The 134,087-nt window shown below is 45.7% G+C and overlaps 1 protein-coding gene and 1 long non-coding RNA gene across 7 annotated transcripts; one reads left to right on the forward strand and one right to left on the reverse strand.

The window, feature by feature from the left end:
• Positions 1-6,186: 6,186 nt before the first annotated feature.
• Positions 6,187-119,707, reverse strand: PSD3 (pleckstrin and Sec7 domain containing 3). Of its 5 annotated transcripts, XM_064642316.1 has the most exons (16): positions 119,509-119,707; positions 106,965-107,073; positions 93,035-94,103; positions 91,226-91,606; positions 78,341-78,547; positions 78,155-78,235; positions 71,823-71,935; positions 69,568-69,626; positions 65,777-65,866; positions 44,239-44,282; positions 35,995-36,188; positions 33,592-33,662; positions 27,388-27,545; positions 26,401-26,545; positions 23,123-23,266; positions 6,187-16,722 (listed from the first exon to the last, which is right to left on the reverse strand). In XM_064642316.1, exons 1-16 carry the CDS (start codon positions 119,527-119,529, stop codon positions 16,510-16,512), a joined length of 3,099 nt encoding a protein of 1,032 aa, XP_064498386.1. In that variant the 5' UTR covers positions 119,530-119,707; the 3' UTR covers positions 6,187-16,509. The 5 variants fall into 5 exon arrangements, with proteins under 5 accessions (XP_064498386.1, XP_064498387.1, XP_064498389.1 ...); XM_064642317.1 differs by lacking the exons at positions 106,965-107,073; positions 119,509-119,707 and adding an exon at positions 97,844-98,130; XM_064642319.1 differs by lacking the exons at positions 91,226-91,606; positions 93,035-94,103; positions 106,965-107,073; positions 119,509-119,707 and adding an exon at positions 87,946-87,965.
• Positions 97,154-118,735, forward strand: LOC135407353 (uncharacterized). Of its 2 annotated transcripts, XR_010426834.1 has the most exons (3): positions 97,211-97,398; positions 106,538-106,746; positions 114,865-118,735. It is a non-coding gene; the product is annotated as an uncharacterized LOC135407353 (long non-coding RNA). The 2 variants fall into 2 exon arrangements; XR_010426833.1 differs by lacking the exon at positions 114,865-118,735 and having other exon boundaries at positions 97,154-97,398; positions 106,538-113,744.
• Positions 119,708-134,087: the final 14,380 nt, after the last annotated feature.

Below are 134,087 nucleotides of genomic sequence, written 5' to 3' on the forward strand. Positions count from 1 at the left end.
TCAGCCTCCAGGTAGATCCTGCCAGGAGAACCAGACCCTTGCCTGTAATCCTGAGAAACTGAGCCCCAGACTGCATGGTCAGCACACGTGAGCCCCCACAGGACTTGTGCAGCTCCCAATGCTTGGCAAGGAGGCCCTGTCAGTCAGGCTGCACACTGAAGTAAACATCAAGACACATCTGATGAGTCACAAGTGCAGCAAGAGCCCAGAGGGCTGCAAAGTACCTCTAGAGACTTGTTTGTGCCAGATCTCTTAGAAAGTTCAAGAGGAATCAGCTAACGATGTGAATCAAATTGCTGTGGGATTGAAAAAGGAGATTGAGCTTGTATGTCCACATTTTAAAATGGGAATCATCTTGCCTTGATCTGGAAGCTAGACTGCATGGAGACCACCCTGCCTCTGAATTGGGATGTCCACACCACTGTTCAGTGCAGTGCAGCTCACCCATTTTAAAAGCAGGGCTACATCACTTCAGGTGTAGCTACCCAGTCAAACCCCTTGAGGTGGCATCAGCTCCCATGTGGGAGTGGGGTGACCTTGAGTCACATTGGAGCTCAGCCACTATGTTCATGAAAATAGTCTCCAATCAATGCCTGCTGTGGCTCCGAGGGTTGGTCAACTCACTTTCCTGACTGTGTGTTGCCAAGCCCTAAGAGAAACATAAGTGAACAAGCAAGTCAATGTAAATCAAGGGTGCCCTCCATGACAGGCAGACACATATCCTGGGAATGATGGTCTCCAGTCTCCACACACAAGGCAGTGGAAATGCTACAGCTGCAAGATCAAAGCAGCAGATTGACTAGAAAGCTGATGTCTCCAACTCCCCAACCCCAGTGCTTGTCAGCTGGAGGGAGCCCAGTGCCCCAGGCTGGAAAAAGGCAGCACAGCTCACTGAGGTAAGGCCATACCCCTCAGAGCAGCTGTCACAGATGGAGATCCCAGGAGGGCTGAAGCTGGACCAGAATAATGTGTTTTGCTCTCTGACTGGGTCCTTCGCAGAAGAGGTTTCCCATCCACCTGCAAAAATTCCCTGTATTTTGCTGTAGCCCAACATTTTGGTGTCTCGACTACCTTCGCTGCACTCAAGAGGGTTATGTGCTCACCTGCAGGGGAACAAGCAGCTAATGGTTATGTACCATGAGCAGCTGCCTCTGTGGCTTCACACTTTTTCTCAGTTCTCAAAGTTGGATGTTCAGACCCCAAAACAGATCCAGTGAGGGATGGCCAGAAAACCAGCCCGCAAGGAGTTTGGAGAGAAAAAGAAAGCAGCAGCAAAGGAAAACGCAGCTCTCTGAGGTTTCAATGTACCAGGTCCCCATCATCTGCCTACATTTTTACCCACACACCATTTAATCAGCGTGCCAGGGAACCTGGCTCCCTGCCAGTGGGAATGCGGATTCCGACAATTTGTCTAAAGTGCAGTCAGAAATTGCAGCTGAAGAGAAAGAGCACTTCATTTTTTATTTTTTTTTTGTGTGTGTGTGTGTGTGTGTGTGTATGTGTGTGTGTGTATGGGCTTTTTTTACCCCCACGAAACAATTACAACTTCTAACTGCCGCCTACACCTCAGTTGCCTAAGAAACGCAGCGTGGGTATGGCTGTGGTAACAGGACTTGGGTTTTACACCATGCTTGCTATCATTGCCTGGCTGCAAGGCCCCCACAGAACTGTCCCAGCAGCCAGACACAGAAATTATTCCTGCCCCAGGCACAGACCACTGCAAATTCCTTCCACAGGTGAGCATCTCTTTGGGAGAAGCCAAGGGATGTGGTAGTTGGTGTCTTTACTACTCAGGTAAGTGTGCTGCTAATGGCATTGGCTCCATCCATCCCAGTCTCAGTACTTGTGCTCATGGGGTGCCCATCACAGTTCAGGCCGGGATGGGACGGGATGGGAGGAAATGAGGCAAGAAGCAGTGTGCACCATGAGCTGGTGCACATATGCACTCCTGACTGGGCAGGAGCATTTTCCACACCCACCCTCACAGCAGCATCCCCATCATCACCTTGATCAAAACCATTTTTCCTCAAAGGACAGGGCATATGTCCATCCTGAAGACTGCACCCCCAACAAGTGTTCGGCGACACACATCTTGGTTAACAAGTCCCTGTTGTAACTGCCTTGAAAAGAGAATATCTGCTCTTTTCACACTGGACATTTAGGCAGAGAGGAGAAGGTCACTCAAGCTGACTAAAAATAGCCACCTTCCAAAATGCTGACAGTGCATATCTACACTGCACTTCCGAGTGAGGCAGATTAGAAAGAGGATTTCTGGCTGAAAAAAAGCACATTTTCTCAGGGGAGAAGAAAACAAAAAATACCCACTCACCCAAATCACATATTTTGAACAATCTCAGTATAGTGGTGATGGAAAATGGGATTCAGCTTGGTTTTGGGTTTTCTTACTGTCCTTTCTTCAAAGACACTCCCCATCCTGCAGACAGTGCACAGATCTATGGATGCTGCCAGTTTCTAAGCTACAAAGCCCAGGAAGGAATATTTACCTTGGCCAGCTCTGAGCAGTTCTCCCTGAAGGCCAGCACACAGCATGCTGTCCTGACCTCATGGCAGCCCCAAGTGTTCAAAACGCCTCTGCAAACAGTGGGGGTATGAGAACTTTTCACCAAAAGAGCACTCTGATAAAGGAGGGGCTAGGCAACCCTCACAAGAGGCTGCTCCTTTCCCATTAATGGATTGCCATTTCCAATGATAACTGAATCTGTGTACTGTTCGGTTGCCTCCCATGCTTTTTATTTACAGTCTTGTTCAGTTTTTGTCTTGTCTCTGGCTTTCAAACATTTCCTGGTCGCTCTCCCCTTGGGCAAATCATCCTTGCAATCATCTTTTCCACAGGGTTTTCAGTCTTTGATGCTATATTCTGCTTTATTTTCTGCAGAATTCTAGCCATCTGTACAGTACATTTCACCTGCATTTCAAGACTGTCAGTAAAGGCCCTTCAGTACCTTCACACATGCAGACAAGTAGTGTTGTTAATTGAGAAAACACAATGCTTGTGCACTATAAAAGTCTGTCCCTGAGATTTTAATTCATAGACCTTGCTTTCCCAACATGTCTTCTTTACTGTGTTTGTATTCTCAAGACTCATCCTATTTAGCTTGTGGTTTGTGGTCCCTGGCATAATTCAAATATTTACAAATATTCCTACAAACATCCTTGCAGTGCTCTTAAGTCATTCAGTGTGTTGTGGCTGAAGCAAGTAAAGACTAACTAGGAACCACTCCCTCCCCCAGTGTAACTGCTATTTCAGGAAGCAACTCCCTCCATTTAGACTGCAAGACCAAGATGTAACTGATAGAAGGAAATTACAGACTTTAGTAATTAAGCAACACGTTATTAAGGAAATGGTCAATCTATTAAGTAATCAATATACTAATTATTAAATAAACACACCACTATTGCTAATCTGCAATTATACTGTTTTCCACCCTATTACACACAATTATAAAGCTGTTAATTTCACACTCCTAAATCTTATGAATCACATACATCAACTACTCACTCACAAATTCATCACCTTCCCTGCTCTACATGACCTATCACCGTGGTGGAAATCTATTCCTTTGCAGCCCATCCTCCCACAGCAAGTTTTTTAGACACAGTACTGATGGAAAGCCAGATGGGGAGTCCTGACGGCTCAGGTTGCAAATCAGTGATGCATCTGTAAGCACCTGCACTCCTCCTTTCAGAAGGTTCCCCTGTCCTTTGTTCTTTACCTGATTTTATGCCTTATTCATCACTGTTTCTATTTCCTGAAACAACCTTTTTGCCACTGTTGTGCCTCCCTTTCCCTGCCCAAGTTCCTCCCTAAGGCATGACACATCCATTGTTAGTTTATCTCACTGGCCAGATTCAGCAAAATCTGTACCAAAGTCTGGGGTTCCCAAAGTTGTTATCAGGGCAATCTCAGCTTTATAAAATATTACTGATACACCCTGCCTGGGTATAGGAGACCAAAACCTCCTAGATATCCAGTTCATAATAGCATTACCTTACCCTACACATTCTCCGAGGCAAATAAGTCTATTTAGCCTTGATTCTTCCACCTAGTTAAGCTCCTTCTCTTTGCATCTTATTGTGAAGAGAAGACCAGCAAAACAAAGACCCACATCATTTGTGTACTGATGCACCCAAAAACTAGCTGTGGAATGGGACTGGAAGAGATGCCCCAAAGTGAACATGACCATGACACAGCAAACCTGGCAAGCTGGCTAGATATTGTGTAGTAGTTCATATTTTCTAGGATGGTCCTTTTTCTGGGAGAAATAGTCAGCATAGTGGCTGACATAATTTCTTTTGGAAAACATCAGCTTAGCACCAAACATGAAACAGGTGTGTGATGACCTGAAAAACGAAAACATGGGTCATCATCATATGATACCCCAAAGCTACTGGGTATTTTTGCCCTTACCTTGCTGATTAGGAGGCCACTGCAGTACATCAGTGCTCTGATGGATAAGAACTTTCTTGTCATTTCTAATCTAGAGATAACCCATGACAATTTCAGACCAAGTTGAGTCTTAATTTTGGGCTAAGTCACTTTCTCGTGCTACATTATTTATAAATAGTCGAAAAAATTTTTGTAGCTGCTGTGGACCATGGAGGTTTCTCCTGCATATATAAGCTAGCTCTTTCAGACTTCCTTGATAATTACATTCTGTACTTGGAAACTTGAACTGAAAGTGGACAATGAAGAGAATACAAATACATCTGTCTTTCACTTTGCATCTGTTCTGTCATTTTGTTCTAGTTTAATGCATTGTGAGCAACGTGATGTGACTAATGATTCCAGGCAGAAAAATCACCAGAAGACGCTCAGTGTTGACTTTGTCAGCTAGGAAGACAAAACAAGAAAAGATGTGGTGAGCAGCACTGACATTAACATCAGACACAGTTCAAACATTCATTTGGGCTTAGAGGAGGCATTTAATACATCTTTGTAAAACACTCCCACCCATCCTTAATACCACTTTGTTTAGTCTTTTCGTAAAAGACATACTAATCCAGGAGCATCCATGGGAATAAAAAATCCCAAGTGCTTTGAGGTAACCAGGATGGAACAGCAACAAAAAAATCTGAAATCCCATGGCACAGTGTGAAAACAACCCCAAGCACGAAACTATCTTGAGTGCTGAAGGTCTTGCCATTCATCTGAAGGCAACACGCTGACACTCTAGGAGGAAAAATACAATGAAACAATCATCTCAGTACAGTCAAACATTCACCCAAATCTTGGTAAGAAACAACATGTCTTCCTTAATACTGTCTCCAAGTACAACCTCCTAGCCCTGTTGTAAAGCTTGGGCACGCCCCACCTGTGTTGGACACATCCTCTTCATTTGCCCTGTTATTCACCCTCCACAGAGTGTCTTATCTTCCCATGTTGAGCTGTGTCCAACCCAACTGCAAGCACAAGGCTATTTCCTCTCACTTTGCATAGCCCTAGTTCCTTAACCACTCCCATATCTGCCTTTTTGCACTCCACCTTTTTCTTTAGCGTCTGACTTTTCTGCCTTTCACGTGTCCTTGCTTCCCATCCACCAAGTCAACAGCAACTCCCAACCTCAACAGGGCCCTCAAACAAAGTACCTCATACAAATTTCAACTCCCAATCGTTTCTGAGCAGCTGTTTGCTGCAGCCTCCCTCTTTCAACCCATGTGTTGGGAAACCCAGTTACTTCTCTTCCTGCTGTCTCTTTACAGCAAGCAGCGGTAACTCTGCAGGCTACACAGCCGGAAGGGATGTTTGCTCTTGAGCATGAGCAAAAGGAGGAGAGGCATGCTCCAGCTGCCCTGGGCTCCGCTGGTTACCCCAACCACAGGCCTCTTTTCGTATTTCGTTTAGTAAGGACCATTTGCTGTATATTTCTGTGGGGATGCACTGGCCTCTGCCCTGCAGATCCAGATTGTGCTTCTGTAAGGCACACAGTATGCTCCAGCTCAGGAAACCTTGAAACTGACTGATGGAAGTCAGAAGGGTGCACTGGGAAAGGAAAGGGCTGAACCAGCTAATTGGTCTGTAACCTCCCTGAGCAGCACAGGCAGCTGCTGTAAAACCACCGTTTTGGTTGTTGGTTGTAGGAGGCAACTTGGTTGTAGGAAGCAACTGTCAGGGCTCAAACAAACAAACAAACAAACAAACAAAAACCCCCATTCAACTGCAGAACATGAAATACATTTGGTTTATTTCTTTCTAAAGTTTGTACATATACATATATCATTATACATATGTGAGATCCTTCAATAGGGTTGCTTGATTTCAATGACATAAAAATTATTGGGAAGCTTGCAGGCTCTTTGTTGCCCGTAAGCAACATTTATTCCAACTTATAAAAACACAGAGGAACAGTTATAGTCAGGAACATGGACACGAGAGAAGTCTACTTTATATCTCACAGTTTCAATACATCAAAGGCAAATTATTTGTTTGTATACTGTAGGCTTACTTTATCAGCAATGATAAAATAGAGGAAAATATTTATATACAGTCACCTCAAGTGAAAAATAAAGCAATGTAAACTTAAATTCCAAAATATTATTTTAAATGATATAACAATATCCCCAAAAGCCCTTCTTCCAAGGGGAAGAGGACTGATTAAGTGCCTTCATTTACCAGGAAATGATCATTCTAGTACCAGATATATGAAGCAGAATAAGGGAGGGCATCCTGTGATACCTGTAGAAAAGAGTGACAACTCTGCTTCAGGAAAACATCTCGGTGTAAGCAAGTATACGTTTGAGTCCTTACGGACATCAGCAGCACATGGAAACATCTCCCATGAACCAGGGCTTGACTTAAGTCTGCACAGCTCTGACTCTGACCTCCGAGTATACTTTTCTGGTCATGCATGTTCCCAGGGACAAAAGAGGGTGTCCTGGTGGTAGGACAACATCAAACCTGAGATGATGACCTCCCCAAGAGTCAGAGCAGCAAGTTCCAGGCTGCTGGAAAAGATTTAGTGGTTACCTCAGTTGCTGCTTCACAGCAGACCAACAGGTTACCATAAAGCAGTGAGACTGGGACTGCGTCTCTAGTGTGTTGAATGAAAAACACTCCAGCAAGTCAGTGACGAGAGTAAACTGAGTTCAAGGTTATCAGAAAGAAGGTTCCAACACTTTGGAAAAGGGATAGGAGCCCACCCAGAGAAAAGGTCTTGCAAGGACTGCTGGCAGGCTCTGTAAGTTTGGTTCTGCACACAAGAGATGTATAGGGTGTATGTACAGGCATGTGCAAAACCTTTTTCTGTACTACCACTGCCAAGAGTTATGCTTCCCATATGGATACCACGCAACACTGACTGAAAATTCAATCCTCTTTCTTAGCCTAAGAGAAAGCAACACTGCAACAGCTCAGGTGGAAGTAAATGATGCCTCTTAACTGCAATTCTGAGAGCAACGGTGCTCACTCACATCTTCCCACTACATCACCATGGGAGGCAGGAAACCCAAGGGAGAGGCTCATTGCCTGAAAAAGAATTACAGGACTACATCTTGCCCAAAGCAAGGTGATGGGGATGTCCCCCTTCATACCATTCTGAGCTGCAGTTCACTTGTGTCTCAGTTCTGCAAGACACAATTGCTCTGGCTGTGGTCCAGTGAACTGCAAAGGCATAGTTTCACTGAAGTTGCTCAAGTGCTTCAAACTAACTGCGTGTGAAAGAGTTTTATGACTCCAGGTAAGAATCACACCCTCAGGCTTTGCTCTATATTATGCAGATCATGCTAGTGTTGCCCTGACTAGAGCACAATAGGAAAACCCACTGGGTTTCCTCATGTCTTTTTACTCAGACCAGCAACTTGTTAAAAGGTTGTTCAAAGATCCCAAGGGAAACCTCTGGGAGGTATATGAGATGCCCAAGATATTTCAGCCCTGCTGCTCTTCTTTTCCCTGCTGATGACCACTCTTCTGGAAATCTGTACAGTTGCAGAAAAAAACCCCTCACTACTGCTGTACGGCTGTATCTGCAGGAGACATCACAGGCACCTGTCCTTCTTGGACAATTTTGGACATGATGTCCCCTTGCTGAATGTTCACAGAGCAAGGTCAACATTTTCAGAAGTAAAGCTGTGTATTAAATCCCCAGAGCATGATTTTCAGAAGTCAGCATGGATGCTCCCGGTGCAGGCATTGGCTGATACAAACAGTGAGAAAGTTAGCCTAGTATTAAGCTAGCAGAAAATCCCACCCACTAACCCATGCTTAAGACTCTGAAATATATGCCTTTGCTTTCAACATGCAGAACAACAGGCAGCCCCTGGTGGACAACACATGGAGATCAAGGCAGCTCAAGGGATACCCTAAATCTGCGAAAGCTCTGATGACTGCTTAACCTCATTTGTGAACAACTAGAACAACAAGCATCCTAATAATGTTTGCAGCTGCTGAAGTGCTTTGACCAAAATAAGCCTCGGAAAAGAAACAGCGGGCTTTGGAGTGCTGTGCCACAGAAGCCATACTATACCTATGAAATACATACACACATCTATAGGCATCACTTAAACATGTTCACCAAGGAATGTAAGCCTCAGGGTGTACCTCACGCAGAGACTAGCGATTTCAAAGTTTTCAAACTCCCAAAAAACTCTGTTCTTTCAGCCAAATTATAATCCTACCCTTGAGGAAGAGGACATAGTTGTCACGAATATGTACAGATTTTAAAAAAACCAACCACAACCCACCCCTGTTCTCATCCTACAGTCTTTCGGAATTTGATAGCACTGAGCATGAGGTTTTCAGAAGAGTGTGAGTTAAGACTTATGTTAGCAGTAGAGTTTGCCCTATGCGGTGACACAGACTCAACATCACTGATCTCCCTTCTCCCAGCAAGGAGGGAGTCAGAGGATTTCGTGTCAAACAATCCTCCATGGCAGCTTGGCTGGCTGCTCTGTGGTTACACCACGCTATCCACTAGGCAAGACCTGAAACCTTGCCTGCTTAAACAAAAAGTATCTTGCTGTGCTGTTCTCCTTTACGTGAGTTACAGACAGGACCACTGCTACAGAGTGGCTACTAATTACAATAGTTTAAGTCAGAAAAAAGTCCTTCCCTCATAGTTTGTAGCACTTTCAATCCTTGCATTGCAAAGTGATGTATGTTTATTGGTCCAAATAAACCTCTGGCCTGTACTGCAGCTTGTTCCTGGCCCAGACTTAATAGCAGATGCCATGGGAGGTCCCTCATTCTTTAAACATTTATAATTTTTATGGAAAAATTAAGTGTTCAAAATGGGGGGGAACAGAGAATGCTTTGGGCTGGCCCAAATTTGCTCCTTCTGATCACAGGAGCAAAGTCAGGTCAATGGTGTGGCCTCTGGGAAAGCTGTTGCTTGCATTTGGTAAGGGAAGGGCTCTAATAATTAACTAAAATATAACCTCAGTGCAGCTAACAAAAGGTATGAGCAAGGGACATTGTCTCAGGCAGGGCTGAGCCTACCTCCTTACACTGTTCAACTGGATGTTGCCATCAGCAGAGCAGACACTCTCAGATGGCATTGGGACACTTCTTCCAAGGACCTGTCCTTCTTGCTCTCATGTAAACCAGTCTCCTCACAAAGGGACTGTGGCACCCCTGGATAAGGGTGCTGCTGTCACAAGGGAGAAAAAAGCAGCAGGTGGTAGGGACAGTTCCTCAAGCAGCACAATCTAGAGGGAAAAGGGAGCCAGTGTTTCTCAGTGCCCCCAGCACTGAGGGCAATGCTCGAGCACACAGTCTCCAGCAGGTGACCAGCTGTGGAGGGTGGCACTGGCTCATTTCCCTCCTACAGAATCACTGTCCTGTGCACTGCTGCTCAGCTCAGGTGGTACCATTTCTCTGACGGCTTCCCGGAGCTCAGGTCCCCACCGTGAAGCTCCAGATGAAGCAGCTCCCTATACTACCCTGCTGGGAGAGAGGAGAGGCCAGGCATACTGATTCTATATGCGCTAAAAATATCCTCTAAAAAGCACAAGCTACTGACTAGCTCTTTTTGAAAAAGCTTCTGCAGTTCATCCCTCTAGGCAGCCTAGATATCAGATGCTGGGAACACATGCTGGGGAGCAATGGTTGTGCTCTTGTGAGAAATATGCACTTATTAACTGCCCTCTCAGTGCAGATGTGATGTCCCAGAGCCTGGGGAGAGCAATACTGGGGAAACTTTAAACAAGCATCAAGCCAAAAGACTACTTGACATAAGCTGTGTATACTGCCTTTGCCTCTGCAAAAGCAGACAGTGTTTCCAACAACCTGGATACTAGAAGGCTCGGAATGTTGCAAGTGTTTGGTCTGAGTGTGGGAGGGGGTACTTCACATCCCTGCAGCATAACACTAGAGGATCACAGCAGTCTAAAACTCGGTCTCACACCTCCCAGCTATAACTGTGGCTGGAAACCCAGGCTACCGACAAGCAGAGTGAAAAGCTGTTCACGGGGTTATCCACTCAACGCAGCACTGCTTCAGAGCAGGTTTTCTCAATGCAAGATGGGACAGCCAAATTTTCTGGATTTCTGCAAGCATGGAAGGAAACAGACCTGTTATACAGAAGCAGCTGAGGTGCTAAGATGACAGACAGGAGCAGCATGACAGAAAAGTAGGAGGAGCTGTCAGACTAACTGCAATAAGACCAAAATTCATTTAGGAATGGCGAATGCAGACACAGTAAGCAGTATGCCATCTGCAGAGAAAAGCCTTCACTGCTTTAGAGGAGAACGTGGCCACACAATGCCTTCAAGAAGCCTGGTGATAACTGTGTCACCTTTAGCCTTCTCCACTGCCACAACCACCTCCTCACTGAATGGCCTGCTCTAATCAACTTCATTTCCCCACTGGAGAAAGGCAAAAATTTTGGCTGTTTCAAGTCAGAAGAGCAACCAGCCTTGTTACTCCAACGCACTGGAGCTGTGCAAAGGCACTGCACAATTCCAGTCTCTGGAGGGCTGCTAGGCCAAACTCTGGCTCAAACCATGGTTGTGTCGAGCACTGCGCTCCAGGAGAGCCCCTTGACATGGACAGACTGGGAGCACGTGGGATCGGAGGGAAAGCATTAAAGCGACCAGCTGTTTACTAACCCTTAGAAAGCTTCTGGTAACCATTTACAAGTGACTGGTTACAGATGAAAAACTGCCTGAGCCAGCGTCGCAACAGAACAGCATTCCCCCATAGCTCCGCTGCATTAATCACTCTGCTGGCTGACTTATCTCTCTACATCAAATAAAGACACAACATAAATACTGGATTTAGAAGCTGTAGTCATGTTCAGTGGTCCATGCGTGATTTATCTGCAAGATGCACACAAACACACAGCCAGTCCAGAGAGCCTCTTTCGCAGCCACTGACGAATGAAAACCACCTCAACCAGACCCCTGCATCCTGATGACTCATGGAGGAGAGTGTGGTTTTGGCTTCAGGAGAGTACCTCACCTTCTTTGGTTGCTGAGTGGGGAGAGGGGAAGGCAATTTTCCGCTTCTCCCTCACCTCTCCTGCTGTTGGGTGCAGATCAGTGAGGCCCTCTCCTGTCTCTCCTTCCTTAGCTGGGGATATAAGTTGGTTCAGCCCCTCGAGGGTGAGCAACAGCAGTGCTTCAGAGTAGGGTGGGTCCCTCCACAACCACTGTCTGCACCGCAAGAGGGGGAAAGTGAGGAGCTGTTGGCCCCATCCTGCTCCCCTCTTTGCATCCCTCCTCTCAGCCTGCAGGCAGAGGCTTTGCCCGAGTGATGGCTGCACACTGCAGGAGGGAGGCTGACAAGGAAGGATGACGCCTCCCTGCATCACTGCAAAGGCTTGCTGGCATGCACACACGCTCGTGGTGGCTGCCAGTAACTCCTGCTTACACTGAGCACCCCCAGGAAGCTGCAGGGCTGCTCACTGAAACGCAGTTCTGGTGCATGCTGAGTCCCAGAGGAGGGCTGGAAACCAGCAGAGTATCCTTACCTACCGTAACCAAAGCTCCTGAGTTGCTGAGGTCAGGCACTGATTTCTCCTAAAGGCAAACACTTCAGCAAAGAAGGGCAGGGTGCAGGGTACCACTCTGCCAGACTCTCAATGCTGCCACCCAAGGAGATGCACTGCTGAAACCTCCTGAGAATCTCCACTTTATAATATCACCAGATATTACAGTACTGCTTGGTAGATGATCCTATTCCCAAGGGAGGACAGGAGCCTTTCACAACAGGATCGCATTTTTCGCTTGGCCTCCAAAATGCGCATTTTCACATGGGTGCCTGGGATGCTTAAAAAGTGTAAACTAACAGAGCAAAATGGCATTAATTAAAACTTGAGCAGAACCTAAAAATTCTGGGTAAACTAATGGGTATGCCTCAGCAGTCTCACCAAGAGTGCTCCAAGCTCAACAAAGGTTAAATGACTAAAAAATGCAGTGAAAAACTGCATTTGATAAGCCCAGATGAGACTTAAAAATATACCCTAATCCATTAACAAGTATACATGGAAATAGAGAATGAATAATAAAAAAAATTATCATTTTTGCAGTTCACTTTTTGATTTTTTCTATTGCTTCAAATCGTCTTCTCTGCAATGACTTTGAAGAGGAATTATCCAGTTTCCGTGTCAAAGCTGGAAAATGCATTAAACAGGAGTAATTTCTTTTTGAGCTCAGCAATTTAACTGGAGTCTACAGCAACCAGAACATGCTAAAAGCCAGAGGAAAAAGAAGTCAGAAGTCACTTCTTTGCCATTTAAACCACTGCACTCCATAATAACAAGAGCTCTGCTAAGCATGTTCTATAGCCTGCCTTCAAAAAGACCCTCTAGTGAACCTCACCCTCACAGCCTAGCAGGGCCCATTTACAAATCTGCACTTTTTTTGGTTTTGTTTCTCCTGCATGTGCCCTAATGTTGTTATGCAAGAGAGTGTCCTGGCTGTGGCCAGGACAGAGCTAATTGCTGCAGTAGCCAGGAGGGGGCATAGCTAGGACCAGGAGGTTATCCTATACCATCCACATCATTTTTCAGGGACGGGGGAAGGTCACGTAGTGGGAAGTGAGCAGTCAGGTATTGTCAGGCTCTGCTGGTGAAGATTCACATGTGAATTGCTTGCCTCTCTTGTCTACTTTGTTATTAATATTGTTGCCTTTACTGTTAATTTTCCCATCTCATTGCTGTTTCCAGTAAATTGGTCTTATATCAACCTGTGATCTTTACCTTTTTATGCCTCCAATTCTCCTCTCCAGCCTGCTGCAAGGGGAGGGGAAGAGGGAAGTGAGTGAGTGACGTGGTTTGGAGAGTCTCAGTGGAAACACTAAACTGGGGAATACCACCCCTAAACCACAATAGACGGGTCAAGTTTTCTTCTCCAATATGCATTCGGCATTCCCCAAATGAATTTCTTCTTCTGTCTGTTCCACTCATTTGTTTTAAACCTCCAGAGCATCATGAGCAGCTGCAGGCATCTAGCTTTTCTTTCCCTTCCATGAACTGCTGATCTACCACTCTTAATTAATGCAAACAATCCCTCCCGATAAGCCCTATCGTGTATCTGCCTACACTGAGTCTCCCTACCCAACAAGCTGCACCACATCACTTTGGCTCCAGCAACAGTAGGCCTCTCTCTTCCTCAGGAGGACTGAATGTTAACTCTACCTTAGTAAGAATGCATAACTTCTGCAGTTTTTAGCAACGCTGGTGAGGTTAGGGCCAACCTCACGACTTTCATCATGGAGTGGCTGCTCCCAATGGCAGATGCCAGATGCACGTGTATCCCAACATCACTTTTGAAAATGGTACCATCTGGTTTTGCTTCAAGGATCAAGTTGTTCCCAAACCTCCCAGTACCTGAAAGCGCAAAATCTTTGTTACAGTCAAGAGTCAGCACAACACTGGGAAAGCTGTTGCATGGTGGTACTCAGTGGGGAAGGCAAGTCATGCGGTGTTGTATCAGGGGCTAATTACGCTGATACTTTTGGTCTGTGTTTGGCCCAGCCACCTGTAAAAGTTTTGTTCTTTCTCTGCCAAGTTATGAGAAAAGAAGCACCAATAAAACGGGAACTCCGTCCTTGGAGAGAGTTCTTGTATAAACTATATTTAATTGCTGTTTTGTGATTGGCTGATCGTCCTCCAAGGTCACTTGAAGGAGAGACTGAAGACTACGGGTATGAAGTAAACCCCCAGACTCATTTGGAAAAGACCCCCCCGGGTGCAGTACGCAGGCACAGGGAGATATTACTTGCATAACGGAGGGTGGGACTGAGGACCTCTGGCTGGGCAGTGCTGGCCACACCTGCCTAGGTTGAGGTCACTCAGTTAATTGTATAAAAGCAGGTAGCTCTTTCTTGGAAGGCAGGAAGCTTCACATCAAGGACAACGTTGCCTTTTGGCAGGGATGCTTGCCAATTAGTGAACTTGCTGACTCTCCAGGGATGCAGCTTCTGCTATGGGTGATTGTGGGCACTCTAGCTCGGTAAGATAACTTTATGGGCAACAGCTAGGTGACTGGGGAAGTAGTACTGAGGGCTTGTTTCTCTCCCCCTTCCTCTCTTTTGGGTTTGTTCATTTTGTTGGCCACCTCTTGGTAAAAATACCAGTTTTGTTGAGCTTTCAATGGTGTCATGGTTTCGGATTTTAGTATGCTACGAACCCTCCCTAATACAGATGTCTGCTAAAGGCCTTTTCTCTTTGATCGCTCCCAGTTCTGCCCACTGAACTGGCAGTTCAATAAGCTAGATTAATTGACTTGGACCCTTGGGAAGTCTGGCAGAACACAAATGCGCACAGGTGGCAATTTTTTTTTGATGCGTGGCCCTTTGACTACTTGGGCTGGAAACACCAGCGCATTTCTAAACAGTCCTTGCATTGATCTTGACATTTCTGTATGCATTAAGAATTGCATCCATCAGGGAGGCTGTCCAGTGCCAGGCACAACAAAAAGAACAGCAAGAAACAATTTTCAAATGGTCCTCAACATTACGTACCAAGGTAGTCTGCAGGAAAGGCCAGTTTGGTTGTACTACTCCACGTAGGAAAAGGGTGACTCAAAATGGGAGAGACCTGTCCAAGCTCACCCTGTCAGCCAGTATCAAACCTGAGATTAAAACCCAGGATGTTAAGTAACAGTAGAGCCACTGCTCTCTGCAGAGCCATGATGCTGCCCAGGGAAGAGGGGCTGGGAAGCAGGAAAATAATTTCTACATCATCTTTCTACTCTCTATGCCTGAAAACTGCTGGCCACTCCAAGGGTCTGTGGGCTTTCAGGTATGGAAAGCTCTTACCCATGGTGGTGTCTCCCTGTCTTGTGCTCTCCTCTGAAAGCCTGGAGCAGGGTATGCAGGAGCTGTGAGCTGGGCTTGTTCTCTGTGGGTGGAGGGTACGATCTGACAAAGCTGAGACTGCCTTGTGCTGGCCTCTAGGCACAGAGTAGTCAGGACAGTATCAAACCCTAGTCTGCAGCAAGGACGTGTCTGCCCCCTCCTCTGGTCTGCACCAGCCTCTTCCACCTATATGTGAGCTAAAGCAGGAAAATGGAGAACTGAGGAGAATCCCTTCCTGAAGAAAAAAGACAAAGTGCTTTGTCACTATCAGAGGAACTAAAGAAGCTCTCTGTGCACACCAACAAGGAAACTCCTGGAAGGGGAAGCAACAGGACACAATATATCATAAGGCTCTATATAGCAGCTAAGTGAGAGCGTATAGTTAAAAACTACACAGAGGCCCTTTGTTTTTAATATATAATGCTAATGGCTGACATCTACAGCAGCCTCCTCTGCAAATAAATGTAAAACCCAGAGAGTCACTCCAGCTGGGTAAACCCTAATCTCCGTGACAGCAGAGACAGTACGGGTTTGGATACTTTCCAGACTTTCCAGCTTTCCAGCCTGCAAACTCAGGAGAAGACTTCGCTTGGAAGGAAGCAAACAAATTATTCCAATGCCATCATCCCAGCATTGCCAGAGGTTTCCAGGTTTCATTCCTTCACACTTGTGGGTCCACCGTCAATGCAGTAACAATAAGCAACAGTGACTATATACTGTAGCACCTGCTGCTAAGTACCAGTACCATGACCCACATTGACAGGAAACCAATGTTCCCAGCACCCCAGGCTCTAGCCAGGCTTCTGCAGCTGCACAGCTTCTCCCGCAGCTACAGCTTACATTCACAGCACTGCAGCACTTGTCCAGTTATTTTTCCCACCCACCACGTAAATAAAGTGACAAGTGACTTGAGAGATGAAAGCCACATGCCGATGGGAGGAGGTAAATGGGGAAGAGACAGAATATACGTCACAGCGCTCTACCCCTCCCCCAGCTCCTTTAGAAACAGAACAACATAAAAAAGTCCCGATGCTTCAATTGCTAAATGATAAATTAACAAAGCAAAGCAAAGCAGGAGCAAAGACATCTCCCACAATCTGCACAGAAACAGCAAAATATACAATAGAAAATGTCACTAACACCCCATTCAGGCAGATGCACTTATTTTTTGTGAAGGACAGGTTATTAAATGAAAAAAATTTTGACCACCGGTACTTTGCTGCATGGCTGTTCCCCTCGCTGTCATTTCCACCCTAAGTGACCTTCTGCTTAATGCTGGGTGTTTCTGGCCTGTAGTCCTTCCTCTCCGAGACGTTGCGTTTCACCTTGGCACTAACTGGAGACTCCTGGTTCAAAGAAGGACTTGAGTGGGATTTCTTCAGTCCTGGTGCATCGTTCTCTCCTCCACTCAGCAGCTCCTTCACTCCTTCTTTCAGGAGGCTGACATAAATCTCATAGCGATTTTTCTGGGAAATGAAAAGAAAGGCCCAAATCAGTCTGGGAGAAATTCTGCAAGAGCACTTGCGAGGCGGGCTGGGTAACTTAATGGTTTCTGCCGGCCTTGGAAGCCAGCAGCCTAATACGGACATGAACTGTGGTGCCTGATGTGGACATGAACGACAGTGGCTAATGTAAATTAAACTGTACAAAAAGGGTTTCGGGCAGACCGAGCCCCAGGGTGCCGTGCAATTAGAGGCACTCAGCTCTGCAGCACACGAATTCCATCACTCTGCTGAGCGGTGGCTCGCGGCTAGCTGGAGCACACGGTGATTTCCATGTAACACTACCAAGTGAAAGCTTGCTGACCTCAGTCACACGGAGGCATATCCTGTGCTCAGGCATACTGAGATGCCATGGGTCCCATCCAGGCATGGAAATAAAGTGCAGTGAACTAAGGGATAGCGGAAGTCCTGCTATGGTTGTCTACAGCTCTACCCTGCAACTCTTCACTCCCACCAGCAGGTCCCGCGTTTCCTGCTTTTTGTGTGACTGCTTTTCCTGCTTTTCTTACCCATGAGGGAGAAATCAAAGCAGGGTCCCACTAAGTTCAGACAGTACCAACTTGGCCACCACTAGTCCCTTGAGAGGATCTTCTGCAAGGCCAGATCTTGACAAAAAGGAGCAGATGAGAGGGCTATGACAGCAGCATGGCACATTCCCCTGCCAGGGTCACTCACAGGGAATGATGAAGGTTGCTCTCTGCCCAGACCCTTGTATTTTTCAAATGGAAAAAGTTCCCTTTACTGTGTGCCATCCCCACTTGTTCTGTTCCACATCTGGACCAGACCTTTCCCTCTCCAACAAAAGATTTTGCTCTGCTTGCCACGATTACATCTTTCTGCAAGAAACAACTCAGAAAGGAGCAAAATGAGGGTACTGTAATAGAAGATCCCTGCAGGGCCTCAAAAACAGGTGCTGGGGCAGGAGGTCCTGAGAACAGAGCAATCCACCTCACAGGATTTGTTTAATAACCTGCCCCTGACATATCCCCTGAAGACGTGGTGCAGGCATTGCAATTAAGGCAATCTCAGTGTGGTGGGGGTCAGGGAAGGAGGATGTAAACATCCCCCGTGATTGTTAATTTGTATTTTGAAGTGGCAAAACAGCGGCCAAACTATTATGCTCCCGGCAGAGGAAAAGGTATTTAAGAAAAAATTTTCCAATTTCTAGTAAAAAATAAAGTTCTGGTAAAAACACTTATTTGAGGGCAGGAAGTCAAAAAGCTCGGTAAACTGCTTTGAAGTGTGGAATATAAAGGGGGAGGGGGAGAAAGAAGAGAAGGTGACTGGGTTTTGAGAGTCCTTTGAATAAACAAATACTCACAGAGGAGGATCATAACAAAATCGACCTAAAAATTCAATAAAAAAGCATTCCTATCAATTCCATATCTGGAGCTCCAGCTCCATAATGTGAGAGACAAACACATGAAGCAGGTAAGATGTGTCATTTAATAAAAATGGAAATGGAGGAACAGCGAGCAGAACCCTGATGATGATGCACAGGGCTGATGGATGATTCATCACACAGCAAACCAGACACCTCTGCAAAAGGCAAACCGGTGCTCTGAGCTTGGAAATAGCGTAATAGTCATCAAATGAGAGAGGGACTTTACTGCCATATGGACATCTGCTTTTTATAAGTCCAGTAAACACTAGTAGGGTCACAAGACTCGCCAATCAGAACGGATATCCAGGATCTATATGTGTGCAAATGGCTATTTTTCCCTGGACTTTGTGGGCCCCTGATTTCTACTGCACTTAATCGATGCATTTCTATTTTTATTTCAACTGCAAAAAACTTGGTCTTTTAGTGACCTGACATTTGCAGTTAGGTAGAAGCTGGTGGGAATTTTGCCTTAAAAGAAATTAATCTGGAAAATTCTGTCAAGTAAATAAAACCACAGAAGTTGAAATAATTCAAAAGTTTCTGCAACATTATTTCTGAAGACTGAAAGAACATAATAAAGTGGAGACGAGGTAGCTACTCATCAGTATTCTGGCTTCACCTCTCTCCTGACAGCACTCAAAAGATCTTTCTCAAACTATAAATTTTTTGCAACAAGCAACAAGTTTTCTGCAATCTGGTGCAGTACTGCCTCAGAGAGAAGCAAAGAGAACTGTTCCTTCCTTGGTGTCTCTAAGCAAAGAGACCATCAAAAAGACATGCTACCTACTGCATCCCTGAGCAAGGACCAGTCACCTCTTGGTTCACCTCCCCTCAGAAGGAAACGTCATCTCACTTGTTTCTCACCAGGAACAAGAATGAAGGGATTGCTAGGGTGTGAACAAAAAGGAACTATAATGACCTACAGAAAAGGAAAATGGCTTCTTCCTCCCTAATGGGACTATGCTGCTTCCTTAGTGACTCACAGGCCATTTTGGGGTGCTTCTGGAGATGCATCAACATCTGTGTACATAGATACAAAGTCTGGCCTGCAATCTCAACCTGGAAGAGGCAGTTATAAAATAATGCCTCACCACCCTCTTTCCCTTTTGGTTTAACCATACAGCAAGCTCTGTCACCACCTCCTGCCTGACCCCAGCAGGACATTGTTCTAAAGGGAAGATCAGGAAACCCAAAAACCAGCAGAAGGTTTTCATTCATGGTTTTCATATGGCTCACCATTTCGTTTTAGTTTGGTTTGGTTTTTCACTCAAAAAAATCACAGAATATTCTGAGATGGAAAGGACCCACGAGGATCATCGAAGTCTAACTCCTGGCCCTGCACAGGACAGCCCTAAGAATCACACCATGCACTTGAGAGCACTGTCCAAACACTTGTTGAACTATGTCAGGCTTGGTGCTGCAACCACTTCAGGTCTGGGGAGCCTGTTCCAGTGCCCAACCACCCCCCGGGTGAAAAACCTTTCTCTAGAATCTAACCTAAACCTCCCCTGACACAGCTTCATGCCACTCCCTCAGGTCCTGTGACTGGTCACCAGACAGACTGTTGTCAGCCCCTCTGCTTCCTCTTGCAAGGAAGTTGTAACTGCAAAGAGGTCTTTCCTCAGTCTCCTCTTCTCCAGGCTGAACAGAACAAGTGACCTCAGTCAGTCCTCGTATGGCTTCCCCTTTAGATCCTTCACTATCTTCATAGCTCTCCTTTGGATGCTCTCTGTTATCTCTATATCTTTCTTACATTGCAGTGCCCCAAACTGCACACAATATTGGGGGTGAGGCTGCCCCAGGTCAGAGCAGAGTGGGACAATCCCCTCCCTGGACTGGCTGGTGATGCTTTGCCTGATGCCCCCAGGACAGGGTTGTCCCTCCTGGCTGCCAGGGCACTGCTGGCTCAGATTCAACTTGCCATCGACCAGGACCCCAGGGCCCTTTCCAGCATCTCATTCCCCAGTCTGTATGTACATCCAGGGTTGGGTTGCCCTCTCTCAGGTCCAAGATCCGGCACTTCCCTTGTTGAACTTCACATGGTTGGTGATTGCCCAGTCCTCTAATTTGCTGAAGTTTCCCTGCAGGGCATCTCTGTCTTCAAGGGAGTCAATGGCTCCTCCCAGTCTAGTATCATCAACAAACTTACTTAGTATTCCTTTGAGTTTTGCATCCAAGTGGTCTATTAAGATGTTGAAGAGCATCTAACCTGGAGCCTCGTGGAACCCCACAGGTCTCCAGTCTGATGTCACCCCATCCACTATTACCCTCTGTATCTGACCTGTGAGCCAATTGCTCACCCATCACATGGTGTGTTTATCCAGCTGTGTGCTGGACATTTGATCCAGAAGGGTCCTGTGAGAGACAGTACCAAAAGCTTTACTGGAACCCAAAAAGATGACATCAACTGGCTTCCCTTGATCAGCTAGGTGGGTTACCTTGTCATAAGAAGAAAACGGGTTTGATAAGCAGGACTTTCCTCTCACAAAGCTGTGCTGGCTGCAACTGATGACTGGATTGTCTTTCTGGTGTTTTTCAGTAATTCCCACAATAATCTTCTCCATAACTTTACCAGGCACTGAAGTGAGACTGTAGTTTCTAGGATCTTCCTTCTTGCCCTTCTTGAACACTGCGACAATGTTAGCCAGCTTCCAGTATATTGGGACCTCTCCATATTCCCAAGACTGCTCAAAAATTATTGAGAGAGGCCTCGTGATGACATCAGCCAGCTCTTTGAGGATTCTGGGATGAATACCATCAAGTCCCATAGATTTGTAGGGATCCAGGTGGAACAGCAGATCCCACACAACTTCAGGGTTGACTGGGAGTTGATCATTCTCACATTCGTGGTCCTTCAGCTCAGGGCACTGAGACCCCCTTGGTCCCTCATCCGTGTTAAAGACAGAGGCAAAGAATGTGTTAAACATCTCTGCCTTGTCTCTGTCCCTGCTTGTGAGGTGACCATCCTCATCCTGTAATGGTGTGATGCTATTTCAGCACTGCCCTTTGCCGTTTTTCTTGTCCCCCACATTTCTGGCCAGCTTCAACTCCGAGCTTTGGCCACAGGAATTTTCTCCTGCAGTGGTGAGCAGCATCTCTGTATTCCTCCCACGTCACCTGACTGTGCTTCCAATAGGCAAACACCTACTTTTTTTTGCCTTAGCTCTAAAAGTAGATCCCTGCTAAGCCAAGCTGGCCTTCTACCTTGTCTGCTTGACTTCTGACATTTTGGAATGGTCTCTCGGTAGTTCGACATGGCCTGTGAAATCTGTGCCAAGTGTGAAGATAAGAAAGCATTGCACAGAAGCACCCTGAATCACCATTTCTCACACATAACTGAAGTTGTTTCCACCGCTTTCTTGCTCACATGGGCACTCCTGCAGTGCTGATCATTTATGTGAACTGCACAGTTCAATTGCTGTTTGAGACTCCTAATAGAGAAGATAACATCTTTTGTTTCCTCTGCTGTACTGGTTCTGATTTGCACTGAGGTACCTGAGGAATATTTCTCTAAAGATCACCATGATGAAATTGACAGAAAACAGGAAAAAATCCACAACAATCTACTCCTCCATCAATCTTTCAGAAAACATCTAAAATTCCAGCCTACATTTCATGCTGGTTCTAGAAGGAATAGAAAATAAACTTTGTGTCAAGGACCCAAAGCCAAGAAGTTCCTTGCTCTTCCAAGTTGCACAAGACCCCTTCCAGAGACAAAGTATGTGGTTTGCTCTGAGTGCTGTGTTCAAAACCCACACTGTGCCACTGATCTCAAATGTTCTGCCAGACCACTTTACCGTCAATTTCCTAATCCACTTTATCAGCTTGTCTACAAGGATGTTAGTGGAGATGGTGTCAAAGTCCTTGTTAAAGTGAAGAACAAACAATATCCACTGCTGTCCCCTCATCCATCATACCAGACATCTCATTGCAAAAGGCCATCATGTTGGTCAGGTATGATTCCCCATTCATAAGGCCATGCTGACTATTTTGCTGTTGTGAAGTGAAACTCAACACAGAGATCACAACCTTCTGCAAAAGCAAAAGTACACAACCAGTCAAGTGCAGGAGTGAAAAGAGTTCCTCTAATACAAACTGGTAACACAGGGCAGGAGGCTTACTTCAGTTCTGGAGGTTTGTGTTGTGTGGCCTCCAGCATCAGCTCTGGTGGTCTCTCTGACTTTTATCTTATCTGCTCTTCCTCTTCTTCAGACTATGGATTTTCCTTGCTGGGCACTGCCTATTTAGAGTAGGATCCTTTCAGACCCAAGGCAACACTGACTCGCAGTTCTGGGGAAAAAAGCTCAAAGGTGTAGTCATAACAAATACCAGACACCTGGTGGGTTGCCAACTTGCTCCCACATAGCTCTACAATGTGGCAGACACCATGATGGATAAAAGCTGCTGCCAGATACTCAGAACAATCGCCTAATGCAGTTGCCTAAGTTGCATCACTCAGTCCCGTGATCTTTAATTCTACCCTTTTCCTTCTCATCCTGACATCCAGCTCACTGGTACGCAGTACAAATGGCTCTGATGAGGCACGCCTATGACAGTAATTTCAGAATGTCAGTTCCTTCAGAACATACCAATGGAAGACAATTATCCTAATCTGCATTACTGCACAATGCAGCCATTCTGTGAAGACTGAATGTCCAACACAGTAGGGAACACACAGCCTTACAACACAAGACATATCCTGCCTGAAGACTCTATCATCTCTTCAAACAGATACATGAGGAAAGGACAGAGAGGGTTTCACTTTTATCCTCCGTGTTACAGGTAAGGAGCTAAATTCATGGGTAAGGCCACAGGAAGTTCTTGTCAGAAAAAGACATCGCATTCCAGCTTCTGGGATTGCTGTGACTTTTCTGCCTACTCAAACATACTTCTTGGGGACGTAAAGTAGAAAAATGCAGAACTTTAGGACTCTCCCATCCACACCCAAAAAGTAAAAGTAATAATGTTTCCCATACATACCTCAAACTCCAGGTAGTGGTCCTTCAGTTTGTAATCATCTACTTCCTTGCCTTTGAGCTTCTTGTCAGGAGGATAGGAGCGATGTTCAGCAAGCTCAGTGGAGATCTGCTTCAGCTTAGCTTCATGGGACTTCAGCTGTTCATCCTTCAGAAACACATTAGGCATTTAAGTGACAGAATCTAAAATATCCAGTAAGCAAAGGAAAGTAAGAGAGATCCCAGTACAATAATACCAAGTAGTTTCTTTTTCTATAGATTTATAAGGTCTGTTATCCCAGAGCTCTACCCCCCAACAGCTGTCTCAAAGGCACCCGAGAAAAGTGGCCAAGTTTGCAGAAAAATTCAACAGCCAGAAGATGCCACTGGGAAGGAGAGCAAACCTGTCATCCCTCGCCTTGCTGTGAGCAACAAAAGCAGCTTGCTGCAGAGCATTACTGACAACATGACACTTCTGCTCTAATACATTCTTTTGTAAATTAATGAAGAGTGTTGTGTATGCAGTCAAACCAAGGGCAGAATGAGAGAGGTGAAGACCCTGCCTCAGGTCTTTGCAATGTAAATGGAGTTCCTTCCAGGATAGAAAAGACATAGAGTCAGTGCCCTTCCTTCTATTTCTGCTCTACTAAAAGCTCTCTGGTGTGTGCCTTCTATTTGTTTAGAACAATACAATGCACTCAGAAGAGGAAGGGCTGTCCAGTCCCCAAAAGGTATTTCATTCTGCTAAGCTGCTACCAGCTTTTATCCCATTGTGCCACTGGAGAAAGTGAGGAGTTGCTACTCCCACTTTCTAGGCAATTTCCTTTATCATAATCCTAGGCCCACTCACTTCCTCCAGTCCATCTGTCAGCTAACCTTCCCTCATCTCAGAGGGTTTCCAGCTCCTGCAGGATGGCCTTCTGTCCATTTCTAGGCTGGGATCTGAAATTACGTTTGAAGTAGGTAAGTCCAAAATATAGACAAGATCATGCAGATATTGGTGACTTAGCCAGCCATAACAAGTACCCAGCTCAGCTCCTGTTGTAGGCACCTAACCTCAGAGGAGGGGACAGCTGCCAGTGCTGTCCCTCAGTGGTGTGGCTGTGCAGCCACAGCTTCAAGCCTAGCTTGGACACGCCTGCACTGCACTGAGTCACACCAGGGACTGAGCCTCTCGGCTCACGGAGCTGGAGCTGCAGGAAAAGCAGAGAGGAGGAAAATTTCTACAGAAAATGATAGCTAAGCCCCAGCTAATCTTGCGTTTCGACTCTTCTGCAAGAGAACTGAAGAAAGAAACATGTGGGATAATTTGCCTCCGCCTAAACATGGTAGGGCTCAAACCACTCGCTATTGGCTGCCAAAAATTCTTGTTGCTGTTAGTAACTATCCTGGTTCTCCATACTCTCCCATTAGTGCCCAGCCACTCTTTACATTGAGCTGAATCCCTGGTCCCAGTGACATCCTGTGGCAGCAAGTTCTACAGCCTGATAACAGGAGGTCTTTGAGCAGCTATTAATACAGCACTTGTAATTTCCAGGGCACCAGCTTTGGAGCTTTTGTGTGTGCTGCACATTCTCAGGAAAAAAAAACAAAACCAACCTCCTAGTAGATCTTTTCTAGACTGGTTGTTCCTTTATATATAGATTTGTCACATCCCTCTTTGGTCGGACTAACCAAGATCCTCTGCTTTTAAAGGAAAACCTGGTACAATGATCTTGCCCAACCTGTCGTGTCCAAACTCTGTTGCTCATCCATGTCAGGTCCTCACTGCATTCCAACTTATGCCTGACCAGGAAGAGACCCTTTGAAGAAGTACTGTCCATCAGGATTCATCCCACAAAACCCTGAACAGCAACCACAGGGATTTGACAATTTGTATTTTTTTGTCTGCCAAATGAGAAACAGCCTGCTGGCAGCTTTTCCCCTCTGACAGATGAAAGCAGACATGTTTCTGCTTACCTTTGAATTTATCTACTTTTAACACTTAACATTCCACTGCCCTTAACTAAAACAGCTTATCTTACTCCACTTTTCAAGTCTCCCTTTCTTCGAGACAGAGACCACAGGGCTGTGACCTATTTTTTCCTTTCCAGATTAAATGGAAACAATCAGACTAGGAAACAATGTGCTAACTGGAACTGCCACACAGAACAACAATGAGTAAAAAAGCCTTCTCTGGTGACTGGGGGTAAATTATGGAAGCCTCATACAGTATTTTCAAAAGGGTATGCAAAAGGTAAAAGCACAAGTACGATCAGTTGGTATTATCCTTTACAAAACACGCTTTAAACTTCAACCCAGAACACAAGACAGTAAGTAGGCCACCACACTGTAAGAAGAAAGGCTACTGCAATGGAGAGAGAAAAAGCAGGGGTGACATTAAAAAAAAACACCCCGTTAGAGAAATGCAGATTTTGTGACAGTGGTTTCTAAGGAGAGTTGCTAAGCTATGAAGATGGTAAAAAAACCCAAACTCATTTAAGAAGCAATCCAGCATGGGCAGATCACTTTAAAAAGTACAGGAGAATACTCATGAAGTATAACCTCTGTCACTCTGTCAACCTGATGAACGCAAACGATGTCATGTTCCTGCCACAGCAGGAGGAATTGCAGGCATGTGTCACATCTCCCAAAGTACACAGAGCCATGGGTGCAAGCATCTGACACAGCCAGTGTGAAACAAGCTGAAATTTGTGGAGCTTTGTGCAAGAAGTAGAGCTGTGAAACTCTCTGACACAGGATGCTAAAAGCTTGTGTGATCACAAGGGGAGACCAAAAACATTCACGTAAGAAACAGTTACAAATACATATTATACAAGAAACCCCTAAGCTGATAAGGGTTGGAGTATGGAAAATGTTGTGGGAAAAATATAATTGATGCTTTTCTAATCCATTAGCTTTCATCTTTTATCATTCCAATAAGCCAAAGACCAGGAGTATGTCTACTTCTTCTGAAATGAGTGGCCTTAATACACACTCATATTTAAAAAAACCCACCAGTCACTATTTGAAATGTCTTCTACACAGCCATAAGCACAAGATGAAAATTCTCTGTCTGGTACTAGGAACACTGATGACTGCTTCTTTTCTTCAAAAATATAAACCAATTACATTCAAGCCTGTTCCTTCTCTCTCACCAATTCAAATCTTGCATCAGGAAATGAGCCGAGATCTACCACGTAAGCCTCCTTCTCCTAGGACTGCTAGGGGCAACAGACATAAAACAATGACAAGGACCACCATCCAGTCTCCAGCCAGCGAGAGAAATCGTCATCACCTGCCCTCTACATAAGAACATCTCACCTGAGATAGCTTTGTTGTGGTGGCTGGCAGGAGCGGGCGACTGAACTTCTTCTGGGAGCCAATTGCCGCTGGGAACGGCGGTGCAGAGAAGACAGCAGCCACACAGTTAATCTTGTTGATCCAGGTCTGCATTTCTTCTTGGCTCCTGGGGAAGAAACACATATTAAGCACCTGTTGACTCAGTCTCCTCTACCTCCTTCCACCCCTTCCGTGGCATTTTAAAAGCAAGAGTAACCAGAACTGGACAAATCTTAAGGGTCTGCTTAGTCTTCTGGTCTATGTTTGCAAGCAGTTTAGTGACAGGTAGCTCAGCCACGGGCTGGCTTGTTGTTAGGCCCATACCTCACCCTAGCACACATCTTTTCCTAATCCAATCCAAATGACACAGGTGACAGAGCCAAACAATGCTATAGGATATACTCAGACATACATCCTAAGGTCTCAGTTGTGCAGGACATCACAGAGCTCCAGGATCTCTACATGGTCTTGGCAGAAAGGGGCTCATGTCAGAAGCAAAAGGTAGGTCATCTGTCCTGTCTGGGTATCAAAGCATGAAGAACTTAATCAAATCATTCTTGTATTAACTTTGTTTCTGACCACAGCGTATCTTCTAGAAAGACATCCAGCTAGGACCTGACGACATCAGGAGACAGGCGATCCAAGACTGCCTTTGGTCATTTGCTTCAATGATTAATCACCCTGACTGTTATAAGTTTGTTTCCAAATTGAATTTCCTGCAGCTTCAGCTTTCTAGCTGCTGCATCTTGTTATGACTTTCTCAGCTGGATTAAAAAGCCTTTTAAAACCTGATGTTTCTTTCTCATGCACTACATGTGCACTCTAATCGTATCACTACTGAATCTTATTTCTGGTCAAATAAACAGATTGAACCTCTTAAGCCTCTGCTTTAACCTGTCCGGGCAGGAATTTACCCCTCCTTCAGCATTGCTTTCTCTCCTCAATGGCTGGCATGAAGAGAGCACTTACTGGGCTTGGAAAAGCAGGACCCTCCAATCTGCTGTTTTAAGCTTGAGGACATTGGGCTTCTTCTCATAGTCTGTTGCCTTGGATGCCAGCGCATGGTGCACACTAACCGCGTTCTTCAGATCCTCCTCCGACAAAGCCTTTTCTGGCTTATATTCATCCTGCAGGAGTTAACAGGGGGAAAATGGCATCTTATTTCTGCACGTGCTACTCCTTTTTCCTCAACCTAGGGAAAAACCCTGTTCCACAGTTCACAAACAGCAATAAGGTATATGAACCGAATGCAACCTGACTTGAGCACTTGTGGTTTCTACTACCTTTGACACGTTTTCCTTTTTCTGTTTTTTTTTTTTTTTTTTTTTTTTTTTTTTGTTGTGGTTTTTTTGGGTTTTTTTTTTGTTTGGTTTTTTTTTGTTTTTGTTTTTTTTTGTTTTTGTTTTTTTATCTCTTTCTGAGGAAGAGAAGTAGTTTTGCTACCTGCTTGAAAGAAAGGGAGGTAAACAGGAAGTATCTGACTATCATAACAGTTGTGGACTACCTGTCTTCATTTCAGGAATCCTTCATAACCAGCTCCCACCTCCACTGCTCAGCTACTTGGGTTCTCAGCCTCCACTGCTTGATTTTAATTGTTCTCAAACAATACTTTGTATATATACAACTTTGTATTTTCTCCTAGGCAGCCCTTACACACTGAAGAAGCCTCCTGATCAGTCTGCACAAAGCAAATATAGCAAACTCCCTTAAATCTCTCTACTCAGAGTCCACAAATGGCAAGCACAGCTCTGTCCAGGGTTTTTGACACAGTAACAGTACCACTCCTAGCACCAAAAGACAAAAACGGGACTCAAACTTCTCTTGTGTTGCAAGCATCAGCCTGGAAGCAGTCTTTGATCTCCTGAGTGACAGAAGCTATATAAAGGCACAACCTCGGTCTAACCACAAGTTCTGTGTGAAGCTCTCATGACTATAAATGGCTTGGGAAAGCCAGGAGCTTTTTCAAGGAAAAGTCATCCGCCAGCAGTGCTGCGTCACTTTGTTTCTGAAGGACAAGCCAAAGCAGTCTGTAATTGACTCCATTTCTCCCTCTTAGTACATCACAGATATCAGTCTCACCTGAAACACACACCGATGTGACAGCTGCAAAACAGAGGAATAACTCCCTGCAGGCATAATAACTATTGATCCTCCACTTGAACACAAGTTACAAGATGAGGTTTAGGAGGAAACAGAGTGCAGGACACAGGGCGTGTGTGAGGATAGCAGTAGCTTCAACAGCCAGGGAGGCACCTGTCCTGAAGAGGAGCTGGTTAAGGTGCATGAATTCGTTTACAGGGCTTCTCTGGCAGCACACAGAACAGGACTGCAGCCAGAGGTTTCCACACTGCTGCCCAAGGTATCTGTGCTTTTGGACAAGACGGACTGGGGCTCTCCAGGATGAGTTTCAGTGGATGGGGCATCACCAACTGTGGTGACCACCTCTCAGGAGGCAGGACAAAGCATCCTGCTCCTCTGCCATGTCTCATCCTTCCTGACAGAGCTCCAGCTAGTGCAGGCCCAGAACCTGCCACTGCTGCTCAGACATTTCACATGAGGAGATGCAGCTATCCAGCAGTCCTGTCCCAGCACCACCTCCACCCAGGGCCAGACAACGGCAAAACACAACACAGGTCTGGTAAGCCCAGCAGAAAGACAGAGCACTACTGCACAGGTGACCAAAGGGCAGCCTTCAACCTAAACATCTGCAACATGAGGGGTGTTCAAGGGCTGGCAGTGGGCAAAGCCAAGTGTCCTTCCTCTCCCATAGCTTGAGACTCTGCAAGATTTGGAGGAATGTCTCTATCATGACGGATTTCATCTATGCCCACTTAGGGCATTCCCTAAACCTTTTTCAAGGAAGATCTGAGAATCCAGACTCTAGCCAAAAGACAATCACTGGAGGAGATTGTCCAAAGTTGGGCATATCTCCATCCTGAACATGGAAGAGGCAAGGCCCCAGGTCAAGCCCCTTTCTTTATGGGTTCAAAAGCTAATCTATTTCGTGGTAGTTTTGGGGGAAATGAATGGCTCCACTGTCCAGGGAGACTGGGAAAACTTCAGAGTCAGGAAGTGAACTCAGACAGGCCTCAGGAACATGATATTCTGTCTTTCCTCAAGTTACTGCCTAGAGACAGTGTCAGCTATCACCTAGCCTGTTGCTGCCCTGCTTCCTCTGTGACTTGCATCCAGTGTCCACAACCTGCTCTGGTGTCTAAACTGTTCCAGAAAAACACCACATTTGGGCAGCCCCAGAAGCAATCCTGGCTGAGAACCCCTTCTTTCCGACAGACAGTGCTCCCGATAATCCTTCCTAATCCCACCAGATCAGTTAGCTGAAATCTACCTTGACAGCTGGGGCTCTGCCAGCTTCTCCAAGGGCGCTGATCAGCATACCAGAAATGTCTCCATGTCATTGGCCAGTCCCAGAGCAAGCTATTAAGAACATGAACGTGCTGTCAAAATTCCTTCTCTAAAGCCTTCAACTCTTTACGACTGGTGGGGAATGCTATGGCAGCAGGAACATCCGTTTTCTCCTGTGCCACCAAGCACGTGCTGGTGTCAGCATGGAGGCTGAGCTGAAATGGAAGGCAGCTCTCTAAAGTTAGACCAAGACAGTGGCAAGAAATATATACAGAGCCAGAAAGGAATTGTGGCCGCTCTGTCAACTGAAGGCTGATGTGAGTGCTGCACACAATGGAATGGCATGCTGAATTCATCTTTCTCGAACTCCTGGAGAATGACTTTCCCACATCCTGCTGACCCACAGTCAGCATGTTTCTAAATCCATTTTTGATAGACCAGAGAATGACATTTGTCTTTTTATCAGTCAGTGTACCGTGGGTGGATTTCTCCACTCAGCTGCATGTGACAGCTGCAAAATTCTCTTTCAGAAAGTCTCGTCACCGAACACGTTACATCATTCCGGCCTTTCTCTATTTTTTTTTTTTTTTTTAATTTTTAATAGAGGAAATTTGAGAAAAGCTATATAAAAATACCCAGAAGCCTGTAACATTATGAAGTCACACATCTAAGAGAAAAGATGTCGTGAATCTCACAGAAGAGCCCGAACAAAACACGAAGGTTCCTGTCCAGCACTTCTTGCCCAGAAGCAATTTCTAGCAAGGAAGCGAGGTCAGCCTTATGTCCTCTTCTTGTAAACCTCCCTTCTGTATGCACATCACATCCCGTGCCAGTCTAGAGAACAGACATTCTGTCAAGCTCCTACTTTGCAATTTCCTGTTGCTATGAACAGAGGGCAGGAAATTAACCTTGGCCTGAGGATTCCCAGAGACAGGGATAACATCCTAAACATGTCAGACTTTTCATTTTATGTAATACTGCACAGACATGTTTAGTTGGCTAATTGTGATTGCTTCCACTGAGCCCCTCCGGTGCCCTCTGGGCTCACTAATCCACAAACCATCTCTCTTAAAGCACTCATTTGAAAACAAAACAATATGCAGCACAGGAATTAGCAGTGGAATAATTCCAGTGGGAAAAATAAACAATAAAAAATGTGGGCATGGAGACAAGACTGCCCAGAAAAACTCCCCAGTGAATCTCCATCGACCACCATTTACAAAACACTCTCATACAGGGACTTTTGATGGCAAAACAAGGAGAACCGGAATGTAAACAGAATGACAGCAGAATTGGGATCACACTGCCCACTGGGGGAATCACAGCTGCTACAAACAATTAATATTTATATTACAGTAGTGTCTTGAGGGAACAGCTGAGTTACAGATAAACAGAGAAAGCAATACTGCATAGGTGTGTACATGTGTTTATGTGTAGAGAGCACCTGAACAATGAGATTTCTCTCTGTCTTGCTTGAATAGCACTCAGTGCAATGAAACCACCATCACAGACATTATCTCCACAAAAATACAGAGAACAAGAGAGAGGAAAAATGCGTGTGTGCATGTGAATGCACCCTAGCCTACAGCACTCTTTAATCAAGAGACAAGACTACTGCCAGAGCTATGCACTTCCACAAAGAAATCAAGCTGCTCTAAAATACTCCCGAACCTTCTAGAATTACTATAATTTATATTAAAAAATGTACATTACGAAAGGAAACAACAGATCAGAAACTTTTACTATAACCACTTGGCCTAGCTCTTATTTTAAAACCCTGGCACCCTCACCTCAGCTCCCTAACAGAGCAAAGTCTATTTAAGTGCTGAAGCAAAGCCCTGGTGGACCTTCTGGAGCTGAAGAGAAACCAGAGGCTTTTTCACAGCTGCAGCATGTGGCTGAGTAGGGTTCAGAGGCACCCTGGGGAGGCTCACACCTGACCACTCCTGGAATGAGTTACTTCCCATCACACCCTTCTGTCAACCTTTGACAGTACCTAAGTAAAATCCTTGCTTGTCAGCGTGCTACAGCAAGATGGTTTCAGCGCAAATGTCTTCCCAGATCAAGTGGGAGAACACGGCTTTGCAGAGTACTGCCCTGTAATCACAGAATTCAAGTGCTTCGACAAGTGCAAAACACACAAGTAACAAACAAATAAGAACAAGAACTCCAACAATGCATTTCATTCCACAAAGATGCAGTCATATGTGAAATTACTCTCTTGCTCTTCAAAGCATGGAGAGTGAGAGTGGGGAGGGCAGTATTCTGTGGAAAATTTGCATGCCACATCAGCATCTCAATATTTTGTTAAACAGAAAGCATTTTAAACTAATATGCCAGTGAGACTCATAATAATATCTAATTAAGACTCTAAAACAGACAGTATCCTCAGTTCTTACCCTTGAAAGCTTATTAATCCCTCCTTAAACATCAAATAAGAAATTAATTAATGTATTACAAACAAGGAGCCTTCTTACTGCTTAGGGAACCATGCAGTCTTTTCAGGTGAACACTAAAGGTGACTTATTTGAGAAACTGAAGCAGGGGACTTCATTTCACCCAGGAAATGGCAAGTACAAAGGTCACTTTAGTAAAACCTGAACCTGCTGCCAGTAAGAGGACTTGGAATTCAGCAGACTTGGTTCTAGTCTCCTGCACTGGCTTTGAGCATATCACATCCATCTTTCAGCCCAAATCTTCCATCCTGACTGCAGGCTGTTTTCTCTGTTCCAGGATTTCAGCCCTCTCAAAAAGGTACTGCACCCAGAGCGTCCACCTTGCAAACCTCATGCTGTAATAATTTGATCCAAACCACTCTCTTTCTTCTCAGAGAATAGCCAGGTTGGTTCCAATGAAACCAGCAACTTCAGAAAGCCACAGCAAGGGAGGAGGAAATGTACTTGCAGTATGCAGTTGCACTCCTGACAGCTGCAAAACGTGGTGGAAATGTAAAACAGCTTTCGAAGAAGCATGCTTCTGCAATACAGAGCAGTCTGGACAAGCAGCACCTATTTCATGAATATTTCATCTACACTGGGGGGCAAAAAGCCTTAGCAACCTACTTAGTCGCTACCATTTATTTGATTTTGACAGCTCTCAGTCATATTTTGCATTTTATGTTCCAACAGTATAGTTAAAAATGTACTGTAATAAATTTAAGCTTGTGACAAAAGGCTTGGAGGGTTTCATTTGACTTTTTTTTTTTTAGACTTCTTGCTGTCAGGAAGCACATTTTGTTAGAAACCAGTCTCTTCTTGCTTTGGCAAAAAAAAAAAAAAGTATCCTTTTATCCTTCAGTTTTGCAATGGAACAGAAGCTGCAGATTCCTACCAAGGCCAAGCTGTTGTTCAATTGCTTTGCAGCTGGTCTTGCAGGCACTGCAGTGAAGTATACTATGAAAAGGTGAGAAAGGAGGACAACCTTACAGAAGGGGAAGTCATACATATGAAATGCAAAGTTAAAAGCACCCTAGAGGAATCTGTGCAAGACACAGAGAGATGAGGCTGCCTTTCCTGGTGAAGCTGTCTATTTTTTTCAGCCGCAAGAGACAGCAACGGGACAGCAATGGAACAGATAGGGTGCACGTGTGGATGGGACAGTGGAACTGCACTTGAAATTGTGAAAAGGGAGAGGGGTGTCAACGAAAGGATTCATGCCTGAATGTGTGTGTAAACAGGGTGCAGGGTAGAGAGATCAGCTACGCTGTGAGTCGGAGGGAAAGGAGCCTGGAGGTGGGTTGAGAGAGTGGAGAGGATGCCTGCTGCTTTATCCCTCTTTAATTAGTTTTCAAAAGACAGTGATTTCCCCTACCTTCTGCAAGTACAGGACGGTTCCCTTCAACACAGCATAAAAGGTTTTCCAGCCTCGCTTTCCCCGGGGAGCTGCAAAGAAAACAAATGAAAACCCATTTAACTCAGATCCATTTTTACACTTTTTCTAGGCAACAGGAGAGCTACATTAGTCCTGTGTTAAACCTCCTTTGTACTATCCTTTTCAAAGGACAATGCAACTTAGCACAGTGCCTGCACATACCTGCTGTGAGGGAGAGTAATACAACAACCCTGACAACAGCCCTGGACTGGATCAGAAAGGGAACAACAGCACTGCAGAAAGAAGGCCACAGAGATCCAGTCTTTGTGTACTTGCAGGTAGGCAGACACTGCCCCTACACAGCTAGGTCTGAGTGCTGCACTGTGGTACTTTTCAGAAAGAAACACTCTTTCTCCACGTCACAGTAGGCTGGCTGGCACTGCTCAGGACCTACGGGACACTGCTCAGAAAGCAGTGTCTCTCAAGAGCATCCTTTGCCTTACTGGTGCTGCACACCCAAGTTGGCATTTAGAAAGGAGAAGGGTGCCAAACAGAATCCTAAGGGAAAACACCCCACCCCTCAAGAAACCTAAAGTCAGTTACAGGTTGAAGAACATAACAGAGACAACATATCCAGCCCATGATTTCCTAGAAAAAAACAGTAGGGGAAAAAAAATTTCAGCACGAAAGCTGAAGGATCCGGTTTGAAATTCAGCCACAACAGAGGGAGAGAAGAAGGCACAGTTGTATGGTCACAGTGCCAGAGACCAGAAGCCTGCAGCTAAGCTCTCTCTCCACCAAGCACACACCAGCATCCAGATATATACATACCACTGCCCTTACACTGAAACTAATAACCCGTGCACAACTAAAGTGTGATACTCAGAAAGGCATCCCACTCTGATCTGAAGAAAGCAAGTGATGATGAAGAGGTTACAGGTCCCTTGCTCCAGAGGTTAATAATTCTCATTTTGTATAACAGACCTTATTTCTAATTGCCATTTGCTCAGCTCAGCTTCCAGGCATAGGCCCCTCTTACATTCCTCTCCTCTAAGTGCCTAAGTGCTTTAGCCCTCCATACTCCTTTCCTGAGAAAAACATACAAGCATTCCAGTACATCACTTCCTTAAAAATCCTGCACAAGCTGATCTCTGCCCTCCAACAGCTCTATTAGGAAATGGAATATGAAAAGGTCTAACTAGCTTTAAAAAAAAATTTTTGTTTTGTTTTATTTGCCACTAGAAAGCCAGGATGCAACCTTTTTGAGAGCTTCACGACAATGAGACAGACCTCTGAGTTGTACAAGAGCTTCTGAAAACATGGCCTTAATTACATTACTCATAAAAGGGTTATGCCCAAAATGAGCAGTTCTGATACCTATAATTAAAGAAATCATTTAATAAAGGCAACTAGATACAATTACTTATTAAGGTTAAATAAACAGACGTTTAATAAAGAGGAATCTATTCAGAGCATCCAGTCATCACAAAGAATGAGGTCAGCTTGATTTTGACATGTCTGTCTGGATTTAGTTGTCCAGCTGTCAGCTTCCATCTTGAAAACGCCGACCTCCAACTGTACCCTCTAAAGTATACTAGCAAAACATGGGAACACCAAAGAGCCCAACAATGTGAACCATGAGCAGGCAATCATCAACCATTATCAGGGAAAATACAGATGCTCTGAGTAACCATGTTGTTTCCAATACCAACAGAAAACAAATGAAGACACTCAAGGAACAAAACACACACAGGTGAATCAGAGGCCCTCAGAAATTAGTGCACCACCAAACAGAAGTACTAAAAGAAGGAAAGAGGATAATTAAAGTAAGAGACGCAGCAGGATTATTACAAGAAAGGGGCAGAGAGGAACTGCATGGTAAAAAGCTGGCTGCTGCCAAAAGCTGCTGCACTTCATTGGGTGTCTGACTCAAGGCTGGGAAGGGAGTGGTTACAGCATCTTCCAAGTAGAGGTAAAGAACTGCCCTCCTTTAAAGACAGACCCAGAAGGGAGGGGAGATTTGGAACGAACTGGTGTCACGTAAGGAAACGGAGAATCACCAAATTACTGTGGAACAGCTACTGTAATTCACTTGAAATTGTTTTCCCTTCTGTAAACCACGATATTAATTTTCTTTTAGCGCAAAAAATTCACATTGCTTTGCTGTATCACATTACTTATTACGCTCATGCATTAGAGCTGCTGCAAATGGGACTAAGCATTGTAAATCCTGGTCTAACAGTGAGAGTGTGATAATCCAATTGCTGTGTTGTTTGTTATTGCTTCAATTTCCCCTAATGAAGCAGCAGCACTATTTGCCTTGAGAAGCACATGGGCTCATTGGTAAGCAGCACTGTGTAGACATAATAAGAAAATAACATGTTAAGAGTGAAAAATACTCACTTTTCTTTCCATCCATATCAGCATGGATTTTCCGAGCCAGAAATCCAGTTTTATACACAGCAGCATTGGGGTCATGAGGGATGTCCAGGAAAGGGTTATTTGAGTTGCCAATTCGACTGACAGCCTTTGTCTGGCTCCCATTATCCTTTTCATCTGTACCATCGGAGTGAGACTTTTTTTTCTCTTCTTCATCCCTTAAAAAGCAGTGAAAATTAAGCATAAACTATGGACTGACCAGCAAAGTTTCATTTCAGCAATTCTTGAATGCTCCTTGTCAAAACATACCTCCCTCTTTATAGGGGGCCTTTTTTATAGAAAAGCCTAAATACATGTTATATAAACGTGGTTGTATTATAGCAAAGCTTCAGGTCACCTTCTTCACCAGCACAGGACACAGAAGCCAGATTTTCAATAAAGCCCAAGTTTCCATAACAGTCTCAAAAGATAAGACTTCAAGAGTGTTCTGTGTCCTCCCACATCACCTATTTTTAATTCCACTTATCTGAGTGCTAAAATGGGAAATATTTGCCTGCTGGGCTCTCCTGAAAATTCTCCAATTTCTTCATGAGTTCATATGTAGATGAAAAGAATTAGATTACTGCAGATCACTGTGGCTTACCCATTAACTTAGTATATGAAATACAGACTCTACCTCCTTTTCTTTATTTTCCTCTACAGACTAGCATAAAAGTAGTAATTTAAAAATAACAACTACTCTAGGTGAACTACATTATCTGTATTTTGGAAACAAAATGCTGCTCAAAATGTTACTTATGAGGGCAATGTATTCAACATAGCTCTTGGGGACAATAATGCACCAAGTTACAGGCACCACCTGACTAATAAATGCCTTTTTGCTCGTCACAGGCAAAGGCTAAAAAGGACTCAACAACACAGAAAACAAAGGGTGTCAATCACAGGAGTAGGACAATGGTTTTCAGAGAACAGGCCACTGAACATAGGTGGATGGTGTATCTGGAGGAACCACAGCTAGTGTCAGATTACAGAGCAGCCCTTCTTCCTTCTGAGTCCTTTGAAGTCCACGTACCAATTTACTAGGAAATGTGTATCGTGGAGGATGAAGGCTGTAATTGGAAAGTCATGGCAGCAATGCTTCTCCTAAGACCAGTATCTGATTGAAAAAAAATATTATTATCATTTGAGCATAATGGTGGCTCATACTGACAACCTGCTGGGGGTGGGCTTCAGGCTGCTGTATATCTCACTGGACACGGAAAATTAGCAGAGAGAGCAAACTCGGGCAGACCTTCCAACCACATGTACGTGTTCAAAGGCACGTATTAAATGAGGATTAGCAAGGCATATGTTGATCCAGAAGCTCCTTTAGGAACACTCTGCTACCATGTCTACTTATGGGAAGGGCCATTCAAAGAAATGTCCTCCGAGAACTGCAGGCTAGAGGAACAATCTTTGTTATTCTGAACTCTGCTGAAATGGAGGCTCAGGGGAGACCCCATTACTCTCTACAACTTCCTGAAGGCAGGCTGTAGCAAGGTGGGGCTCAGTCTCTTCTCCCAGGCAACTAGCAACAGGACAGCAGGACATTGCCTCAAGCTGCCCCAGGGGAGGTTGAGGTTGGACATCAGGAGGAATTTTTTCATTGAAAGGGTGGTTAAGCACTGGAATGGACTGCCCAGGAAACTGGAGGTGTTCAAGAAATGACTGGACATGGCACCTACTGCTATGGTCTAGCTGACAAGGTGGTGTTCGGTCAAAAGTTTGACTTGATCTTAGAGGTCTTTTCTGAACTAGATGATTCCAAATGAAATGATTCTATGATTCTATGAAATGGTCTTCTGGGGAATAATTTAGTCTAAGGGGATAAAAGTACATTAGACCGGACAATAAGAAAACCAAATCCAGAAACACAGAGGCTGCATCAGTGAACTCCGCAGTACCAGGGTATGTTCCCAAGCATTTGACTTTGATCACCTCATATTAATTTATGCTTGGCATAGTCTCAGCCCAGCGTACTCCCAGACACCATTCAGGAATCAGAACGATCAAGGACCACCCTAAGAAGGACCATCCTAACAGGCAGGGAGGAAACAAGTATCTCCTTTCAGAGAATACAACTTTTCAACAGTGTGGATACAGATGCTACACATTGACATTTGTCCCCAGAGTCACACAAAGGTGCTAGACACTTGATTTAATTGTAGAGATATAGTCAAGGAGGTGCACCATAACTTCATGGTGTTGTCTTGCAAGGTCTCCTGATTAAGGGGAGCAAAACTTTCACTGCAAGACCTGATTCCTGCAAGGGAGAGTAGTCCTTGCATCTTTTAGCCTATTGATGTGTGCTCGCCCACTCCAGAACAGAAAGTTCTGCAAAACTTTTCACTGGTCAAAGCAGTAAAGGACTTCTTCATGCATGCTTTGGTTGAAGCCCTCTCCCAATTAAGAAAGTGTAGGCATTTCTGACAATTTTGTTTGCCCCCACCCTTCCTGTGTCTACTACACTCACAAGCTGCTGGCAAACCTGAATCATCATGTGACATGTGTTTCTTAGATATATGTCCATTTCAGGAGCAAATTCTCTCAACACAAGTCTGTGGCACTTAATCCAGACTAAAATCTCTCAAAGGGCATAAGTACTCAGGCTGATTTGTCACACAGAAGTGCCTTGTGAATTCTGGGATCTCAGCCAAGGACACAGTGGATTTCTCCTTGTCAGCAGAGACCTACTGCAGTAAAAGGCTTAACATTTTTTTTGGAATAAGCTCTCTCCTTTGAGCTATGGGAGAGAATTATTGTATACTGATCAACTGTCCTGTTGGAATACACCAATGCCCTTAATCAAGCAGCCCCAGGTGGTGTGATGAGCAACCCTGGACAATCTTGGACACCACTAAGTGCTGGGAGCAGCGCTCTTAAACTCAGCACCTCTGGGACAGCTAATAAAACATGAATTCTTCAAAAGACAAGGTGGACAAAGACAAAGTAGCATCTGTTGTCAAGACTGCTGGTAGCATTGAACAAACCTTTAATTGGTCCTTTGATCTACCATGAAAATGGGACATCCTTGAGACTCAGAAGATTCAGGCATTTCTGAGAGCTGCGTGCTCTGACAACACGCACGAGGTCAAGATGCGCAAGTCAGTCTGCAGTGACCAGAGGAGCTAGAGAGGCAGGAAGGACTCATTACAAACAAGAAATGTATGAAACCCAGAGGATCTGGGATTCATTTTTTCAAATACTCCATGTTGGTTCAGTGGTCAGGCATAAGAAGAATGCAGGACGATTGGGAGGACTGTCAAAATAGCAAAAAAGTTCAGCTATTAGCCTATGCTCAGGTGTCCTCCAAAGTTAGCTGAGTAGATAAATCCTGGATACTCTTTACCAAGGATGTAACAATTCGAGCTTACTGCTCACAAGCCTTTAGGGTACACTTGCAAGGAAGAACTAACAAAATTCAGCAGGCCTCTGGGTACATGAACCTGAAAACTGATCTTTGTTTGAAACCCTGGCCTGTGGGGGATCTGCCTACCTCCCCACCCTCAGATGCCTCTCACCAACCATTCAAGCCCCGTAACATCCCCAGCGTGAGGGCAAGAGTCAGTGGGTGGGGTCTCTGTGCAGGCATGTTCAGACTCATGGGTGGGATGTAGTGTCACACAGGCATAGCTCAGGTCCTTTTTAAGGGCAGGACTGGTGCCTCTCCTTTCTATTTCATATAGAAACTAGCATAATCCTGCTGCCTTTGGCAAAAAAAACCCCACGATGGGTCCAACACACCTTTCAGTAGCCAAACATCATCATGAAGGTCCACTTAGGTTTGCAGAAGTCTTAAGAGATTTTCTGCCTTTGATCAGCAGAGGAAGATCATTCCCGGCTCTGGGTCTGGAATCAATTCCTCTGGTGACCCCTTTGTGATGACTGGAAGGGGTTGGGGTTGATAGCTGTGAAACCTCTTGCAGGTCCCACTTTCTATCCACAGGAAATGGGACCTACAGTGTCTCTGTTCTGCAGGGTACCGGGGACAAGAAAAGACCTCAATACTCTGCTTATGGCACATGTTATTTGCAATTTGCTCCCAAAACAAGGAGCTTGAGTTCCACCTCCCTAAGCCTGTCTCTTTGGAAAAGGACCTGCAGGCAGAGCAGCAACCAGCACTCTGGCTGCCCATGAGAACCAGCAGACCAAAGCCAGGATCTGCTTGCTCTATCACTCCAAGTCAGAGCATTGAAACAGCAATGTTTTCCTTTCCAAACACATGATTGCTGACAAGTAGAAAGAGTTTGCCTCTTATTCTTAAACACACAGATTTTAAAAACTTAAAAATCCAGACATTGCCATTCCAGTGAAAAAATATATTTTTTGCCTCTCCCCAGAAAGACCCTATGCAAGGAAGTCCCATTTTTGTATTCTGGGAGAAAAGCACCATCCAGTTCTCTCAGTAAGAAAAATATTACTGTATTCTCTGTGGTCTGATTTGAGGGTCTGCCTTGGAAAACCTTGGAGTCACTATGCCAGAAAGATGGAGTCAAGCCCTTAATTTTTAAAAAGCTGCTTTGTCTCTGCATTTGTTCAAATAGCCAACTGACATGGTGTGGCAAAAGGTTGGGTTCATTAACTTAAAAATTTTAATTGAAAAGCAATTCAGATTTGTAACATATGCATCTGTGGAATTGATAGCATCTGTATCAGGAAAGTGACTTGAAAGAAGTTTTGGCAATTTGGAGGGAAGAAAGGAGACCCGAGTGATTACCACCTGCCCCCCCACTAAAGCAAAAAAAGAAGCTGCAAACAGGAAACATCCTCGAACTTGGGAGACAAAGAGTTAATTACAATGGGGAGAAGTTTCTCAGTTTGACCTAGAAAAAGGTGAGCTTCAGCACAGATGTCTTTATAACCACCTTGATCTCAGCATCACAGTTTGATTTGGCAGTGTCCCTTTTCCACTATCACTATCTCAATGACCTGTTTTGTTTTGGCTGAAAGGAGATAATTTTTCACTGCAGTCCAGAAAAACAAAAAAGAATACACCATGTCCATGTCTAAACTTCTCTGGAAAAAAAACTTTACCATCAACTAGCTAAAAATCAAGTAATTCTCCTGAAAACTATACTGTTCTGCTGTGAGAAATCTTTTGGGATACAGCTGGCTCAAATGCAGCCATTTGGCTTTAGCAATTTTGTAAGCAGTGCTTTGGGATTTTCTATGTTAATTCTAGATCACCTATTTTAGGATGATGATTTTATTATTCCTATCACCTTCAACAGGAAACAGACATAGTATTACAAACAATGGAGAACAGTAGTGTTCACCACCACATTTCCATGTAAACATCATGCAGACAGAACATATTTAGCTCTGGCATCTTTATAATCAAATTGATTTTTCTCTTCCAGTTTAAAGATGATAATGCTCAGTGTGAAAACAAAAGGATGAGAAACATCTACAAAACTTGGGATACAGTATTATGGACAATGAGACTGAAGGGATGTTAGGAGGCTGGCCAATCCATCTCTAAGGCTGGATCCACTCTTCCTAACCCATTCCAGACAGAATAACCAGTTCACAAAAACCTCCGATGAAGGCTCTTCTGTAGCTCATCCAGGCAAACCTGTGCCCTGGTTTAAAAGGCTTATTGCTAGCAAGCTTCTCTAAAGGTCGATCCCAAACTTCCCTTGCTTCAAATTTAAGCCCATCCACAATGGATGTGAAGAATAATTCGCACCTTTGGGACGTGCAGTGCGGAGTAGAAGTGTGCTTTCACCAGTTCAGGGTAAATTCCAGGTCAGATCTCTTTATTTTACAGATCATGGTATGTGATTCACTTTTAACTTTGTGGAGAACTTGAGCCTGGCACTACTGCAGAAAAAGAACAGTAATACAGTTCTCTCTTCAGAGCTGTACTTGTGCTTTCCTGTTCATAAAGGGTAAATGAATACTCCTATTGAAAGTCTCTGAAGCACATCTGCTAAGGTGCCACTTTTCTTGACTACAAAATTGGAGTCAATGGTAGCCTTTTCTTTGCATGGGCTTTGGATCAGACTATAATTCTACTGGAAATGCAGAGCAAAGCATTTAGGATGATGATACGCCTAGCTCACAACTAGTAAGATAAGAACCAAGGTAGCAATCTTTCCCCCTCTTCTGTATCACCATTACCCTCCCCTGCCTATGGACTTATTGATAGCCACTAATCCACCAAATAATATATTTCCAGAGCAGCTCTTAAACCTGTGTTTAGCTTGTAAGAGTCTTAGATCCTCAAAGGGATTCTGGCTGGAGGAAAGGCATTCCTTCAAAATGCCAGCACTGCAAGGGAGTTTATACTGGGTTTTGCAGACTTATCTTTACCTCTGACTTACCTCTCACTTCTTCCCCTGCCAAGTGCATCAGGGAAGCAAAAGAATAATCTTTGGAAGGGAGAGTGGACCTTCCTCAATCCCATCACAGCAAAACTGACCATGTTTCCTTCCTATTCAGGTCACAACAGCAGAGCAAGAGAGTTATGTGCCTCCTCCCTCTAGCTCAGGCAGCCACAGGGCTCCTTGGGGTTATTACTTTACACCAATTACATCCCTCTGTAAAAGTGAGGAGAAACATCTTCACACTCCCTCTTTCAGCTAGTACTCTCAGCTCTAGAGGTAAAGGCACAGTCTCTTTGACCATGCCCAGAATGAGTTTTGTTTCTCATCATGGAAAGTAATTGTCACATTAGTCCCAGCCATCTGTCAGTCTCAGACAGGAACAGACAACTGGCCTCTTTGAGCATTCCACTGCGAGAAGGTGACTTTATACCTACCCAAAGTCTTATTTAAGGAAGAGTCTGAATTCTTCCTCTTCCAGCCTGCTTGCAATTTTCCCCCAAATAAGGGACATGGACTAGACTACGTAAATGCCAAAGCAGTTACCACCTGTACAAGAGAAAGCGATCTCATAAATCACCTTGACTGAAGTTCATGGGACCAGAGCCAGTCATGAGCCAGTTCCCACCTGGAGGCTGCCCAAGCGTATTAGACACGGTATGGTTTCCTGGCAAGAACTGGAGGAAAATTCTGACATCAAGAAAGTCACACAATGGATTCTGTTGGGTCTAAAGTACCTGTGACAGGGTCTGGCAAACAGCTCTGATGTGACGTGGATGATTCACACGGCGTGTTCCAGGTCCAAGACACAGCCTGGGAAAATGTCTCCCACCATGATTTTTATGATGCTCATCAGAGATGGCACTTTTTGCTGATCCCCTTAGCAGCACACCTTCTTTACTATTCTGACATTGCCTAACAAACATCTGAACTGGGACTGCAATCCCGGTTGGAACCAGCAGCCCTTTTTAAGCGAGGCTGCACACCTTGACAAGAAACTCATTTGCAGATCATGAACTTAAAACAAGGAAGAGTGGAAGCCAATTGGCCTGCAAGACCTATGGCTGCTGCTACGACTTCTAGCACAAAAGGTGCAGCAGCATGCACTCTAAACATATATTATTCCCAAGAAGGTGAGGTTTCAGATATGTAAATATGTGCAGGGAAATATTTTGTACAGGCAAAATAGATAGAAAACAGCATTCTTCTATTTTACACCAAAATCCATTGTTCTGCAAGTGGCAAGATCCAAAGGAGACCCTTCTACTCTTTGCTGGCATAACTAGACCACATGAAACCTGAGCACAGGGAAATGTCAATTTAACACAATCTGAAATGGAAGCTTTTGCTTGTCTGCAGTATTTCCACAGTTAACAAGTGTTTGCCCGTCAAAAGCAGGTAAGGATTGGGGGTGATATCAGACTTTGTCCAATTTATCATCTTTCATATTAGGCTGTTGTCAAGTTATCCATAGTTAATCAGGAGACAAACGAAGACAATAAACCAACAGCAGGAAACTCAATCCAAGACGTGTGTTTCTATTCAGCGGTTCTGACACAATGTACAGAAAGATAAAGGGAGAAGTCAACTTCTGTTTTATTTATGCAGTCATAGAACAACAGAGGATTTAATTTCTCTCTTTTCAGGCTGAAGTTTCCTACTAAATGAAATGCCCTCTTTCCTTACAAATGTAGTTGGCTCCTATCATTAACTACTCCCCTTGCTGGAGAAACAGATGAGGCTGAATTGCCAGGTCATTCATTAACAGAAAATCAAACTCATTATGTACACTGGCTATCTTCTACAGGCTTTGGAGCCCACACAGATGGTGTCATAGGAGGTATAAACAGATTACTATACAGGTACTATTTTTAAACTCCTAATTTCTACACAGTATACTTACACTGCCCATTCCAGCTTCTCATTCTTGATTGAATTGTAGAGGGCCTGTAAAGGGAGAGAAATGAGATGGAATTATTGCTTGACCCTTATCACACATGAATGCATTGAGGAAATATACACATATGTTGAGGAAAGGTACCCAACTAATATCAGCAAGCAAGCTGCCTCTGGACCAAGAAAGTACCATATCTGCTCACAGGAATGCAAAAATGTGGAGCAGAAATCTCACCTGTGGAAAATATCCTAAATGCAGGTTTTGAGACTACAGTCATTTCCTCAAGCAGGTTTTTGGGGTTCGTGGTCTGTGCCTTCTTAAAATAGGAGAATCACAGAATGGCCTGGGTTGGAAGGGACCTTAAAGATCATCTACTTCCAACACCCCTCCCATGGACAGAGACACCTTTCACCAGACCAAGTTGCTCAGAGCTCCATCCAACCTGGCCTTGAACACTTCCAGGGATGGGGTATCCACAATTTCTTTGGGCAATCTGTTCCAGTGCCTCACTAACCTCACAGTAACGAATTTTTTCCTAATATCTAATCTAAACATGCTCTCAGTTTGAAGCCATTCCCCCTTGTCCTGTCACTACATGCTCCTGTAAAAAGTACTTGTAAGCTCCCTTCAGGTACTGGAAGGCTGCAATTAGGTCACCCCAAAGCCTCTTCTTTTCCAGGCTGAACAATCCCAGTTCTCTCAGCCTTTCCTCATAGGAGAGGTGATCCATCCCTCTCCTCATCTTGCTGGCCCTCCTCTGGATTTGCTCCAACAGGACCACGTCCTTCCTGTGCTGAGGGCCCCAGAGTTGGATGCAGTGCTCCAGATGGGGACTCAGCAAAGCAGAGGGGCAGAATTCCCTTCTTTGCCCTGCTGGCCACGCTGCTTTTGATGCAGCCCAGGACACAATTGGCTTTCTGAGCTGTGAGTGCCCATTGCTGGGTCATGTCCAGCCTCTCACCCACCAGCACCCCTGGGTCCTTCTCAGCAGGGCTGCTCTCAATCTGTTCATCCCCAGCCTGTGCTGATACTGGGGGTTGCCCTGACTCAAGTGCAGCACTGTGAACTTGGTCTTTTTAAACCTCATGAAATTCCTATGGGCCCACTTCTTGAACTTGTTCAGGTCCCTCTGGATGGCATCCTGTGCTTCTGATGTGTCAACTGCATCAGTCAGCTTGGTGTCATCTGCAAATCTGCTGAGGCTCCACTCAGTCCCTTTGTCTATGTCATTAATGAAGACATTATAACACTGGTGCCAATACGGACCCCTGAGGGAAACCACTTGTCACTGATGTCCATTGGGACTCAAGAAACATTGACCACCACACTCCAGATATGATCGTCCAATCACTTTCATATCCAACAGTCCTTGAAATTCAAGGTTCAACTTAATTTCTGACACTCAGTGAGACCTTTTTGTCATTTACTGTAATGGGGGCCAAGATTTCACCCTATCGACTTGCCTGTGAAAACCTGCTAAGGAGCTCTGTACCAAATGCAAACAGCCAAAGGGCATTTCTGCCAGTTTGCAGGCATTTTGCTTAATTTTCAGATGAGGCCTATCAAGAGATTTTAAGACCACTGTGCAGGAAGAAAGCAAAAGAAAAAGCTAGTATTTCTCCTACCATGTTGCCAGCAGTCCAGCAGAATTAGACACACCTCCATTTTTCTACACAAGCTGATGCTGATGCTGGTTGCCTGGGGTCACTCAGTTTTTTTTATTAGATGCCACTATGTTTCTTAACTATTTGGCCAAAGCCCCCCTCTTATTCTTTGACTCATTCTTATCTTCCTACTGTGATCAAAATATCTCTTACATTTTGAGCCAGAAAACTACTTCAAATAAAAGGGGTAGTGGCTGCATACTTTCCCCAGTTGCTGCCCCATTTTTTCAGAAGTAGCATTTTTTTCCCCCAGCTGGCTGAATGAATTTTTGAAACAGCAAAAACCTGGCTCGAGGAAATACAGTTGTTGCTCTATGGCCCAAATGCCTACAATATTGGGTCACAACCTCTGAAAATGAACACCTGCTCTGTGCAGTACTGCATTTTATGAGATTTCACCACTAGGAGACTCTCCAGGGATCACTGCAGCCAAAGAGCAGGACACACGAAAGCAGAAGTCCAGATTGATACAGGAACAACAAATGCCCCAGGCTTCTGCCTCGTGAAATGTGACATGTGTTTGTCCCAATCTCTACTAATAAGTCAGATTCCCTCTTCCTTCTTTAGGGAGTAACAGACACTAACCCAGTCATATGGCACACGTTTGACAAAGGACACCGTCTCCATCAAACATAGCCTGTCAGAAAGTCTCTGCTATTTACAAAACAGAAAAAAAATCCTAGGGAGTATCCACAGCCTGGGCAGCTGTGTACAGGGCATATTTGGTGTGTCTACCGAGCATGTTCACGGAGACCTCAGCAAGGAGACCTCTCAAGGAATGCAGACACATGAGTTCTCATGCCTGTCCTCCAACCTACATCTCTGGCAGAGACTGCTACCAGGCTGCACACCTGATTCTGGACTCACCAGCCTTTTAGAGCTGTTTTATGTCCCTTCTCCAAAACAGTTTATGCTTTAACACTTTCCTGCTGTCTACTGGGCACTCACATGTTCCAGAGAAGTGAAATTTCCCCCTGCCATGTTTTGCAGCCAGCAGCGGACGTGTACAGCACAGCACCTGCTCTACCATTTATTTGATGGCTGTTCCCCAAGGCCCTGATTCAGACAGCAGCTCTTTTCAGCAGACATTTCTCCAGGGTATGACTAAATCAAACAAACTCTGAGACAAGCACCTAAATGCTTCACAAGCTGATCAGAGATTATGGCGTGGTCATGACTTTCACTGTACTTAACTGGTTGCAAGAACAGCTTTTATTAACTCATGTTTTCTCTCTGGGAGATGAAAAAAAAGGAAAAAACACTCTTACAGTTCTACAACAATCACCATGTCTTACCTGCTAGCCTGGGAAGTGCTTGGAAAATTAACTGTGCAAGCCAGAAAATGGGAGGCTCAACCACAGCAGGGAATGCTAGAATCAATACTGTGTGGGTCTCATCTTCCAAGCTGGACTGATACCACTTGGAAAGGGGAAAGATTTTCTATATCTTTTGGCACCCAAGGCTACTATAGCCAGGATCCAAATCCCAACATATCAGCCACTCAGCAGTGTCTGACTTCAACTCTTTGACTTTTTAGTTCTATTACCCAGAATGCAAAGACATACTCCTTAACAGCTTACATCTTTCCTCTTTCTCATAATTGCTGATCTCTTGGTCCACCACACCTGAGGCCCAGTATTGCTGTTAGCTTCTTGGAGAAACAAATGCAGTTTTGAAGGCAGAATAAAAGAAATTGCTGCATAAAACAGAACAGCAGGCAAAACCATAGACATCTTCCTTATTTTAACTCCAGTGCTCTTTCTTACAGCTTCAATTTGAACCTTAGAAGATTGCAGTGTAAAAAAAGATGAGATTTTTCATGTGTTTGTGGGATTTGTTTGTATTTCTTCATAAACTAGGCACGAACCACTTTCCTTTTTAAGTGGAAGGCTGTAACTCTTTAAGAAACTGCTGAATCCCATCCCCATTTTCCCTTTGGTAAGCAGGTAGGACAACTAAAAACCCAGATTTTCACAAGGCTCTCACCAGTTGGTACTTTTATTCCAACGGGAAGGAGAAGCAAAACTATGCAGAGAACGCTTTTGAAAACTCCTGTTTATTTTATAGAGCTGCCAAGAAAAAAAAAAAGGTCACTCGCCATCCTCACCTTCCTCAAAACCTCGTCACATGCACAAACCACTGGACCCATTTAAACAGGCTGCTCTTGTCACCTGCCGGCTTCCAGCTATGCTGTGAGTCACCCTCTGCATGCAGAAGCAGAGCACAAAAGAAAGGCACAAGCAGGTGAGCACAAAGGCACAAAGAGGTAGCAAATTACCCGGATACCCATCTTGGTAAATCGTCTAGGAAACAGCCAGCACAGGGTCCGCAAAGCCTGGCCAGCAGGGTCCAAGATGATGAAGAGGTCCCAGAGCACTGTACAAGCCCTCCCCTCAAAAGGCAACACAGGGCTACCTCATGAAGCAAACTACTGACTCTCTGTATGCACCAGCCCATGCAGAAAAGCCTGCCAAGAGGGAAAGGAATGCACCCACAGGTGTTTTTTATACTTGCTCCACACACAAAGGCGGAGCCAGAAACACCTGCCATGAGCAGGAGAATAGGCAAAACCAAATCCAAGTTCAGAGAGACGGCAGGGATGACCCAGACTGTCTTCTCTAGTTCTTGTCTCCCGCGCTCTTTGCTCGCAACCAATTCCCCTCTGATTTCTGGAGTTATTGTCAGGGAAAGGATCATCTGATTATTACAGGATATAGCCTAGGTGGGTCTTAATGCCCCAAGGACAGGGATGCACTCGTGCTCTCTGAGCCAGGTCCCTGCCACTCTTCCCTGCTACCAGTGGCAGAAGTCCTGTCTGAGTGAATTTCTTCACCTTCAGCTGATAATGGCATGTTTGATCCCAGGCAGCCAAGGAAGCCCTGGACGCACCTCTGGGCAAAGACATGCTCAGTCTTTGCAGTTAGAAGTTCAGCAGCTCCCCCAGTCACTCAACACCCATCCACTGGCTCTGCCCTTCGGACCAGAGCAGTCAGCCAGGCACCAGCCCCAGCTCCTGCCATATGTGCTCCACTGGAGGGAGGAAAAACAACTAAAGTAGTAGAACCCTACAAAAATAAAACAGGTTACAGAGGCAAGAGATACCACACATGTTAGGTGTCTGAATCGAGTCCAAGAGGTGTTAATGTGTTCATCCTTTGGACCAGGGCATAGCTCTGTGTCATTGCCTTCTGCTAGGTTTGGAAGGGGTGTAACACACTGCTACATACCACTCCTGGTTTGCTGTATAGGTGACTGCGTGAAGGTGGCCCTCCCTCAGAACTGTTGCTTGCATACAGATCTATACTACTTCACCACCTGCTGTTTGACACCCTCCCCCAAAATCCAGATCTTGACATTTTCTCCTGTCCTCGTGCACAGATCTGTAACACTTGGCAAGGCGAGGATAAGGGCTCTGATCACGGAGTGCCTGTAGCTCCTCGCCAGACTCAAAGCCCACATGCCCCCGATTTCTCACGCGTTTCCCCCTTCTGATGAGGATGCAGCAAAGGTGCCAGAATAGTACCCCCAAAAAGCCTGTGCATTAGTGCACAGCATGGCGTGTCTGCTGATATTGTTCTCAATTCCAAATTCCACTGGTTTGTACAACAAACGTTCTTCTAACAAGCCAGCATACATTATTCATAAAACAGCACAGAGCTGTTCAGCAGCATATGGAACCGATGAATGTTGTTTTGGTGTGGGTGGAGATAGGGTTGATAGGAATGTTTTAGGGGGAAGGAAAGGAGATCATTTCACCCAGGGAATTTCAAGTGCGTCACCAACTGGAGGAGAACATTTCTAAGAGAAACTCCTCTGTTAAAAATCTGGTTTAGATTTTTAGAGGAGAAGGAGGGGGAGGGGGGAAAGAAAAAAAGAAAGGAAAGATTGTGCCAGATATATCATCATAAAACAGAAAAGGATGGTTAGCTGGGGCTCCTGAGAGCCAAGAAATTAAAACCACACAAGAAATGCGTCCTCTGCAAAATTGATACACAGGGGTTGCTTGAAAAGATTTGTTCTGTACTTACTGGAGTGTTTCATCAATGTTAATGTAAAGGCAGCATATGCATTACTGTGGATGAACAGAGAAAAGGCTAGAGAAGTGTGGAGCACCTACACAGCCGATTTCAAATTATTTTATTGGCCCTGTGCATTTGCAGGCAGGACAGGCACAGGCACTCTTCAATTCAGTCCACGGCTGTGGGAAAAGAGTGTGCCAGGAGAAGAGACTGCTGAGCACACTGGGTCTAAGAGACGATCCTAAGGTCTCACCTTGCATGCAGTCTAGATTTGAGCCTACTCTCCAGAGAACAAAGGTACATCAATTCACAGTATCCTTTTCACGAGTTCTCCTGCTGGCCTGAGGCTGTGATACTTGCCTGTAATACACACCCAGGATGCATCACTTAGTGGACCTGCACACATACAGATGCATGTGGATATACATATGTGCACAGAAGCACTACCTGATGTGTTTCAAGGAAATGATAGGTACTTGGGCTACCCAGCTTCTCTGACACTGGCAGCAAGCAGACCTCATATGCAGGCACCATGTTGGTGCTTTGTTCATACTAGTTAAAGCATGAGGATACATAATAGAGGCTAGCTAAGCAAAATAGGCTGAGTCACATAAGAGAAAAGTAACAGAGGAGTATGTTTCTGAGGCACAAATGGTTTAAATCTGTCTCCTGTTCAAAGCCAGCTGACACAGTCACAGAAACAGGTCTTGAGCATTGTAATCACTTTCAATGGGGAGCAAATAAAATACAAGGCAGTCCAGATACAAAGAGGGAAACACACCCATATAAATAATAAGAAGACAAGTCTACAAACCAAATCCTGCTTGAGACTAAGGGCAACTACATGGAATCAGTGCCCAGAAAAGCCCAGCTTTGAACTGAAAACAGTTCCTGAGAAGTGATGCACAAGCACACACACACACAGAGTTACACTGATAAAAAAACCTCCTTTGCCATACTACACATTAACAACTTCCAGCTCTCCTCCACCAACACGACAGTACCAAAGAGGCAAAACTCAATTATAAATCAGTTCTCTCAGTCAGGGACATCTTAGCAAAATAGATGGGCAGACAAAGATCAGAGGGGGGAACAGACAGATGAAAAGAACGGGGCTGTCCAAAATCACAAGATGAATCACTGGCACAGCCGCTTGTCATCTTATCAACCAGGCGAGCACCACTGACGGGAACGCAGGGATCTTCTCAGCCCTCCATAACACAGCTTTTAGAGGTCTTAGATGCTCCACAGACACAAAATCCTTTGTATGAAATAAGAAAACAGCACAACAAACTAAAACAAAGCTGCAGTGTGCTTCGCAGCTTACTGAGATAGGGAGGAGAAGAAGTGAGTATCTCTCACAGAACAAGCTACAGCACTCAAGAGGCAGAAATGTGAATCCCACAGAGGAATGAACAGAGAGCTTTCATTACTGCAGTAGTTAACTAACTGTGTCAGACACCATCCCTGGGAGATAGTCTCTGCCCTGAGGACATTACACCATGCATGCACAAAGCCTGGGAGAGGGAACAGAAGTACAGAGATTAAGTCATTCACCCAATGTCAAAAGACTCGGGTTTTCACCACATACAGGAGACTGCTCATGCATAAATCCTCCCACCGAATACCAAATACTCAAGCAATTATTCCCATGCTTAGGGTGAAAGTGATCACAGGAGCAGGGTGCCAGAGCACCTGCAAGATGCAGCCTTTACTTTGATATTTGTTGGACAAGCACGTACTGCATCAGCAACAGCCCGAGAATGATGGCCAAGATACTTCTCTGCCACAACTCAGCAGCACACTATTTCTTAGATATGACTAATAAGGTCCTTAAAACAGAGGTTCATTAAACTGAACTGTATAAAATGCTTCATTTATTTGTTTGCAGTACTCTGTCACTGAAGTTATGCAGGTGAGGCTCTGAAATGCCATACAACCTGTAAGCTGGCAGTGAGTGATCTGCTAGGAACTACTGTGCAGCGCTGGGGTCTTTTCACCATAGCAGAGGAGGTTTCTCTCAGAACAGACAGGAGAAACACAGAAGGGACACTATGGGAAGATCCATACCTGTGCCTGCTTGTTTGCATGCACACAGACACACGGTTAAATGCTTGGCTGATGCTTTGAAATATTTCACCCTGATTCAACACACCTTTGCAAGTGGTTATATCTTTTAATCCCAAGACAGAATCAACTGGCAGCAAGAATGAAATCAGAGGCACATTTGGTCACGGCACAAAGTTCATTCAACCCTTGGAGACACAGAAAACCTTTGGGAAGGAAACAGCTATTAAAGGTCTTGCCAGGAGTTCCTGGGTGCCTCTCAGTTACTGTGTGGGAGCAAGGAATGAGGAAAAAAAAGAGATGCTGCATGAAGTGAGGGTGTTTGCTTAGGAACTGAACAACTGGGCTGGGTTGAGTAGGGAGATGCTGCACACAGTCACTGTAGCAGATGGACATAGCCTGGGCTCCAAACCACTACAGTTCGTTAACATATTCCTATAAAGCACAAGTGACACCTTCCTAATAAATATTTCACAGCAATATTTAATTGTGCATGTAAGTGAGATAATATTTTCACCTAGTACCCACAACTACTGAACCACAGAGCTTTAGATAAGGAGCAAGAACTGTTTTTCTATAGAAAACAATTCCCATTAAACAGATAATCCCAAGGACATCACTTGCCAACTCGGGCATTTTTCCCAGCATCAGAGCTCTGATTAGCATTGTCACTAGCAAGTTTTCACTGTTTACTATTGCATCAAGCTCAGTGACAGGGCATTCAACTAAGACTGTCACTATCACAGCAGACCTCTTTCACCTTCAGGCCTCTCCTCAAATGCAGGGATTTTTTTTCCAACCTGACAGCAATTCTGTGATCACTGCAGATCATCCGGAGGTCTTAACTCCTGCAAAGCATAACCGTTTCACCAACACTACCCCCACACCTAACCAAGCAAAACACTATCAATATTTTAGTTATTTACCTTGCTTTCTTTAGTAGAAAACTCAGAGGAGTTGGAGATTTTCATAGATTTTGACCGATGGGACTGCCGCCAGAGAGATTCTTCTCGGGAGTATTTCACCGAACCTGTGGCTCTCACCCGGACTTTGCTGGTGCTCTGAACACTGTTAACTCCAATCATTTCCAAGAGTGAGTGTATGGGATGGGGAAGAAGAAAGCTACTGGAACTTCCCAATCCCCTGCAGAGGAACTGGAAAAGGTTACGTCTGGAGAGCCCAGGTTCAAGCAATCAGTGTTTGCTTAAAGCACACTAGGCTGTTTTCCCCAGCATCTTCAGGCACAGTGTTTGGAGCCAGCCTGATTGTTCCAGGCATTGCTCACGTCACTGGACTGGGGGGGGGGAGGAAAAAAAGAAAAAGAAGAGGCTGATAGAAACTCCTCCCCTGCTCCGCTCCCCTCTCCAGCATCAACTCCCCCTTCATACACACACCAACAGTGACAGGGAGAGAGGTGGAGATAAAGATGCTGGAACCAATGCCAGCAGATCAAGCAAGAGATTCATTTTCAGTTCACGGGGCCACACTTCCCTGCCTGCAACAGCCTGGCATGCTCGTTACTGCCTGCAATAACAAAGAACACTGTGAAAAGAGTCTTCAATCACCTGCCAGCTACACACTTCTGGATGTGAGCAATACTGATGGATTCCCAAAGCACTGGAGAAACGAGTGAAAACCCACAACACCATAATGAAGTACTGGCAAGCCTCAGAGAGATGCATCAGCAAATTTCCACAACTCCAAGGGTTTGCACTTACTAGCCAGAGTCCTCAGGGTGCCTTCCCAGGGTGCAAGGGAGAGCAAGACCACTTTCACAAGCTAAAAGGGACTCAGGGGAACTTTCCCGTGGTGATCAGTGCAAACCAGTGGCAGAGCTGTGAGCAAGCACCTAGGGACTCATCTCCCCACTCAGCATCCAGGAGAGCTGTACCTGTAGCCCTCCACAAGCAAACTGCATGCTTCAGTGGCTGACCCCACCAGCAGTGCAGCCCCCGAGTGGCACCCTTTTTCTCCCTTGTGGGAAACCCACACAGCCTAGTGATGGGAGGGCCACTGCCACAGCCCACGGATGCCAGACGCACTGCTCCAACCCACAGGAGCCTGGCTCCAGGGGTCAGGCACGCTCCAGGCACCTGGAGTCACTCTCCCCCATGCAGGGGGTGAGGGGAGGCCAATGCCAGTGGGAGCTGGTACTTACTTAGGGGTGGATGCGCTATATAAGGGAAAAGAGGTGTTTACCTCAATGTTGCAAAAGCACCATCATTTCTGGCTCCTGGAGACCCAGAGTGCAGCAGACTGTGCATTGCCATGGCAACATGCTCAGATGAGAGAGAGAGATTTCTCTGCTCTGCTTTGCTCAGCACAGGATCGTGGCAGCTGCTGACACGCACTGGGGCAGGTGGAGCAGCTTGTGCAAGCAGGAAGGCAAAGGTGGACAATGGGGACATTGTCTCCAACCCATGAAGGGCATACAGCTTGTGCAGAAGGAGCACAAGGAGCTGGAACACTCTGCAGCATGGGGACCTCACTGCAGGCTAACATCAAGTTCAGCAACCTGCCCCGTGCCACCAGCTCACCAGGCAGGGCAAGGACAGCAGCAGTGGGGTCAGGGTCTGAGAGGACACCAGAGCCTCTCCTGCCCCTCACACAATGACATACGGGGAGCTCCCAGTCTGTGCATGCGGACAGGGAAAAGGTGTTGCTGCCCTGGCACGCTCAGGTGAATGTCCCCTGCTGAGATGCATCAGGCAGCTGAAAGGCTGGGTGAAGAGGGTCCAGTCCCCATTCACACCTGAGTCCCATTCAGTGTCTGCTGAGCCACACCAAGGCAGACTGGGAGTTTGCTCATCCTATGTCGTGCACAACAGCACCCAGGAGTAGGTAAGATGCAAATGAACTGAGTGGGCTTTTCCTCATGTTACATCTTCTCAATCTCTTGCAATCAGGGATTTCCATCCTTACTGGGCAAATGGCTAGACAGCCACATTATGGTCCTAGGTGCACTTTTGCTCGTAGGAGGTGCTGCTGTCTCCCCAGCACACAGCAGCCTTTCTGACAGCAGTCACCCTTTGCTCATGTTACCCCTAAGGGTGCTACAGGTGGAAATCCTTCCCACAGACTCTAATAGGCATGGACCATGCTGAAGGACAACAGTCAGTGGAGCAGGGAACAGGCAACCTAAATATCAATACAAGAGCTGTCCCTGAGTTGAGAAACTTCTGATTCCTCGCAGATCCTGCCTCCCTCCTGCTTAAGGTACAGATTTCTTTCCTCCCAGACAAAAAGCAAAATGCATCCTCACTTTCACAACAGTCAGGTCTAGCAAGCCCATCCCTACCTCATACATTAAGATCAAATCTCAAAAGTGCTCCAGAGCCTTTTTACACAAACCTGTCATTGCTGGAGGGTAACTGAAATAAACCTTTTTCTCTGGCAACGAGTAATTGCATACTCTAAGTTACTTGTGCCACTTCCCAAAAGAAAGTGTTATGTTACTTAACCCATCTGAAATTATCCACTGCTAGTGGAAAGGCTTTTCAAAGAAAATCTCTTCTTTGAGGAAATTTTCACTGCAGTCAAACCGCTCCAGATGAGCTAAGCAGCAGGCCCTGACAGGTGCTACGTAAATGGCCACAAATCACTCTCTATCCTAGCAGCCCCCTGCCTTGCAGATTATTCTCACCCTCAGACTTATGAGGCCAACTCCCCAAGCACCCTCAACACATCTGAAATAATTATATTCCCTAAATATCGCACACAGACCTAGGCCAATGTCAATTACACAGAGCAATTTTATTATTAAACACAAGCTAGACTGAATCACAGCAATATTTCTCTGGCCCACAGCACTGTCACTGCTGCCTAATTGCAGCAGATCACAAAGCATTCTCTGAGCTGAGGTTAGCAGATCCTCAGGTAGGACAGGAACCCTCCTCCATGACGGGGCCTTACTCCATGAAGGAACAGGTCTGTTTCTTTTGTAAACAAGCAGCAGTCCAAAACTCCAAGGTTGACAGGCTGTCCTTTTTTTTTCCCTCCAACTGAGTATGAAAAACACTTCTCGCCTCACACCCTCCCGAAAAGAGAGAGCCTCCTGAGATCATGCTTTTAAAGCCCTAAATGTCTTCAGATTAGGGATCTGGTTTAGATTTCATCAGTGCCCCTGATTTTCATCTGCAAGCGATAATACAATCTTGTACTCCTGACTGAGCCAGTATCCTGTGTACACATTGACTGTATTTCGGGGAAAGACCACTCTTCGACATCAGAGAAGACCCACCATTTTAGGAATCAGCATGCACATAGGATTAATTTATGTGTGTAGCTGAGCAACTGGGATTTCTGAGGGAGAAGTGCATTGTTAGCATAAACAGAGGGATGGAAGGGATGTTTTTGAAGAGGGGCTGAAATAGCTGTGCTATATCAGAAAAATGAAAGCTGACCACACCCAGGGGACCCTCCAGGTGCATCAAGAAGTCATAATCTTTCCCTTGTTCAGAGGCCAGCAAAGCGCTCGTAGGAATGGGGCAGAATGTATATATTAATTTAGTCAGTGACACCACTGGAGCGACCAAAAGGATTGTGACCCTATCTGTGGACCTTCCCTATCCGTTCCTCTAAGTAACAAATCATAAACCAGCAGGAAAATTTTAAACTTTGAGTCAACACAGATGCAGGAGGGGAAAACCACAGTCTCCATTATTCCTTCCATCTCATCCTTTTAAAGCTGCACAAAACCTCCTCACCTGTGACAGGAACAACGTCAGACTACATCACTCATGGAGGAAACGGGCAGCTGTTCCAACTTACTCTGCAATAAGCTTCTTCCCATCTGTTCCTCCCACCAGTCAAGCTTCCCTGGGAGGCGAAACATACTCAGTCCTTGCTTGGTCCTCCTGATGTCATTCAGCGAATCAATAACAAAAGAAGTAAAGCTGCAGAATTCAAAGTAAAATTCAGCATTGGGTTTTGGCTCCAAACCTAAGGACACCACTGTATCTGAAGAACTCCAATGTCCTCAAACAAAGCCAAAAGAATCCATTAGCATCACTTAAGCCTGATGCCAGTGACAAAAGCACAAACAACAAAAGCTGACAAAATACATAAACACACACCCACCAATTACTTAAAATTTACCCTCCAAAGCCAGTAATGTATTTGTACAGAACAGAAAGGTGGAACTATTTAATGCTGCCATTAAATGCTGTTTGTTAAATAAACAACACTAAATCTCTCATAAGCTTGCTTTTCTTCTTCCTTCATCCGTTTTTATTCCTCCTCAAAACAGAAATGGAGGGGAAAGTTAATTCTGTTGGATAAGCTACTCACACACGATGGCTACAGAACTGGAGCTTAACAACCGCTCAACAGTAACATTCCTGCAATATTAAGATAATGATTTCTGAGATCTGCTGACTAGGGGGAGCTGACAATCAATATTAAATCTAAATGTCTACAACTGCCATCTCTGCGAACAGCAGAAATAGTAGAGCAACCACTTCGTTTCTACATGCATAAGCAATCAGGTCAACAGGAATCCTAGCAGGGTAACAGCAGGAATGGTGGGAGAATGATGGATGACCACGTGAGGGCAACTGAAGTCTCTGTGTTACACGAGGAGCATGCTAAAAGCACATCCACAAACAGCTGGCTCGTGATCACAGCACAAGTCTTTACAATTGACATTTTACATCAATAAGCCCCTAAACCGGAGCAGAGCAGCAAAGCCATAATGGCTGGTAGAAGATCAAAACAATCCTGGTATCATTGTACCTCTCTGGGATCCATGTTGCACCCTAAGCCAAAAGAAACGACTCCTAAGGTAGGTGCCCTGCTGAGAATGACAGGAGACCACAGGTTTAATGAAAACAAGCTGCTTGATAATGACAGCATGCAAAAAAATCATGCCCCCTGTTATCCTCATTAGCACTGCAAGTGAGGAGGTGCCTTCAGCCATCTTCATGTTCCCTGCAGCAGATCTGAAAACAGCTGTTTCACAGACTAGCTGTTGTACGTCCTGGCAAATCACTATAGTATCCAAGGGAAGAAGTTTCTCGTCTTGAATTTCTCCTTTCAGGAATTATCATCTGCTGTCAACAGAGCTGACAAAAAGTGAGCCACATAGTAGGCATCAACTAACACAGACTACCAAGTTCCTTAAGTTAAAGCTGCCAAATGTAGCTAAAGAAAACAGCAGCACCTTGAACAAATCTGTAAAAGCACCAAAACCCTAAAATTCTGCATGGCTGTGACAGAAACCCACAGGAAGGTGAACCAAGAACTGATGCAAAGCCTACAAAACTATCTCAGATCAGCTGCACACAACCTCTGCCTCTGTCCTTGCAGCGAGCATGCTTAGCTTAGAGTCAACAGCACCGAAATAAACCCCTCACCACCCAGCACTCCCACAGAGATCTCCATAAAAAAAAAAAATGAAAAACAACCACTCTCCAAGGCTTCTGATTCAGACAGCAAACACAGTAACAACAAAAAGGAAAAGGGGAAAAGAAGGAGAGGAAGAGGGGGGGAAAGGAAGAGGGAGGAAATGAAGAGAGGAGAAAGGAAAAGCGGGGGGAAAGGAAGAGGGGGGAGAGGAAGAGTGGGGGAAAGGAAGACTGGAGGAAAGATAGGGGGGCAAAAAGAAAGGGGAGTGGAAGAGGGAGAAGTGGGAGAAGAGAGGGGGAGGAAGGGAATCGAGGCCACTCTGACATCCACACAGGTTTCAAGTCACCTGTGCTTGTAAGTATTCCACTACGGAAGAAGCAGCTCCAGGGGGAAAAATAGACATAGGCTTTGAAATCCTCTTCCTGCAGGTACCTATGAACGCACCTATGGAGTCATGTCTGGCTGCCTTGCACCAAAAGCACATGAAATCCTTTCTGAACCACACGATGCCTCTTCCAGAACCTATCTGTCAACAGGGCAGAAAACCAGTCCCTTGGATTTGCCCCGTATTTGCACCAGGATCTTGTGAACACTTAATCATTCAAGGAAGTATGATCTCTGAAGGAAACTAAATGTTCCATTTAACATCACAGGAAAGGAGAAAAAGCATTTTCAAAATTTAAGGGTCAACCTAGCACTCTTGTTTGAAAGAAAACAGTGTAAAGTGGGTCAGAGAAAGAACAGTCCAATGCCATTTGAAAAGTTGGTGATAAATGGAAGGAATACCAAAGATTTATACAGCAATAATCCTAAAACTGGTGGAAGTAATGTTCTCTCCTCTTCTTTTTTTTTTTTTTTAATATGGTATAAATTATATTCCTACTCCTCCTTCCCTGGAGATGCAGCACAGAACTTAAATTTCAAGCAGATCAGTGGGTGGAAGATCAAAGAATGTTTTTCAGAATTTGTTTTCTACCTACATGGAGGTGGGAGTAATATGTCATAGGGACCAAAATGTATGTGTGACATTGTATTAGAGATTTCCCAGCCTGAAAAGAGCCCAGAATTCCTCCTTTAAAGTGGCAGAGCACATCATTCCTGGAGACTACCAGTCTGTATCCTCCACATTGACAGCATAAGAAATGGTAAGCTACGAAGGGTGACATTTATCCTTGGGAGCTGCTACGAATTTCAGTTAAAGTGGGAGACAACTGACAGCCTTGGCTATCTGATAAGCTGGAGAAGCTAAACATCAAATATTCCCTTGTCTGATCAACCCAGACAAGACGCAGCAGAGACCTTGCCTCCACAGATGAAAATTAACCCCCCAAACATTCATTATAAGCCTAGCACTGAGCCATGTAATTGCAGCCAGTAGTAATGGAAATTCTTAGCTGACTCTGCTTGGGTTTCACTCCTTGCTGACACAAAAGCCTGGTAGACTAGGTGAGATCTTTTGAATAACAATTGGAAAGTAAAGAGATGAAAGGTTGGAGGAGCAAAAATAAATCAGAGAAATGCAGATCGTGAAAGCAGGAACAGGTCTATCCTGAAATGTTGGTTCCTAGTGAGATAAGCGACCCCCTAGTACCATGCCTAGACTATGAAGGGCAATCCTTATTCTTGGATCCCCCATTACAAAATTTTATGGTTTAAGCCCTGTACAAAATACTGCTTTCTCTGCTCAGACACACAGCATTAGGCTTTTGCTATGATGAGGCTTTCCTCGACATGATATCTGAGCTTACTTGACCAGAGAAAAAATAAACAGATTTCAGATTTTTCTTTTTATATGCATTGAACCAAGTTCCTGGAATGCAAAAAGAAAATACACTTGCATTTGAACAGGGCAGGAGGGTGTCAGGATCTCTGTTATTCGAGGGATACAAAGCAATGCACACACCACCAAAACCCGGTTCAATTCACAGCTCTGCACAGGCATGATGAGCGGTTATTACTCTTAAAAGGCTGAATGACAACTCCCAAAAAATTGCAAGCCAAAGGAAACAAAGATCATCACAGCAGGAAGGCTCTCACCAAGGATGGGAGAGGAGTGAAGATAAGTCAGATGTTCCCTTCAGTCACTACAGCTCTGTGTCTCCTAAGAGAGGATGCTTTCACAAACAACTGCTGAAGACCAGGATTAATGATTCCATCCTGCATTCCCTGACTTTTATACTGCCAGATTAGACTCTGCTGTCTCCTAGCAGCTGAAAGGGGCCTTCAGCAACAGATCTTCCATTTCATACAAATAAGAAATGGCCCAGAAATATTATTTCCAACAGAAATATTTTTAAGAGGAAAGGCTTTATTTTGGGGGAGAAATATCAAGGCAGAGCTCTGTCTTCTTCAGTGAAGCAAAGACACTTGGTCCCCTCCAACCCTTCCTCTGCCCACAACTGCAGGGTGTTCGAGTAGTCAGTGCTGTCCTCCTGGGGGCCTTCTGGCATGCTGCCACATGCTCCCCAAATTCATCAGGCTTCCCTGGAAAGTGGGAATTTCTTGCCATAGAGGAAATGGATGGAGTGCAGAGGCTGCTGATGAGAGCAATTAGGGTGTACACAGCAGTCCGATTAGTGTGATTTCCTCTGTGTAAAGGAAGGGCTGGGGGTGTGTTGGAAGGAGTCAGCCACCTGATGCTCATTCCCTTTTCTCTGCTAAATACCTGAAATGACTGGAATGGATGAACCAAGATGCCACTAATTCACTTTACACTCAGTATTCGTTTTGGAGGTCTTTTAAAGGGGATTTAAAAAAAGAGAGAGAGAAAGGAGGCAGAAAGACAGTGGCAAAGAAAAAAATAAAATCCTTAATTAAAGTGCAGGGAACTGACAGCAAAATTAGATAAACCCTACCTTGCAGCTTCTACAGGAAATTGCATATCCCAGGAATCCTGATCAAGAACTCAGATCATTTAGGAAATTAAGGAGGACTGGAGAGTTCAGCACCAGCAACTCTTAAGTTAATTTGGTCACTTCATTACAGTGCTTCTGCAGGAGATAAGGTCTATCCAAAAAACAGCCTTTGAGAAAAAGCAGATCTTTTAACCATCAGAAGTCCCTGCTAGGATGATGCTAGCCAAGTCCCTGCAGGGCATACCAGGTGCCTCAGTGTGATGGAGGTTCCCAGGCAGTACAACAGGTCAATGAAAAGCTACCACCTCCTACCAGAAGACACATAGCCAGGTCTGACCCCCTCACGACCAGTGCCCGTGTCACAGGGCAGCACAGCCACCAGAGTCAGCCCCGTGCCAGAGCCTGGGTGATGCCCCTGATTCCATGAACAAGGTACCCTGGACACTGTAAATGCAGAGGATATTTACTCATGCAGGACAGGTGGTACTTTGCACACAGCCTGACGACAGAGCACCCCTCCCAGGACACTGCCTAACAAAAGCAGGGACCCATTTCCTCAGAGGAGACTCCTTGCAGGCTCTCTGGACCACAGTATTTTCTCTCCTTGCATATGAAAGGCCTTGTCACTGCCACCTTGACGGAGTGGACTCCCACACACCTTGCCACAAGGTGACAAGATGAAGACACGATGGCCAGCACAGTACTGGCACTTTATTTGTGGGGACCACAGTGCTAGTAGGAAGTGAAGCAACCATGCACGGCCAAAAAGTAGGCTCTTTCCAAGCCAATCTCCTTCTCATTACAGAAAATCTTGTGAAGACCAGCTTTAAAGAAGGCTGTGGTGTCACTATAGAGTGTCACTATACCAGATTAAAACTGGTATGAGCATGTGAGAAAGGAACCACTCCTACGCTGTAATCATGAGGTTCTTGACATTGCCAAACTGTCAGACTGACTTTGTTATTTTCCAAGCAGGGAGACCCTAGTCATGGCTTCCCTTTCTACAGCAATAAGAGAACAATGGTCTGGTCATGACTCCCTTAGGCTAACAACCCACAGGTTGAACTTAGTTCTTTTAACTGTTTCTGCTGTTAAACTGTTCAGCTCTCTATTCATGGTGGTGCTCCTTCTGCTCCTTACCTCTGCAGCAGCTAATCTGGGATGTTGGGTAACTCCACTCCTAGGAGATGAGAGCTGCAGCTGGGTCTCTTTGTCTCACTCAAGTCCCTGTAAACCTGTCACTCATCCCCACTTGTGAATGCTGGTAACTATGTGATTCATTAACAGCCTTAGGAGCAAGCACTGAGCCACTCCAGAGCACAGTACTGCAGCACCAGCAAGAACACACAGTGGTCACAACTCTTAGTATTTAGCACTCCTTCCAACGCCTCAACTCACCTGAACAAAACAACCTTTGCTACAGTATAAGATCAAGGCTGAAATTTAGGATTACCTTGCCTGATAACAGCTTGGCACAACATAAAATTATTTGCATGCTTGGACTGTGACAGCTCAAAGGATGGGAGTTTCAAGAAGTCTTCCTGCTTTTGAAAAAATTAACTTTCAATAACCTTAGTCTGCCTGATTTAAGGTAGTCCTGACTCACCTTCTGCATCAGCCAGACCCACAGAGATAGATGATCCTGATTTACACTAGAGAGAAAAATCTCAGCTTGGGAAGGTGGTTCTCATTTACAAGGAATTTGTTCCAGTTTGAAGGAATACAGGAACCCTGAAGTTAAGTATAAACTATCACTCTCTGGTCAGAATGCACTGTCAGTACACAACTGGAAATCAGGCTACTGTCTCCAAGTCCAATCTTTGCTAGCAGCTGATGGCAGATAAATGGGATGTGTGATGGACAGTCAAACTGGAGCTAAGTTGAAGTAAAAGGCAAGGTACATACATATCTGCTTGCCTGGTAAAGTACTGAATATATGAATACTGAAAGCAGATCCCATGGGGAGAAGAATGCTTTTAATCACAGTTTGGCACATTTGTCTTTATGGGTCCCAACTTTAAAAGCAACCTCAGATCTCACTAAAGGAATGAGGAAAAAGAAAAGGCAATGAATCTTTGTGCAGATGGGTGTATGAAAGCAGAACTTTTTTCAGTGTTAATGAACAGACAGCAAGACACAAGGTGAGCAAGATCATATTAACATTTCTCATTTCTATCTCTAACCAGAGTAAAATATCTGTTCTCAAAGCACTGACAGCAACACACTGCGAATCAGGTCATGAAGGCCTTGTGGTGTTTACCAAAAATGTTCTCATCGTTGGGAAAAAACTTAACAAAACAAAAAGATGGCTCCCTCAGAGAAGTGTAAAGAAAGGAGCAATTGGATTTGATGTCCCGAGTTTTCTGAGGCTGATAGCAAAGAAGTGTGTCACTCCTCAGATGCTGATGTCTGCCCCTTGATGGGTTATTTTCCTATCCAGACAAAACACTCAGGGCCACACTCTGCACTCAGCAGCACCACAGGTGAAGGGACTGACTGAAGGCAATGTTTGATCAATGCCTGTCAGTCGGCTGTCCTGGTTAGCCCAAGCAGTATTTGCCCCCCAAACACTGTGAACCGGATCCACAGTAAATGCTGCACGGAGCTTCACGAGCCCTGGATGAACACTCTGCTCTCCCTGGTCTTCTTTCCCCTCCAGCATTGTTCAGCTTTGCTCCAGGACTCAGCAGAGCTTCACAGAGTGGTGCAGCAGAGCTACAAGGAGAACACAGAGAGACTGGAGAGGCAGAAAAGCCCACTTGCTTCCCCATGGGTCCGCATTACTCACCCGTGGGTGCTCTGGACCTCACTCCCACAGGGACACACTGCCACCCTGTGGAAACTGTTCCTCCTCTCACAGGCAGCTGGGGAAGGACGCAGGAGGATGGCTTGCAGCCTCACCAAAGCCCATTAGCTACACTGCTAATGCAGCAGCAAGCCAAATGCACTTTGGTGCTGTGCTGAAGCAGAGCTCTGTGAATTTAATTTATTGAGACTAATGCAAAATTAATTTCTGCTAAGTCTTTGTAATCACACAGTTAGTGGCAGGGTGGCTGCTGTGGACACAGGAGGTACTGATATGCACAATTACTACCACTCGCTCCACTGATAAATTAAAAACCAAGGGTCAGTTCATCAGCCAATCTTCAGACAAGCCAGATGAGAGACCAAGGCTGGGATTCACCTCTGTCCTCAAGACATCAAGGCAGCACATAAAAAAGGGCAGAAAGCCCCACGTAAAGTGGGACATTGACACTGAACTTTTCCTATCTGTCTACATCTAAAAAATCCTGACCCCTGATCCTTGCTTTGGACAGCCCAGAGAAGAGCCAGGTAGACTCAGCATTAGCAGGTGAGCACTAAACACCAAGGTACACCCCCAGCTGCATAATTCTGTCAGCAGGAAAACAAACAGCAGGTGAGCACCAGCAGAAGTCTCTCATCAGTGCACTCAGAAGGTTATTTAAACACAATTTGGAGATCTACTTATTCAATAAGGGCTGTAATTAGCCTGCAAATTAATCTCAACACATCCCTCTATGGCAAACTGAGAAATGAGACTCCTTGCGGGAAAAAGAAATTCAAGTGCTGCTGCTGACACTGTATCAAGATTTAAAAATCACAGACGTTAAATCTAAAATAAAGGGGTGTTGAGTTTATATTCCTCACTACTTAGTAAGATCTCAGGCAGGAGGGCCCAACAAAAAGCTCCCTGAAGAGGCTGGAGAAACTGAAGAAACCACCAATACGAGAAAACAAAGTCTGCCACTTGTAACCATGCAGGTACATCTGTATTTCACAATGGGCCTGACACAAAACCCACAGAAGAGATAGCAACTCTTTTGATTTATTTCAGTAGGCTTTGGGTCAGCTCTCAGATGCAGCAGCCTCTGATTTTTATTTCCATCACAATAAAATAAAATTAAGAACTCTAGTGTATGCGCACCTGCCTTCATTCAAACAGACTGCTGTTTCATGCCAGCAATCAGACAAAAAAGAAGTGAAACATTCTCATTATTATTGACAATGAAACAAGATTTGTCCTGCTCAGCCTTCTTCCCTGTTCTTCATATTTAACTCCTGGCACAAACTTAATGAACAAAACGCGAAGCAAAGCAGCCTGTGCCAGACAGCACATTATAATCTGAAATTACATCTCCAGTTCTAATGTGAAAACCCCAAAGCACCTTTGATGAAAAAACACACATGCCCTCCAGATACACAAAGATCAAGATTAGCTCTTAAGTATTCAAAGTCAAAACCAACTGGCTGCTTCTGCCCAGTGCAATCAGGAGACAGCGCTGCGGGTTGGCATGGGCACAGGACTTCACAAGGCACACAGCTCTGGAGCCAGCCCTGCTGGAGTTCAGTCTCGCCTCTCTGTGCTGCAGAGAATCTCAATCACTATCAAGTGAAGGCAAGAGGGAAAACAACAGAATAAACACTGTATATATTATGTATGTTCTGGGAGGAGAAACGTGCCCATTGCTTGTCATGTCTGACAATTAAGATTCAGGAAACCCAAGACACGGTGTTCCGTTCTGAAGCTTCTCTCAGTAAAAATGAAACCCACGTTCTGTAGTTAATTCCTTACCTTCAACAGTCCTTTCGGGAAGTCTTTGCCATCGTTCATCCCTTGAAGGTTAGCAACGAACTCTTGGCAGGTCATCTTTTTCCCAATGTTCTGGAAGGGATGTCAGAGAAACACAGCATCATATTCCTGCTGCTTTCCAAAATGACATGAGTGAGCAACATCAGATTAAATGCATCTCCCTGCTCTCATTTTAAGCCCAAGGCAGGCAGCACTAAGAAAGCATTCACGAGATTACTCAGAGACAAGTATCCTTGTATGTATATAGCTAGAAAAGGGAAGGTGCTTTTGCACCAAAGGGCCCACACACCCATCCAAAAAGAAAAACAACTTAATACTGGGGGTAATGAAGAGGGCAATGATGAAGCTCTCTAGTATCTCCATGGTGCCTTACATCCACATCTCAAAAGGCTCTACCAGCCTCTGATAGAAAAGCTCTACCTGAATCTGCTGTGGGGCACAAGGGAACAGCTGACTGAGGCCCCTTCCAGACCTTTCTCTTAAAATTTCCAATGTTCCCTTCAAGTATCAACTGCCCTGAGTTGCAGTACGATGCCCAGAAGCAGCCATTACCTCTTCTGATTAACAGGCTGAGGCTGCCTTGACATTTCCATAAGACTGTTCTCATTTCTCTCTTCTCTGTTCTCTCTTCTCTTATTCTCAGACTGAGAGTTGTCCAACTGAGCCACAAATGGCAAAGGAACAGCTATGTTCATGTAGGATCCCAACTGTTCCATACAGAGGCCTGAGGCTGCCCTGACTGCTCTTGAATCCCAGTCTCTATCACCCTTCAGAGAAAATGTCTGTACTCAGTCCCCCAGGTGCTAGAAGTCCCATGCTTAGCATGTGGGGAGCCTTGTGCGTGCGCAGCAATGACAACACTGCATTGATGAAAAGGAAAACAAAAGAGATCTGAGAAGAGGAAAGCAGCCTGAGGTGAGCTGTGAAACGTGGTAAAGGCAGAGGAAAAAGAGGGCTCTGTGATGATCATGGTATCTCTGGGGATGGCACTCTGCCAGTCAAGAGAAAGGGGTGAAGATGACTTCTCCATGGTCAGGGTGTGCTTTGTCTGCAGAAATACAGCAGAAGAGCTTTGTGCAAAGACAGTGTCTTGGGCTAGAAGCAAGAGCCCAAACTAATACACGAGTGAAGCCCAAAGGAGAGCACCAGTTGGTAAAACAAGTCATTTAATGTTACAGTTACATGACAGCTTGGACTGCACATCCTCTGCTTCCCTTTCATAATGTTGGATTACGGAGAGATGGAAAACCACCAAATCCTGACCATCAGCCTCACCTACCCAGAAAAGAAAATCCCACAGCTTGTGGCCAGCACAGACCCACAGAAAGAAGGCAAGCAATAATACCAGAACAATGCACAGCTTCCTACACACAACAAGAAGGCTCCTGACAACACAGTCTGGCTGTAACTCTGGGTCTCTGGTTGCTAAGATTGCAGAATGCAGCTCACAACTGCAGTCTTCAGGTGCAGGCTGGAGCTGGTCTAGTAGACTTGCAAATGCTTTCCCTTCTCACTGAGACTTCAGCCTGCTTCTGTTTCTTTCCTCCACGCAGCAGTTTGCAGCTTCTCCACAGTGAACAGCAGATTCAGCAGATTCCCAACAGCAATGTGGCACTGCAGACAAATGGCTGTTTTGGTCCAGGACCAAAGCTAACATCTCTGCACAGTGCCACGGAGGTTCCACAAGATGGGCCTGGTGTTTAGAGATACCTTAAGAGTCTCTAGTTCCCGCCTGGGTGATTACCTCTGTGCAGAGGAACAAGCGTGCATCTCTAAGACCCAGCTAGCCAAAATTATTAAGTTACGAAGAGAATGAAATGTGACAAGACAGGGAAAATAGAGGGATAAGCAAGAGTTTGTCTGCAAGAGCATAAAGGAAGTGTGAACTGAGCAGAGCAGCAGCACCACAGCCCCACAAGCAGTTGAGCTTATTGTGAAATAAGTGTCTGCACTTATGATCAGTAAGTCAGTAACAAATGGAGCTCAGTGTAGACAAGCCCAGTGACTCATTTGCTTCCTGCTCCAGCGAATTCCTGGTAAGGATGGGGCAGACCATTATCTCTGTTAGGAAATAGGCAATTAGGCATATCTGCAAGGGCTGCATTCCGAGTAAAAAATGCCAAACTTACCACCTATGTGGAAAAATGCAAAGCAGTAAGAGGAAGATCAAAATTACAGGAAATCAGAGGGGTCGGAGGGAACATGATGACACACACATGACACAGCACAAGTAGGACTCTGGCAAACACTACAGCTGCATATATGTAAAAACACACTATCAACTGCCAGTGGGGTAAACCTCCAAAGTGACACACTGCAACAAGCAGCCAGACTTCAGCTGCAAATCAGCAGCAGCAATGATGGGTCACAGCTGGATTATTTATTTATTTATTTACTCCAGCACCTAATGAAGACAGTAGAGCCCACTAAAGAATTGCAGGGAGCAACAGGAATTGCTGCCAGGCTGATGCATGAGCATTTGTTCTCCCTCCATGGACTGTGAGGTCAGAGAGGCTGGAGAGCAGGAACCCCAGGGTGTTCATCACTCTGGGGAGCAGGATACCTGTGCGTGACATCTCAGCTGTGCTCAACAGAAGTTGTGTGTGCTAAGAGGCAAACTGGGGCACGCTGCTGTACCCCTGCTCACCCTCACACGTCACTGACACAATCCTCAGTCGGGGAAGGCTAAGCCTTCAGGGAAAAAATTCTTCACAGCTCCCTTCTCCCTTCTGCTTTCTACAATTTTCAGACAAAGGCATTCAATGAACGGCAGGTGGGCCTCAAAACTCCTGGCAAAGAATACACAAGCCTTGGTTCCATCACCTGCACCCACCACAGAGCTGCACCCACAGCGGCTGTACAGCCCTTGGTGACAGACCTAGGTTGCCTCTGTCTCCTGTTGCCCAACTCACCATCCTTGCTGTCTAAGTTTCCAACTGACACACTCCTGGAAGAGCTCTTGGAAGTGCAGCAAAGGGTCTCAGCCACAGAGAAGCCCCAGAGCCACCTAGCTGAAGACAATGATCCTGCGTGCTATTATGCCATGATCCCTGTGTTTTCCCCTCTCCACCCTAACTCCAGGGTAGAGAAGGCCTCCCATCAGCATGGGAATACCATACATAGCAGGCATATTGCATCATGGGTGCTGAAATACTCATCCTAGGGCTGCTGGCACCCTGCATCAGTGTGACTAAGAGGACTCAAACCAGAATACTATTTCCCCCAGGCAGGCAGTGGGGAGAAGTATGCCATGGGGGAACAGAGGGCTCCCACTCAGCATGCCCATGTCCACCCTCCACTCTCTTGGCTCTGTGCACACCAATCATTAGTCTGGCTGTGCAAAACTCTGGTTTCACCAGATCTGCCCCCTGCAACTGTCTGCCTGCAAATATCACCTTCCCTTTGTGACCTTCCTAAAACTTCTGCACCTCCCCTCTTTCTTCTGCCTTCTCACATGTCTTTACATACTGTAAAGGGGAAGTCAATCCCATCCACAGCTTCCTGGTCAGGGCCAGTTGCTGTAACCACGGAAGAATGGTAAGCACACCAGGAAGACGGGCCTGAGGACACAGAGTATCCTCACACATTATGGGAAAGCCGGGCACAATGCCAGCTTACACATGACTGGAAAGGTATGATGGAAAGGCCTGCCCAGGACAACGGCCTTGGAGTGCAGCCTTCTCACTGTTTGCTGTCTGCAGGGGCTTTAGAAGCAGGCCACCACCCAGCACAGTGTTGATAGGAGCAGTCTACACAAAACTGTGCATACTCACATGGCCATGCAGGTCTGTGTTCAGCAGCATCATGGCACAGGTGAGACAGTGAACTCCATCTGCAGAAAGAGACAAAACAAGAGTCACATGCAACCCCAAAACTGGACCTTTAAGAGGAGCTGAAAACGAGTCTCATAGCCTAATTGCATCTGTTCCCTTTATAAGAATCTGTTTTATCAAGAAACACACATAATTAAATAAATGAACAATGAGGTCATCACACAGCTGCCAAACTAGAACAGTCTTTCATCTTTAAGTAATTGTCAAAACTATCTTTCAGCACCCATGGATGAAGCAAACTAGACAGGTGACCACGCTGTCACCCTTTGCTTATTAATACCAACACCACAGTCTGAATCAACACCTTCTTCTTAATTTAATTCAGATCAGAAAGGAAAGAGTAAAATACATCCATTCTTGTGTGCAGACTATATTTAGCATGGTATCATGTTCTCCTCCTTTTCTGGTTCCCTCCTCATTCAGGGCTCAATTAGAATGAATTCTGGAGAACTTCAGTCACCTATTTATGGTGCCTTGGCTCTTTCTTGGGTAGAGACCACTCCAGGGGTCTCTAAGGTGGTCCAGTGGCCAAGCCATGAACCAGAAGAGACGGATTCATAGAACCGCAGAATAGAGTTGGAAGAGACCCACAAGGGTCATCGAGTCCAACTCCTGGCCCTGCAAAGGACCATCCCCAAGAGTCACACCATGTGGGAGCATTGTCCAAACACTTCTTGAACACAGGCAAGCTTGGTGATGTGACCACTTCCCTAGGGAGCCTGTTCCAGAGCCCAACCACCCTCTGGATGAAAAACTTTTTCCTAACCTAAACCTCCCCTGGCACAGCTTCATACCATTCCCTCGGGTTCTGTCACTGGTGACCAGAGAGATCTGTGCCTGCCCCTGTTCTTCCCCTTGTGAGGAAGTTGTAGACTGAGATGAGGTCTCTCCTCAGTCTCCTCTTCTCCAGGTTGAGCAAACTAAGTAACCCCACTGCTTCTCCTATGGGCTCTCCCTCTAGACCCTTCACTACCTTTGTATTCCTTTTCTGAATGCTTTCTGATAGCTTTATATCTTTCTTATATTGTGGTGCCCAAAACTGCACACAGTGCTAAGATCGTGGGCAAAGTGTGCAGGACTCCCTTTGATCTAAATGCTTACTCAGGCTCAGAAGTGACAATTTCCCTCTAGCACCCTGGACTAGAGTAAGGCTGCCCCATCAACAGGCAAGTCATTATTTCAGTCTGGCCATGCTGCACCTATTCTACCTGACTGCCTACAGTGCCTTGAAACTAAAAAGGCAATAGGCAGAGGACACAGATAGCATAGGAGCAGATCCTGTCTTCCCCTTCCCAGTATGTTAGACAGTAAAGCTGAACAGGTGCAAAGTGGACAAAAATCACCTCACTGCAACAGGGCCAGGTCACAAAGCAAGGGGTAAGGAAGCAGAGCAGTACTTCCAAGTGTAGCAGTTCTTTCTCACTCACACTTGAGACTAAAGGTATAGCTTAACCCATGCTTGATTTCCTTTTCATCCTCTCCCTCAGTGTGTGACCAGCCCATGCTGCAATCAGAGGGCCATGTGGCTCTGCCAGCGTGGCTGGCTGAACACAGCAGCTACACCAATGGACAGTTTGTCCTCTTCTCCAATGCCAGTTTTCTCAGGTTTGGTCTGTGGGCTTGTTTGTTTTCCTCATTCATTTCCAAAATGACTGAAAACATTGGCAAGGAGGAAGCACTCTGACTGATGTTAGCTAGTCAAGATAAAACCATGCCAGGGTCTGGATACAGCACCCAAAATTCACCCCCACAACTGGCAAGAACTGGCATGCCTGCTGCCAGTGCATGCAGACACACAAGTAGTGAATGGAGTACGGAAAGAAAACAGTTTCTCTTCCACCTGAGATGGGATCTATTCTTGTCCACGTGTGTGCAGGAAGAGTACAAGCACCCCCACAGACTGAAATCAGTGAGACCAGGAACTACAATGGAGGACGTTCAAATATGGGAAGCTACAACTGAGAATTTATACTGAGGAGGCCTAAACATCTTTCCTGCTGGGGATAAATACAGATTTTCCACAACTATGTGTGGAGAACGTGGAGGGTTTCAATGCTCACCACAGGGAGTTTCTAAAGTGTGTCATGGCAACTACCCAGCCTCAGCTGCCAGGCATATGCACCCCCTTTCTGTTCAAGGTGAGAATGAAGGAAGAGGGAGACAACCAAAGACCACAGTATTAGAAACATAGTTACCTTGAGAAGAAATGGTGTTTGGGTTGCACTGGTAGTATCGGCTAGAGAAGTGGATTAAAACTCTCTCTCTTTCCTGAGTTTCTCCAATAAGTGAAAAGGCTTTAAAGAAACTCCTAAAAGAGCAAGCGGGAAAAAAAAAAAGTGAAATTAAAGTAATAAATCTCTTTTTTGCTTCACACAGTGCACAGAGCGAAGTACACTTCACAGAAAGAAGTACGTAAGCATACATCAGACATTAAGATCCAAGGAGCCTTTCTAGGAAAATGGGCTATCATTCCGTGTGCAGTTAATTCCAGCATTATAGTAAATGAAATGAAAGTTAAATTACCACTGATCTCAGCCACGGAATATACAAAATAATATGTAATTCCATCATTTGAAAGAGCTCTTGTTATTTTTAATGTTTTTCTTTTGTTTGGGGAAGGAACTGGAGCAGGTGTTGTTTATGCAAGACAGACATCCAGGATGTTCTCTGTCCTCTTCTAATTGCCTGTCACCCCTGCATCTCTTAACTTTACACTCATTAGTATTCCCCTCCAAATCAGAGGAGCTACTCCAGGCGGTGAAGGCAAGCACAGCAGACTCAGAGCTCACACCAAACGTGTGCTCCTCCTTCCAGAGGGTCTCCTGTCAGAGCGGCCAGGACCACACCAGTCACCTTGCAGGGGGCAGTGCGACTACCTGACCTGCAGAAGTATCCGGGGAAGAGTGCAGAGGGCAGAAGATCTGCAACATCTCCCACTGAGCAGGAGGAGTAACCTGGCCCTCCTGTGTTCTTGCTCGTGGCGGTCAAGGGTGCAGGGCTGGTGCACACACGGGGCACACTCATTACAGCCACTGAGCCTGTGCAGAGAGGTGGGGGACACACACATCTTTCACTTTTACTGTGACACTTGAACACCCCTCCTCTTAACCGTGTTGCTATCCTTCCTGCTGGAAAAATGTGCCTCACAGCCAAAGATGACCTTCTGCATTCGTTTGTCAGGATGCTTCTAGGAAAAGCCTGAAAATACAAACCTTCTGGGTCTGAAGACAGCATACAGAATGAGTGTCTAACAGACAATTTTTTAATATCCCACAAGACTGAAAATAAGACCAAATCTGAGAGGTATGTTGCTGGAACATTCACATCTACCCAGTCTTGACGCATAAACTTTAATTTTTTCTCTTTGATGTAAAGGCCAGAGACAGGCCATATTTGCAACAATCTCACATCCATAAAGAGTGTGATCTGCCTGGCAATAACTTAATTTCACATGTAATGTACTGCAAATAACCCAATTCACAAGTAGATATAAGTGAGTCTCCACAGGGCTTCTCTGTCCCTCCCACCTTGTGCTCCTGTCCCAGTTCCAGCCAGGGCAGGATCAATTTTTAACTGAAGGGCTTCCAATCCTCTTGAAGGGACATCCAGTTCATATTTGCAAGTGAGAAACGATTACTATGACCAGAATTAGAGGGGTCCTGCCTCCAGCCAGGTGGAGGAAAGGGACAGGTGGATCTATTGGACCATGTGGATCCAATGGCCTGGCACATCAGACCCAGAAGCATATAAGACACCAGCACATAATGTATCCTGATCCCATGGAGATATGTCGAGGCAGAATTTACCTCTATTTCTGTGGTGACAGTGGGATCCCAACAGTTGACTGTACTGGAAGCTGAAGTGAGCCTGACTGGGAACAAATGGCAAACCCCCCCCTTGTGACTGGCTCAGACATCCTGTGCATCTTGGCACAGATTACTTCAGGAGAGGGTATTTCAAGGACCCAAAAGGGCATCACTGGGCTTTGGGAGAGCTGCTGTGGAGACACAGAAATTAGACAGCTGAATACCCTGTTTGGTCTCTCAGAGAACCCTTCTCGTGAGGGATTGCTGATGGTTGAAGAACAGCAGGTACTCATGGCTACCACAACAGTGCACTGTCAACAACACTGCACCAACCGGGACTCCGTGACCCCCATCCATGAGACAATTCCGAAAGTGGAGAGCCAGGGAGTGGTTAGCAAGACTCACTGACCCTTTAACAGTCCTATACAGCCAGTGCATAAATCGAATGGTGAGCAGAGACAGTAGATTATCATGGTCTGAACAAAGTCACACCACACCCACTGCTGCTGTGCCAGACATGCTGGAACTTCAGTACAAGCTGGAGTACAAGGCAGCAGAGTGGTATGTCATCACTGACATTGTCAATGCCTACTTCTCCATTGCTTTGGCAGCAGAGTGCAGGCCACAGTTTGCTTTCACCTGCAGGGACATCCAGTACACCTGGAACCAAGTGTCCCAGGGTTGGAAACACAGCCCCACTATTTGCCATTTGCTGATCCAGACTGCACTGGAAAAGGGTGGGGCACCACCATGTTGACATCACCATGTGGGGCAACACAGCAGGGGACGTTTTTGGGAAAAGGGAGAAGAAAATCCAAATTCTCCTCAGTGCCAGTCATACCATAAAGCAAAGTAAGGTCAAGGGACCGGCCCAGAAAATTCAGTTTTTAGTATCAGAATGGCAAGATGGACATTGTGAGATTCCAATGGACATGATCAACCAAATAGCAGCTATGTCCCCACCAACCAGCAAAAAGGAAACACAAGCTCTCCTAGGCACTGCGGGTTTTTGAGAATGCATATTCCAGATTAGAGTCATGATTGTCTCTATCAAGAGACCTTGAAGAAGAATGATTTTAAGTGGGTCCTGAACAACAACACGGTTTTGAACAAATTGTTCCTGCAGTAGCCCTTGGGCCAGTCAGGATAGGACAAGACGTGAAAAATGGGCTCTACACTGCAGCTGGGAAGAATGGTCCTTCCTGGAGTCTCTGGCAAAAAGCACCCAGGGAGACCTGAGGATGACCCCTGGGGTTCTGAAGTTGGGGATACAAAGGATCCGAGACTTACTACACTCCAATTGAAAAACAGATTCTGGCAGCTTACAAAGGGGTTTAAGCTGCTTCAGAAGGGATTGGCACCAAAGCACAGCTCCTCCTGACATCCCAAATTCCCATGCTGGGCTGGATGCTCAAAGGGAAAGTCCCTACCACACATCATTTCAAAAACAGCCTCACAGACACCTGAGACAGAGAGCACAGTACTGAGTAGGTATATCATACTCCCTATCAAACACCAGCCTCTGGGAAAATTGAACAGTACAATGGACTGTTAAAAACCACATTTAAAACAATGGCTGGAGGAACTTTCAAACATTGGGACCTACATTTAGCAGAGGCCAGCTGGTTAGTTAACAATAGAGGCCCTGCCAATCAAGCTGGTCCTGCCCCATCAAAACCTCCATGCAGCATAGAAGTGGATAAAGTTTATGTGGTGCATACGAGGTCTCTGTTAGGGAAGACACTTTGGATTAGTTCTGCCTCAAGCAAAGGCAAACCTGGGGTGGTTTCTGCTCAAGGACTTCAGTGTACTTGTTGGGTAAGGCAGAGGGAAGGGGAAACACGTGTACCTAGAGGGGATTTAACTTTTGGGTGAGAACAGCCTGTAATGTTGAATTGTATGATACTGGTTGCTGAATGACACTGCCACTGTATGCCATAACCACCATGGATAATGAGTACGGACTCCTCCAGTCCATGACACCAATCATGAGCTCCTGATGCAGCTTGCAACCAGACAACAGTCAGCAGCCCTCCTGCCCTGGAAGATATCTAGTATGGATAGAACCCACAGTCATGGACTAAATGAACTCAACCGACATTTTGGAGTGACAGTCATTGACTAGGGTAATGATACCTGTGCTCATGTTTATATATACATATTTGGAAGGTTTAGGACCTGGGCATGACATAGATAGTATAGAATAAGGAGTGGATAATGTCCTGGTTCCATCTAGGACAGGCTTAATTTCTGCAGTACCCAGGAAGGGTTTACCAGTCACTGAAGTGAGACTGACAGGCCTGTGGCTTCCAGGATCATCCTTCTTGCCCTTCTTGAACATTGTCCAGCTTACAGTCAACTGGGACCTCCCCAGATTCCCAAGACTGTTCAAAAATCATTGAGGGAGGTCTCATGATGACATCAGCTAGCTCTTTGAGTATTTTTGGATAAATCCCACCAGGCACCATAGACTTACAGGGATCCAGCTGGAGCAGCAGATCCCACATAACTTCAGGGTCAACTGGGAATTTAGCATTCTCACAGCCATGGTCTTCCAGCTCAGAGCACTGTGACCCACTGAGTCTATAACTGGTGTTGAAGACAGAGGCAAAGAAAGCATTAAACATCTCTGCCTTGTCTATGTCCCTCTTTCTGAGATGACCATCTTCATCCTGTAACAGGCCAACGAGATTTCTGCACTGACTTTTTCTACTGGTTTATTTAAAAAAACTCTTTTTATTGTCCCCCACAGTACTGGCCACCTTCAACTCCAATTGAGCTTTGTCCTCACAAATTTTCTCCCTACAGTGGTGAGCAGCATCTCAGTATTCCCCCTATGTCACCTGACCTTGCTTTCACTGGGCATACACCTTCTTTTTTTGCCTTAGCTCCAGAAGAAGATCCCTGGTCATCCAAGGCGACCTTCTGCTTCATCTGCTTGACTTCAGACATTTTGGATTTGCCTGCTCCTGTGCCCATAGGACGTGGTGCTTAAAAAGTGACCAGCCCTGATGGACCCCAGCACTTGCAAAAGCATTTTCCCAGGGGACCTTACTAACTAGTTGCCTGAGTAGCCTGAAGTCTGCTCTCCCCATGTCCAGGGTTGGACTCCAAAACGCACTCTGAGAGGGGCTGGAGAAGTCACTCCACCTCCTCCCCTCCTGCAGAGGATGACAGAGGTGCACACTGGAGACACCTGGGCAATGTGGGTCCAGGGTGTGGAAGCAGAGCAAGACAATGAAGGAACAACCCTTCCCAAGTCTCAGACTTGTCACTGAGGCTGCACAACAGCCTCCCACAGCCTGGGGGTAGAATGGGTCTGGGTGGCTGCCATGGGCTCCAAAATGCTCAGCAAACCACAGCTTGTCAGCAAGCCAGCAGCAACAGGGCTGTTACCTTTCACTCTCTGCAAAGTGCACACCTCTATTTCCCCAGGCTTTGGGAGATGCCCTGTCCCTGGCTGCTGCTGCACACTCAGGGCAACAGTAGCTGGCAACTGCTGCAGCTACTCTTGAAACCTCAGAAAAACCCTGGCTTGTTTAAGTCCCACACGAGCCTGGGCATATTTTAGAGAAGGTCATGACTATTAATATTAACAGGAGACCTACTGGGAGCAGAAACCTCCTAAATATGGGCCACAAAGCAATTAGGTGTTGGGTTTCACAATTTAAAAGGAGGGTATATTTAGCATCATGCTTCAGGGCTGCTAAAACCTGGAAGGAGCAGCAGACCTCCCACTGCTGCAGCAGCAAGCACCCTGTGCTGCGCGGGTGCTCCAGCCTGGCTCTGCTCTGCCTGCCTTGGGAGCAGGTAGTTCATGATTATGCAGGCATGTTTCATTTCCACTGCCTTCAGCAGGCAGGACTCTGGGGTTTCCTTGCTCATGGGGTCTGCCACGCTCTCATGGCACCAGTAACCCCTGGAAATGCACTTGTAAAGGGACTGAGAAGTGCATGCACAGCTCCTATATTTGTTATCAATAGAAAAAAGCAATATCCCATTTAAGTAACCTCAGCCAGACGATTTAAACTTATTTTAAATCCCTTTAAACATCGGGACACAGCAACTGTGCTAACAGGCCAGTGCTACACAAAATTGATGTTTTGCCTTCTGAGAAAAAAAGTACTGAAAACAAACATTGTTGAGGCTTGATTCCAGCATAAAAAGGAAGGAAAATTGAAGGGCTGGGTTTTCAAACACTCATGCTGGCAGCTACCAAACTCTCAACAGCATTTTCCACGTGGAAGCTTTTGCTGTTCTGCCTCAGGGAGACACAGAGAGGGGGGCTGCTGAGCCACATCAAACCCTGCCTAAATTTAGTACACTGAACCCAGGCAGAGCAAGCTCCAAAATGCATCAGCCAGAAAGTCTGTGCAGATCAGCTGTGAGCAACACCCTAATTCTCCAGCAGTACGTGGCAGACCAGAAGTCCCCTGCTTACTGTGTGACTGGTCACCTTTTTCCATCTCCTCTGATCAAGGATCATCTCTCAGCAGGTCCACCCAAAGATTTCCCTCTCCAGGAAATGACGCCACTTCAGTAGCACCCGAGTATGGCAGCACACCAAGACAAACTGAAGAGAAAAGCTCTGTCCCAAAAATGCATCACATCTCTCTCTGCACTCTCTCAAGTCCCCACAGGACAACCACTCCAATCAGGACAACGGTGCCAACAGCATTGTTGCTAAAACAAGAACATAAAGTCTGCAAACAGGCTTGTACCTGAGCGAGCAGTCCAGCGTCATGCCTGTGAAGTCAAAGAACTTAAGGTACTCTTCGGCCACAAGCTTGCTGAATTCATTGCTACAAAAAAGCAAAGGAATAAATAAAGGTTATAATTCGAGAATGAAACCCTTCTAGAACCGGCAGAGAGAGTAACGTGGCCAAAGGCCTCATATCAGCACATACTTTTTACCCAAATGCTTTGCCACATCAGAGCGTTTGAATCTGTCCAGATGGTAGAGGCGCTTAGCCAGGCGCCTGGCTGCTTCCAAATTGCTGCTGCTGCCATTGCTGAGATCGTGGCCAAGGGCTCCAGTGGCATCTTTCTCCTGAAGTTCATTGCTCCCCATGGCAGCACTGGAGTCTAACACCACATTCTGCAGCTCAACATCGCTGTGAGATAAAAAGAACATGGAAAACAGAAAAATAAGGTAAGATAACATTCCAGTTTCCTCTTAGGATAGCAGGCAATTAACAGTACAGAGGCAAGATAACACAATGTAGCAAACTGCACTTAATTGAAGGAGCAGTGTAGAACAGGGACATTTATTCAGCAGCCACCAGAAGTTTAAGAGTGTTAAACACAGAGAGCCAAGAACCGACTTTCTGACTGTGGTAAGCATCTACCGCTTACGCTAACTTCAGAGAGAGCTGTTTGCTATTATCAGTCTACAACTGCACCTGAGAACACTGGTTCTTCATTTGCTTCTTGCACTAGTATTTTTTAACCCAACTGCTTGTCTGGTTTGAAGAGGCCCCTGTAAAAATCGGCCATTAGCCAATTTACAGGAGAAATGCATTGATTAAGCCAGGGTGTTCAGTTAATCTGAGCTGAGTCAGCACAAGTCCCTTCCTCATTCTTCTCCAGTTGCCTGGAAACAATACAATTCCCCCAGTCTAAAATGACGCCACCAGAATTCTCAGTGGCTTCTGTGTTGCCCATGAGCAGCGGACATCCCATGGGGAGGCACTGCTAGAAAAAGCAGGACTAGGAGGAAGGAACCCAGTTTGGGGAATGAGAGACACAAGCCATCCACGCCAGCGCCTGGAGAACTCCCTGCTTTCCTCCTGCTCCCTCGTGGTGGCAATTCTTTCCCTCATCAGCTGCTCAAAGCCAGGATGTTCAGCATGGTAATCCCAGGGCACTTTAGATCAATCATGCATTTACAGATTCCTCCCACCACTACTATAGCAGGAAAGCTCTGGTGAGCTTTCCTTCTCCCATCAAAGAGGCAGGAGCCCGCCACACCAAAAAGCACACCCCCACATACACATCCCTGCATACAGGCAGGCTTTTAACTTTAGAAAAACTTCTCTCTGACACTGGCATGAAAATTCTTGCAAAAATCTCAGCACTGTGTGTGTGTGCACTTGACAGCATTTTTATTTTTTAAAAATACTACACAGAAATTCTTTCTACTAAAACCCCATTTACACAGGGCTAATGAATGATCAGCAGGGGTCATGCACAGGGCAGATATGAGTGGAATGAGTTAAAGATGACTTTAAATACATAGCACTTTAAACAACATACCACGGCTTCATACACCACTGTAATCTTCAGAGTTAACAAGCCATGGTTAAAACAACTATTGTTGTGCTCCAGTAATGATTATATAGCCATTTACTCAAATATCTGCTAGCCACTTATTAACCCTTTAAAGATGAGATTTTCATATAAAGTGAGCTTAAAATAAAAATATTTGGCATTCTGCATGCCTCCTTCCACACTAATCATCGACCTGTGTCCTACCTTTCTTCCCATCCATGGTTTGAGAGAAGGAGGTATGCAGTGCTCCTATGGAAAGGAACATTTTATCTGTTTCCATCCTTCCACTGCTGCTAGAACATTATAAATATCACACATCCACACTGTGGGTAAAACTTTCTTATCAAGTATCGGGGGAAAACAGAAATCTAGCCTGTTTTGCAAATACTGGGGATTTAATTTTGCATTGGCTTTAGTGTAAATAAAAAAGTGCTATAACAAAAGGAGGTCAGTCTCAGTGTTCTGAGCAGGGAATTAATACTGTAAATACAATTCCAACAGCATTAACATCACTGACCATCGGCTACCCTAGAAAGAAAAAAAGCCCCTCCCGACATTGTGGAAAATGCCTCCTCAGCCCTTTCCAAAATCACCAGCCAACGTCTGAAATTCTCTAAATTTGGTCTGCACCAAACCTGTGAAGAAAGCAAATTCCAGAGTCCTCTGACACATGCCCCAGTCAAGGCCTTGTCCACTGAAATCAGGCACGACTGGTTCCAAATTCCCAGCTCTAACAACTGACAAAAGCAAGGGATAACCAGGTGAGCTAACGCCATCTACAAGAGTCTTTCACGTACAAATCAAAAGCCATGCCAACTCACAGAGCCTCACTCATAAATCACAGTCCTCTTTCACCACTGCTCTTTATTAAAGGCAGTATTTATAGCCCTGAAAGATGGCCAAAGCTGACAAGAAACATCTGCACCCTGCTAGGAACCAGTGCACTAACGAGAGTCAACGTTACCACAAACCACCACAAGTTTAGAAAGAACGGAAGTGCCAGCATCTGGCACTTAGTGAAATAAACAGTACGGCAGCTCCCAGCTTCTGTTCTGCCTCTCAGAGCAGCGGCTGGGAGAGAAGGAGGAACACCCAGCAAGGAGGAGAGTGCGCTTTTTACCCTGCTCACCAAAAACTAGCCAGCAGGACTTCACAAGAAACCTTATCTTCCAACCTCCCCTATTTAAAGCTTCATCCCGACTGGTGGTCCCCGTACACGTATCAAAGAATAAGGGATGCGTCCTTCAGTTATTCCAACAGTTAATCTGACAGTTGATTAGCTTATTACTTAGTAAGTACAAAAAGGCTGTCACATCATCCATATATGTTGCCTGTAACATAAGCCTCTCGTTCAGGGGAAATGACAGATTCTTAACATTAAAGTGAGACTTCAGTTCTCAAGTGTTTTAGGTGGTGAGAAGCCTCAGTGCTCACACCACTGAGGGAGTAGGAAATGCAGATGCCCTGTGCATGACTATGTAGGCTGTCTTCAGGAAGAGACGTTTTAGTGGGGTCCAAAGGGTGTTACTCAGGGGAAAGGCTGACCTCTCTTCTTATTTTCAAGACTCTCAAGGTGCACCATTTTCCATCTGTACCTCAGTTTACCCAGCTGCTGAACTCAGCAATACTTCCCTCCCCCTGTAAGGTGCTTATATAATGGACTCTAATCAAGAGCTAGGAGCAACCAAGCCTACATACAGGTCTCTCTTCTGCAGTCTACAGTTTCTACACGTAAAGAATCCACAGCAGCATCACTATCAAAACAGAGCCAAGAAAGGGCTTTGTGATGCAGAGCAAGACTGTACACGGATTTTTCATGCAGCTTTACTCTTCATCATATAATAATGAGAAAACTCCAACAAAAGCAGCCTGAAAAATGTAACAGATTACATTCCACCTAATCCTAGACTCAAGGCCAAAAGCGAGTGTAGTGATATTACTAGTAATTGCCTGTACAGCAATGGCTCCTGATTTTTATCCAGGGATACTTATATTAATCTCTGCTATCAGCAAACAGAAAGCAGGCTACAAAAATCCCCATACCTCTCCAGTCTCATAGCACATCAGCTGTGGCCAGAAACCAGGTCCTTAGACCTTCATATTTCCGTCCCCAGCAATACACTCTTGATGCATCCTTGCTCCTTCTGTCAAAACACCTGTGTGTTTGCAGGGAACGCACAGAGGATGTGACCACCATATCCAGCAGAAATCACAGCAATTCAATAAACAGCTGCTGTGGTAAATTCAATGCTTTCTAACAACAGCAGTCACCACTCCACACTCCTGGATGAGACACGGGCACACTGTAAGCTCCATAAAGCTTTCCCATAACAGTTAAGCAGAGCCTGAAACATTTTATACTGTTTTCTTCATTTATGCCATAATTGATAGTTCTACAGTGATTTAGCTCCCAATGTCAATGTATCTCAATCTTGCCATGTACGGCACTTTAGCACACCTGATCTGTTCTAGAATATTCTAGATTCACTTACTCCCCCCTGCCTCCCATCCCAGGTTTCACCAAAACTGAGACTCTACACAGCAATGTATAGTTGAGGAATGGCTGCAACTTCCAGCAAAAAACAGAGCAGGGCCAGTAACTAGGCTGCAAGTGGAAACCTCGGTCTCAGCATGTGCCGTTTCAGATGCCTTAAAAACCTTGAGATGCTCTTCATTTTTTAGCAAATCCACAGAGGAAAAAAAGCTCTGTTTTGTCTCAAGGAATAAAAGCACATCAGCATTTTGCTTCATGGGAGCAAGAGCTCCGATCCACCATGGAGCAAGTGGCCCAGCTGCTAACAAGGAGGTGATGTTCAGAGGTGATGCCACATCCGAGTGGCAGGGTGTGACAACTCAGCCCAAGTGCTGTCCTCCTCTCAGCCACACCAGTGATCCCAGCGTGCCACCGCCTGCCATTTTCACCAGACTGCTGCACAGCATATGCTGTGTGGCACATGGACTCCCCTGGGTGCACATGTTCCTTCCCCAAGGAACACCAATTCATCTGGAATGCACTTCTGGAGGGAGGACACTGGGTGCACGGAGGATTGTACACGGAGCCTGGACAAGACAAGCCTGGGGTTTTCACAGTCTTTTTGGAAAGAAAGGAGGAGGAAACAGAAGGAAAACCAACTTTCTCTCTCAAATAAATGTGCACACCTTTAACATCAGCTCCTCTCCAAGGCAGGCTGTGTCAGGCAAATACAGCAATGATTAAAAGTAAGGAAGGGTGGGGAGGCATTCTGGCACACTGAAAGTAGGGCCAGAAGTAATGTTTTCGGCAGGGGTACAGCATCCACTGAGGAGCCACACTGGAGCTGATAATCACCCTCTGCAGCACAGTGCTGGTCCTGTTGTTTTAAATGCCTTTGCTTCAAGCCTTCTCCTCCTAGTTCTGAAACAGGAAGGCAGTCCCTGAACCATCACCATCAACACTGGCTCTATTTCTAATTCACCAGCCCCTCTAGAAGCAGTTCTCACCTTGAAGTGTGGCAGGGACATCAAAAAAGCAGGTGTGGATGTTCAGCCAGTGACAACCTTCCACATTTCAGAGCCAATAAGAAATAAGCAGTAGCACAGGCTGAATTTTGTTTCAAGGGAGCTGAAAAGCTGTGCTTGAACAGCCGGGCTCTGAAAGGAGTAGCCCCACTGGAGAAAGCGAAGAAATCCCATCAGCAGTGGGATGTGATGAGTCAGTTCCTGCTACAAATGACCCGACCACACAAATGGGCTGGGAACGGCTCTGCTGCAGCTTTACTGCAGCTCCAAACCAGCTTCTTTGGGGTCAGGACAGAGTGAGCACAAAAGCACTTCGAGCAACGATCTACCTTGCCAGTTACCTTCAGCTCCAGGGCTCTTTCAAGAAACAACTGTAGGAAGGGGAAAAAAATAATAAAAATACAAATAATGCCCTTTCCTAGCAGATGACTCAGTATGCTATTTTACTCCAAATGGTTTAATCAGCTTTGAAGTCCTACGTATGGATTCTCTTCAAAGACACGCTTTGAAGTAGATCCCTCTTTGAGGATTGACACAGCTGCACTTTGCTGCAACTCAGTTCAGTGGGGGTCTCACAAGCACAGCATCAGCCAGGACACACGAAGAGAGGACTGCTTCCACAAGCCAGAGCAACCACCAAGCATCCTTTAAAAAGTACCTCAGCCTTGTCACATCACACAGAGAGGAGCAAAGTTAAAAGTAACAAGCCCTGTAATCTCCTAACGGTTATCAATAAAATACATATGCAAAGTCAATTTCAGGGGCTGAAATGCACACACTGCTGCTTAAAAATAACCTCTTGCTTCCTGTAATTATCTGCCTTTTTCTTTGATTAAAAGAATTCCAGCCGATCACAAAAAAGGGAGGTAAGAGCTAGAGCATTCAGAAAATGCCATTTCTCGTAGGCTTGCATACACCAAACGCAGTCGTCGTCATTGCAGGATCACAGCATGAGGACAAGAAGTCCTGCCATATGCAGGGAAAGGACTGCAGTCCTTCCGAGAGACAGCGTGTCCTTTATTACACACACACGCTGGCCCGTTGCCTGAAGTACAAATGTCTTGCTAAAAATACTTTAGGTTTGATTCCCTTTTGACCTCAGGCTCCTTACATCGCTGTGGCAAGGGTTAGCAGTCATAAAGGGACTCTCACCCCATTAATGCCACCATGTCTAGAAAGTGAAAACCTGACCCTTGCCACAGAGGGTATCCAAGGGCTCCCCCTGCAATGCATGCTTCTGGCAGATACAGAGACACGTAGACTGGTCTCCTGAATGCAGCAGGATGGTCCCATGATCAGGATCTGACCCACGTGCCCCCAAATATAAACAAAAAAGAGATCCAAAAAATGCACTGCAAACCCACGAGCTTGCTCAGAAAACACTCAGTCTCAGTGTATCAGTAACCCTCAGGCTCTCCCCTCCGAGCCCACCAGCTCCAGGTGTCAAGAGCCATCCCTGTGCTCAGCACCAGCATGACCTTTCCCCACGAGGCTCCTGCAGAGTCTTACAGGACAGGAGCAAAACTGGGAAGCCACAGATTGGGCTCAGTTTAAGTGTCTGGAGACTGGCCCAGGGAGTGCATATTAATGGGGCAGCTGGTCCTCCCCAGCTAGGAGCCAAACAGATGCATAAAAATACAGGTGTGTACACCTTCTGGTGTAAAGATGTGCAGAGGGAGCACTTCAGCACTGGCACTAGTATCACACAGGAGCTTTACACTGAAACCACGCAGCAAAATGAACCACCTGTCCTCAAAAAGAGTAGTGAATAACAACAAAAGACAAGAGTTCCCCAGTAAAGAAAAAACAACCCCAAACAACCCACAGCTCACCAGCTGTGCTAGCAAGGAGTCTGCACGCTGTGTGCCCTGTTCTTCTCCACCGCTGCTCCAGCATCACATCCGAAGCTATACATGCCTGTACGCCTCCCTGCCAGCTGCCAGGCTCTGTCTCTCTCTATCCCAACAGACAGACGGAGGAAGAAGAGACTTAACCAGCAATAACATGGAGGGGGGGCTTGACTAGCAGCCAGTCGTGGCTAATGGATGAGACACTGCTGCGCTTCGGGACTGGCTCGGAGCTGGCAGAGACGCCTCGGTTTTGGTGAATCAAGGCTTCCTGACCTAAATGGCTTTGACTTTAATGGAGATATGCCAACAGATGCCAGCTTAGAAGCTGAGCTGCTGACAGCTCTATACTGAAGTGCTTTGTGTAGAGAACTGATCAGCTGCTTCACTTTTTTTTTCTTTCTCTTTTCTGTCTCTGTCAGCTCCTGGATTTTTGTTTTGTTTGTTTTATTTTCAGAGGAGGCTGGGAAGTGAAGAGGCAAAAAATCAGCAGCCTTTTTTTTCTCTAAAACAACAGTTTATTTAGGAACTAGAAGCAGCTTTACAAACTCTCACTACACTGGCATTGCAAGCATCTCATCAGACCGAGCAAAGGCAAACTCTGTACATTGTCTCTCCAGAACCTTGATAAAGTGATGCCACATTCCTGCAGGGAGTAGCAAAGTGAACAGTGTGGCTTAACATTTTTGAAGTTACCATGCTGTGCAATAGTGGGGCAAATCCTCAGCTGTCAAAATGCCAGTGGTGTCAGAAATTTGCCCCTGTGGACTGTGCCAGTTCATCTGTACCTGGATCCAACATATCCATGCCAGCACATGGTGCTTAGTAGTGGCTCAGGAACCGACAGATGTGTCAGCAAATGGGCTCCAGCACTTGTCTGCTTGCTCACTAGCTGCAGATGAATCTGATGCATTCGGTCTTCTAGGACAACAACCAATAGCATTCCTCTGAATAAGTTTCTACATCCTGGGCATATGGTTGGCAGCAAATACGAAATATCACCTTCTGAAAGTCCTATGTCTCCTAGGTCTCAAAGTTTGTCATGAGCTGAGGCATGTCTGAAAACCATCCGCTCAGGAACACAGGGATCTCAGCAGATTTCATACGGAGTGAAAAAATTCAACCAGGTCACAAGGTGAATCTTCAAAGGGGAAAAAAAGCTCTACCAGACTGCTGTTGAACAGACCAACAAAATGAATGTATGAAGATTACATGTTGGATATCTACGTATTGAGTCTCATGTCTACACTGAAAAATCAAATACAAGCTACCTTGGACAAAAATACCAGTGTACAAACCGAAAATCAGAATTATAAATGGCATGCAGGATACTGATAAACTGGGAGGAAACTTAGAGAATCAACCTGGTGAAAGGAATCAAAACTGGGTTTATTTGTCAACAAAGTTTATTGTCTCAAAGAAGGAATGGGCAGAGTGCCAACTAAGAAACTGCTGGAAATTATCCATATGCAGAAGAAATAACACCATCACAGGAACTCCTATAAGAGGTCCCAACAATTAAAAGTAACCTGGCACCCTTGGGAATTGCAGTCTGTGTTCTTGTGCTTTTATTCTGAGAATCACCAGATTGCTTTAGGGAGTTTGTTTTCTTCCCCTCTTGAATATATATGTGACTAAATTTGTGTTTGCAAATCTAGGGGAAAAAAATAACAGCACTTCCAGAATTTGCTGAGCACCAGCAGTTCTTTGAAGATGATAGCAGGTGGAAAACATTTAGCATTTTTGAGGATTAGGAGCTGCAGTACAGATTTTTTTTATTTTCTCTCTGGATCCAGAAAAATCTTGGGCAATGTCCTACCAAAAGAGACCACACCTTCCCAACTCAGGAAAAGAAACGCCTTAAAATTTTTTGGTTTGGTGTTCTTTTTTTTTTACTTTTAATTTCTTATTCTGACTCGATCATATAACAGGAGAGCCTGCTCTAAAGAGTGAAGTAAAAGGAACAACTAGAAGAAATTCTGTCTTTAAAGTCTGAAAGTATAAGGATGGAGATCATCATAGAGAGAATTTCATACTACACTTCTAGTCACACTGATGCTCTATACATAGAAAAGATAACTCACTTTTCTCTCTGGTATATCTTACCACTTTGGAAATACATCCCTTTCGTCCCACTCTGACTTGGTGTAAATGGTTACACCTTGTCCAGGCTCAGTGTCTGTGTAGCACCTTACAAACAGTTTTCCTTATTGCCTCTGAGAGTAAGAACAAGCTCCCATATAGGATGGCTGAGCCTTGCTGTGTCTTAACACAGCCCTCCAGCTTGAGAAGGGAGGCGTGCAGCACCTAGGGCATGGGTGCAACAGTGGGGACTGCATGCCTCTGCAGGGACAACACAGAGACAAGGGCACCAAGCACAGCCCAAATGCAATGTCTTTATTGCCACTACAAAGCTTCATTACACTGGCAACCTGTGGGTCAGCACACTTCACGAGGATCCCGTGGTGCCCTGACACACAGGAAGGCTGACCCTTAGCTCTAAAACCTCACATACTACCCCTCCTCCCCCAGCCCTCCCACCTCCTCCTGTGGAAATTTAAGACGACTTCAAACTGCAGAGATTTGGGGCTTTTCTCCCAGAGGAATGATCACTGCCTACCTAGGAAAGAGATTTAAGCCCCTCCCAAAGACACAAAGAGCCGGGACTACTCCCAAAGGAAGGCAAGCTGCACATCCTTCTCCCCCAACCATCCCTCCTCCACTGACCAGGCAGAAAGGGCACCTAAGCTGTGCTAGGAAAGAACTACTTGCAAAAGCAAGCCAGCCTGCCATTTAGGAAGACGTGGGGGCCAGCTGACATCCCCTTGCCCTAAGGAAGCACAGCGAGTCCCTGCCAGAGCCGGCAGGTCCGTCGTACAGCTCTCGCCAGGACTTACTGCGTTTAACCACGGCCAGCAGCTGACAGGGAGGAGGACAGCAGGGATGAAACCTCCAGACACCCAGGAGCCATAGGAACTTGCAGCCCGCAAGCGTCTAATATCTTTTTTTCCTCCTTTTTTTTTTTTTTTTTTTTTCAGTTCTGAAGGCATGTGACCGGCCTTCACATACCAGAGCTGACCCCTCCCAAAGCCTGCGATTTCCTAAGAGCCGAGAAGGATGTTACCCTCCCGCTTATTCATTACAAGACCAGGTTTCCTTGCCCTTAACGCATCAAAACCTCACTCCGCCCAGGGTCCGCGTGTCAGCTCCGCACCGGATCCCTCCGGACAGGTGCAAAAGGGGCCGTGGTGCTCAGCTACCTGCTATGAGGAGGACGTGGCCACGGGGAGACCAGGCTCTCCTAAATGGCACACGGCTTTCAGTTTTCCAGGTGTAAAAGCACCAGCTCTTTGCTCTCACATCCGCCGTCCCCTTCTGCACTGGGCCGGGAAAGAGCTGCACGTGTTTCACACTGTTCCCCCATAAACAAGCGCTGGCACTGGGAAGCTCCCTCCCCACACACTTTTCATGTCACCGAAACACCACGGCACGGGGCACTGCTGACGTTTTGGTTTCGGTTTTTGCTCGCTCGGGTTGGCAGCGCCGTTTCTGGAAAAAAGATGGGGCTCATGCTCCTTGCCCGTCCCGCACTGCCACGTTGCCTTGCTTTGCTCCCAAACCCCTCCACCCCTTACCACGCATCCCAACAAAATTCCACCCCCCCCTTCGCTTTGCACTTGCCAGTATCCACATGCTGAGACCCCACAGCTGCCCCCACCCCTATGGGAGGGGCTCCTCCCGCCGCTCTCCTGCCGGCACCGCCCTCCGGAGCCGGGGCTGGGAGCGGGGGGAGCCGGGGAGCGCTCGGGGGGAGCCGGGGAGCGCTCGGGGGGAGCCCTCGGGGGGAGCCCTCGGCCGGGCAGCGCGCAGGGAGCGCAGGGTCAGGCACGGCGGGGCGGAGGGCTTGCCTCCCCTGCCTCCTCCTCCTCCTCCTCCTCCGGGAGGGCTGGAGCACTGCGGTGGGTGCCCCCCGTTGCTCTGCAGCGCCAGGCAGGCGCTACGCGTGAGGAACTGCGGCCCCGAGGCACCGCCGCAGGCTCACGGCACCGCCGGAAAGGAGAACTTCGGCGGGAGGGAGGCAGAGGTGCCGCAGAGCCTGCCGTACACGTATCACACACGTGGACTTAAACGAGTCTCGGATCGCTTCAGGCAACACAACCGCGCCCGCAAACTCCGTGAGCAGACACGGCTCCCAGAGGCTGTTTCTGGTTCGCCTGAGCATCGCCAGGACACACCGTCTTGACGCCTCAGCGAACAAACCCCGCGCCACCCCCCAGCATGCACGCAGCGCTCCTCACTCACGAACTGCAGCGCCGTGATTCCTCGCTGGTTCCAACAAAACAGCACACGCGGCCTGTCAGTCACCTGCACAACACCACATACACATCTGGTGCGACCGCAACATGATACTCAGAATACCGGGCAGGGAGGGGTCGTGTTGGCTATCAGGTTATTGCTGGGAGGATTACTCTGTTGGCCATATCCATGACTGGCCATACTGCTGCTTTCTCTATTGGCACCTACCTTAAGTGAGCCCTCGAGCCTTGTCCCTAACAGAGCCTGCAGACCACACCAGCACAGCTTCCTAACAAACCCGCTGCTGGGGACACTTCTTTGGGTTTGGGGTTTTTTGGGGGTTTTTTTATTTGTTAAGGGGAGGAAAAAAAAGAATTTAAAAACCCTCTGTTGGTTTATCAGTAGGACTGCAAATTTAAACTAAAATTAATTCCTAGTGAAATCAACATTAGCCAGGCACCTAATGAGACTCACCTAAGTACACCTTGTCTTTGTGGTAACTTTTGTCTTGATGAGCCAATGAGGGTCTTACTTGAAAATATCTTCTAGATGTTAGATGCTGCAACAATGGGGTAACAGAATCAGGGTCTGTATGCACTACTTGTCCTCCACTGCCCAATTTCATGTCTCTGGTTTTGGTATAAGTAAGGAGCTGCAAGTGCCAAGACTGACCTCAGTTTCTGGCTTCATAGAGGTTATTGCAGGTTAGCAGTCACTTATTGCCTATTGTCACCATGCATGCACAAGATTTAAGCACCTTTTTTACTGTAGGATTGATGCAAAAATATTTTAAACTTCAAAGTCCTTCTGCCTTTGGTTTAAGAGCAAATCTTTAATCCATAAACTTAACAAAACTACTTCTGCTCCAAGGACTTCTTTCATGCTAGCACAAAAGTAATAAAACAGATAAAAGATCTACCACTGCTGACTCCCAGGAAAGCTCAAATTAGTTTCATCTAAGGGAGTAGTCTAAGGACTCTTAGATAACATCCCGTCTCTGGAAGATGGAGACCAGAGGCATTTTTGTTACTCACAAGTCCCTCATCCCTTTGCAGATGAGTGGCACCCTCACCACTCTGCAGATTATTGCTTTTGACACAACCTCCCACTTTGTCTGTGGCTGCCTTTCGCTCTCCCCACCCTCTCTGACAGCACACGAGGAAACTTGGCTTAGAATGAGTTTGTACAATTGTACAGTATTTTCAGCCTACTTTTTGCTTCTCACGTGACTCTTTCTTTTAATAGGTTTTCTTATCTCTCCCTTTACCTAAACGGAAATTATTAACATTTTTGCAACACTGCCTCCTCTCTCAATAAGTAACTACTGCACAAATCACAGCCACACCTAACAATCTCTAGTCCTGTGAATGTGGTGGGAGCAAAACCTCATCCCAGCTGAAGTAATGCTCAAAACTCCCACCGACCTCAAGATAGGAAAAGCTATGCCCAGAGCCACACCTTTAACATCCAAATCACAAACTGCATTTGGACAACTCATCCATGTGCATAGAGTGTTACTGCTCCTAAAACTGCCGCTGATAATTTCAGGTAGGGATTGGAGCTCAAAAAGGTTCATCTGTAACCAGTAACTAACTCCTCCAGAGACAGGAGGAGATAGATTTGACAATACCAGGCAGACTTTTATCAACACAAGTATCACCAATAAACCTTCATATAATGAATTTCCACTTTTCTAATGAATGGCAGGTTTGGATGGCTCACTTCTCTCCTGCAGCTCACTCTGTCACACTGGAAATTATTCTCTGTAGAAAATCTGCAGTATTGAAAGAGAAAAAACTACACTCTGCAACAGTACACTGAAGTAAACAGAGACTGGGGAAAAATCAGCAGGCACACAAAAAGCTCACCCACTGCTTTTACCTTTCCAGATGAGGGACTTCTGTGACATCTCCTCTGAAGAGTGTTTTGCTTGTATCCTTTAAGCCATTGGTGATGCCTTCACCACATCCCTTCACCTCCCTGTCAGGGACATCTGGCTGCCCCAAAGCTGACGTCCGATCTAAAAACTGTCCACCCTCCTTCATGCGCTGCTGGATCATGGGAGTGAGTGGCATCTCAAAGCTGAAGTAGCTGTCAGGCTCCGAGTACAACGTCTCCAGTGACTCTGCACTGTAGTATAAAGATGCGTTGTCTAGGATGTTTTCGAACTGTGAGCTGTACAGATCAGTGGAGACGTCGGAGTGCCTCTGCCCAAGGAAATCTTCATATCCTCCTGCGGCTGCTTCGCCCTCCTCCGTCATCCTGAAAATTAACCAGAAACAGCACGTTTCAGCTTGGGGGCAAGGTTTGGGCTTCTGGTTGAACCTTCTCGCACTTTCCGCCTTTGTGAACAGAAAGGTCAGCGCGGCTTTGTGCAGGAGAGGGCACTGCAGGTAAAATGCTAGCTTCTCCTCGCACCACCTCTGTTTATGACTGGCACCATCTCCCTCTCTGGGGACATAAAAAGAAACAATCTTCTGGGTAAAAGAGGGGGCTGGGGGACAACCTAATGTTGTCTAACAGAGAAATCAGCTGCTTATGTGCAAAGGAGAAAATGCACTCACATACACATAAGGTATGTCCCAACACCAGTGCCATGCCAGAGGCTGCACATCTTGGAGATGTGTACTCAGACAGAGCCTCTGCCCCGAAGGATAGTTTACTAGCTCCTAGGACTGGGGTCTTCAGCAAAAAGCTGAAGGAAATAACTCCAAAATGCAAAGGGAAGCAAGTGCAATTAAACACATGGAGCCAGGAGAACCAGATTTGAAGGGAGAAGACTCAGCCTGCTTGCTGATTTACAGGGGAAGGTGCAGCATCCCCCTGCAGAAGAGTTTTCTTCTCTGCCACATCAAATACAGTGGGGCTCCTCACAGCACATGCCAGAGGTTAGGGCTGCCAGCCTGAGTAATCCCGTGTGCTAGCCAAAGCAAAACTCCACATATCCCATGGTGCAGAGTCAGGAGAGCCTCCCTTGCTGAGATCCTGTTGTCTCATCAGCAAACAGCTCAACAGGTCAGAGCGGGCCCGGTTTGCTCAGAGCACACCAACTTTGTCAAAGATGTGCATCAGGAAAGAAAGCAAGCAAATCAGGATGCTCTCATAAAAAGCAGAGCACACTTCTTGCAGTATGTATAGCAAAAATTCTATTAACATAGATAGATAGATAGATAGACAGATAGATAGATAGATAGACAGATAGATAGATAGATAGATAGATAGATTGATATAGAAAGCACATCACAGCATTTACTCTCTTATACTCTACAAGGCCCTGGATAAAATGTCTTTATTATCTAACCTCTCCGAAGTGCTCACACTGTTCTTGCTCAAACTCTGCCTGAAATCAGAAAATCTGGCCAGGCGCATATGGGCAGGCCTGCATGCTGCCTTATTTAATTACATGTCATGTCTGGATCCCAACTACACCTGCTACAGATGCCTCCTCACACAGACATCACTGTGCAAACAGCAAGACGTGTTTATGTTTCAAAACCTGAGACGGACTTCAAACTTCAGCAAGGTGGTGTGTAGGGGATTCAGTCCGAACTTCATGCACTAGCCACCACCAGACAGGAATCACTACCACAGACACCACACTGAAGGCAGCAGACAAACATTTGTTGTTTCTCATTAGTTCCTAAAGAGCTAATACCACCCGACCCCTGCACCCCTCCAAGCACGTCTCACCTGCCCTGGCCTCTCACTAGCACAGACGTCTCCTCCTCCACACGGTTCTTCCTGTCCTTCATGGAAACTTCATCCTTCTCACTTTCATTGGGTGGAGCTAGAGGAGTGGCTCCAGATGCAGCAGGTCCCAACCTTGGGTCCTCACAGACCTCACTCCACGCGCTGTCTGGAGAGGAGAGCAGGCCTGGAGAGACCATTGGTGATGCAGGGTGGCTGGATGTTTTGGGGAATGCCTTTCTCTCCACAGACAGAGAGTCCACCAGTGAGTGCTTCTTTCTTCTCTGCTCCTCAGCTTTCTGCAGCCATAAAATCTCCACCCCTTGAAATTCTACATGTTTACTCACAGCTGCTTCTTTAGCGAGCCTCCTCTCAGGACCCATTTGCATTTTACCTTGACTGTACCCCGAAAACTCCTCAGAACATGCCCACCCATCCACTCTCCTGGCTGCTTCCCGGTTAGTCACAGATGGTCTGTGACAGCTTTGTTCCTGCACTGCATGGACCTCGTCAGCCTTATTACTAATGGCTTGCAAGGACTCAGACTGCTTTTCTCCAGTCCATATTGGAGCCAGATCTTCCTCTACGACCAAATGCTTTCTTTCCTCAGCTGTTCGTTCAGAAGGAAGAGGCACGTCTGAGAGTTTTTCTTGGCCTCCTGGAACTGGTTCTCTGGCTGCCTGCACATTTTGGCTGCCAGTAACACTCTTTTTTTCCATTTGCGTCTCTGAATCGAGAGAAGTATTTGCTCTCTCTTGCACCTTTGCTGCTTCTAACCGTCGAGAGATTTTCATAATCTCTGGCAGGTTACCCGCAGGTTGCACACCTTCTTCTGGGGCGTGCAGCTGAGCTGCCCCAGCATCAGGTCTCGGATTATCTGCAGGAGCTGCACACTGAGGAACGGGCCTGACGTGGTGGTGACTGTCCCGTCTTTCTGGACGGCGTGTCACAGGCTCTGCGTGGCGTGTCGGTGAGGCTGTCGGCTCCTGTCTGCTTGGCTCCACGGTGCCGTACTCTGGAAATTCATTGATGATGGTATGAGGAAGCAAAGTGCTGCTTCCACGGCCACTACCTGCAAAGAGAAAAAAAGAAAAAAAAAAAAAAAGAAAAGAGACCCTGGATTTATCTTCCACATGCACAAAGTAAAAAAAAGCCTGACCTCCCTTCCGAGGCCTCTCCTAAAAGAGTAACTACACTCTGCCCAGCAGGGAAAATACCGTTCAGTTTAATTCACTTCTGAACACTCTCACAACTGCAGTTATCCAGAGCTGGTCTTTTTACATAGGAGTTTTTGGGCAGCCCTGCTTTGAGAGTGTGCACTACAGAGGAAGGAATGCTAGAAATGTCTGCTACACTTCAGAAAGGGTCCCTGTGGCCCAGGAACGGTCTGAGGCCACAGGCCAGGCGCACAGGCTGAAGAAAGCAGATATTCAGAGGTCTGACATCCATCCAAAGAATGCACCACACATGATGGTTTTACTTAAAAAAGAAGGTTTTAGATCATTTTCACTTTTAAAGGTGAAACACTGGGGAAGATAATCAGCCACACTCCGCATGTTCCACAGCCTTGACAAAACCAATTAGCTAAATTACAACGCAATTAATGAGCAATTCAACTTTATGCCAGCACTTCCTTTAACAACTCAGGTAGCTGAAGGTCATTTTGCAGTGGTGGATGCACACCAAGCAGTTCCCATTTGCTGTTGCAGCAAATACGCTGCTGCACAGAAAGCTTACCACCCCTCCCTTCCTCATGCTGCTTTTCCAACTGATGTAAACAAAGCAGGAGCAAAAATGGATGGTCCCATTTTCAAAGTGCCAAGCACCCAGTGGCTCCCATTGTTGTGGGTAACAGAGGACCATCTGTCCTCAGAAGGACCTCAGGGATCGCACAATGACGGATACTTGGCCACCTTATGTCATGGCCCAAGGAGAAACTGAGCTCTTGGAAAAAAAAGCAAAACAAAACAAACCAACAAAAAAAAAAAAAAATCCAACCAGAAACTGCTGCATTTGTTGCATCCATCTGGGAAAAAAAACTGGCCTGCAGTATAAAAGTGCTTTAAATCAAACAGCACGGTGGCCAGACCCAAACACCTACTCTGAAAAACGTCAGGGTGACAGCTCTGAAACCAGACACCAACATGCATTTGGATGCTTTGCTTCCACTCAAGTTGCATCTCTAGGTACTGTACTGCAAACTGATCACCATCTCCACTCCAGGCAGGCTGGCCACAGGCTGAGGCAAAAGCCATGTAGCTGTGGTTAATGATAGGCTGAGTTCAAGGTGAAAGAGAGGATAATTTAATGCAAGCTCAGCACTGCATTAATGTGGCTACCTATGTGCCAGTGGTTTGTAAAGACAAGCAGAAGCTCACACCTGCCAGCTCACTATCCAGTATATCTAGCCACAGGGTAATTACCACACACTGTGCGTGGTGCAGGATCAAAGTGACAGACTTGGACTGTGCCAAGCCAAATCTCTTCCCCAGTAGGTTCTCCAGATCTCATCTCCATGTCTTTGATTTAATAACTATATAATAAAAATTCAGTGGGTCAGGTTTCACCCAGATCACTTGGTGGTTGTTGAGGACAAACGACCAGACAAAGCAGGGACCTCTTCTCTCCTGCAAGGTTCCAGGGAGCTGTAAGGAGCAATGATGCCCACAATTGCATCACCAGACTGCATCACCCTGCCTTGATGATGGCAGGGTTTCCAACACGCAGATGTGGGTGAACCCAGGGAACTTTTTCCAACTGCCCAAAGCACCAGACAAACAGCTCCCCTTGCACACAACTCAGCCACGCAGTGCTTGGTGCATTCCAAGCCCACACTTTTCATGGCACAGACACTAGGTTGCCACTGGGGGACACTTCTACCAGGACTCACATATGAGATTAATGCTTCGTGGTTGCAACATTCCTACACCTGCATCAGGCCAACCCCAAGCCAGCAAAAGGCCCTGCTTCCCCCTCTCACAACCCTGGACTGCTCTAACTCAGCAACCTTAGTGCTTGATGCTCTCTCAGCACTAGAGATGTGTCTGATGTCTAGAGATGGGATTTTTTAGGAGAGAACTGCTGACAGGGAGCCTGTCACTACAGATGCTAACGTAAACCCTTCTTCATGGACACATCCACCTACAGCGACTCTCAGCGTGCAACCCTACAAGCAGGAGGTACCCCAGCTGGGCTCCCCTCATGCCCACAGCACTGTGGCACAGTGCTAGGCCAGGCCACTCTTTGGCTGCATTGCCCAAAAAAAAAAAGGTGATGCATAGAGCCCCAGGAGCTGGGATGCCCCGTGCCTCACTCCAACCCACACACCCCGCCTTGTTGGAAGGAAGCCCAGAGCATCGGTCCCCAGCCTCCTGTGGGGCTGGGAGGCAGCCAATGTGCTCCAGAGGCCAAGCCCTAACAAGGCACCACACACAGACCCTGCCAAGGGGCCAGGCTCTTCTCTGCTAATTGCTGTCTTAGCTTCTGAACCAACATGAGGGAAACAGAAGCAGCCTTATTTTGGGAGGTGAATGCTAAGTGTGCTGCTGCGCGTCCCCATCTGCCGCCGACAGCCACTGCTGACTGTAAGCAAACTTGAGCAAGTTTCTGATTTACTTCTCCTCCTGAACTTCATCCCAAGCAAACTTTACCCTCTGGCAGACTCCAGAAGAGGTACACATACAGAGCACATACACGCACACGTGGGCATGGAGAGATGGGCAGGAGCAGGGAGTGTGTTCTCGGGTACTCCTGTCTGCCACACCTGCAAACTGTGTTCCATTTGGGCAAGAGAGCAGAACTTTCACAGTAGAAATTTAAGCTGTTTTCTACAGTGAGATGTCAGCATCCCTGCTCTGGAAGGACTGCTGCTGCTACTGCTGCTCTGTGCGAGCACAAGTCAGTGGGATTCTTACCTTCACGGCATACTGCAGGAATATTGCCTAATTTTCTGTCTGATTAAAAAAAAATTCATATATGGCACCAAAGTAGCATTCTATCCCCATTATGTTAGGTACCACCATGCAAGTGACTACCAAGGCCTTCACTCTTTGAGGTAAATCACAACCAATCACCCCCTGCTCCTAAAACAGCAAAGCCTTTCCCTTTGCTCAGAGAGCTATTTCAGGTACCAGAGCTCAGAGGAGCTTGAGCTCTTTAAGGGAAACTCCTCCCTTATTCCCATCCACCACCACAGCATCATGTCTTGCTGCAGCTACTGGCATATCCTGTCCAACCCATCCCCCAATATGACTGCATTACAAACAAGGCTAGAAAGACAACAACAAAATTTAAGGACTGCACTGAAGATGCGCAGGGAAAAAAAACACCCATCACCAAACAAACAAAGAAAGGACACACACTTTCAGGTAACACCAATTTCTACTTTGCATTGAAGGTGGCTTCTTTCAACAAAGGAAAAAAAAAGAAGGAAAAAAAGAAAGAAATGGATAGAGAAAAAGGTAAAATAGAGAGGGGGTGAGTGACTAGCAAACTGAGACGGGGCAAATATAACGTAACAGCACTTGGCAGCCTTTCTGAAGACTAGACGTTGAAAGCATTAATGACTTAAATCAGGCATAGATATGATATTTCATAGGTAAACAACCATTCCATGTCAAGCAAGCTTGTCTACAGCATAATAAAAGGAAATTCTAGGAAGCAAAACACAAGTTAAAAGCATAGACAGACATTTTGGTTACAGGTACATTTTACAAAAGAATGGTGTGAGTGTCTCTCTCTATACAATATATATATATATATTAGCTAGCTCGAGAAATTAGATATATTTGCTTGAACAGTCTCCTTACTCACAGAAGTTACTGTAGCTCCAGCAGTTACCCATTGGTCAAAGAAATAAAATGCACAGATCATCAGTTTATCTATAGCGATACCAGCTAATTCAATTGCTGCTGTTCTAGTCAACTGGAATCAAAATAGTTTCAAATTTCCTGGCAGCTGGTGCCCTGCACTGCACACAGTGATGTAAATGGATGCTTTCTGAGTATTATGAAACTGATGGGGGAACTGCAGTCTCATTCAGTCTATCGCAGGAGCTAAGGAGTCCACCTTGGCAGCTTGCAGGGGGGAAAAAAAACATTTCCTCCAGCAAGGCTGCCTGACGGCATGCCAGGGAGACGTCTGTGCTTAGCTGCTGCCGTTTATTGTAACCGCGTCCGTAAGGGAGGAATCGGGTGGAATGGCGATGCTGAGAGTCATGTGCCGGTTTCGGAGCGCAGGATGCTTTATGGCATTTCAGCATCAGTGAGCTGGAAGCACTCACTAAGCAGCCTAGTCATCTTGCGTTTTATGTCTCCGCAGCCCCCTGCGCCGAGCACAGGCAGCACACGGGTGAGCGTGCGTGCGGCGTCACGACAGCCGGGCTTTATCGGTGGAAATCTTGCCACTATTCGTGAAGGGCGAACTGGGGCAAGCAAAAAGCAGTGAGTGCGTTAAAGACGAAACGAATCTCCAGGTGACAGAGCTTAATGGATGAGTCGCAGGATTTATGGTATTATATCATTACTGCAGCCCGCCAGAGGGGAGGGTTACACGTATCTCCTTGTCCTGCACTCCCTCAAGTTACAACTTCTTAGGGTCACTAAAACTATTCCAAGTGATAGCCTGCTCGTGCTGAGATGGAGAGACCGTCCCCCGCGAGAGGGGAGGGATGCTGCACAGCCTCTGGCAGCCTTTCGCAGCAGCCCTTTTTCCACATGATGTCATTCTCCATGCTGTGATAGGTCCTGCCTGGCTGGCGTAGCCAAAGCCAGGGGATTAACATAATGCAAGCACGGTGCTTTTGTAACTGGACTGCAAACGTCCACACCGGACTGGGCGCAGGGTTTTCTGCAGCTTGCAGCCGCTCTAGGTTTTTTGGGCAACTGGCTTGCCCCAAAAAGGGGAAGTGGAGCCAGATCTTCGTCCCTTCTAAAGTTAGAGCGGCACTACGTAAAAACAAATTGGTGGAAATGGGGAAGCTGAGTGAGAGAGAGAGGGAAGCAGGGGGAAGAGGTAGGGGAGAGCTATCTAGAAATAAGCCCTGGTTCAATGCCTCTGTGCCTTAGCAGACATGCAGGGAAGATAGAGGGGACCAGAGGTATAGCAGAGCCCACACAGAAGTGCCCACATTGGCTGAGATTCTTCACCTCAAAAAGAGACAACCAGAGGGAGTCCTTGCTGTGGTTACTGGGAGGTTTGACACAGAGCCCAGCAGCATGCACAGGCAGCATGCTCCTTGCACTCACCATGCTCGAACAGCCAGGCAGTGGTGTGGCAGCTGGCAGCTCAGAGTTACCCAGAAATTAACTGGTTCAGGGAAGAAAATAATCCCCCTGCAAGCACCCAGGGGCAGTGTGTCGCTCAGGAAATCCCCCACCCACAGCTTGCTACATACTGGAGGGGGTTATCAAAGAAGTACTGTTCACCACTGCTCTTGCCCAGTTCCCTAAATTCGGGGGGGGGGGGGTTGGGCTACCAGCGGCTGTGCAAGGTGTACCTTCAGTCTGCCACAGGACAGTCATGCCCATGCTAGGTAAATTTGTCCCAAATCTCTGCTAGCCCAGTCCCAGAGCTGGAGTCTGGTAGTTATGTGATGGCCAAGTTGTCATGGCTTGAGAAACAGAGTAAGAAAAGCTGCTAGGTCAAGAATGTAGATTCTGCCCATTAAGAAAACACTGACCAAAACAGCATGTAAAATATAGGGGACACAGTGTGTCTGTTTGAGTGTTTGTGTGGGTTTTTTTTACAATTGCACAAGTTCTAACCCTGTTCCTCATGGAAAGGCTTATATAAGCAGTGCTGTGACTTGGTTGCATTGTTTTTTACCCCACAATGGTGGGGTAACTAATTCCCAGTGGTAAGCAGGGACCACTTGCATAACCCTAACTGCACTGAATTAAGAGTCCTCCAAAGAGCCCCATACCTTTTGCCCTGCTGCAGGAAGGATGGCACCTTGCCACAGCAGCTCTCAGGCCTACGGTGAGCTCAAAACAGGACAAAGTCCAAAACTAACATGCAGCACGTGCTGAGAGGATTTAGTGAGAAGGATTATCCACTACAAATTGCTGCATGGGCCACAGATGGTCAGTGAGATAGCTCAGTCCCAAGAGTCATTACCCTGGAAAGCAAAATGGTAGAGTGAAACATCTGTTAGCATGAGCAGGAACAGGAGGGAACACAAAGACAGTATCTGGGCTCCTTATCCTGATGTAAAAGGGTGTGGATGAGTCTTACAATATTCAATGCACTTTTCTTCTTTAAAGCCCCACACCCTGGAGTAACATGGCTGTGAGAATCTCAAGCTTTGGTTTAAGACTCATAAACCCAGAATGTAAAAGACAGATCCAAAAAGAATCTGAAATTTTCTATTTTTCTACTGCTGTGATTTAGAAAGGAAGCAGCTAACAGGTGATTTTCTAAGTGTAGATACACACAGTGACAGCAAGAATTACTTTAAAAGCTCCCTAAGAGCCTTCAGCTGAAGAACAAACTTCTGGAGCAGTGACAACTCACAGCTGCTTTTACACTTGCAGCATCTACAAAGCCTCTCTAAATCCACTTGTAATTAATGTTATATATTTAAAATATTGTATTTTTAGAGAACCTTCTCAAAACACTCAAAAAATTGCTTTCAGGAAGCAACAATGGCTTTAAAAAATCCCACACTACTACTAGACACAGATCTCAGAAACTGTGGATTTTTGCAGATCCATCCAGAAACAAGGCACATCTGCAGAAAAGGATGTCCTTTACTGCATTTCAGGGTTTGGGACCAATTAACCAGGCTAAGAGTAAGCTTGCTAAGCAGTCCTCAAAGCACTCCAGGAGCTGGATATCAACTTACGCACCCAACTGAAACAAAAATAGGACACAGAGGGACATGTGTGTCTCCCAGGCTCCAAGTATTTGTTGCTAAAGGACAAGCTATCCAGCTGGACATTGCATAGTAACTTTTCAGCAAGTTCTCACAGGGAATGAGATTCCCTTCCTCAGGAAGCTGGACAGAGCTAAATAAACAACGCAGGGGTCTAGAGCAGAAGGCACTTGTTAGAGGAGTGAACTGTGAACAGGAAAAGTACTTGTTGTACGCCATGTTACACTTCTTCAGTGTGGTAACAGGCCAGAACTGCATCTACCCCCGTATTTTAGTTAAATGCCTTCTCCATGTTCTTATCAAGCCATCTCCAGCAGCAGGTTAACATGCATCATTTCCTTCAGAAAGCTTCAGAAGTGAAGCAAGGCTACAGCACGATGGAGGGTTTGTGTTGGTTTGCTGCCCATCTCACCAGATGATGGGGCTGAAGCTAAGGAGAGGAGAGGAGGCCATGGTGACAAGCAAAAATGCAGCTGTGCCCCACAGTACCTGCCTACAGCCAAGTCAGCTGTTGTGCCCACTGACCTGGATGCATCATTTTCCGTCTGCCCAATGGAAGGGAACGGCCTGACTGCCTCCAGGAAAGTGCTGCTGAGCCCTGCCAGCTTCAGCCGAGTTCAGCCTGTGCCACATGTGCTCAGAGCATCTGATGTGGCCAGACATTGATGGGCTGCCAGCATCACCGGGTCCCCAAATATTTCTGCGCTCACATCATCACGGCTCTCAGCTTCAGTGAACAGGCCACAGACTGGGAGGCAATTACTGGCTTAACTCTGGCATTTCCTAACTTCTGAGTGTTTAATTTTGCACATTTAAAAAACAATAAACAAACAGCCCGTATTTTAATGATTATTTGTACTAAACCCTTGGCCTTCAAACAACTCTGTTGTTTACCAAGTCGAGGATGTGGTAATCTCCTCCCCACAGCTGAAGGTTATGATAACTTGAACTATCCAGCTTTCAAGTGCAGGTCACAAGACATACAGTTTCCTCCTGTGGAGCAAGGGACTTAGCATAATGCCTTGTGCCCCTTTAGTTCTCCTCTCCCTGGGACTGGAAACGCAGACATCCATCACACCACACCTGAGGGCCCCAGAGCATGCCTCAGCTTCTCCCAGCCCCAGGAAGAGGGACTCAGAAGTTCAAAGGGAGACAGCAGGACAGCTCCCTGTCATGCAGACAAGATGCAGAGCACAGTGCAACCTGTCCTCCTGCACCAGCATTAATTTTTCCATGTGCACAGTCCGATGTGACACTGCTCTTCTGACAGCACTGTAAGAGCTTGCTGCTCTCCAGAAATGACCTGGTTTTCTCCAAGTTGGAGTGAAAGAGGAATACTCAGCACAGCCAGTGAACACACTGGTGCCAGAGAGGTAATCACTTCTTACAGTGCACAAACTCAGCTGGGAAGTTTTAATACAGTACCTCTGGAGACTTAAATTAAAAAAGTTAACCTTCTTTTTGCACTGTGCCAAACATCAGGGATATCTATGAGAAAACTATTGATTACACACTGAGATTTAAAAAATCCTGTGGGTCTTCAGTGTGTCAGAGAATGTCCCATCTAGTGGGACACTAAAAACAACAACAACAAAAAAAAAAAGGCTGAGAGAGTCACGTATGTCAGCAGGATGATGAAATTATAATTAAGGGGGAGGGGGCACCACAGGTCCGAGCTTTCTGTATTCCAGCCTTGTGTGTGTTCCTGTTAAATGCTGCAGGAGATCTGATGTACCTGTCCTCCACCGTAATTAGGCAACATGAACATGAAAATCAGGCAGTCCTCCGACCCTCGAAAAATGCAGTTTTGCACCTTTTCAAGAAAGCAGAGCTGCAGAGGAATAAACCAGACCAGGGAGCCCAGACTTTCAGGATTGCCCAGAGATGGAAAGAGCAAGAGATGAAAGCATGACAGAGGGTGGTGCCTCAAAATGGAAAGCAGTGGGGTTAGAGCACTGGGCAAGACTACAGTCAGCAGTTTGGGCTGTCATGAGAACAATGTAACGTGAGTGCCTGTGGTCTGAGGGCAGTTTTTTAGAGTGAGGATCAGGAAGGTGCCACTACTGTCTAATGCACAGAGGATGCAGCAGAGCTGGACATGCACGCCTTGAAGTGACACAGAGAAAGCAAGCAAGGCAGAAGATGAAGGACAACCTAGTACGTCAGGAGGGCTCACTTTACACAGATACTAGGGTAATTTTCTTAGGGCTGTTTCAGTCAGCATCATAAGACCATGAAAAGGCTTTGCTTGTACAAAAAAGCAGCCATTGTGTTCTTCCTTTGCTCTTGAAACAGGTTATAGAAGTTCTACAGCAAAAGCAATGATTTCCATGACTGGGGTTCAGGAGGGGGTATGCTGCATGGGTCAAAGTATGTGTTTGGTTTTGTTTCATGTGTCAGCTGTGGCATTGTTTGACCCCTTCCATGATTCAGCACACAGTGCCAGGAGAAAGTAAGCCTTTTTATTAGAATTGTTCTTCTGGCGTTGTTTGGGGTTTTTTTGTTACTCAGTTTTTGCTGGCTTAAGGTTGCTAAGCAAACAGATGAGCACAAGAACTAGCATGAAACAATCCGTGGCAGTGTGTGTCTGGGACCATCTCTTTTGGCAGAAGCAAGCTGTTAAATGAGCTCAGTTGCCTCATGACACCTCACTGAACACAAAACAGCAAGTGACAGGCTTTCCAAAAAACTATTTGTTGCACCAGGAATTCAAAACCAAGCTTCTTCCAGCAGCTGTTGGGAAACACCAGATTTGCATAGTAACACAGGCACTATTTGTACAGGGCTTTTTTGTGAGGGACGAGATTACACCCTCTGTTACACAGGAGGGATGAAAGCTTTCTCCTCCCAGAAGCATCAGAGAAAAGAATGTTTATTAATCTTAAGAAGCTATTTTCTTCCTAACAACAGTCTTGGATTTATTTTCTCATATAACAGGAATTATGGGGTATTTGGCCTTCATGTTTACTTAAGGAATTATTTTGTAGCATCCCCCACTGTTTTCCCCATGAAAGCACTTTTTAGGACTAAGCCATGCTGCCAGGGTTTTTTTTTTTCTTTTTGGTATTTAAACATATTAACTGCAAAGTCATAAAAATTAGGACTGTAACACGCCTAAGCCTAAAGATAAGTCTGTTCAATAGACATCACTGTTTCTGTGGCATTTCCAGAGCAGAGTATGTTTCCATATACAACAAGCACCCTTTATGTCCACGAGTCTGAGAAGACGTCTTGTCCAACCCAGCCAAATTCAGTTTCTAAAAAACATTTTCTTTAGCTGGAAGGCAGAAGGCTGGGGTTTTGCCAGGGAAGGTGGCCAGGCTGTGCAGGGGCACGTGGCTGCACGTGGTGCATCCTGCCTGCTCCCACTGGAAAGCAGCAGCCCCAGGAGAGGGGTCTGCAGGGAGATGTGTGGCCCTGAGCCCTCCCACAATGAGATGAGGGTCCCAGGGCCTTGGACCTCCTCCTGCTCCAGGTAAGGCATTCAGGGCAGGAGGATGGGCAACAAGACAAGAGAGGAGCCAGACAGGAGGCATCACACAGTAAAGGCAAGAGCACGAGGGCATCAGCAATCACAAGTATCCCAGACGAAACCAGACTGAGGACAGCAAAGGAAAGAAATTATGAGAAAATTTTTTTATGCAACAGCTTTATTAGCACTTGAATATCATTGATGAAAAACCTCTTCTAGGTTAGATGCTAGAAGGCATCTAACTTTTTATTTTCCCTCCTCTCACCTATGAAAATGACCACAAGCTTCAACCTGGAAGGTAAAAATCAGCACAGGAGCTTACTAACAAAGTATGCCATCTCCCACCCAGGTAGACAGAAGTATTCTTCCTTCTTTGGCTTGTCTGATTCAAGTGTTTTAGTACTCAATTAAAAAATGCATTCCCTCAACAGCATCCAGCAGAGCTTCAGTAATATGGCTGTGGCAGAAAGGGAAAGGATAAACCAGAAGGCAGTAGTAATTAAGTCATTCAGCAGCTTACATGTTATGTTCTGTTTCTGAGGCCAGTCATGGCACGGGTGAACTGCTTTGGGTTACATAAATTAAAGTTCAGTGTTATTGCACACAGTGACAAGTTGTTCTCTTGATCAAGTTTAAACACCAACACTTCTCCTGGCCCTGGCCCTGTCACTCATTTGCTTAAAATACTTTATACTTTGACCCCTAAAAAGCCTGTCTTCTTTTTTTTAAAGGCAACTTCAGAAAGTAGCAGGTTTGTTTGGATTTTTGGTTGTGTTTTTTCCCTTCCCATCTAACACAGAGAAGAACAGAGAGACTTTCAGGCATAGCTGCTTCCCCCAGAAACATATGTCATGACGTATTTGACATATATCAAATCAAAAAACGCCAGCATTTGGTGCACAGAGCCCTGGGTTTGTACTGCAGTGCCCTCAGTTACCCCTTCCTCATTCATCTCCAGCTAGTAAGCAGTTAAAGCCTGCTCACTTGAAGAAAAAAGTAGAAGGGGCACTACCACTCTCATTTATCCATTATGGTAAAACACCTTGGAGGAGGAGGAGGAGGATGAACCTGCCTGAGACAGCATGAGGCCAGTCTGGGTAGGCACAATGTGGCCCAGTTTTCGGGTACAATTAAAAAATGTTACGTGTTAACCACTGTTAAATATTTGGAAACCCTCCCTTGAAGTCACTCCCATTTTGCATTATAATTGTTAGCTCCTAGTGGTAGTTTCTCATTAATAAAGGAACCTGAGAAGGACCAGAAACATCTATTTATCTGGCTTACTCTTTGCCACCCTTCATTTTAGGGCTCAGTACTCAGCCCGGAATACCCATCACATGTGATAATTGTTTTGGCTGGTAATAACCACAGATTCACGTGGACTTATTAGACACAGCATACTTTATTTAATACTGATTCAATGCCTGCTGACAGTGCTCTCACACTGCGTCTCTCCAAGCAAGAAATGAAGTCATCCTGATTCGTGTAATGATCTGATACACATTTTGTGGCAATTTGGAAAAGCTTTTAAAATTTAAAATTTTGGTGGTTTGGGGTTTGTTGGGGTTTTTTCCCCTTTACAGTTTTGGTTTTTTTCACTTTGTGATTAGGATTTCCCAAGTGGGAGACCAAACTTTATAAAATCCCAGAAAAAACTGTTTACTCACTGTCTAGACTTCAGTTCTGCCTTTTTTTTACCTTTTTTTTTACCTTTTTTTTTTTTGCCTTTTTTTTCTTTCCTTTTCCCTTTCTTACTGAAGTGGAGGAGCCTACACAGTTTGTTTCTGAACAAAGTGCTGCCCTTTTCTGGCAAGAAGGGAGTCTTCTTTAATTAAAAGTGACATTCCAGAAAGTTTGCAATTAGAAAGGATCAAGGTACAAAGAGAACAGCCTGAGGAAATGCTTTTGCAAAGAGGGCAGGGATTGTTGATAATTATGATGAGGCAAGAGAAATAGTTACAATAACTACATTTACTTTCTTCTAAGCTTGGGCTCTGAAAAGGTAGAAAATGCCCTGCACTTACATGAAAAGGACAAGAACAAGACCAATCCTTAGGCATATTAGATATTGCACCTGGATTTCTTGAACTACTAACTACAGAGGACAGAGCAGTTCAGGTACCACCTCAAGTATCTAAATTGAAATCTTACCTACCTCTAGCTGTAGGAAGAGCAGCGTGCAGACCACGAAGGGCATTCCTGGAAGGACCTCCAGGCAGAGATGGCCGTGTTTCAGCACGTGCAATTGCAGAACTCGTGGCTGAACCGACTCCGCTGCACAGAAGTGAAGGGATTCCCTCCACCAGTGTGTCTCCAGCACACGAGTCCCTGCTGTCACATCAAGGTGGCCCAGGTGAGCCAAACAGAAAGGTGGGTGTATAACACAGGGAACCACTGTCATTTTCTGAGGCCAAACCATCAGGGTCCTTTGGTCTGGTACTTGCACTGTGGTCTGGCAAAGAGCAGCGTTAGCATAGTGAGCAAGCCCTTGTGGGGTCACTAAGAGAGAAGCTTCTGCAAAACTTTCCTGAATAGATTGAGAGTTTTGGGGGTTTTTTTTCCATACAATAGTTATAAATAGCACTTACCCCTTTCTGAAGGCTTCTGTTCTTCCAAGCCAAATAAAAATTCATATTTGGCCTTGGCAACATTCTGGGCGTGAGCTGATACATCATTATCCCACACAAGTGCTTCTGCCTGTAGAGTCAAAATAAATAAAGCTTATCTACCTTTTGGTGAAAAAACAGCAGCAGGAACGTGAAATCCTTCCAGGTGCGCTCTCAGGAAGGATTTTCAAAGTATTCATTTAACTCTGTCACCACCAAGATCATCCAGAGCAGACATGCGCCAACTCAGAATGCTTTTGAAGAGCTTGCCTGTCTTTGAACCCAAGCATTTCAGCATTAAGCAGTGATGTCAGAGCACCCAACCACTTATATCTTTAGCAGGCTTACCCACTGCAAGGGCAGCAGCACTAGCCAACTGTGTCAGTAATACCAGTTAGGGTTAAAAATGTCAAGGGAGTAGTATCAGAAATAGCAAATTTGAATATGTATGTCACAAAACTGGGACCCATGAGAAAACCATAAATGGGGCAGGCTGTTTCTTTGAAGAGAGGCTGGGGCAGAGAAAGGGAGGAAGGAAAAAGGGCTACAGCAAGGATGATCAAAAATGGGAAAAAGGGATAAGGTATGCAAACGTGTGGGGAGTACCGTCTAAGGGTCCCTGTTGGACAGCCCACGCCTGACTGCCGCGGTCTAGCTCAGGACAATAGCCCAACCTGGTTTTATAACCACACAAGTCAAACCTGCTTATCTGGCCAGGAGGCAGGGAGGAGGCACAGAGTGGTGAAGCCAGCTAGTCCTGGGCGGGGATGGATGGACAGATGAATTGAGCAACCCCTGCCCACCCAGGTCTGGTGCCACCAGCACCTTCACCCTGCTCCCTCCTTGTTAAGAAGCAGTTTGAGAGAGTAAAGGTCCAGTTTCTCAGAGGAGATAAAGGCTGCAGGACTAAGATCAAAATACCTTTCTGAACAGGTGGGGACAAATCAAATCCCCAAGATAAAGCACACACCAGCAATAAGCTGTAGTGCAAAAACTATCTGCAGTCGGCATTAAGTGTCTCCCCAGCTGGGCAAGACGGAGCCCGTAATTCTTCCGTCTGAAGTGACAGATGAAATAAATCATTAACTCCGCAAATTCTTCAGTAAACTTTATATTCACGCTCTATGTTTGAGGCGCTCAACTGTTGCAGCATAGCAAGTCGTTGCATCGTTCATACTGAAGACCTGAGCTTACAAAAATATTCTTAAAAAAAGAAGTCAGATGGAACATTCTGCCCCCCCAGGACAACAATAACTTTTATGCATTTCTATCAAATACCTTAGGAGAAGCGTCATCTACAAACATAAATTCAAAGTACAGGGGACACGTAATTCACAGGTCAAGGCCCTTTAATCAGCAATGGATGAAATCCATACATTCTTCCACCTCTCCAACAATTACATTTTCTTCCACGAGCATATTGGCAAATAGCTATCTTGCCCCATGCCCTTGAACGGTTTTGCTCCAGGTTTTCCTGGCCTTTTACTCCATTTCTACTCCTGCCTTTCTGCACTGCACTAGTTCTGCAGGATGTAGTCCAACACCACTCTGTCTGAAATAGGCAGCAGATCTTACACAGGGGTCTTGGACAGATTTATTTGGACCGTTCACTGGTCCAACTACTCATCACTAGAGCTCTGAGTACTTTGATGGACGTGCTAACACTAGGCTACCAAATCCTTTGGAAAAAATGTGGTGAAACAGATGAAGGGTTTTCTAGCACAAAGATGACTTCCATGAGCAAGACAAAATGAGCTTGGAAAAAGCCTCCATGTCTCTCCTGCTTTTACAGGGCTGCATTCATTCACAGGAAGGGAGGCGTGAAGGGCTAGAAGAGGAATAGCTGGACCCAGAGCTCACACAGGAGAAGGCTCTTGTCTGCAACAGCTTGGACAGGAGTAGCTTACAGAGCCAGACAAAAATTCAACCTACCCAGATATGGATGTGAAGGGATGGGACGGCTAAAAACTGGCTGGTGCCAAATCCCAGTCACGGATGAATGAAATGGAAAATAAAATGAACAGAAGAGTCCAGTTCCTGAGCAGTCAGGAATTTCTGATCTATGCACCTCTGGGACACAGTATTTCCATACCTCAGCCTTGCTTTTTGAGACTTCACAGACATCTGCTGCAGTGAACATCCCTGCCAGCAAACACATGTTCCAAGGGTCTGTATTTGCCTGCACCTCATTGTAAAGCAATGGAGAAGAGTCTGGTTCACAGCACCCTCTGCATTGCCCAACAACAGGCAGAAATAAGTTGTTAGATTAATGGGGTTTCCATGTACTGGGTAGCATTTATCAGAACTAGGTGCATAAAGAGAGGCTGCAAGACCCTTATCTTGGCATCTGAAAGGGATAACTTGATTTTCAGAAGTGCTCAGCACCACTGATGAGAATTACAGACACTGGCTTGTGTATGGGAACAGCTGAACTTAACATCTATTTAGGCTGTCAGAGCACTAAAAGGAACTGTGTAAAGAAACTCCAGATCCAGGCTTAAGGAAAAAGTTTATCATATTTCATCCAAAAAAGAAATATTAAAAAAAGAACACAAGAGAGGGAGAGAACAAAGACACTGAGTTCAGAGCTCGATTTTAAGACTGCTGATTTACCAGTGTTCAAATCAAGAGTGTGCTCTCCTTTCCTTCTTTCAATCCACCACTCACCCAAGCCTTGCAGAGGTCAGCATGCCCTGAAACCAGGATCCCAGAAAAGGCCTGGACAAACATTCATGGTGCTTTCCAAACTGCATTAGCAAAGATTAAATACAAGCAAGATTGAAAGGGATATAAAACTCCTGCTTAAGCCTTCTCTCTCAGCTCAAGGGCAAAGAAATCTGCATCCAGGTCATCTCATTTCATAATTGCTTCCCTCAGAGGGCTTTAACCACCACCTTTGACGCATCTGGTCTTTGTCACTCCTGGAGAGGGTGACACTCAGAGCATCAATCCCCTTAAATCAGCCCAGCTGTACATACAACATATCTCATGAGCCACATACCCACTATTTTTCAGTCTGATTATGGTCTGGGCAGAGAGGCATCAAGCTCCTGCCCATTTATGCATCACTCTTGCAGTGCTTTCTGCCTGTTTGAACATGTTTCATAAGCCTACTTCCCTCCGTCACAGTTCCTGGTCGGGAGTTGGGGCAGCTGCATTTGCCTCTCAGTGACTTTTAGATAACATTTATGAGGCTGCATTAGTTTGTCCTTGGCAGCCCTCACCCCTCAGACCTCCTGCCAACACACCAGACCAGTTTCTGCTGACCCTGCAGAAGGCACTGGCATGGTCATTACAGGTGTCCCACCTTGCTGGCTTTCTGTTCCTTGCTGAGGGAGCAGAGATTGTTCAGGATATGGCACTCATGGTGGTTTCAGGCTAGTACAAGAAGTGAAGTTGCTGAATCCATGTCCAGCAGGAGCTGCCAAGGACGATATGTCAGCCCAGCTGCCTCTGCTCCGCTCTGCTGTCTGGAGGTGTGAACTGGGGCTGCGGGGCAACATCTGCAAGGAGAAACTGTTCCCACAGTTCACCCCTGAGAGGTGCCTTTAGGCAGGCCCCCGACAAGAGCTGCTGCCTCTCTTGAAGCACAGTTTCTCTCTCATTTCAGCTTCAGTCATGAGCTCCCCTCAAAATGCCCTCCCAAAAATCTCAGTGGTTTTTAGATAAGCACAGTGAGTCATAAAAGCCTGAAGAAAATGCTTCTCCTTTCTCCATGGAAGAAAAGCACTGAAGCATCCTCTTTTGAATTTCACTGAGATTCTGGTTGGGGCCTTTTTTGGTACAAACTGTTTTCTTCTTGGAGCCTTTTTTTTTTTTTCCATACCTACATGTCAGAGAGCATTAAATGAAGAGTATCAAAGTCTTGTTCTCTCACCACCATTTGCAGCTGAGCTTGACAGGAGAGCTAGGCTCCATCTCAGTGGAAGGGGATGACATTGTCCATGGCTGCTGTGACAAGGAACAGGTCAGTCTGAGCACAAGGAGCCAGTTTGAACCCGTGCCTCCTGAAGTATTCACACTTAAGGTCATATGTTTTCTTCAAAAAAGCCTAATAAGGAGGAGTTTTTCAAAGGAGCAGATAATTAAATTGCAAATGTCAGTTTGGAGTTTCTCAGACTCCCTCAGAGGACAGATGCTGTCCAAATAGACTGAATTCTTGCAGGCGACCCATGCTTGAGGAACAGCAGAATGGGATGGGTGCTCAAGCACGAGTCTTCAGGGAGCGAGAGCTAGCCAATATTCTGGACAGCAGAATATGCTAAAGGAAAACATCAGTAGGAAGTGGCCTAACAACCTTTCACAGAGGGCTGTTAGCTGGGACAGAGAGGTCAAAGCGTCCTCAGGGAGACCCCTACAAGCTTGCTTAATAAAACCCAGCCACCCCATCCCCAGAAAGAAACATTGCTGGAATTCTTCTAGGCTTATTGGAAAATGTGGAGGGACTGGCCAGTTAGGGTGTGGGTCTCCACAGCTAAGCCATACCATGAAGAAGTCTCGGGGGAGCCCCAGTTTTACACATTTTGCATGTGCACAGCTGCTTTTTCCAGAGCTGAGTGCCTCCCCCCTTGGCCACACCACTGCTGGATGTCAGCTCCCTGCCAGCAGGCAACAGCCCCTGCACTGGCAGCACAGTGCTTCCTGGAGGTTTCATTGAGGCTAGCGGGGAGATGCTGCAGTGGCTGCAACAGAGCTGTTGGCACTACTCAAGGAAGCAGAAAAAAAGCCTTGCAGGATGCCTGAAAAGCACAGTCTACTACAGAGAACTTCACAGTCGCACCCGCAGCATTTCTAATCCCAGGCTGTGCTTGCTCCATTCTCATTGCTTCATCAGCATCTCTGGTGGCAAAAAAACCAAGTGCCTCTCAGCAGCCTGTCATACACCTCAGTACAGTGAGTTTATGCTCTCCAGAGGAGTGTAAACTTGTACCTTCATCTTGTCTTTTGCACCCCAAAGTCTCCCCAGAGACTGACAGAAATACAGTAACTGGTAATGGAGCTAGCTTCAAAAAAAAAAAAAAAAAAGGGGCGGGGGCAGGAATGATGGATAGAAGGGTTCTACAGATTTAAAACCTTCTCCAGCAAGTTCCCAGCCGAACAAAAGTACTCTATGAGTCAAGCTACAGTGCCATGGTCAAGTTTTTATGGAATCATGCATAGAGAGCTCTGCCTCTCCTGTCACACACGGACAACCCCCCAACAGTGGCCAACCCTTTTGTTAAGCACCATTATCATTCCTGTGTATCATTCAGTAGCAAGCCTCACTGCTTTTGACAGGTCATAGTAATTGCCCTGAAAAGACTATTTCTGTTAAGCTTGTCTTAAATCACTTTCCTAAGTAACAGGATGAAATTCAGAAAGCCGGCATTAAAATAAACTTGCTGGCTGGTGAAACCTAGTGCACACTGACAGCACAGGGACACTGTGGGTGCTTTTTCTGTGGGACTTCAAAAAAAATAAGGACTGGTAGCAGAGGTTTGTAGTTTTTAATTGCATATGACCTCATGCACCACATTTGTGTTTTCCTCACACCTCCCCACCACTACTATACATGCTTGCAATTCTGGAATTGAAGCATTAGCAAAATAGATTAAGACTCGAAAGAACAGGATTTTTGCATGGCTAAACCTCAGCTGGACCTGCCAAAACTTAATGCTAGCCAAAGTTTTGGAAGAGATCTCAGCCTGGGTTTTAAACTAATTCCTAACTATCAGAAGTTGCAGGGAGATATGTATAGAGCCAGAAGGTGGGGGAGGAAAGAAAGGGCTTGTATGAGAACACTGCCTATAGCCGTTGTCCAGCAGAGAAGTCTGGATTCTAGAGAGGGATAACAAACTCATCTAAGACTTTTCAGCTACAGGAAGGAGGCAACTGAGCGACATGTGGCAGAGGTGCCTGCAAAGGGCCTGAAAAAGACAAAGAGCAGTCGATAATTCACCACGTTTTTTAATGCAACACCCAGAGTACAACAAAATGAGGTATTAGGAGTCAGCATCACACCAAACAGGAGATAGTTCCTCATACAGTTTGTAGTCAAAACCACCAACCTCCTTGCAAAGCAATGCCACAGAAACTAAAACACTATGGGACCCAACAAGGAGGGTGAACAAGCTCAAGTGACACAAATCCACAACAATACGTAGAAATTGCACCCTTCTCATGAATCTCCAAGCTAAACACTTTCTAGGCATCTGCAACGTCATACATTGTCCTGGGCTAAAGTGACCTCGGGATGTGTTTACCGGGAGCAGGCTCGCAGTAAGCAATCAGGCTGGAGAGAGCAAAACTGAAAGGGTGCAGATACTATCAGAGCTGCTCTCCCTGCTCAAAGGCAGACTTCACAAAAGTTCAGTGTCTAAAGAGAGGCTCAATTCAAGAATAAACTGCTTAGAAAAAAGCATGGAAACAGTGACCAAAAAAAATAAAATAAAAAAAAAAAGGATGCCTTAGCACTACTGTCAAGCAGTTGCAGGTGAAATTTGTTTCCAGACTGGTTGCCTTGTTGTACACTTGCACTTCGAGTTTTTCTCCCCTTAAAGAAAATGTTTGGTTTGTTGTTTGGTTGAAGCTGTTAGGAAGCAGTCAGCTGTTATACAGAATTAAATGCTTTTTATTATGCAAAGGCTGATGCTGTCTGAGCTGTAACTGCATGAATGTGAACAGCATGTTAATTGAAAGTCTGTATGATTACACCTTACTATTAAAGGTCACTCAGCATTTTGTGTTTGCCAAGTCAGTGATTTTTGATGCGTGCTGTGTGGACCTCTGGATGTCTATGCATTATTTCTAAGGTATGTGCAAGAATCAAAGCAAGCCCATTGAGAGGTAGGCTTTAGCTCACTGCATGAACGACCATGTTCTTAGATATAAAACATAAAAACAAAAAACACCCCAAACTTTTAACAAAGCCACAGTGCAAGTATTTTTCCTGAGTTATGCCTAGGAGCATTGGGGTGGGGGTGTGATTTAAGAAAAAGACAGCATCTCTTATTCAGATAATTAAGTGATGCTTGTAGTAGACATATTGCATTTACTGGTTTTGATCAATCTGTTCCAAGTATATTTAGCAAACTGACAGACTGCTTCTCTGCAGCAGGTAGTGTGCTTCCATCATCTTTAGGCATCTCAGATGGCAGAACAGTGTTTATACAGGCTACAGGTCTGCTCCACACAGATTTCTACTCCATGGAAGCTAAAATTTGGATACGCCTAAATGCCTCATGAGCCTACCAGAAGCTACCTCTGTGTCTTTAAGCAACTAAATTCTTTCCAAAACACATGCCAACATCTGCTGTCCCTTGAAAACTTGCAGACCACATCCTTTCCCATGTGCTGTACAGTCTCTGTGTCCAGCTAAATATACACTGCTTTTATGGATGGAAGTAAAGGACAAGGTATTGGGCAAGCTCATTTTCATTTTTCAAATCAATATTACAAGCATGGTTTAAGGTAGTGTCTCAAAGTGATTAAAATACTCAATTACAATGAATGGTAAAAAAAAAAAAAAAAAGGAAAAAAACAGAAACAAAATAAAAATAAACAAAAAAACTACAACAATGTCACAAAAATCCAAACAAACAAAAACCCAAACAAAACAAAAACAAAAGCAACCCAAACAAACAAACAAAAATGCCCCACACCCAACTCCCAAACCACTCTACACAGGAGCCCACTGGAAGAATTTACATTTGCAAAGGTGTAAAAACCTGCATTTTCTCTGTGGCAAAAGCCAACTGTAGAGCTGCAACACAGCAACAGAGCATGCAAAAAGGGACATGTAGCTCCCTCTGACTTAAGACATACCTCATTGTTTCTGCATGATTATTTCATATCATGTATTTAAATTCATTTTACAGCTTTCATCTAAACTGTTCTTTCTCAGACTTAACTGGATTTAACAGTTTTTCGGATCAGAAGTTTGACTGAAGTTTGATCTGAGCCATCTTCCCTCTGGCACAATTGAGGCAGAAGCTAGAAGTGACATCAACAAATTTCTCCTGAAGTGCAAGCACTGGGGGCCTGAAAAGACAAAGTTGCAAGAGTGTTTGCTTGCTAAGGAAGCGCATGCTAAGGACTGCAGCATCCTCAGACAGCTATGGCCCTGTGAACAGCCAGGACCCAACAGGCAGTTTCAGCCGTGGCAAGAAGGCAGAAGACATCAAAGATGATGCATTCCCCACAAGCAGCACAACACAGGCCAGCTGGCACTAGTGTCCCACTCATTAAGTCACAGCAAGTCCACAGACAAGACAGCTGATGACAACCAGAGCTCACTGGTACTAGAGTTTGTTTTCTTTTGAGAAAAGGGCTTTCCTGGTAAGTGTTCTTCTGTTAGCGCTGACATGCAGCCACATCCCAGGCTTAAGTGAATCTTGCCATCACACTTGGCATTTGTTCAACCTAGGAGATGCAGTTATGACTCACATGACACTTCCTATTTGAAAACTGTTGTAAAAAGATAATGAATATATTTTGGAGGTAAGCCACCTCTTCCAGTGTGCCATTTCATGCCATGAAGAGAAAGCAAGCCCCATTCATCACTTCTGCAAAAAGGGAGGCTTGTACTATGTAATCTGTGCCATTTAGGTGGTTTTCTTACTGCTCCCAAACTACTGCACCACAGTCTCAAGACGATGCCCTCTTTTCAGTCATAGAATCAGAGAATCATAGAATATGTTGAATATGGAGAGGACCCATCATGACCAACTCGTAGCCCTGTGCAAGGCAGTCCTTTTACCAGGTGGCAAAAAGCTGCAACGTGACATCCTCAGCAATCGTGACAGTGAACAGTATTGCTTCCACCCTGGCAGGCCATCCTAAAAAGCCAGCTCCAGCCTGGTTTCCATCAGCTTAGCCCAGTAGTCATGGCACAGAAAATCTCTGTGTCCAGTTAGGAAGGGAGGCACAGCAAACGCCGTGCACTTCCCACAGCCAGCACTGGTGGCTGAGGCACTCAGTGGAGGGGAAGTGCAGTGCTCATGCTCTGATGGACAGCATGATCCCTGAGGACAGCCTGATCCAGTGCCCAAACAGGTTGTTTAGCTTACAGCATCCAGGAAGTACAGTCAATTCAGGAGCAATTCAAGCTTCAAGGGCTAGATAATACCCGAGCTCCTCTGCTCTCCTGATTCAACCTAGCCCACACCCAGAGGGCTGCCTCTAACCCCACCCTACTTTCAAGCATCATCCACAACCTGCCTTGCTCATCCCTGTAATGCAGTGAATAAATGTTTGGATGCATTAGCATCCCAGGAGTTTGTGGTCTCGGAGAGGAGCTGGTACAACAGCAAGAAACAACTCAGAGCAAGGAGGAGCTGCATTCAGAAAAAGCATGTGGAAACACACTGCAGAAGGATACTTCAAACAGTGCCATTCCTGAGAGGAAAAGGACACTTATGTCCAGAATGATAGTGTCAGGCACACACTTTGAGCTGGTCTGAAACAGCTTTTTCATCTGACAGAAGCATACAATTTCCATCCCCCCCAACCTCATGTCACTGCAAACAGGAAAAAAGGACTGGAAACAATCTCTCTTACCACAGGTATGAGGGGACAGGAATGCATTTAGAAAGATATTCAGAAGATGCAAATCGCACAAGACCTAAATTTGTTCATCTGCAGACCCACTTCTCTTTAGGGCAACTATCCAGAGAAGCTCCCTATCACACATACCCCCCTCAGCCAAATTTCCAAAGGACCCATATACAATTTTACAACCCACCAGGATGCAAGGAACCCCCAGTTTACAGAGTGGGTCTGGGTGGGACAGCCAGATTGTGAAATCTCTGCTCCACTACAAGCCACCTTTCCATCAGGAATCACTTGTGAAGAAATGTCCCTTCAAGAACAGTGGGTGGCACATATCCCTGCTGAGCCCAGGGACATTTTTCCCACCTTTTCTGGCTAAGCCCACAGTACTCACACCAAACAACTTTAGCAGCTGCTGCACCCTGGGGATCCTCAGAATCTGAAACACTGAGCTGACCCAGAGCAGGATACTCTGGCTGGTGGCTGACTGCCCAAACCTTTGAGCTTTGGTAGCAGTTCATGGGTTTGTCCAGCCTCAGCAGCTTGGCAGATGGCTCTCTGGTACCCTGCAACCCACCTAATCTTACTCTGCAGACACTACCCCTCCCTCCCTTCCTCGGGCTCCTTTCACTAAGCCACTACATTGTGCTACCTCTAAATTAATTTTAAATCAGCAACCAGCACTACCCCAGCGTCTTGCTCTCTCTGAATGCCCTTGCAAGCAGACAGAGACTCTCCAAAAAGAAACACATGCAACACCTCAGAAAAATCACCCCAGCCCCCAGGTTTGCCAGCCTGTCTCTCCATGGAGCAGGGATTGTTTCAAGCAATCAACTGTCCTGCATGTGCAAGGACAGTTTATCAGCCGTGGCCAAAGCATCCCTTCCTTTGCACCAGTGGCCTTCCGTGGTGAATGATTTGTGCTGCCCCAGCGCTGGAACTCCCAGCACTTGGCTCAGAACACACCCCTGGAGACAACTGTCTGCAGAGATGCTCCATGGCACTAGTCCGTGGTATTCCCACAGAGAGCCTGCCTCTTCAGCCCACAGGAATCAAACCCCAAACCATCCCTTACATCGAAGGTGCAAAACCAATTGCCAAACTTTCCAGGTGTGATGGGCAAGAACAGAAAGGGCTATTCTGGGGGGGAGGCAGGGAGGAGAAATACTCTGAACAACATCCATGTCTTTCAGCTATGCAACTTGACATCAGCAAAGAAAGTCTTGCTGAAAAAATAAAACCCACTAGCACGTTCATTAGGATCCTCACTGCTCTTTCCCTTCTCAATTTGATGGCATAGAAATGGAAATAGTAAATCAAATAATCTGCTCAAGCACCAACAGCAGTAGAGGACCACTTTCACACAAGTCAGTTATGCAAGAATTTTCTGTATGGATCAAGAAGTCCTAAATTTTTTTTGTTTTTTCATGTTTTGAAGACAGCAGCACGTAAGTGTCTTGGAACTGTTCTTAACATCACCACTACCACAAAGGATGTTCTTACACTCTGCAACGACCAAGGCTGTAACTGAATGGAAGCATTCGCACAGGGTCTCCTACATGGTTAACCTCACCTCTCTCCCATCAAAAGAATGCCCCCAAACCAACTCTCAGTGTGTAAATCAACAGCGCTAGGACAGAGTCACGGAGTGCATTAAACTGGTAACATCTGCTGAAACACATCAACTAAGGATATGACTGATGAAAAAGCATTTGGAGTAGAAAGAGGTTTCTTTCCACTAGCTAAACCAGAAAGGCTTGGATGACTCTTAGCAGTCTATTACAATTGCTTCAAATGCTGGCTGTGCAACAACCAGTTTCATTAGAAATACAGCATTTGACTTTCTCCCTGTTTTAATGGCCCTACGCACAGACAGAATTAAAGTGTGACTGAAGCTGCAAAAGCAGTAGTACTTGCAGTTGCCTATTACAGACGCAAATCACTTCAATAACATATAGATGGGGCTCTGCCTGACAACTGGACTCTGTGGGAGCCAGGTAATTGCTGTTTATGGCACTCATCTGTATGGGAGTTAGCAACTTCAGTGGGTTTGTGTGAAGTTCAAGCTCATTACAACTCAATGTTTATGTTCCCTTTGAGAAGCGTAGGTAACACCTCAGCTGCACCGCAGCATCCCTGTGTATGCTTAATGTTCTAAAATTTTACACCTTTGGTAAACTCATCTCAACTCCACTCTTGCCCTTAAAGCGCAGTGCTGCTACTCAGCCAAAGACTGGTGTTTTTCACAACATCTCATCCAATTCAAGAATTTGGTGATATTAAGAGAGCTTGTCAGTGCAGCAGCAGTGCTAATGTGTTACACAGACAAGTTACTTGGAGACACAAGCAAAACCAACCGCACAGGATGCAGGCTGGGGGTCCCAGCCCTGGGGTGCGAGTCCCAGTACAGCCTCCTTAGTGCAGCTGGTGTCTCTCGGGACCTCTCAATAATGACCTCAGAAGCGGAGCCTGAGCTTTCTCTCTTAGGGAACTGCGAAAAGCATACGGGAGAAAAAAACAAAACTAAGGAGGAAAAAGAAAAGGGAAAAAGTAAAACAATAAAAGGAAAGAGAAAAAAGAGAAGAAGGAAAGGAGGGAAAGAAAAAGGATAACAAAAAGGAAATGGAAATATGGGGAGGAAATAAAAGAGAGTAAAGACCAGAAAAAGAAAAAAAAAAGAAAAAGGGAAAGAAAAAAAGAAAAGGGAAAGAAGGAAGGAAAGGGAAAGAAGGAAGGAAAGAAAAAAGGAAAGGGAAAGAAGGGAGGAAAGGGAAAGAAGGGAGGAAAGGGAAAGAAGGGAGGAAAGGGAAAGAAGGGAGGAAAGGGAAAGAAAAAAGGAAAGAAAAAGAAAAAAAAAAAGAAAAGAAAAAGGAAAAAGAAAAGAAAAAGAAAAAAAAAAGAAAAAGAAAATAGAAAAGAAGAAGAAAAAAGGTAAAAGTAGATGGAAAGAAGTGCCCCCGGCTGAGCGCAACCCCCGCAGCCTCACGCCGCCCCTTACCGCACCGCCGGCTCCCTCCATCTCCCATCGCCGGCCGCGGCGATCGCACCGTCCTCCCGCCGGGCCGCGCCGAGCCGTGCCGAGCCGAGCCGGGGCGGTGCGGGCTGTGCCGTGCCGGGCCGGGCCGGGCCGTGTTGCCCTGCCGGCCCCAGCGCCCGCGGCGGCCCCGGGCAGCGCGGCGGGCCCAGCGCGGGGGGCGCGGAGCGGCGGGGCCGGGCCCGGCGGGGCGGGGCGGGCGCCGGGCGGGGAGGGAAGGGGAGAGCGGAGAGACGGGGGCGGGGGTGGGCGCGATGGAGGGGAGGGGTGGGGAGGGGAAGCGCACCACGTGCTCCTCGGGAAGATTTAAAAAAAAAAAAAAAAAAAAAAAAGGAATTATTTTGGGATTAGCGAAGCGAATACAGCGAAAAGCACAACCCCGGACCGCGTGCCCGCAGCAACGGCGCTGGGGAGGAACACGTCCAAAGCCCGCGGGGGCCGGGACATGCCGTACTCTGCTCCTAAATCCCCTCAGTGCGGCTCGCACTTGCTGGGGGGGGGGAGCACAAAACAAAACAAAACAAAACAAAAGTTTAAAAAAGGCTCCTGGAAAAGCAGGAGCCTTTTCCAGCCCTGGGGCTTTCCCTCGCAGTCCGACTTCAAAAACCAGAACAGCGCAGATGTCTTCGGAGTAACCCCACCTGAACACTGGAAACTGATTTTTCACTTTTTTTCACAGCTTGCTGGAAGCTCTCTTGCGCCGTCAGGTTTCTGAGCTAACAGCCACATCGTTAGAATTTCTCTACCCAGGAGCTCTGCGAGTTGTTCTTTTAAATAAAAGTGGGGTTTCCCTGTCAGAAGCTGTGCTTTAGAAAACATCCCCAAATCTCATGGCCCCCGTTAGAGGAATGAGCTGCCCAAGTAACTGGCAGACTGGATAAAGAAGGGTGTCAATTTCTGTGGGTTCAGCCTATTTGTGTTTTGTTCAGTAGCAGCTGAAAACTTCTTGGTTTTAACCCATCAAAATTAAGGATAGACTTTCTGGAGCAATCTCCTAGGACCAGGACTCACTGAACACCGTATGTTTGCTTCATCCCCAGCACTGGAAAACAAAGCTGCATGTTAGGTGGTAGACAAGGTTGTTTTCTGATGCTTTTCTTTTCTGAAAGGCTCTGGACAGTGCTAGTGGTAGGAGTGCATCACCATGAAGTCATTGACTTAAGTGTACCACGCCCGGGGAAGAGCAGCATCTCTGCGGCCAAGGAGAGAGTGTAGTCCTGCCTTGTTCCCCATCGACCTCAAGCATCCTCCCTGTCAGCACTGGACGATCTCAGCCTTTCCATTCTACAGCACTATGAAAAAAAATTTAAAAACTCCATTTCTGGCAGAATAAAAGTAAGTCCAGGCATAATACATGAAGCCTGGCCTGAAGCTTTACCTGCTTAGCAGTAAGACGGGAGTAGCAGCACCATCTCCAGGCTCTTAAAACTCATCTGGAGGCTCCATCCAGTGACACCTCCCCATGCTCCTCCCAATAGGGCTGCAGCAGGCAGAGTTCACACTGCTCCTCCTAACTTGAACCCACCCTTTTTCACCACTTCCAGCTCCACAGTTACCCAAACAATAGTGGTCCTGCTTTCCACCCACGCCACCCTCTAGGGAGACTGCACTGCCTCTGTTGAATGGGTGCTTCAGACCTGGTGTACCCTGTATTTCAGAAGGCATCCTGCTCTTTCCCTACAGCTTTCCTCTCCACGTGCTAAGCCCCTAAACCTGCACCCCAGCACAAGCTATGTTTACCCACCCACCACAAGAGTGGCACAGCATCTGCCCCCTGCCCTGCTCAGCAGTCCTCCAATCCAGTAATTTCTGTCCTCTGGGAACAGGCGTATGAAAACCTGGCTTTCCATCCCCTGAAAGAGCTGTCAGGGGGCCTGAAGAGGTCTCTACGCAGGCCCACAGACTGGTGTGGGCCTCTACCCCGTGTGTCAGCACAGAACCCAAAACCCATGGGAGCAGCATGTGCCTGTGATGCAGCTCCATGCCCATCATCTGTGGCCAAATTGTGCCATGGACTGCTGTGCCCCAGCAGGGCAGGTTGATGTGCTGAAGGGCTTCACCCCTCTCCCCCAGCCACAGCTGTGATGTCAAGCATGTTTTGGCCCCGCCAGGGTTTTGTCCCATCTGTCAGGGGCCTCTGAGGCCCCAGAAGCCGGTGCAGGGACACAGGCTGCATATTCTCCATCTGTGCCACGTCTGAGCTGGCTAACACAGTGGAAGAAGAAACCACCCAGCGCCTGGGGCTCTGAGGAGTTGATGCACTCTGCCTCCCTCTTCCCCAAGAGGGCTGAGGTCATGCAGGCCAGGAGGCAGCTGGAAGCAAAAGCAGGGTTTGAGGCTTGGGGGGCAGGGAGGGAGGGGGCTGGTGCTGCCCCTTGCAAGGCAGCTGCACATCACCCTGCCCTGGGCACCTAGGTGGCAGATGCAGCAACTGCGCCCCAGTTTGGGTTTTTCCCCCCTCTTTGTGTTGAGAAGAATTTCTCTCTGATCCAGGCATCTGGCCTGAGTCACCCAGACATTTAGGCTGCCAGGAATATGCTCTGTGCTGAAGGACTGGGAGAGGAGAGCATTTGCCAGCCTGTGGCAAGATGATCCTGCAAGCCTCTGCTACACAGGCATCTAGCTGTTAGTTTGCTTCACTGCCCAAGGAGGATGATGGGGTCCTGAAATTTACACAGGGGAAGGTGGAGTTTCTTATGCCACTGATCATTATTTTCTGCACAATGACCATATTAAATCCTAAAACATTTCTGTGAATGGGCAATCAGTAAAGAAATGGGATGGGTTTAGTGCATTTATGAAGGAAATCTGTGGGGTTTTTTGTCCAAAGGCTTGACATAAGTGTCTGGGTAGTTATATCAAAAGCTAAAAGAAATGTCAGCAAAAACTGACACAAAAACTGGCAGCTTGCTAAGTAGTTGTGAGTTATGTGTCACAGCTATGGAGAACTCTTAAGAATTTAAGAATTTAGGTTTGAGCATACAGCGTATGCCAGGCAGCAAAATTGGGACCCGGGGCAAAAAAGTAATTATGTGGATTGCTTGTTTGCAAGGAGTCTTGAAAGAGAAACAGGAGGTCAACAAACAGGAAAATGGATAAGCTAGGCAGTGTCAAGGTGTCCTTGTCAAGCAGACCCACACCTGAGTGATAGGAGGGCAGCAAACTGAACCCATTTTTCTGATCCTAAAACATGGATCAAACCTGCTTCTGGTCGCAACGTGAGGTCATAGGGTGCTTTCTCTCATCAGCAGGGCAGCACCAAGGTGTATGCATGGATTGAACATCGCTGTTCCAGACAGATGGCCCCAACCTCTTCCCACCACTTCCTAAGACAAACACTAATTCTCTGGGTCAGAAATTCACAGCTGAAAATACCTTACATCACCACCTCACCCCCCAGTGAAACAAAAAAAAAAAAAAAGGGAAAAAGAAAAAAGGAGTGTATCAAAACCAGTGCTCTGTAAAGGGTAACAATGCATAAACTCTAATCTTTTGGCTATAAAGGTGCTGCCTTGCTCATTATTCTGCTCTCACAGGGAAGGAGTACAGAAAACTCACTTCCAAATCATTTTTCCTCATTCAAAAGGCAGAAAACCACAAGTAAGCCATCATCCAGGTACTCACCAGAAAATTTCTCAGGACATGCAAATCAAAAAGACTCTCTTTTGTCATGAGGGAGAAGAAGGTTAGCACTTAAAGAAAAAAAAAATACTTGAAAATCCCTAAGCAGAAACACCGTTATCTACAGATGGAAAGACTGAGTTAATCATTTATTGGATTTTCCTCTGTGTGTCTGGCTTTTCTGGACACAGCTTTTCTGGACACAACTGGGAAAACATTTTGCTTTCTGGTTTTACTCAGAAAAACACAGTCACCATCACAACCATTTCTTTTTGAATTAAGGGTGGAAAAGTAGCTGCAACAGCACAAAGAAGACACCAAATTTGGAGGTCAGGTGCAGACTGAGAACAACTGGGCACGTGTAAAGATGGTAACTTTCTTAAGAAGAGTCAGGTACAAATCATTATAGTAAAGCCCAGGGTGATAGCCACATGGACTGGGTTAGTGAACACACTGGCTAGTTAGCTGGCTTTGCTGTGAGGAGGCGTATGCTGCAAGCCATGCCAGTATCATCATTCTCCACTTGGCTTTTCCCTTGCAGGTTGCCAGGTTGGTTTGGCCTCATACTCAAAGCTCCCGAAAACTTCCCTTTTATGGGTTAACTGACTCTTGTCCTGCTCCTTTCTGCATTGACAATTCTCCAGAGTCTTGCTATGCCCAGGACTTCCAGGAAACTGTTTTTTCAGATCCTCCATTTCTTGTGCCTGGAGATTTCCCTTCACACTCTCCTCTATCTCACATGTTCCTTGGGAGGAGAGGAAATGACCAATATTCCCTGCCTGTGGAGCCCTGTAACTGGCCAAAATTAGAGTATTTGATGGGGAATCTAAAACGTTTGTTATTCCACCCATCAGACTTTGGGGATCTCCAATTTGATATTTATCTCCAAAACCAAGGACTTCACAGCACAGGTATCTCCCCTGCTGGATGAGTCATAGAATCATAGCATCAACTGGCTTGGAAAACACCTCTGATATCATCAAGTCCAACCCTTGATCCAACACTGCCGTGGTTACTAGACCATGGGATTGATGCCACATCCAGGCTCATCTTAAAAACCTCCAGGGACAGTGAATCCACCACTTCCCTGGGCAGCCCATTCCAGTGTCTGATTACTCTCTCTGTAAAAAATTTCTTCCTAATATCCAGCCTGAACTTCCCCTGGCAGTGTTTAGAAGTCACCTTATTAGCCCAAGTCAAACTGAAGGACACAGAAAATCCTGCTGAATATCCCTGCTTTGGCAGGTTCTTGGCTACCTCCTCAGTCTCTGCTGTCACCTCCTCTCTTATTCTTAACCCTTGCTCTTCCCCATGTCCAGCAAATCTCTGTCTTTGGCCTTCTCTTTAGCAAAGGGCTGCAGGGTCCTGAAATCAGCCTATCTGTGGTGGGTACAGCCTTTTGAGCAACCCGCCATCCCCTCCCCAGCAAAACCCAAAACTCCTGGGAGTTTGTGCGGATCTGGTGAGCCTACAGCAGGGACAGGTCATTAAATCTTTCCCTTGCTGACTCCCTCCAAAAGTAGCAGCTCTATGCAACAAGCCTGGTGTCACCTACAGGGCCTACTAAAAGCTTGCCAGAGTAAAGACCATGAGAAAGGGTCCCAGCCAGGCTGGTGTTGTCCATGTTCTTCCCAAGCACCTCTAAAAGTGACAGAGAAGTAGTCGGTTGCTCCTGGGCTACCAAGTCACACAGAGTTCTGCTCCTGCTGCTCCCCAGCATTAGGGGTATAGCCTAGCCATCTCTCTGGATAGGGGAAAGTCCACCATCCTAGTTCTGGCAGGGAAGCAAGAGGCTAGGTCTGGGAGTTCCAGAATACTCCACTAATGGGAATGCCATCAGCAGAGGTAGGGAAAAGCAAATTTCAGCCAGTTTCCAGGAGCTCAGTTGTTTCTGTGTCTGGATATGTGCCATATTATATCATTAGAGGGAGGCTTCTAGGGATCAAATCACCAAGATTTCTTCCCTTCCCCCAGCTTGCCACGTAAAGGGTAAAGGAGAGAATCACAGTTTGGTTTATGTGCAGTGTCATCCATGCAGCAAGGGTAGATTTGGCCTTTGGGGCGATATGAAGGAAGAGTTCTTTCACTGCCTTATAGTACATAAGATGCATCACACCAGCATCATCAGCCCCACAGGTCAGTCTGGCATGCACAGCTCCTCAGCTCTTGCCCAGAGGATACAGTGCCTAGCAGAAAAGCAAAGGAAGAAGGTAAGGAAAGTGAGACCTTCCTCTCTCAGACTCAAACACCCAGCCATATGTTCAACAAGCAAACAGTGCTCTGTTGAATCAGATTTATCAAAGGCCATCTCAAAATAAGCCTGAAAAACCTCTGCCTAAGCATGGTTACTCTTGAGTCTTCCTCTCAGAGCCCCATCTGTCCTAGACTCACTGATTCCTTCTGCCATCCCTGCCTTTTGCCTGCATATGGTAACCAGATGGATTCATTAGCAAAGTAGCCCATCTAGACTATCAGCCACAAGAAAAAGGAATGTTTTGCATAAACATCAGCAGAGGTGTTCAGAAGCATGCAGGTGAGGGGAGCACACTGTATTTGAGCTGAACAGAAATGCTCCAGGTAGTCTTTTACCCTCCTGAACAACATATGTGATCCTACAGAATACTATCCTTTCTATGAAAACCTTAGCCAATCTCACAGAAATCTTTCTGATCTTGACCTCCAAAAGGAGATGCCAAATACTGTAACTCTGTGGCATGCTATCATCAAGGAAAGCATACATTTCAAGCCAAGATACTGTGGCTTTGTGGTTTCGGCTTCCTTAGACCCTGGCATACTCCTGCAAAGTCTCCTGAACAGTTTTCCCCTTTTCATGAGTATCTTCTTTATCTTCCTACAGATGGTTCAGACAGGACTGAGACTGCACATCAAATACTAAGCCAGTGAGGGGAAGGGAAGATTTATTCAATGGCTTTTCTTTTTGGTAGGGTAGGTAGCAGCTTTTTACAGTACTATCAGTACCTGGAAAACCTCAGTCAGAGAAGGACTGCTGCACCTAAAACTGTGGTTGCACTGACATGCAATAAACAGCCTTCAGAGTCAGGCAAACATAAGGCATATCACCCCACTGTGCTCCCCAAAACAGGATAATTACGGCCTGTAACTCTGGCATGTTCATACAGCAGCCGCTGGCTGAAATGCTGTAGCCAAAAATGGAATCAATGCAAAGAAAAGTACTAACAAGATCACTTCCTTTGCTTAAACAAAGCTGCTGCGGGTGTCAGCAACAAACAGCTGGAAATGGGTGGGCACATCCCTCCTCAGTTCTCCTCAGGCATCAGTCACAAATGACAGGTGGAAGGTTAAATGGTGACAAGCACATTGCACTGGGACAGAGTGAGCCTAGCCAATGTGAACAGATCAATATTGACTTTGGTCAGGACTGGAAGGTCTCTGCTGGCAGGTCTCTCAGCACATTTTCTAAACAAAGGAAGATGCCATTTGTTCCCACAGCAGAGAACAGGAGGCAAAGCTGAACAAGACTCAAGGCAGAGGTGTCATGTGTCCAGCCGGAGCATGACACCAGAGACAGCCGCTCTCCTGGTGCAGCACCATGGTAACAGCCAGGGTCTGCAGTGCAGTGGGCTGTATCACCAGGCTGATACAGGTGTTTTCTTCTTCTGTAGCAGTTTCCTGGGACAGCCTGCCACACAAGGCTGCTGCACAGCCTACTGGGCTAATATCAGCTGGAAGGGTCATCTGAAGGGATGGAAAGCCTTAGTGAAGCAGGACCTTTGAGGTGCCTGGGAGGACAGAGCGAGAAGGGAGGCATAGCTTTGCATCAAGTGGCAGGGAGTATATGGCTGGCATCACACACTGAAGATGTGAGTAGAAAACAGGCTACCAGGAGATAACTCCTGTTATCTCCTGTAGAAGATGTAAATCTTCTACAATTTCTTGCTCCTCTCCAAAGCAGGACACCAGACCTCCTTTCAAACTTTTTGTATCTCTCTTTTCTCTCCCCAAACTTCAGCCTCAGCATGCATCCTCTAAATTTCCACCATCTCATGTACCACCCTACTTTCTCAAAACCAAGTTCCACCTTTTGCTCCTCACAGCCTTGGCTTCCTACAGCACTCAAACCCAGATCCCAACACAGGAACTCTCAGTTCCCCTACTATCCTGCTCTAGAGAACTGCTGCCCCCTTGGTGAAGAGTCCCAGCCCCACTGCCATGCATCCCCAGACTCATGGTCCCTATCTCCCCAGCAATCATTTATCTTCTTATTATTGCTTTTTCCCAGGCTAATTGTTAATTACTACCCTACCTGTGGCCAGGGGCCACCCTCCATCAGTGAGTTGGGCACACAGACTTGACATTCAATATTACCTGAAGCAGCAGGAAACATGTAAGGAGTTCTCATCCCACCCACCCCACTCTTGTTCCTTCTAATGCTATGGAAGTTTTGCCAAATGCCACATTTAGCCAGGCCCACCCTGTGCAGAAAAAATGCTCTAGCCAAGAAGCATCATTTTGCATTTGAGCTTTTTTTCCTCCATCTTCTCCCCAGATTAATTGCTGCTGTCACCTTTATTCACCCCACTCTTTACACCAGCCTTACTTTTCCATCAGCTCTCACCTGCTGCTGTGCTACAGGTCTCAGCATAAGTTTTTCACCATTTTCATACATCTTCCTCTGCAACCTAGCTGACTGTACTAAAAGCTAGAGTAGCAGGCTATCCAGCATCTATCTCTTCCCCTTACTTCCAGAAAATCCTCACCAGGAACACAGAAGACATGAAATGGACAATTCAATGCTCTAGCATGGAGATTCAATCTCCTACAAAGCAGGTTTTATCTGAACAACCAAGGCCACTGGTGGCATTGCCTGTCATTTCTCACTCTGTATCACTCACCATCACCATGTGGATCCAGTGCCTACAGGTGGAACAGATATGGTGCTCCTGACTCCCTCAAATCCAAAAATCCTTCTTTATTTTGTCTCCAAAAGCTTCATTGTTTTCATTCGGTGTCATACTGACTTTTTACAATTCCATCAAGCCAGTTTTACAGCTCCATAGCTGTGTCTCCAGATGAAATCCAAGCCCAAACTCAGCCCAAAAGAAAAAGCTGCTCAGTTCCACAAGTATGTGTTCCAATCCTTCATAATTCTTTTCCATTTATATTTTTTAATTAGAATGATAGATTTTTAATAGCTGGTGCAGAAGCAACATGCTGTTTTCTTCCCTTTCCTTGATGTCAGAAATACTCTCTTCTGGCTTGAAAAAGTTGCTGGATTCTTGTTTTCAGAAGATGAAGAGGTATGTATAGTGATGAAGGGATAACAATTTGAGACAGTTGAGGGAGACACAAACTTCATTCAAAGCCTACTGGAGTCCGTGGAAAGCTATCACTGTCTCCCTTGGCCTTTGGAGTCTCTCTTGGTTCTTCCCAAACTTTGGATTTTCAATGGCTGTCTTACAAGCAAATGTTTAGTCTGATTGTGACCCTGCTGAGCACATTTAACCTTCAGTGCTTTGAGCAGTAGTGGCAAACAGTCAGCTGTTCTCAGGATAAGGTCGTTGTGCAAGTGTTTTCAAGTGCAGGACAAGCAATTCTTAGTTATAGTTTTTCATACTGGTAGACTTCTCTGAAGTCCAGGGCACACACTCATGAATTAACCCTCCTACGCCGCCTGCCAAAAATGCAAGCCCCAGCAATCTGACTTCTCAGATGAAACAAGTGAGGTAGAGAAGTCAAATGACCTGATCAAACCACGGATGCAAGTGAGTGTTAGATTTAATATGAAAAGGCTGCTCTTTGCATGGCAATAAACCAGATGTCTCTCAGCCAGGCACCTCTCAGTCCCTACTAAGCATGTGGTTCAGTCCCACTGCAGGTAGTCACATACATGAAGTTAGACAGACACACAACTACTTTATAAAGCCAGGACCAAAATATCACATATTCACATACACATTTTTAGACACTGGTCAAGAACTGTGCTGAAGCATGAGCTCCAGTTCATTTACTACATCCGAAGTGGTCACAAAATAGCCAGCCAGCCCAGCTGCCTCAGGAGTGAGCTCTGCAGAACTGAGACATCAAGGAGGGCCTGATCCTGAGCTGTTGGAACTGGGTGGAAAAAGAAGAGAATGATATTATTGAGGCACTCAGGTTTGTTCCTCAGGTTTGTTCTCCTACTTGAATGAGGGAAACCTTTCAATCAGTGACCTCAGATTAATAAACCTCACTCACTTCTTGGATTTGAGTTTGAGGGGATTTTCTGAGTTAAATGGGAGATTTTTGCCTTTTTTTGCAAGTCAGTATTTGTCAATGTGTTAACAGCTTCCTTGATACCAACAGAAGACCACTGTTTTCTGTAGATAAAATATAAAGGTTCAGTTTCTCCACAGAATTCATTCAGCAGTTCTTTAGACACACCTACGGAAGGCAGACAGATCTGCACTGGATATTAGTAACAGCCAAGGCTAGAATGGAAAACCTTCCTACTTCCCATAATGGAAATGTGATTATTGCTAAAATAGCTTGCTTAAATAATGGCTTTGATTTCTAAAGAAAACAAATACTGCAGTCTTATGATGACACAAAACTACCATAATCATCTGGTGGCATGACAGTGATCCTTTTTGCATTTCCTGCATTCTCTCTGTATTTCCTGCAGGGAATGCATTTTTTGAATGGAACATGCACATCCCAAAGGTAATCTCTGTACTGAGGCTATGGGCCTCAAGCCATACAGCTGCATTTGATGCAGCCTGAGGATTTGCAAGTACCTCACCAAGGGTCTCTTCTGGATATGAAACATTCAAACACGTGGAAAGACTCGTTGCGCTATGTGCACTGAGGTAACCTGCCAAAAAGAGATTGTTTAAGGTCTTTTTTTTCTCTTTAGGAAGCCATGTTTGAATTGAATAAAGCCAGAAGAGCTCTGGAACCCAAGGGGTACTTTACAAGAATTGGCAGGGGTTGGGCATAGACTCCAGCATTTTGCCTAGGTGTGTGGCTACAAATCTAGTAGAGGAAGATAGTGGAATTAAACAGAGTGACACAGTCTGTCTTAACAGCCACCACAAATATAATTTTCCTATAGATCAGAGCCCATAAAAGGTGTGGGAGATCACAGTAAGCACACCACACAACTATGTCTACAACTAATGGATCTCGAACCACCAAGATCTTCTCTAAAGATGGCAAGACAAGCCACCAGTGAAAAGCTCCCTGTGAGATCTGTGATCATCCTTAGGGGATGGCACTGTGTAATTCAAATGATGTTGCAGTGAAAGACTGAACGGGGGAAAACGCATATCCTTGGAGTGGACTGGATAATGAAAGCCATCTTGAAGATGAACACAGTGGAATGCTTTCAAAGATTAGAGCATATTGCAGAAAATAAGGTACAGTACAGACCACCCAAAACTGTTAATGTAAGTGCTGCTTACCCCGTGGGAGAAACCAGAATGTGGAAGATGCTTTGTAAGCATTGCTTCTTACTCAGAAAATTCACAGTTAAATCTCAGCGATATTTTTTTAAAAGTTGATATTCAGCTTTTAAAATGTCGATGAATCACATGACAAGGAGGCTAATAAAGGTGCCCTAGAAGGAAATACTTTGTAATGACATTCTGTGTGTGTTTCCTCAAGCAGTCTGCTTGAGGTGCAGGCTTTCTCTTGAGTGCATAACTTGACCAACTCACAGGCAGCAACAATTTGATTAAACAGTTCTTGTTTTACCTGAGTTCTCTAAGAAAACAAGAGCTTACAGGGTTATGCTGCGTGTTATCTGTTTGTTCATCTGTATTCTTCCCATTAAATCTTCTGAACTAGTTAGCTGATTTTTAAAGAAAAAGTAGGACAAAGGTCTCAGGGAAAGTTAAGTTATTGGAAACCAGCACTTTATTAATGCTTGTTCCAAGAGAAAGACAGGGAGAAGCACATCCCTTTGGGCAGCAGTCAGCATTGGCAGGTGGTCCACTCATCTAGGTACTTTTTAAACCTGCCAGAGGTATCCACCAGGACACAAGTGGGAGATGGAAAATACTGATATGAGTGCATGAGGTATGCCCCAAAAAAGGGAATCTATAGGAAGAAAGACTACACAAAACATTGTACTTTTTGTTACCATTGGCAGAACTTCCTTGTGATTCATGTGCCCTGCTAGTAAGCAAACAAAGCCATAGTTTTCTTGGTGATTCAACACTTACACAGTTGGTCCCTTTCAAATTCTGCCAGCTCTAACCAGAGGAGTCCTTCATTTTCATTTTCTTTTTCCTTGCTAGCAGAGGGAAGAGCTCCTGATTACCAAAGGGTAGCTCTTTGGTGAACACCCAGAGTGCTGCATCAACATCACAGACAGAGAAGCAATTGTGAAAACAACAGCAGAGCTAAGTTATGACGTGGCATTCACCCTTCTTCATCCTTTCCTGAGTCCGCATCCATCGTTCCCAGAAAGAATTTCTCTATGGTGTGTAGGGGGCAGAGCTACATTGCAACATTTAAACCTGAGGCATCCTTGGTTATTTTGGTAGTCACTCAAAATGTATAAGGCTCAGGGGAAAAGGACTGGCTATTGGCAGAAGCTGTTTATCAGCCAATCTTCAGGAATAAATAAAAGTTACTTTCTCCCAAAAATTGACAGTATCCTAGACAAGATGCCTGAAGGGAACCTGCAAAGTCAAGTAGTCAAAAATGTCACAACCTTCTTTAATTAGGAAAGAAAAGGCTATAAGCCATTAAGCATTACAGAATCTGAGGGTGATTAGCAGTGATTTTTAGTTCTGTGTGTTGATAAAATGATGATAAGAATAGATAAGGCAAAGGATCCTAGGTATATTTTGATCAGTCCCATGGGGAAGGTGGTTGAGATTTTAGTTGCTTTGAGTTGAAGGGCTGCTAGTCCTTCGGGGCCTATTTTTCTGTATCCAGGTAAGTCGATTAGGTGGGATGTGATTACTTAGCATTTGGTCAGTGTTGACCAAGGTTTTACAGAATGGTATTTTTGCCCCCAACAAGTCAAATAATCCATTGGAGCAGGGGTCAGAGATCTGCCACATCCCTGCTGGGTGTGGACTCAGAGGTATCTTTAGATTGTTTTCCCATTGCCCTTGCATGCTGCATGGGCCCTGTATGTGTTATGGACTGTGACTCTGTGGTCCATATGTCACAGGTTAAAGATGCTAATCTAGCCCGTACCAGCTGTGTGAATGCATGAACACCATTTGAACTATCCCTATTATTTTTGAGCCTGGGTATTCTACTTTCTTCCGTGCACTCTTTTCAAATGTTTCACTATCTTAAGAAGTGGAAAACATACAGTCTAAATTTGCCTTCCTGTAATTTCAGCCAGCTGTGTTTATCTTATCCACCATGGTCAGAGAGAACAGATTACACCTTTTTCTCCTGAAGCACTCCTGTAATTACATCAAAAAGGATCGTATGACCCCTGAGTTGCCTCTTCTCTAAATTAAAACAACCTTGGCTTTTGTTCAGTGTTACTTGTAAGTCCTGCTGTGTGTGTAACTTGTTTGTTTTGAGACAGGCCTACCAGCCAGATAAAGCAAAAATGCAACAGTCCACCTTCTCATTAGAACTGAGAGGTGATTACTACAGCTACCTGTCACCGAGTGTGAAGAAAATGTTCTGGGCTTGTAGGCCATAAATGTCTGGGACATGGAGCTAGGAGTACCTAGATTCAAACCCAAGTTCTGCTGCTGCCAGTCTGTCTGATCCTGGGCAAACTGAATCTCAGTTCACAGCTTCTTCTCTCGACAGACATCCCTAGAAATAACAACAGGTCTAGAAACAGCAGCTTGCTTTACTTAGCACAGGATGGCCAAGGTAATATAAAGTTGGAGATTGTGGAGATGTTGTAAAGTCTGGTGGAAGAGCTCACTGTTATGACAGTCTTCCATGTGAACAGGTGCCCTCTCTTGGAAGTTATTTTAAAAATTTTGTTCTGAAATATTCCAGGTGTTTTTAAAAATCAAAGTTTTTCAAGAGTGAGTACATCAGACTTCTGGGATATCAGTAGCTTCCAAGTAAACATGGGAAATTGCAGGACTTCAGAATACCAGGAACCCCATGTGTAAGTATTGACATTTGAAGCCCTCCAAGTGAATGATTAAACTGATTTGCCTAATGTTGCTGTGACCCACAAGTTTCCTGATATCAAGCCATCTGAGCCTGCTGAGAGGATTCTCTCTACAGTAGGTGTATTCCTCCTTCCTACAAGTTGATTATGAGTAACAGGATGCTTTCCACTTCAGGCTGTTGGTTTTATTTTTGTATCACTGTAGGAGAGATATATATGGAATCACTCAAACGCTTACTGATAAAACTTTTTCTCTAGGCTGGACCTTCTATAAAATCACATTCCCTTAGTTGTGTTAGCCAAGAGACTCTGTATCAAAGCTTCGTAAACAGCTTTATGGGTTTCCTAACTTAAAAAGAGAAGGATTTGTTTTTTCTGGTTTTAATACATTAAATTCTAAGAGAGCTCTCTCTGCGGAAGCATTCACAGAGAGCACCATTTCAGAGTATTTTCTGAAATAGTGTGGGCATATTAAAAGGCACCAGTACTGCTTGTTTTCACTCTTTATTGAAAGAATGAGTCCCATACGGGTAGATGTAAGCAAGGAAGAAGAAGCCTCTATTTTTTGTAAAAGGCAGTGGATCCTGATGTAAGTTACAATCTCCCTGTGAGCCAAGCTCCCTTGCAAACATTCTTCACATTGCATGTCCACTCAATTCATATCTGTCTACCTGCAGTTTATTTGGGTACTACAACCACTCCCATGTGGTAACAGGAGTGCCGAGGTGTAATCTCACAGCTCCTCTGCCTGGTACCACTCTAGGGATTGCTTCGAGGAGCAAGGTGGCAGAACTTGTCTGTACTGCTCCCAGTCCCCATCCTCTTAACCCCTTGGTTTCTTTAACTGAGCTAA

Source organism: Pseudopipra pipra, chromosome Z (genome assembly GCF_036250125.1).
Source record: "Pseudopipra pipra isolate bDixPip1 chromosome Z, bDixPip1.hap1, whole genome shotgun sequence".
Lineage (NCBI taxonomy): Eukaryota > Metazoa > Chordata > Aves > Passeriformes > Pipridae > Pseudopipra > Pseudopipra pipra.

Bases quoted from the DNA above. Each gene is read 5' to 3' on its own strand.
- PSD3 (XM_064642316.1), bottom strand. From the start codon at position 119,529: ATGGAGGGAGCCGGCGGTGCG. The intron at 36,189-44,238 runs GTAAGTATACTG...CTGCTTTTTAAG, and splicing joins GAGAAGCTGGAATGGGCAGT to GGATGAAGAAGAGAAAAAAA. The intron at 16,723-23,122 runs GTATGTATGGGA...TTCATTTCCCAG, and splicing joins ACCACTACCTGGAGTTTGAG to AAAAATCGCTATGAGATTTA.